The sequence below is a fragment of the Heteronotia binoei genome, chromosome 2 (genome assembly GCF_032191835.1).
Source record: "Heteronotia binoei isolate CCM8104 ecotype False Entrance Well chromosome 2, APGP_CSIRO_Hbin_v1, whole genome shotgun sequence".
NCBI lineage: Eukaryota > Metazoa > Chordata > Lepidosauria > Squamata > Gekkonidae > Heteronotia > Heteronotia binoei.
Genome location: NC_083224.1, coordinates 169,004,287 through 169,108,606, shown reverse-complemented (window position 1 = coordinate 169,108,606; position 104,320 = coordinate 169,004,287). Strand labels below are relative to the sequence as shown.

The 104,320-nt window shown below is 42.6% G+C and overlaps 1 protein-coding gene across 1 annotated transcript; it reads right to left on the bottom strand.

Annotated features, from left to right (window-relative positions):
* Positions 1–4,682: 4,682 nt before the first annotated feature.
* NIBAN1 (niban apoptosis regulator 1) lies at positions 4,683–104,109 on the bottom strand. The gene is made up of 14 exons (XM_060232399.1): positions 104,050–104,109; positions 49,611–49,741; positions 48,360–48,491; positions 46,831–46,945; positions 45,126–45,293; positions 31,900–32,015; positions 21,876–21,980; positions 20,801–20,963; positions 14,242–14,429; positions 13,192–13,353; positions 11,297–11,407; positions 9,047–9,154; positions 7,034–7,145; positions 4,683–6,125 (listed from the first exon to the last, which is right to left on the bottom strand). Exons 1-14 carry the CDS (start codon positions 104,102–104,104, stop codon positions 4,687–4,689), a joined length of 3,105 nt encoding a protein of 1,034 aa, XP_060088382.1. The 5' UTR covers positions 104,105–104,109; the 3' UTR covers positions 4,683–4,686.
* Positions 104,110–104,320: the final 211 nt, after the last annotated feature.

Genomic DNA, 104,320 nt, shown 5'->3' with positions numbered 1-104,320 from the left:
ATTAGTTAGTTCACATATTACATTCTCCAAAGGAACACAAGCGTGTGCAAATTCATAGGTGGTCATGGACTCCTTGCACATAGCCATCATTTTGAACATGTGACAGAGCCCAAACATTATGTAATTCTCATGCACAAACATGGAAATTCTTACAGCAATTCTTAACCGCTCTAGAAACAACACGATCAGGAAGCATTCCCACATGAACTTCCAAAAAAATACAGAACATGAGATGACAATATTTTATTTTGGCACAAGCAACTGAGAACTGCAAAGCACATTATATTGTATTTCACAGTTTCTCTGTTCAGTCAGATGGTTAATCAGGTGAAATATGTATATATAAAGAATACAAAATGATACCTTGAACATACTACTTTTGGAGAAACACTGTGGTTTTGGAAATAACAAAACTGGGGGGGAAAGCCTTTACCATATTTGCTAGTCAAAAATTCTCAAAAAATGTTGTCAAAAGTTTGCTTTTTAAGGATGCAATCCTAAACATACTTTGAAGTAGGAAGCGGATTCACAACTGAAAGCAATGAGACCTGTTTTCAACATGGTAAGATAAGGTTGTAAGTGAGCTTTCTCCAAAGATGGCAACAGAACTACACATTCTAAGAAATGTGGAGTTATCACTGAGCTGAAGTCTTCCTCCTCCCTATGTCATATACATTTTACCTCTTATCCTGACATGATTACATTTCTCTCTTTCCATCAACCAGTGATATTCATGCAGATGGGGAAATGCACATTGTACTCCCATCAAGCCACAAGATATCTATTCCTGTGAATTTAGGGGGAGGTATTTGTGAGTTTCCTGCATTGTGCAGGGGGTTGGACTAGATGACCCTGGAGATCCCTTCCAACTCTATGATTCTATTCTATGATTCTATGTTGTACTAGATGTTATGGGAAACATGAGATAAAATGACATTATGCAGCTGTTTTTCAGCCACCACTTTGTCTTTCTTATAATGTATAGTTCCAACCAAACCAGCTCTGGATCCTCAGATTGTTTGGGCCTGGCTCCTTCTGATGTTACACTGATATTGGGAAAGCAGTTCTTTCCCTGTTAATTCTAAACAGCAGGGAAATGTATCTAAACAGCAGAAGAAATATGTTGTAAAATTTTTGTTACAAATTAATTGCATTTTACACAAAATATTTGGATGGTAATTTCAAAAGAATACTGAAATATTGTAACAAATGGCTGAAACTCTAGGTTACAGATTTTTGTTACAATTTAACAAATTTAATTTTTGTTACAAATTAATTGCATTTTACACAAAATAGTTGGATGGTAATTTCAAAAGAACACTGAAATATTGTAACAAATGGCTGAAACTCTAGGTTACAGATTTTTGTTACAATTTAACAAATTTAATTTTTGTTACAAATTAATTAATTAATTTGTTACAAATTTAATTTTTGTTACAAATTAATTGCATTTTACACAAAATAGTTGGATGGTAATTTCAAAAGAACACTGAAATATTGTAACAAATGGCTGAAACTCTAGGTTACAGATAAATGTTTTCATCTGTAAAGATTTTTGTTACAGCAGCAACTTACTGACTACCCTTTTAGAAAGCTAAAGAGAAGTATATTGAAGGACTTTGTTTCTGAAGACTCCCATCCTTTTGTTTTCAAAACCAAGGAAAATACCACAAGTTACATTTATCTTGGTAGTCATTTTCCAAATAGTAATTTAAATGATTTGCACACCTACATGATTTGCACATCTACACTTTTTCCTGGCCAGGTAGTTGGTAGATCTTTAACCAGTAAGCCGGGGCCTCAGACAGTGAGCTGGCTGAAAGGTATGGCTGCAGAGCATAAAAGGTCAGAGCTTGGGCACAGAGAACTCCTTGGGGGTTGGTCACTCATGGAGCTGACTTATACTGAATCAACCGTGGGTGCATCAAGGTCAGTAATGTCTACTCAGACTGGCAGAGGTTCCCCAGGGTCTCAGGCAGAAGTCTTTCACATCACCTATGTAGCCTTGGTCCTTTAAAAGTAGAGGCACTTCCATTGAACCACAGCCCCTCCACACAACTTGGAGGAGGAAAAAATCCTGCCCTTTCAAAAGGCTTAATCTGGTGTTATTTAACAGATAGATGTTATTTAGCTCCATGCCACAAAAAGCTCCACATGTCATTTGCACACATTAAGGGACAGGATATTTTCCTCCAAGCCTATTGGCAACCCTAGCAATTGCTGGCTATGGTAGCACTAAGAGCTGAAAAAGAAAACTGGAATAAATATTAAAGAAATAAACCTACCTGTGATCTGATAGTGAGGCTGAGAGGAAAACATTAGAGGGGAAAACCTGAAAGGGTCAGGAAGGGTTAAGAAAGAGCTGAGTTTTCAAGAAGCAGCAACTGGCAGTGTCATCCTTAGCATGTTTATTCAGTCCTAAGTGGGTGGAGCTCAGTATCCTAGTTCCAGCAGCTTCAGTGAACTGTCCTGAACAGGAAGAAATCACTAGAACTGGAGCCTAACCAGAAGGAACACTTCAGATCAACACAAGCAAGACCTTCATGAGGAATAGCATAGGGATTACTATTTCCCATAGGTGATAATCACCACCACACCCCATTCATCAAATAATCTGATGTCAGTGTGGTAGGACAACCCAATCTAATTCCTGTCCCGCAGTTCTCCCCATTTGCTATCTGCTATGCATAGGACTATGAGAATAAGCAAATTAGTTCCAGCTCCATGGCTTATGGTGCATTTGCAGCATGGTCTTCTGTGTGTTACACATCTATGTATATAAAATTCAATCCTAAAACACTGATCCTAGACATTATGTGCTCCATTTTCAAGCAAGTGGTTCACTGAATACATGCTTCAATGTTCACATGAAGCAGGCTGATAGATAGACTTCCCACCTACTCCTGCCTGCTGGAGTCACTACAAAGAGGTATAATTCAAAGTTAATCACAATAGGTCCTGCCTTTGAATGTTCTGATATGATTAAGGCTATGATGGCCATGCTTTCTGGAAAGTGTTCCTCAAATCCAGCCCAAAGTATAAGACAGTGCTATTCCAATACATTACATTAGCAGCCTCTCACCCTGTAATGTGATTTTGCCCCTTACCTCATGAACTATGAACAGAAGACAATGTAGGCTGTGTAGTACGGCTTGCCTGGCATAGCTGCTTCCTTCTGCTCCTCTTATCTAAGGCTTCCATTAACATTTACTGCCTACGTTACGTATACTAGTTGCAACCATGGCTAGCCATGCATTAAATACTACATACTTAAAAAAAATCACTTTCCAGTAATAGAAAGCGGGTAAAAATGTATACTGAAATTTATGTTTATGCTAAATCCAGGATCAACATAAATCCTGTTAGTATTGTTATGAACTGTTTAAATAACATTGTCATATAGCAGAGTTTCCTATAGCTAGATGCTATACCTGTACCTTGAAATTGCAGATCTGGCCATACCAACCAAGAGCAATACAGGTGGGCAAGATGGCAAGACCATATATGCACAGAGGAGGGAACTATGGAAATCTAGCCCAGTGTCAGAGATAATGCAGACTCTTTCCTTTAATTTTCAACTTGCATTTTAAAAAGGTAAGTCTATAGCCTTTAGGGTAAATGTGTGGGAAATATTCTACTGATTGTTCATTATAAAGTAAAACTGTTTGTGGCTTGTAGGGATCAGTAAATGCAAAGGCAATGGGATGATCCTCCTATGACTAGAAGAATTATGCAAATATCTTATAACAAAAGTTGTGGCTCATCCCCTGTCACAAATTTTGTTAGTCTTTAAGTTGCTACTGGACTCTTGCTTTTTTCTACTGCTACAAACAAACATGGCTATACATCTTGATCTATCTTAAATTATATACAAGTTGTATTAATTCAGCTTTCCTTGGTGCTGGATTTGAGCTGCCTGGATGTATTTCTTTTAAAAAAAAACATAGTCCAGGCTAAGAAACTACAGAACCGGAAAAGGTACTAAGTTCTGTAAATGTCTGCCATTCTCCATGGGGGGGAAAACTATAAAGCACTCTGCAGAAGGCGCAGAAGAAGAAGATGACAGAGAATTCTGCTCCAACTTTTCTGGCAATTTTAAATAAGGTAATAACAAAAAAAAGGCGAGCAGGATCAGACCACTCCACTGTCAAAATATCAGCCAAAGCTTTTAAATACAGAAGTGACCATCTAGCTACCAAAGGTCAAAATTGCATACATAGTTATGTTGCATAAAATGTCAATAAGTAAACTGCTCCCCCTCCTGACTATTTGCTTCAAGAAAATCCTATAAATTATATTGTCTGTTAATTGCAACTGATTTTATCATAGTTCTGACCCATCCATCTGCACAGGTCCTGCATTTCAAAAAGCCACAGTGAATATTTACAAGGCATATTTAAGGAATTTAAAGGATTGTTTCAAGAAATTTCAAAGGCTTTAAAACATTCTGTAACTTAGCATCAATGGCTTGCACCAGTCTCTGGTAACAATGACTAATTTTCAGTTGTCCAATTCCAAGTTGTTAGAATAATGAAGCAATAACTGATGGTGCAGAGATAATTCAGTCATCCAATAACTGCAGATTTAAAATATGAGTGTTCTCAAATAGAAATTAATAGTATGAATCTCTCCATCCCAACTTAAAAGGACCTTGATCATAAGGATCCAGGACTTGCACTCCCTTCTTCATTTCTCTGACTGTGATTCAGGACAGCTGCCTCCAGCACTCTGCTGGGTGCCCATTTCTCCTTCTGTCAAATCTGCAACATCAGCACTCTGCAAGGACACACTTGCAGGTGCAGAATCATCACCCTGTGCCAAGGTGAAGCTTTGGGACTGTGTGTTCACTGAGACCTCCACAGTGTTATCCTCACTCTCTTTTATTTCTGGAGAAATTAGCAGATCATTTGACTCTACTCTCAAATCTGTAATATTCAAAATGGCAGACTCTTGTGTTTCAACTGAACTGCTAGGGGAAATCTGAGAATCCACTTCGGGTGGGACAGAATGAAGAAGGGAGAGTCCAGATTCTTCATTTCCAATATGTTGTCCTACTTGTGGACTGTCATCCACTGAAGCATGACGAAGGGTACAAAATCCACCCTCCACCTGCTCAGATTGTCCTCTTTCAATATCTTGTTCCTCTTGTGGCTTCTCATCAACTGGGAGAAAGTTAGCAGGGGGAAGATCTAGTCCACTCTGGTCAGACAGTCCACCTTCCACATATTGCTTTGCTTGGGGCTGGTCATTAGCACTGCCACTGTCCACATCAGTATACCAGATGCTTGTCATTGTCTCCAAATTGGGCTTTGAGGTCTGACAAACATCCAGTTCCTCAGACACATCTGGAGAATCTGCTTCAGTCCTGTGGCTTCCTTCTTCAGTGATGTTTATTACATTTATATCATCTGTTTCAACCGTGGATGGAAGAGAGAGGCTTGTTACAGTGGTACTACCTGCTTCTACACTGGGTAGAAAAGGCATATTAGGAGACTCCTGCATCTCACATGTTTGACACTCATCTGCAATCATCTTATCCTCCTTTTCCCTTTCTTCTAAAGATTTCTGTGCCTTTGAAATTCCACATTCATGTACACTTTCTTTGTTCTCAGGTGGATCATCTGCTGGCAATTCTACTGTGAATGTCAGCAAGTTTCTTATTTCATTCAAACTATCAGGAACTGGTGCCTTTTCCTCTTGCATTAGTACTTCATTTTCTGTTCTTGAGCTTCCACAAAAATTTGTTTCTTGAACAGCAGGAAGCTCTGGAGTTACTGTTTCCTCTGCAGCTGTAAGAATCACAGAGGGGGATTCCTGCTTGCCACTGAGATCAGAAATCATCCCTTCTTCCTTCCTTTCTGCAGGAAGGCTAGAGACAGCAGAAATTCTTTCTTCATTGTCCAATGTCTTTGCAGCCTCCTGAGTGATTTCTGGCATAAATATCTCATTGCTTTGAATGTCAGCATGTGAAACATCTGTCAAGTTGGCGGCTGGTTTCCTAGCTGGGCTGGCTGGAGATGATCCTGAAGGAGTTTTGAGGTCACTCAGACTGGATACACTTTCAGAAGGAAGGTTTATTTCCTCAAAGAGGTTGTGTTTCTTCAAATGGGCAGCCTCTTTTATCACTAAAACAGAAGAGGGACCAAAAAAATTAGCAAGAGATTCAGCCATGGGGATGTAACAAAGGATGAGGGGAGAGATATATTGTTCAATGAAATTTGGGTGGTTGGGAATGGCCTCTCCCAGATGAACGACTCTCTCCTCTGGCTTCTGTCCCTAAGTCCCATCCTTGATACACATTAGATTTGGACAGACCTTGGCTGCTGGCCTGTCTTTATAAAATTGTGATGGGGAAAGAATCCGGTGGAGAAAAAGACAGCTTCCCCCCACCCTTGATTTTGTTAACAGAAGCCAGTCAAAGACATAGGCAAAACCATAAATTGGAATGAGTGAGGGTAGAGGGCATAGCTTACTGAGTGGAAGAGCATCCTGATCTTGGCATCCTGATCTGCCTCCCCCACGCCTGAAAAATTAAACACATTGGGATTTTTTCCTTCTTGAACTAGTATACCCAAGACTCAGTGAAACTGATGTTCATATTCATGATCTTTCTGCCAAACCAAATACTCTCCATAACTGGTGAGGTTCAAATCTGGTTCTAAATTTTGTTTTTCATCCATTTTTGTAACAGGCAAGATGTGATATATTATTTCATTTGCAGACCTGGATCAGGACAATGACAGTTAAATGCTTCATGAAATTAAGTTTGACCTCTTCTCCTGCGAGGAGGGCCAAGAAATGTCCATTCTGCTATCAGAGGCAATGTAGCACATAGATCCTCCCTACTTGGCTGTTGGGAAAGTAAGACCTCATAGAGGAAGGGAGGGACCACAGCACTTACCGTGCAATAGTGAAATATATTGGGGAGGGGGAAGAAGCAGTGAAATTGTATTTTTAAAATGTTGTAAGCTGCTGTGAGAACTTTGTGTTTGAAAAACAGAGTATTAAATAAGTATATGAGAGGCAAATTTACCTTTCAGGGTTTCAACAAGCAGAGTTTCAAATAAAATCTCTTCATAGACATTTTCGACTTGTATCACACTGGTATGATCAGAAAAGATGAACTGTTCATATTTCTGAAGCTCCTGCATAACAAGATACAACAAGAGAATAAACAAGAGGGCTTTGTTCTATCAAATTTACTCTGGACCTAAGCACATGACCCACAGGGAATACTGTATTAACATCTTCCGGTTGTTGGTTTTTAAAAACTCACTCGTCAAGTGTGTAGGGCCCAATTTGGATCAGGAAAGCAGAGCAAGTGGAAGGGAATTTCAATCAATGCAAAACAGAGAGCTGCCACTGGAAAAGTTATGTGTGCTACATATACACATAAGTTTTCTCAATGGACAAATGTAGGCTCCCTGATTTGTGTCCAGCCTGTTTCCCTGGCAAGTCAGGTTAAAAACTAGCTGAGGTTTTGGTACATGGGATTCCTAGTGTTTCGTGAACATCATTATTCTTTTATTATTCTTTATTAGATCTGTTAGGCTGCCCTTCCCTACATAGCAGAGCTCAGGGTGGCTTACAACATAGGTGTGTACAAAAGATAAATTAAAATCAACATTCAGTTCAAGGTGCTGGTATTAACCTTTAAAGCCCTCCATGACTTAGGGCCCTCATAACTGCAGGAATGTCTTCACTCATGTGGTAACTCTGTCACTCCACATGCTTTGCTTCTAGTTCTGTTCATCAGGGCAGCAAAGCCTAATAATCACAGACTTGACCATTCTCAGTAAGCACTTGTATTCTATGGAATAGTGAGGAAGTGGTGAGGATGACACCTATCCTTCAGAGATATATACAGCCAAACTGTTTAAATGTACTTTTGGTGGTCTTGATTAAGAGAAAGTTTTGTCATCAGGAGTGGAATTTTAATGAAGTTCTATGCATCTACATGCATTATTGGCTTCAAATTTATGTGAGCTACTTTGTGTCCTATGGCATTGGTGCAATTTAAAAAAATAAACAGCTCTTTCACACTGGTATTTAGCTAGTTTGGTGTAGTGGTTAAGTGCGTGGACTCTTATCTGGAAGAACTGGGTTTGATTCCCCACTCCTCCACTTGCAGTTGCTGGAATGGACTTGGGTAAGCCATAGCTCTCATAGAGCTGTCCTTGAAAGGGCAGCTTCTGGGAGAGCTCTCTCAGCCCCACCCACCACACAGGGTGTCTGTTGTGGGGGATGAAGATAAAGGAGATTGTGAGCCACTCTGAGATTCAGTGAAGGGCAGGGTATAAATCCAATATCATAATCTTCTTCTGTGTTTGCAGAGCATGAAGACTGCCTAAAGTTCAAAAGCCATCTCTTTGTACAATGCAGCTGAGAATACTTGTAGTTGCAGTGAGAGATTATTCCCTGGCCTCCATTCCATGGCCACTTGGGGCCAGGACAAGGAAGGGTCTCCACCATCACTGCTGTGACTACAGCTCCTTGCAGAAAAGGAACTGTATTGACCCAGCTTACTGACTTGTAAGAAAATGGCTGGCATTGAGTTGGCCCTGACCTGGATGTCCCAGGCTAGCCTGATCTCATCAAATCTCAGAAACTAAACAGGGTTGGTCCTGGCTTGTATTTGGATGGGAGTCCTCCAAGGAAAACCAGGTTCGTGACACAGAGGCAGACAGTGGCTAAATCACCTCTGAAATCTCTTCCCTTGAAAACCATAGGTCAGCTGTGACTTGACAGCACTTTCCACCACCACAGAAAAGGAAAAGAGCTCAGAGGCTGCATTTGAGAAACCACACCCTAAAATGCCTGGAGTTCTAACTGCAGGAAACAAGTCTGGCCAGGGTTTCATGAGTCCCTTATGGGATTCACAGACTCTTTACCATAGAGCTGCAGTGCACTTGACCTTAGCCCTTACTGTCAATAGTCTCTTAATTTCAGCAGTCATTTAAATAATTAGGATAACACAATGGCATGAGCATGTCATTGGGGCAAACTTTTCCTTTCCTACTGACTCCCCTTCAGCACAGCAACTAACCGGTTTGCAAGCTGAGGCCAATGTCCGCTGCAGTGTAGGCAAAGTGATTTGGATCAAAGCATCTTGAAATATCTTTTTCCGGACAGTGCTGCTGTCATAGTCATATTGCTGTAGATGAAAAACAAAAAAACCAAGACATAAAGTCAGCAGTAAAAAAATCCTTAAGTGCTTGCAACCTCTACTCAGTTTCCAGTGGACAGAAGCACTTATGGAGTTGCTTCCTTCACAGTTGTTTCTGTCTCTAGAAATTTCTGGGAATAAAGACTTTTGCAAAACTTCTGTTACCAGAAATAAGTGGGCCTGGCCCCCCCCCTAAATACCTTTTCTTTCTTTAATCAGCTGCATTTATGGCAGACAAACTCAACAAATATCCTTGAAAGAGAAACAAACAAATTCTATGTACTTGAAACTGAGAACCTCACTGATTTATTATTTGTGCACTGCTGTGACACTGTACAGAGTAATATCCAAAAAAAGATGAGTTTCTGTTCTCTTTTAATACAGGAGGCGCTACATGCAAATGCATGGAAATGTAATTCCTGTGGGCACTTTTTGCTGAAGAAAAGCAGTACAGGAGGGACCCAGTTAAAGTGGAGGAGTGCTTGAGTATAGACTTCCAAACCATTAGAACACAACTACCTGTAACCACAACAAGGTGTGTAATGTAGTCTGGATGGGCACCTTTTTTCCCTTAAGGAATGTGGTTTCAGGCCAAACCTATTAGCAGCAAAGAAGCAACTAGTGGGATGAGATACTTAGTTCTTTTCCTGCCAGCTGTTTTTGTCTCTCAAAATCAACTCCATAAAGTTACTTTTCTTTGCCATAAGAGTTTATCTAAGATTTACTGAAAGAAATGAGTTTGAGAGGGAAATTCAGGGGGGGGGGGGGGACAGCCGACAGGGAAAGGGGTTCAGCATGTCATACGCCAGTGTTCCCTCTAAGCAGAGCTAGTGTGATGTAGACAATTTTTAAGCCTCTGGCTCACACATTTTAGTCTTAGCTCAGGAAAAATGGCCCCAGAGCAAACTAATTTATGCAGCAGTTCACAACTTTCATGCCAGTAGCTCACAAAGTAGAATTTTTGCTCAGAAGACTCCACAGCTTAGAGTGAACTTTGGTCATCTGAACACTGGTATCAGTCATTTGCTTGCGGCCTGCCTTTGTATTTTCCAATAAATGTTTATTTATCATATTTTAATTTAGCATTTTTTTAAAAAAAAGAAAAATCTATTTCAGAAAAGTAGCACAACTCCTCTGTGGAAGGAGGGGAGATGAGCCGTCACACTCAATGTGCCAGTTAATGAACATCGTGCAAAGCTGGCTTCCACTGCAAACAGGCAGAACTGATCTCTTTATAGGTTAATCATGAACAGGAAGTTGTATATCTATACACCATGCTGTCTGTACACTTCCACAGCAGCTTTGCCACTCAAATCATGCTCATCTGTATCCACCCTCACACTTTTTAGGCCATCCATCAATCTCTTCTCTTGTTATTGTGTACGGAGGATGATTCACCCCAGTTATCTGCATACATATAATGCATGTAACATATTCATAGAATTCAATGAAGTGGAGTCAACAACAGAACTGGAAACTGCCCCCTAGCGTCTTCCAGCTCCTAGGTTCATCAAGGAGCAAGCTGCATTCGCGCAAGTAACCAACCAAGAATGTTTGCAGAAACCAGATTCCTCCTACCATATCAAGAGGTAGTTTTAAAAGAACAGCTGGCTCCTTTGGAGATCATACTGTACAGCAGAACCTTCTTGATAGCTGCTGACATGCATATAAAACAAGACAATAGAAAACGTCCTGTTCAAGTTTTATAGGAATTATCTTTAATTAGTACAGGTTATGCCTATTAAGGTATCAGATTAGAATGTTCCATTCAGATGAGCAATCATGGCAGACCCTCATCCTGACATGGCACAGAATGTCTACAACACAGTGTCCAGTACAAAGGAGGAGAGCAGGGTACAAAAAGAGAAGCTGCTGTCTGTAAGGTTCAGTGGGGGGACGCTGCTCTGGCTTGAATCCCTCTCGCCTACACAGCTAGGACAGGTATATGAGCTCAGAGTTGTCTTCTTTTGTATCTAGGCTGCAACTGTTGTAAGACGTTTGCAGAATCAAACACTGAAAAAGTAATAAATGTAAACAAATGTGTGTACGTGCGTGGAGGGGCACATTCGTTTTATTTCAAGTGGATATTACAAACCTTTCTGTGCAAAACACAAGCAGAAAATGGCATACCTTTAAGACACGAAGTTTGACTTTTTCGATGGCCGTTGCCATTTTGGCTGCATCTTTTTGATGGCCTAAGCTGAGCAGCTGCTCAAAGGTGTATACTGCATTTTCCATAAGCTAGAAAGAAAATATTGAAAAATAGATATCACATTTATAGACACCCACTGCTGCTGAAATCAATATCATAACATTCATTTAACTCATGTGCTTATTAATGTACATAACAAAGGTACATATACTGAAAAAGCAACAGGTAGTTTGTGAAAAGGTGTCTAGGAACTCCCAGGGTTCTAAGCAGGAACACTGCAAATAAGTGGGGATTTATCCTGATGACTATCTGTACTGAGGCCTTTTTTAGGTACAGAGGGAATGTGAAACATCAGTCCTGCAATTAGCAACCAAATGGAGCCTTTGGATTAATTGGCCTGAAAATAAATACTAGTAGCTTGACAGTTAAGAATGGGGCCATGACTCCAGACAGAGTACCTGCTGTGCATGTATAGGGTCCCAAGGTCAATACCCAGCATCTCTGTTGATGTAAAAGACAGGAGATGCTGCCCATCAGAACAGACAATAGAGACATTGTTTGGCCAAGGATCTGAGTCAGTATAAAGCAGCCTGGGGGCATGGTTCAGTGGTAAAGCATCTGCATTCCATGTGGAAGGTCCCAGGTTTGAGCTCCAGTTCAAAGGAGTGGGTAGTAGGTGAAGTATGACCACTGATCCTGGTGAATTTAGGTAAATAAAACTGATTTTGAAAGACCAGTGGTCCAACCCTGAATAAGGCAGCTTCATGTGCCCTTACCCTGGTCAACACTTTCTGCATGCTGCATTTCCTGTTCCAGCAACTAAATTTATCTCAGGAGATCTGGAGCACAGAATATATCCTCTAAGTCTAGATTCTGGTAGGACAGCTCACAGTGCTAGCTTTGCCTTTACTAGTTCAACAATTATGCAGATTTGGGAGGAGGGTGCGGGGTTTTTTTTGTAAATAAAACAAGATTCCCCTTGTAAATCGCCTAGCAACCTAAACATGTATTGCATTTTTCATGAGATCAGAATGTATCCAGACTGCCTGTTCATGAGTGACTGACGGTGTCATCTCAAGCAGAGTTACATTCACCTAGGCCCACTGAAGTTATTGAACTTGGAAGAATGTAATTGTGCTTAGGATGGCACTGAAAATAATCAAAGGAACAAGTGTCTTCACACACACAAACACATACACACAGAGAGCAAATATATACATAAGAGCAAATAATTTGGGGCTAAATGAGAGGTCACAGAGTTCTGCATTACTTTCTGTCTGCCAGGGGGTTTTTTTTGTAGCAGGAATTCCTTTGCATATTAGGCCACACACCCCTGATGTAGCCAATCCTCCAAGAGCTCTTATTACAGGGCCTACTGTAAGCTCCAGGAGGATTGGCTACATCAGGACTGTGTGGCCTAACATGCAAAGGAGCTCCTGCTACAAAAAAAAGCCCTGCTGTCTGCATTTAAAAACAAAAGCAACCCCCCTCCCCCCAAAAAACAGCTTGAGCAGAAGAAGGGTGGGTGTGGACAGGCTGCTTACTGAACCCTCTGGTTGTTTTTCAGCTCAGCATCACACAAACAGAAGCCTCCTTCTTCCCTTGAAAGAGACTGTATATTTCCTCTCATAAGAAGAAAAAGTAGCTGGGGATGAGGTGATCTGAAGCCAAATAATACTTTACAGGGAAAATATTAAGCAGCATCTCCTCCCCCTCACCTTTCCACCAGAGAGTAGTGACCTTTTGAAGCTGCTTTTGGATTTAAAAGCATAAGAATGGATGAAAAGCAGTATATATTTAATGCAGCTATTCTGAATTCAAATGAAGACCAGACCTGGGCTAATAGTCAGGATACATGCAAATTTGACTGTACCTCCTGCATGTGGTTCTGCGTCCACTGAATAATCAAGTCAATATGGTAGAATTTGAAGCGGCTCTTGAGATCCTGAAGCTGCTCTTGCAGGAGATTCACCTTCAGATAGCAAGGCTCCATTTTCACAGAATTGTATGGGAGGCTCATCAGCAGATCCACATTCTAGAAGAAAGATGGGTTTGCAAAGAAGAGAGATTCTGATGAGTGCCCTTATTACAGGCTTTGTATTAAAACTTTATATGGCCTGAAGCACATTAGCTACAAGTGAGCTCCTAGACTTGGGGAACTGGCTGGAAATGCAATGGTGAAGAATAACAGCTGAGCAATCAATGGAATGAAAGAGAGACCAGATTTGGCTTTTGGGGAGGATAACAGTGGTATTAAATGTATGTTAGTCATAGCACCAGACCTGTTAGTGTCACCCAAACATGAGTGACTAATTTGCTCTTAAGTTATCAAGAGGTTTGCCAAGCCAAAATATTATTGGCTGAACTTCCATTGGTTTAGTTGCTCTGATGTCACAAAGAAAGGCAAGTGGCCACCCAATAAGCTATAAGGGGATAAGCAAATCAGACTGCAGCTTTTCAAAGGATACCTTTTTCATGCACACTAATCAAGCAATTTCTGTGGGTTTTTTTTTTAAATGGAAAGGCACTGGCAAACCATATCTGCTGCTTACTTGCCTTGAAAGTCCCTTGTGGGATCGGCATTAGTTGGCTATGACTTGGTGACACTTTACATGCACACAGTGATATATCAATCACTGTTTCCCCCCCCCCCCCCAAGAAAGCCCTCTGGTGGTGTGTGAGGGAGAACAGTGGCTACAGGGGACTTGTATGGAAAGTGCAGGGGAAACTGCAATGTGGATGCTCTGTCAATGAAAGCTACAGAGAGAATGAATGCAGACATTCTAAACTGCTAGCCACATCATGAATTCTGGGTGGGGAAGTCAGAATATAATCAGGAGAGAAGCACAAATGTCCCAGGAAAGAAGGTATTCATCAAAACAGATTCTGTCTAAATAAATAATAAACCACACAGCCATCTTACCTCTTTCAGCTTTGTGTTATCATTTGTTGCTTGGAAATCCTGGCTGATCTCATCGACTTCTTTTTCAAAAAGCAGACGGACTTCGCTAAATCCAGAGCTTACAGGACCCATGAGTTCCTCCAGTATGGAAGCTAGAAAGGGCTGAATGCTCTCACTACAGCATTTCTGGAGAGGGTCAGCTACGCTCTCTGCAGGTCAAGCAGATGTGCATTAGATCACCAAGAGGGAAGATAGTCTATCATTACTCTAAAAGACAGAATTCCAAGGTGGGGGTATGCAAAAAGGGTGGGCTATGCAAACGCAAGCTGCTTCGGTTTTCAATGGCTGCCACTAGTTACATGGAATAAAGTGAAAGAATTGCAATTTGATCTACAGGTAAAGTCATGGCCCTCATTCTAGACAATGGAGTCACCAGAAGGATGGGGCAGATTTAGCTCCCAACACAATAGAAGAAGAAGAGATTGGATTTATATCCCACCCTCCACTCCGAATCTCAGAGCGGCTCACAATCTCCTTTATCTTCTTCCCCACAACAGACACCCTGTGAGGTAGGTGGAGCTGAGAGAGCTCTCACAGAAGCTACCCTTTCAAGGACAAGCTTTGAGAGAACTATGGCTGACCGAAGGCCATTCCAGCAGCTACAAATGGAGGAGCGGGGAATCAAACCCGGTTCTCCCAGATAAGAGTCCAGGCACTTAACCACTACACCAAGCCAACTGTCTCACAATAGCGTCTCAAGGAGGGTTCCCAGGCCTCCTGCCAGTTGCTGCTGTTGTCTGCACCTTCTCTGAATGGCAGTGAAAGAAAATGGCACGTCACTTCCAGGTACAACCCAGAAGTGACAATGGGCACTAAAAACACAGCACATATCCCCACCCCACAACCCTCGTGATGGTTGACTGGCTTGGCCTGGCAAACTAGTCTCAAGTGAAGCCTTTACATTTTCCCCATAGAAATGAATGGCTGTCATTCATTCACACAGTAAAAAAACAACAAAGGGGGGAAGAAGTACTACGTATGGGGATAACCAGGGCTTTTTTTTTAAGCAGGAACACACAGGAATGCAGTTCCAGCTGGCTTGGTGTTGGTGGTATGGCCTAATGGTCAAATTAGTTCCTGCTGCGAAACAATAGTGACATCACGGGGTGTGGCCTAATATGCAAATGAGTTCCTGATGGCTTTTTCTACCAAAAAAGCCCTGGGGATAATTATCACAAAATGGATTCCTTGCTCTTGATGACTGCTGTAGGGAGTCCCATGAGGGCATGAAAAAAGTGCCCTTATTGCTGAGGCACTACCAAGAAAGGTGGTAGTGAGTAGGAACAGCATCAGCAAACCCTGTTGTCGTGTTGCCCAATGTTGTCCCTGCTCCCACCACCCTTGCTTCTCCCATCAACTGTACTGGTGCACAAAGGCTAACACACCAATCATCAAGCCAGGCCTTGGGTAGCCAAGCAGTGCCACCTTTCCCTCTTTGTAGCTAAGCAACAGTTAAAGCTACACCAGGGTTTTTCAGCAGCGGGTTGGGAAATGCCTGGAAATTTAGAGGGTGGAGCCTGAGGAGGGCAGAGTTTGGGGAGGGGAGAGACTTCAATGAGGTTTAATGCCACTGAGCCCATCTTCCGAAGTGGCCATTTTCTCCAGTTGATCAGTGTCCTGGAGATCAGCTGTAATGGTGGGAAATCTCAAGCCACCAAGCTGGAGATTGGCAACCCTAGCTATACCACATAACAGTTGGGAACAGAAAACAGCTAGTGGGGGTGGACTGGATGGTGCAGAGCTTAACTCTTTCATTTTGAAGGCAAAGCTTAGCTCTGCCTCCCTTTCCCATATTGGCTTCAGATGGAGCATCCACATAGACACAACTGGATGCAGCTGCCTCATGTTTCTTCTTTTAAATTGGATCAAAGGAGGGTTTTCATTTGACTCAGTTTAAAGGAGAAAGCCCTGGAAGCCCCACCAGTCATGCTCAGAATGAGCACAATGTTTTATGCCTGTTCCCCAAAATATAAGGGCATGCTATGTTCCCTGCAGGAGGAAAAGCGTAGAAACAGCCAGTTTCAACAGTGGTTCACATTTCAGCTCTTTTACTATTTTTGCACACCAGAGGCCTGTTTCTTTGTTATTTAACACAGTTTTATTATTTTTAAAACTGTGAGCTACTTGGGGCAAATTCATGAAGGGACAGCACAATTTTTAAAATAAATGAAGCCCACTCCACACTAATGGGATCCCACAAGAAAAACAGAATGCATTATTGCAAGCTCGAAGTACACTTTCATGCAGTCTTTGCTATGAGGTCTTCCCTTCATATACACACTGTTCACTAAGAAGGATTTATACTAGTGTAACTAGGATAACATCACAATGACTTTGTTCAAACTGAATTTTTCAAGAGAAAAGAGGTGTTGGGAACACCACATTTTTGTTTGTACTGATGTTCCTATAATAATGTAATTCTTGAAAGCTTTCTGAAGAGATGGAAATAGCAAAACTAATGCAATGTAACTTGTTAATTAACCTCGTACTTTGTACTGCAAGAAAATTATCTTTTTTTTACCTTGGAAATGAAAAGAAGCTAGAAATCAAAGCAGAATTTGTTATGTTTCTTACATACACTTGTTCCATATATTATTTTACAGAATATGTTACAATAGAACAGGCCAAGATAATGGTTATAGTACTGCTCAACTCCCATTGACTTTTATTGGATTTAAATTAGCCTACAGAATTGTGGCCATTATTCTTCTATTGAACCAACTCTATTTTAAAAAAAGGAACACTTTGTGATCTTCCAAATAGTGACTCATTGATGATCAAAGCAAACAACAACCATCACCACCTACACATCTTCACATCACCCAACCCCAAGATAAACAGCATCTTGTAACCTTATGTATATAGCCTTGATGTGGTGTTGCTATTAAAATACTTCTAGGAAACACTAGGGAAACTATTAAAAACAAGAACAAGGCAATAGCTGCTTTGAGAAGCTTCAAGAGATGCTACATTCCATTTTACTGTCAGGAGTGATGCTAACACACCCACCATAACGTGGTTGTTACACTGTGAATCCTAATTGATATATATGAGTATATATACAAAGTTTGTGGTAAAATGCAAGGCAAAGGGACTCTTATGTACAAAACAACAATGAAATAACCCTTAATGAAAATAGCTAAAAGGGGACAGAGGGGAGCACCTTTCCAGAGAACAGGGAGGAAACCACATATGGCAGGGGTGGCCAACGGTAGCTCTTCAGATGTTTTTTGCCTACAACTCCCATCAGCCCCAGCCATTGGCCATGCTGGCTGGGGCTGACGGGAGTTGTAGGCAAAAAAACATCTGGAGAGCTACCGTTGGCCACCCCTGACATATGGCACTGTTGTGACAGGCAGGGCACAGAAATGTCCCCCACAAACACAACTGCCAATCAAAGCAATGCTCTGAGTTATCCAATAGGAGCTGTACTGGGAAAAAAGTTAAGATCTGACAGGAAGATTATTAGTCAAAAGGCTGAGAGTCAAGAGTTAGGTGTTGAGGATTGAGAGAAAACAGTCTTTATTTATGTACTGGATTTCTATCCCATCCTCCACTGCAAGCAGGCTCAGGGTGGGTTACAACAGGCAAATAAAACAGTTAAAACCACTTCAACATACTTACAGGTTAAAAAACTATAAAACCTGAATTACTGTAACACATGATGGTGAACCAGTAATTTAACAAAGCTTCCAGGTGCTCACTGCATGTGTGCCCCAAAAGGGCCAGCATATTAAGCAAGTGGGCCAGAAACTCCACCTATGGCACAGGTTGACATAGTGTACAGCATAGGGGCGGATTAGACCGGGGGGGGGGGGGGCAATGTAATTGGATACCTGCCACCTCAACGAAAAGGCTGGCAGAAAAACTTCATTTTACAGGCCCTGCAGAACTGTAATAAGTCCCACAGTGCCCTGCTCTCACTTGGGAAAGTGTTTCCAGAAGGCCAGAACTGGATTTGAAAAGGCTCTGGCTCCAGTTAAGGCTAAGCAGATGTCTTCTGAGCCAGGGATTACCAGGTGATGTTGTTCTGACGAGCATAAAGCTCTTTGAGGGACATACAGGGAGAGATGGTCCTGCAGATATGTTGGTCCCAGACCACACAGGGCCTTAAAGGTTAATACCATAACCTTGAACTTGATTCACTATTCAACTGAAGTTACTGCAGCTGGCAAGCACAGGCTGTATATGCACCAGTGAAGACATGCCACTCAGGAGGTGCGCCACTGCATTTAGAACCAGCTGAAGTTTCCAGGCCAAATTCAAGGGTAGTCCTGAGTAGCACATTGCAGTAGTCCAGCTTGGAGGTGACAACTGCATGAATCACCATGGTCAAGTGGTGGGAGGAGAGATAGGGAACCAGTTGCCTGACCAGCCAAACATTCATGACTTGGGTCTCCATTGACTCCTAACCATTGGCACTGGTGTTAATGATGCCCAACCAAGGGCTGGGAGTTGGATTCTCAATCCTACCACACCATGGCTCAAGCGCAAGACCTTCATCTTAAATAGATTTCGTTTAAGCTGTCTGTGCTGCAACCAACCAGCCACAGCCTCCATAGCCCTGGCAAGAATATCTGAGGCGAAGTCCAGTCAACCATTCATCAACAGCTACAGGACTCTAAATTAAACATCTGAAGAGATATTGATCTTTTAAAGTTTCTTGTGAAGGAAATAGTGCGTACTGAGGCATCACAGTAAGCCAGCAGGGTTTTGCCTAATTTAGTTGCAGCAGAGTTAGCCGTGGATCAACCAATTAAGCAAAATAAGCATATGCTTAGGGCACCAAGGCAAGGGGGCACCACAAAGGGGTTTGGGGTTCTTTTTGCTTCAATTGCTTACTGGTATTTAGCGTTAATTTTTTTTTAAAGTTTATATTTAACATAGTTGCAAGGGCTGGCCTGCGAGAAAAATGTATTCTGAATAACTTATTTCACCTGCAGCACTTACTCAGTCTTAAGGTCTTGTCAGTTAAGCAACGGAATGTCACCAGGCATTATTGTTGGGCTGTGCTTAGGGCATCAGTTGGCCTTTAAATCTGGCCCTGAGCAGAGTGCCTTGCTGATAAAGAGAGCCAGTTTGGTGTAGTGGTTAAGCGTGCAGACTCTTATCTGGAAGAACTGGGTTTGATTCCCCACTCCTCCACTTGAACCTGCTGGAATGGCCTTGGGTTAGCCATAGTTCTTGCAGAATTGTCCTTGAAAGGCAGCTTCTGTGAGAGCTCTTTCAGCCCCACCCACATCACAGGGTGTCTGTTGTGGGGGAGGAAGATAAAGGAGATTGTGAGCCGCTCTGAGACTCTGAGATTCAGAGTGGAGGGCAGGATATATAAATCCAGTATCGTCATCATCTCCTCCAGACTCAGTATTCTTAAGGCACACACTGAGTAAAACCTCCTACAACTCCTGGCTAAGTGTAGGTATTTACTTCAGTTGCATGTAGATCACATTCTTGTCAGTTTTACCTCAATTATCAATCTAGGTCTGGGTGGGTTTATTCTCAGGTGTATATTTTTGTCCCCTCAAACCCAGTTCTCTTTTAAACTCCCCAGTATGAACCCCAGTGCAGTGGGATAGGTGGAGAATTGTACTGGGACCACTGTCATCAGCCGGGAAAAGTATGGGGGGATAGTTACATTTGGGGGTAGAGAGTGAGGGAAACAATGCTGTCCAATGCTCTAAGAATTCCCCAAGACTCTATAACGTTGTGCCATCTCCCTCTGTCCCATTTTTCTCTTGTTGCTTCACTGAGCAGGGGCTGGGGAAGCACTGATTAATATGCCTTAATGTATATGATGACAATACACTATTAATTCGTTCTAGGGCTTTTTTTGTAGCAGGAACTCCTTTGCATATTAGGCTACACCTCCCTGATGTAGCCAATCCTCCAAGAGCTTACAGGGCTCTTACTGTAAGCTCTTGGAGGATTGGCTACATCATGGGGGGGGTGTAGCCTAACATGCAAAGGAGTTCCTGCTACAAAAAAAGTCCTGATTAGTTCAATGTTTTAAATGTTATAAATGTTACCTTTAAAGGCACAGGAACCCTAACCTCTAGTGGTGCTGGTCATCCTAAATGAGACCAACCCAGAGTTTCCACAATGAAATATTTGGGTTGGCGTTTCTGTACACAAAACTGCTCTGAAGGGTTCTGTGGAGTTGCTTAGGTGCAGAAATTGAAATAATACCCTCCGATGCCAAATCAGCAACACTTGGGAAGGCCCCACCCAAGAAATACCATAAATCAGAGGTGAGCAAAATTTATTCCACATTGGAATCCATTTGCAAATGTTCGAGATTATGTCTCATTAGACTTTTTCCAGTCCTGTGACTTAGCTGATTACTTCTCCCACTGCAGGCCACTACTTTGAATCTCGCATTGCTCCTGGGCCCACTGAATCCCTGAGGTGGTACATTTCAGGTGGTACAGCAGGTTGCAACAGGAGGGCAGGAAAGCTCCCTTTTCATTAGCACAGTTATGCTCACCCTAAATAGGATCCATCCATTGTACACGCAATGTACCTTTTATTTTCCCAGCTAAAAAATTCTTGGAGTTCACGATCTGATCCACATCTGAACGAATAGTTCCTTCAAGTCCCTTGGTAGCCTCTCTGCATTCGTCTTTCAGGACACGCAATCCTTCTGAAACCTCCTCTTGGACCAACCGGTAGGTGTCTTCCACTATCTGGAATGATACAAGGCAAGTTTGGAGCCAGTTTGGTGAAGTGGTTAAGTGTGCAGACTCTTATCTGGGAGAACCGGGTTTGATTCCCCACTTCTCCACTTACAACTGCTAGAATGGCCTTGGGTTACCATAGCTCTCACAGAGGTTGTCCTTGAAAGGGCAGCTGCTGTGAGAGCCCTCTCAGCCCCACCCACCTCACAGGGTGTCTGTTGTGGGGGGAGAAGATATAGGAGATTCTAAGTCGCTCTGAGTCTCTGATTCAGAGAGAAGGGTGGGGTATAATCTGCAGTCTTCTTCTTCTTCAAGGATGCAGTCAATGACCAACTGGATATGCAAGCATGCTCCTTCAAAAAGCAAAATCACTGCCACTGTAGACTTTGGTAGAACTTGGCAGCTGAAAGGGCTTGACTGATGCCTGGAGTCTATACCAAATCACCACACCTTCCCCTCTCACCCCATTTGACTTGGTTGGGTCTGAAAGAGACAGTTTTGAATACAGTCACAGAAGCGAGGTCCTGAGTTTTGCAGCTTGCTGACAAGAAACAGCCTTAGGGAGCTCCCAGGGTATGTTGGCATCTTTAAGGAAAACAGTGTTGTGCTTACAGTAACTGTTGTTCATCAAGGTGTCCTTGTGCAGGCACACATGGGTACTGTGCAGGCTGGCCTGTGCAGTACCCATGTGGAACTGCATAAGGAAACAATGATGAACTGATGCAGTTTCAGTACTAATATTGCTGGTCAGTCTGCATGCCTGCTCATTTCCCTCTGCTCAGTGTGTAGTTTATTACAAACAAACCCCCCCGCACACACACCATCATAAATCTTTATAAGTCTCAGCCTATAAAAAGCTACTTTACAACTGCCTACTGCTTATGAAATGGAGGGGGGGCAACACAAAAAAACAATACTTACCCCAAACCATGCCCTCTTTCTGTCATTCCTCTTTCCTTTCATTTTAGGAAGCAGCATGCTCTGGAGACTAGGTAAGAGCTCCTCCATCACAAGGTTGCTGAGAATCTACAAGAAGAGAATGTAATTTTCTTTTCAGCTCCAGAAACATATAACTGAACATTGTCTCACTGGACAGAACTTTTCTATGTGGCGCGTGATCCGTAGTGAGCATTTACATCATGCCAGTCATCAGCTGACAAAGCAACCACCAGTTTATTCTGTATTAGCTGGTATCCTATGAAATGCTAATAATAATAATAAATTTTAATATATATCCCACCCTCCCCACTGAAGCAGGCTCAGGGCGGCTCACAAGACATAGTACATCGTACCATGATACAACAATAAAATTCAAAACAATGACAATTAAAATACAATTACATATAAAACAACATTAGATTAATAATTTAAAACCACAATAACATACTATGATGCTACAGTCTTGATGTGCATATAGATCTCATTTTTATGTTGAAGCAATGGTTCCACCTTAAAAGGCCAGTTGGAAGAGGACTGTTTTGCAAGCCCTACGGAACTGAGTGAGGTCCCGCAGGGCCCGCACCTCCTCTGGTAGCTGGTTCCACCATTGGGGTGCTGCTATCAAGAAGGCCCGTTCCTTTGTCACTTTTAATTTGGCCTCCTTTGGCCCAGGGATCTTCAGCAAATTTTTTTAACTAGATCTCAGTGCTCTCTGGGGAACATATGGGGGGACGGTCCCTAAGGTAGGCAGGTCCTCGGCCATATAGGGCTTTAAAGGTAATAACCAGCACCTTGTAACGAACTCGGTACACAATTGGCAGCCAGTGCAGTTCCCGCAGCCTAGGCTGTATATGTTTCCGCCTAGGGAGTCCCATTAACAGCCTGGCTGCCGCGTTCTGCACTAGCTGCAGTTTCCAAGTTTGGCACAGGGGCAGCCCCATGTAGAGGGCATTACAGTAGTCTAGCCTCGGGGTGACCATTGCATGGATCACTGTTGCCAGGTCACCACGCTCCAGGAAGGGAGCCAACTGCCTCACCCACCTAAGATGAAAAAAGGCGGATTTAGCAGTGGATGCTATCTAGGCTTCCATTCCTCCAGCAGCACCCCCAAGCTCTTGACCCTGCACACTGCTTCCAGTGGCGCACCATCAAACGCCGGTAGGGGGATTTCCCTTCCCAGACCGCCGTGACTCAGGCAAAGGACCTCTGTCTTCGCTGGATTTAGCTTCAGCCCACTCTGCCTAATCCAACCTGCCACGGCTTGCAACACCAGGTCTAGATTTTCAGGGACATTGTCAATCCGGCTGCCCATCAATAGATAGAGCTGGGTGTCATCAGCATACTGGTGACAACCCAGCCCTTATCTCTGGGCAATCTGGGCAAGGGGGCGCATGTAGATGTTAAACAACATTGGGGAGAGGACCACCCCCTGGGGCACCCCACAGTTAAGTAGGTGTCTCTGGGATAGTTCTCCCCCTATCACCACCCTTTGTCCCCGACCCTCAAGGAAAGACGAAAGCCACTGCAAGGCCAGCCCCTGAATCCCTGCATTGGCGAGGCGGCGGGTCAGCAACTGGTAGTCGACCATATCGAACGCAGCCGATAGGTCTAACAACAACAGTACCGCCAAACCGCCTCGATCCAGATGCCACTGGAGATCATCCATGAGGGCGACAAGCACTGTCTCTGTCCCATGGCCCGGGCGGAAGCAAGATTGGTATGGATCTAAGGTGGAAGCGTCATCCAGAAAACTCTGCAACTGCAACGCCACTGCCCTCTATAATTTTGCCCCAAAAGGGCAAATTTGAGACCGGCTGGTAATGCGCCAATTCGGCCGGATCTGATGTAGCCTTTTTCAGGAGAGGGCGGACCACTTCCTCTTTCAGAGGTGATGGAAAAAAGCCCTCCGAGAGGGATCTATTTATGATGTCCCGTATAGGACATCTTAGCTCCCCTTGGCAAGCTTTAATTAGCCAGGAGGGACATGGGTCCAGATCACAAGTTGTTGGATGTGCAGTAGAGAGGATTCTGTCAACTTCCTCCAAGCTGAGTGTGTTGAAGCAATCCAGGGTTAAACCAGAAGACAGGCACGGGGCCTCAAGTTCACATACTGTATCCAATGTTGTGGGGAAATCGTGGCGGAGCAACATGACCTTGTCTGCAAAAAAATTCACAAAAGCCTCACAGCCTATCCCTAATTCCTTAACGTTTGGCCTTCCTTGTGGCAGTGTTGTAAGATTCCGAATTATCCTAAACAATTGTGCCGGGCGCAAATTTGCGGACGCAATCTTAGCCGCAAAATATATTTTCTTTGCGGCTTTGACTGCCATCTCATAGGACCTCATAAACTCTCTATAAGATGTTCTAGTCGCTTCATTCTGAGTACGCCGCCATTGCCTCTCTAGCCATCTGAGTCCTCGTTTCAGCTGGCGTAATTCCGGGGTGTACCATGGAGCCAGCTTAATGCGGGGTCGCAGAGGGCGTCGAGGTGCGATCTCATCAATGGCTCTGGAGAGCCGGCTATGCTAGGAATCAACCAGATCATCGAGATAATCGCCAGGGGGCCAGGGATCTCATAGAGCCATTTGGAACCGTTCCAGGTCCATCTGACTCCACAGGCGAGCCATAATAAGCTCATCGCCTAAACGGGTTTGGAGTGGAGCATCCACATGAGCCCTAAGGGCAAAGTGGTCCGACCATGGCACCGCTTCTGCAGTTATATCATCCACCATAACCCCGGCAGCAAAGATCAAGTCTAACATGTGCCCCGCCTTGTGAGTGGGGGATGTAACAAGTTGAGAGAGTCCTAGTGTCACCATGGATGACACCAGGTCCGTCACCTGACTAGAGGCTGGGTCATCAGCATGGACATTGAAGTCACCCAGGATCATCAGCCTTGGGTACTCCAATGCCCAGCCTGCTGCAGCCTCGATCAGGGACAGTAAGGCGTTGGCTGGTGCGATAGGCGGACGGTACACCAGCCAAATCGCCAACCCCTCTCTAACCTCCCACGCCAGACCGACACATTCAATACCCTCGATCTTTGGGGCCAGGAGAGCCCTAAAGGAGTAAGCCTCTTGTATGAATAGGGCCACTCCTCCCCCCCCGCCCGCTAGTCCGCCATTGGTGAGAGACTGACTAGCCTGGGGGAGCTGTTTGTGAGAGAGCCACTGTGTCTCCCTCTCGAACCCAGGTCTCAGTCACGCAAGCCAGCTCCATATCCTGCTCAAGTAAAAACTCTCGGAGGACAGAGGTCTTATTGTTAATGGACCTGGCATTGCATAACTCCAATGACGAAGGCGAGTCATTCAACCTGACCCCTCTACCTGTCACCCTCGGGATGGGACGCAGACTGGAAGGGGGTCGATTACTATCTGGTCTCAGTCTCCTTCCCTTATATCGTTGTCTGTTCCCACTGTCATACCTCCCCCTTCCCAGGAGCACTGGAATCCCTAGGCTAGTCATCTCCCGCTGGTGGCTACCTCTGTCGTAACCACTACAAATACACAACTAGCACACCACCCCTGGGTAACCCCCCCAATCCACTCTGCCCCGTCAGCTGCCAATTCCCAAGTCAATCAACCCCATGCACAATCTCTCTTCTTAAATTAATTGGCTAAAATACTTAATTTAATTTTGATGGCTAATTATTAAATATAGATCCCACCCTATCTTAACCCCCCTTAATTAATTTGCCTATATATATATATATATATATATATATATATATATATATATATATATATATATATATATATATATATATTCAGAAACCAATCAATCCAACTAAGCTCTATAAGTTACCGGTAATTAACAAATCCATAAACAACTCAATTATAGGCTGGCAGTTTGTAAATGGTTGGAGGAAGTTGTTATCACAGAGTAAAGTGCTGTTGTGCTTCTATAACATAGATGTAAAGTTCTCCTCAGATTGCAATTTGTATGAAAGCAGAGTCCCCAACTTCTCAGATGTAATAGTACGGTAAAGTGCAGTTTTTTCAGCTGTAATTGTGGAGTAAAGTGCGGAGTAAAGTGCAGAGTTAAGTGCTGAGTTAAGTGCAGCGGTCATACAGCAGAGTGTAGGGCGATATATACAGCGCAAATGAGCGAGCCTGTATCCGATGTTCCCTCCCATGTAACCTGGCAGGCCCGGAGGGGGGGTGGAGACCCCCCCTCATGCCCCCCGCCACAAAGTAAGGCTCCACAGCTCTATTTGTAGGATCGTCCAGCTCGTCGTGGACCTCTGCTCCGCCTGTGCGCTCGTCAGCTTCACGTCCTCTTCCTTGCCCGAGGCCAAGACAGAGGCACCCTAACCGCCGCCCCTGATCTCCCCCGTCAGCGCTCCACTCTCGGCGCCCAACCACATCAGCGCCCCAGCGCCCCACTCGCCATACAGGTCCCTCCGACTCCACTCAGCCCAGCTCCGCTCGCCGTCTGGCCCCAAATGCTAACAAAATTCTACCTTAGTTCTCATGGTCTCTTCTTACATGCCCAGGGAAATGCTGTTTGCCACTCTGGGCTCAGGCAGCAATTATTCTACAGACCAGTTTTTCCAGGGATGCATCTTTTGCCATCTTCTGAGCAACGGTCACTCGGGTTGTGGGAGGAGGTACTTGTGAATTTCCTGCATTGTGCAGGGGGCTGGACTAGATGATCTTGGAAGTCCCCTCCAAATCTATGATTCTATATAAATCTACCTTCCTTGTGGAAAGGGCAGGGTGTCAAGTATGCGATTTCAAAATAACCAGTCCTTGGATTTTGAAACAAAGTTTGGTTTATTGATAATCCATGTGGCTCAGCCAAGCTAGGTATTGGAACTGATACCTTGTAACATCAGTGTACATGCTTTAAGATGGCACATCAAAGGTTCTATAAACAATTCTACATTCACGTGTGAAATTCACACTCTAACTTCCTTATCTATGTTACGGCTAGCGCGCGTCCTGGGTCCAGGCCTAGCTGAGCCTGGGAACAAGTCCCCAGAGGTCTTATCTTCAAAGAGGACATTCCTGCATTTGTTAGTAAAAGCAAAAGGAGCAAAGGAGGGAATTTACTACTTTGATGTGCCTGAGTTTAATTCATGGTTAGTAACATTTCTAGGATCTGGCAACTGCAATATAAAATGAATATACAATGCTTGACATAGGGTGGGTAGTAGATGACAGAACCAGCAAAGCTCCACATGTAGCAGGTAACTTTTAATAGACCGGGCCAATAAACAATCAGGATTTTGCAGCTTCTGAAGCAACCAGACTACTCTGCATTCTTGACACTATTGTATACAGTGGATAAGGCTTTCTGAAAACCAACCTGCTATGCCATGTACAGCCACTGGAAAGTGCTGAATTCAAGGAATAACAGCAAGCCCAACAAACACACCTAATAGCCTGTGTGAACTGTAAGCATCCCTAACATTTCTGAGAATCCTCAGCAGACCATGGAGTAGTGTTATCTGAACTTAGGAAAACTACTACTCTATCAGTTTTATCGCTTCTAGCTCTCTGAAAAAAATTATAATCCGCCTCCAGCCAAAAAGGCTGAACAGTTTTATTCATAGGTAGCTTCTGTACCAAAGCTGATCGGGAAAAGCTAAAGGGCATTCTGGCAAGACTGGAGCTTTTGCGTGCAGCTTGGACATTCATGTGATTCCTTCTAAGGCTTTGAAGAAAACCCTTCTGAAATGCTTGCATGCAAACTGCACTGTTGACCTGGAACACTGCCAAAAAATTATACTGGGTCAAAGCAAAGATGAGAGCGTACTAGACCCTTATGATAAGAGCCTGCTCTAGTTACGTTACTAAGCAAACAATAATAAAATTCATCTAAGCTCTGTTATTATAGCTCTCAAGAGATATAAGAGCTCTGAGTCTGCCAAGTCAACTAATGAGACATTGTAGGATGGTCAGGCCAATGTGAAAATCTGTAAAAGTTTCATATTATATTTTTATCCTTAATCCCAAAATGTGTCATCAATTTTAGGATGCTGGATTCTATAAGGCACCTTGTACCATCCCTGGACTCAAAACACAAAAGTGTGGCTATGGGATCAGAAGATTGACTTTAAAAGCCCTACAAGAAAACAGTCTGGCTACAATTGTGATTGCAAGTGATTTGATGGCAAACTACCAAAAAAGCAACAAACACTGATGAAATCATTCTGGCATTCCAATATCTCTAGCATTAGTAATAACAAAAACTAGCATTTACAGTACATTTCAAGACTTCATAAATGCTGCCCATATGTTATCTCAATGGCCCTTATAAAAACTATGAGTTGGATCCTGTTCCATTGTGGATCTGTTCCATTGTGCAGATGCTCTCCTGTGATGAAGTCTTGTATCAGGGAAGGGTTCTTCCATCACAGGAAATCACCTCCACTTGTGAAACAAATCCACGAGATCAAACCCTTTATAAAGGAGGCCATTGCTATTATCCTTTTAGAAGAGATTATGGAAGGGATGAGAACTCAACTCATATAGCACCTCAAAGTAGACTCAACTCATATAGCACCTGTGATGTTTCTGAATATACAGGTCAGCTCATGTAGGGAACGTTACAGGGAACGTTATTTTGTTTTTAATTACTTTACAATGATACCAACAGGCAAAATTAGTGAAACAACATATTAATGGCTGGGGGAAAACAGTGAAAGGTGGTAATAATAATAATTGTTAATACTAGTTAGCATTTATACAGCATTTACAAACTGTTCACAGGGCTTTACATGCAATTTACTCTTGCAAACTTTGCAATGTTTATGTGATTTACAGCAATACATTACTGGCCATCGGGGCCAGGGCCAGCCTCCTTTGAGGTGGGGCAACTGCCAAGGTCCAGGGCGTTTGGTGAGGCCCACTACCCTCCCACACATACCATCTGCTTGCCCACCCTTCCTGTATTCACTGCTTGCTCACAAGCCTTATGACTACGTCCATTCCAGGAGGTGATAGATTGGTGCTGGTAACTAATCTGTACTGGATAAAGCTGGAAACATCAAGGATCTGACTGCATTTCATTCAAGATGTTTTTAAAAACTTCTTTTGGAGAAATATCATAGCCCGCATCATTAGGGTGGGTTAAGATAGGTTGGGGAGTTTGAAGTCCTATAGACTAGGTGTTTAAAAATCCTTTTGAAAAAGTCAGTAAGATTCAGGTAGTAAAGGCAGAGGTTTTTTGTAGCAAGAATTCCTTTGCATATTAGATCACACACCCCTGATGTAGCCAATTCTCCCAGAGCTTACAGTAGACCCTGTACTAAGAGCCCTGTAAGCTCTTGGAGGGTTGACTACATCAGGGGTACATGGCCTAATATGCAAAGGAGTTCCTGCTAAAAAAAAAGCCCTGAAAGGAAATGATACTTTGAGATGTTGGGAAACATTTTCCAGTGCATTTTCATGTATCCAATACATGCATTTTGTTGTTCAGCATACAAAGAGGATGCTGCCTGTTTGTTTAGTGCTTCTTGTTAAACAGCAACATATAGAAGTATTTTTAAGATGTGAAAAGCACACAGCATTTTTAAAAAAATCTTCCTGACAATGAAAAATTTCTTCAAAATTAAAAATATGGTTTGGGCAATAACAGTGGCAGAAAGCGGGGTCTCAAATGCCTCAAGATATCTCCTGTGCTCCTGGCCAATATCAGCAAACATTTCCCCTCTGACTTTGCTCATTATGACATCTTAGTATTGCTTGCTCAACAATGCTGTCAGCCAGATGATGTCATTGGAGTAGCTATTTGCCAGGTCTCCTAACTTGGCTGGTGAGTAATGCTGGAGAGCTTAGTGAATGTTAGACATTTATGGTATTGAAAGATTCATTTGTGGATTTAATTTATATTTATATTAGTTTCATTTAGGCTTAGATAGACGGATTACTTTGGAATAGGACTGCCTTTGTATTTTGTTGATACATTGTTTGTTTTGAGTTTGGTAGATAGGTGAATTACAGAAATGTTAGGCATTTTAATTATGTTGCATTGAACCATTTTTCTGAATAGGCACAGCCATCTACCAGACTGGCAACTGAACGGAACCACAGTTTCAAGTACATTTTGTTTATATTTATTGCATGGAAAGGCTTTGACAGGAGAGGGAGAGAAGCACCATGTTTTGCCATTGGAACAAAATCCCAAATACAGGTACCTTGGGCAAAATTAGAGCATTTTTCATATCTGAGGCTGCTCCTTCAATGGGTTTGTTGAGCAAATGTCAGAATTCCTGTCACCTTCCCAGATAGAAGGTTGAAGAATGAGCAGCCTGTAGGCCACAAGGAAGCTTCTCTTCCAGAGGCCTGAGGCCTTTGTGTAAATTTTCCAATAGGCTTGTGTGACAGACCATCAAGGGTTAATGTCCAACATAGTCTGAGAATCTTTAAGTGGCAGGAATTCTATTGAGAGAGTCAGTTAAGGAATGACAGTTGGGAACTGACAGTTGAACACTGACTGAACACTGAAAAGCACTGACTGTGGGCTGGGAAGGAGGCTAAGAGTGTGAATGGATCAATCCTCAATCAAAACAAAAAATGGAAATAGTTTCTAGTAAAGCAAAGTGATCACTGCCCAGTTAAGAACGGAAATAGCTTCAAAAAAGAAGACAGACCCCTACTTTGTGTATAAAGAAGGATTTAGGGAATGTGGTTGTATGTTCCTGCCTTCTGAACTTTATATATTGGTGAAACTCAAAAACCTTTGCAGAAACTGAAAAGAAAGTGTCTTTCTTCAAAGTTTTAAAGACCTTGTTGAATAGCAGATACACTTATTTGTTGGCAACAAATTATTTGGTGCTTGTGTGAATACAAAAGTTGCCTCAGTTTTATTATCTGTTCACCTCATACATCTTGTACCTGATTCCACCTAAACTTTTATTCTCAAGTTAAATAAAACTTGCTTGTTTTGCACTTTCCAAAGCCTCTCGTGCCATTTCAAAAACAGAATATAGAAAGGTGATTTTGTCTCTTCCCTCAGTTCCCTGAGTGACTGGGTGGGACAACCATAGACAAAAAAATAAGAAAAAAATAGAAAAGGGAAACTCCTGTATGTGAGGGAGGAAAGAGGCTGACAAATGAACAACCTGTACGCTGCAAGGAAGCCTCTCTTGCATACACTTGAGGCTTTTGTGTTAAAGTTCCAATAGGCCTATTGCAGATACTCTCAAAACCTTTTGATTAGACTGGAGAAAGATGGAGGAGAAAGCAAAAGCCAAACACTGATACAGAGGCAGAGCTCTAACAGACAGCATATTAGTCCCTCTACAGAAAAAGAGGGTGTTCAGTCCCTGAAACTTAGCTGTAGTGGATCTGATTTTGGAGGCAGTCACTTTCTTGCCCCAGAGAGGAGTGAGTCTGGCCTACTGGGATCAGGTATTGAGAAAGAGTGGGAACTAAGCAGGCAGTTGCAAAAGGGAGCTTTGTTGTTTTTTGGGCACTTTTTTCTTGGTGAGTTTTACTCTGTGTAGTTATAGTGTTGTATTATTAATTCTATCCCATTTTTATAATGTTTCCCTTATTTACTTAACTACTATAACATTTGTTTAATAAATCATTTCTTGTTTAATAAATCATTTCTTCACACCTCACATTCAGTCATACATCAGGGCAGATCCTGACTAAAGAGTGAGTTGCTTGTAGGGCTCAGGACTTGTGGTGGGGCCCACTGTCACCACTTTCCACTCTGTGTGTGTCACCACTTGCCTGTATGCTTCCCCACCCCCACAACATGCACTTGCTCACAAGTTTCCCACCTCCCATGCTCCTGGCCACACATGTCACGCAATGCCACACCTGTGTGTGTGATGAATGCAGCTGGGAAGCAAATGGGCTGACAGGATAAGATGCGGGAGAGGAAGTGAAGGGAGCATGTGGGACAATAGATGGGGCAGGGGGTAGATAAAGGGGTGCGTTGTTGTTGTTGTTGTTCCATGTTCCTCCCAACCTTCCCCCATCATTACCCTTTGATATCTACCAGAACTATGGAGGCTACAACATAAAAACCAAATCAAGGAAAGTACCTGAATTTCATTGCCATTTACCATCTCCCAAGTCCCATAATGGCCTTTCTCCTGGCGGAAAAACTGGATGGCTTCCAAAAATGCTTGTGCTTCAAATAAGGTTTGCTTGAAAAAATCTGAAAGAAACAATGACAGAAACAAAGGCTCAGATGAAGGGATGCTGATATTTATCTGAGAACAGCATTCAATTTGATTCGATTTGAGATTTCTAACTCAGTGGTTAGAGTGTGCGATCATTCTTTCATGATAGTTTAATGCAATGGAACAGAGATACGGAATCTGTAAAAGGAGGGGCAGGGGAGAACAGAGAAAAATCCATCATTGGTAACTCTTCATGGAGTATCAGACAGCAATATAGCAGTTCTAAAAGGTATATCATTGTTCCAGTGCAGCTACCACTGGCTATGTATTTAATGTTGCAACCAGAACTGCAAGGCTATTAATGCAATCCACTTTTCTGAAAGCACAAGAATTTGTAAAAATAGTTTTGGCCACCAGGAGGCCAGTCAATGGAAGCTTCCAATCTATGCTGGGGTTTGGCCAGATGAAGATACTGATGCTGTAATTATTGCATTGGTGGACTATGAGTCACACAGTTTCATGTTTAACAGCTGCACTCATCCCTGACCAGAAAGGGACAAAAGGAGCAGCTACACCACTGACATTCAGAAAGAACGAAGATGTAACCATAAATCAATGGTTGTAGAGCTGCTCTCACATCAGTACGTTTTTGAAACTAAGAATAAGTTTCTCTCCTTGAGTTGTTTTTTTATGTCTTACTCAGCGACAGGAGAGGAAGCGACATCTCATTTCTGATTACGAATGTCACAAGGGAGTTAGTGGTAAAACATGTACCTCTAAAAAGCAGGGGTGTTGATGTCCCCATCAACCCTCTCATACTACTCATATTACACTGCTTCTCTGTGTACTACCCATATTACCCTGCTCCACTCACCCAAACCTTCCCTATCAACCATGACAGCTAAGTAGAACCTCCATGTTGAGGGGCAATGTAAGTCTAAACATCAAGCGACGGGTATAAAAAACAGAGGGATGTTGCTGTCCCAGGTCCTGCTTCTAAGGTTATCCAGAATAATCTGGTTGACCGCTGCTGGAAACAAAATGCTGGTAAAGATAGGGACAAACAGGGATCATTTGGTAGAAAAACAGGTGGTGGAGCTCATCCAGGGATTGTTATGCAGCTGTGCATACTATTCAATGGACAAGGAGGTGAATACTCTCAAAAGGATAAGATTGAACTCTCATAAAGGTGGAACTCTCATAAAGGTTCAGGAGCTGTGCTCCTGTGAGCTCCCACTGAATCCGAGGCCTGGAAACAAATAAATTGCCTATGACCAAATTGCCTATGACCAAAACCTTCTTACATGTAAAAGGTAGAAGGGTCTGAGGCCCTGACACACACTGCCACATTCATTTTACAGTAGGCAATTCTGGGAAGCAGACACAACTGGTACAATTCCAGGAATACAATACAAGACACAGGTGGGAGTTTGAGCCTGGAATATCAAATCTCTAACTTAATTTCTAACTGCCCCCACAGATTCATTTTCCAAACCCAGATGTCTCTCCCAATTAATTCCAAATTCCCTGTAAATTCACCCGCTTGCAAAAATCATGCACCCCAACATCTCCCCCAAATTAATTTTTCTCTTCTGCTTTGCTCCCCCAAAGCTGTCTTCACCCATGTCAACGAGACAGCCTGCCCAGCCTCCCATACGAGCTCTCACACAGCTAAATGTCCCACTAATACCATCTCTGCTCTCCAACTTCAAGAGGAGGGTGAGATAACCAAATTTCTAAGCAGCTGCTCATTTTTGTTGACTTCATAACCCCACAATACAACATTTTCATTATAAGACTAAACAAGGTAGAAAATGGTGAACTACTTCTGTGTGGTACAGAAGGTCAAATTCACAGACAGCTACAACAGGCACAGATATGAGAGAGGCTCTTGATGTATTTCTTAGCATTACTTCAATTAAGGAAGGTTAAGCTCGTGTGCACTGTTCCCTGCCCCAAATTCTGGGCATTCATGTAAATGGCAGTAACTGCACCACATGTGAACAGTGTTGTACAATTCTTACTTTGCTATTCATATCTTCCTGAGCCCACTGGACTTAGAAGTGTGCAACTTTATTTAGGGTGGCATTGTTACCCTGGCCTTTTAGTTACAAAAGGGGGGAGCCATGTACCCTTTAGAAGTTCATTAGCAGAACATGAATAGTGGAATCATAAGACAGAAGATGAATAGTGGATTCATAAGACAGTCAGTATCATAATGCCCCTGTATAAATCGATGGTGCAGTTTTATTTGGAGTACTGTGTACAATTCCGGTCACCACACCTCAAAAAAAAAAAAATTACAGCACTGGAAAAAGTCCAGAAAATGGCAACTAGAATGATTAAAGAATTGGAACACTTTCTCTGTGAAGAAAGGTTAATGCACTTGAGGCTCTTTAGCTTGGAGAAACGTCGACTGAGGGGTGACATGATAGAGGTTTACAAGATTATGAATGGGATAGAAAAGGTAGAGAAAGAGTACTTTTCTTCCCTTCTCACAATACTAGAACTTATGGACACTCAATGAAATTGCTGAGCAGCAGTGTTCCATCTAAGCTGAGTTAGTGTGAGCTAGCTTACAGTTTTTTAGCTTCTGGCTCACATATTTTGTCTTAGCTCAGGAAAAATGGCCCCAGGGCAAACTAATTTATGCAACAGCTCACAACTTTAATGCCAGCAGCTCAAAGTATAATTTTTGCTCAGAAGACTCCACAGCTTAGAGGGAGTACTGCTGAGCAATCGGGTTAGAACAGATAAAACGAAGTACTTTTTCACCCAAAGGGTGATTAACTCATGGAATTCACTGCCACAGAAGGTGGTGGAAGTTACATGCATAGATGGCTTCAAGAGGGGATTGGATAAACATATGGAGCAGTGGTTCATCAGTGGCTATTAGCCACAGGGTTAGATGGAGCTTTCTGTCTGGGGCAGTGATGCTCTGTATTCTTGATGCTGGGGGAGCAACAGTGGGAGGGCTTCTAGTGTCCTGGTCCCACTGGTGGACCTCCTGATGGCACCTAGGGTTTTTTTTGTCACTGGGTGACAGTGCTGAACTGGATGAGCCATTGGCCAATCCAACATGGCTTCTCTTATCTTATTTTTCAGTGCATGTGAGTCTACCATAACCCTGAAGGCTTTCACATATCTCATTTAGCATCAGAGCTTCCTTGCACCTGAAGATTCTATGCATTTAAGTTTTAGGTTCAGAATTTCATCAAGAGATCAGATTCTTCTAGAATGGTTGATTATGTGATGCCTATAGAAAATGGCTTGCATAGGGAATATAATTGGTTTGAGTTTCATTCACTGTTTATTTGACAGCGAAACAGAATTGACTGAGGTTTGAATCATTAGTTGTTTTTCAGAACATACTTCAAAAACATGAGGAATGCTCAGATCATTTGTCTACCCAAAGGCTATTTTCCCCAAAAAAGGCCACAGTGGAAACAGCCTGAACTGTTTGGACTGAAATATTTAGAGGCACATAGCAACACTGCACAAAACATCTAGCACAGAAACACTTCTCAATCTGTCATATAGGGTCTCTGAGTAATTAGAATGAATGAAGGCATTGAGAATACTCATTACTACACCACTGAAGATTTCAGAGATACTGGAAAAAAGGGTCAAGACAACATCGCAATAAGCATTTGGCAATGCAATCCAATTAAAAGCCTGTCCTATCAACATGGAACACTCATCTTAATCCAGTTTTGGTTTCCATCTTTTCTGCAGATGGGAAAGATCTATGTTCATAAAACTGAGAAGTTCCTAAAAAGCATCCTACAAATTTACCTTTGGAAGTTTCATTAGCTGAATCCAACAGCCGTACACTACCTAAATTTAGGAAATAACTTTGTTTGCTCTGAAGCACATCACAGTTACATATTGATTCATGCCCCTGACTCACTTTTTGGAATAACAGGATTAATTTGACACATAGCTAGCAAAAGAAAAGAAAAACTGTCCTGTGGCTTATCATCTGGAACCACAATATATTGCTAATTGAACTACAAAGACTGTATTTACAATGCAATAATAATAAGAGACTTTTCTAAGACTATATACTTGAATTATGTTTAGGAATGCACTGTAAATAACACAATGAATGTTTCTCCTTCCTAAATATGTCTATATCTAATTCCCAAGATAGTCCCATTGAGTGGATCACAGAATCCAAATGTGGCCAGCCAGTGACACAAAAGAAGTTAACACCTAATAAGGGTTTTTTGAATTTGAATTTGATACAAGACATGTTTCTACAAACCAGGCTGTGGCAATGCCTTTTTTTAAAAAGGGAGGGGGGATTAAAAAAACAGAACTGAAAAAGTGATGTGCGCCCCTGTGCAGACATCATAACTAAACAAAAATTAATAAACCATCTGAGATCTCTCCAGACTACATCACAATCATGGGGTTGCTTATGAATTCCACACAATATCTCAGCTTACAGACCCTTTTAAAAATAAAAAGATATGGATAGGCAAAGAAGGGAGACTGTGCAACTAGGAGGGTGGGGGGAGAGAAAGCACGTGATGGGAAGGTGTGTGTGTGGGGTGGGGGGAAGATCCCCTTTCATGTAATGTTCTAGTAGAAATACTTTGCTTCATGATCCTACTTTCACATTTTGTTTTATTTAACTTACAGCTTTATATTGTGTTCAGTTAATGTGGATAGACGTCACAGTACTAATTAAAACATCATACCAAGGGTTGATTTGTGAGTAAGCGTTTGTTTAGGTTGTGAAACTAAAGTCTTTACCAGTATTTGGTTGTAAAACACACTTTTGCAGACACAGTGGCCCCAGTCCAGCTCCTCTGGACCTGTTCATGCATACACATATATCTTCACTTGATTTGGTTAGACAGTACTTGATGACTCACAGCCCAATGTATGAACACATTCCCCTCTTCCTATCTCAGGAACTTATTTGAGAGACAAAATGAATATGCCTGAAATAACCTAAAAGAAACCGGAGCCCATCAAAAAACATGGAGTAGGGGTGCATTCATACTACACTAAATAATGAGTTTTGCAACTGGATTTTTACTGTGTAAGGATAAAAATCCAGTTGCAAAATGCATTATTCAGCGCAGTGTGAACACACCCTATGAGGCAGCTTTAAAATTCTCTCTACAGTGTTGGATCTACAGCACCTCATTCACACATGCAAGTCACCCCTTCATGCATATGCTGAATTGCTCCCATGCAGAATAAAGCATGCTGGATACTTTTTATGTAAGAATGGGCACAAGAGGCCATACATTTACCCTCCATCCCAAATTTACTGATCTGCATCAGGTGATCTGCACTTATAATTAATAAGCCCCCTCCCTATTGTTTCTGTAGATGCCTTTGAACATGGGAATATGCTGTCCTATGCAAGAGAGAATATCTGTACTTACACAGAGCATTTTCTTCCATGCTATTGGAAAGTCCTTAGCATTACAGTATTTCCAGTGCCTGAATTCAAAGATGCCAAACTATTTCTAACCACTGCTCAAAATTACAATTATCAGATGGGATGGCTCCACGCTGCAGGTTTCTTTGACTGCCTAGCTGGCCTTCCTCCTGTTTATACAATTGCTCATTCAGTGTTTCCGAAAGGGAAAGCTCTTCTTTTGCTTTCTCCCACTTCATTGCACACACACCCTGCCCCAGTGCCACTCTCAGCTTCCATTCAGTCCCACATCTCCTGCTGCCTGTCTGATATTTCCATCTGGATGTCTCATCACCACCTAAAATAAAATATGTGCAAGGCTGAACCGCTCATCTTTCTGTCAAAGCCTTCTTTCCTTTGTGCGTACTCCATATTCACTGTCGACAAACTCAAAGCCATGACTTACTTTTGATACTCCCCATATTCAGCTAATTAGTACATTAGCTCATCAGAACACATACGTTTCTCGGCAGGGCAAATGGCGGCTCCCTGGGCCATTTCAGGTCTGGAATTCAGCATGAGTGGGAAGGTTTAAGCCCCCATTCTCTGTAGTGCCAATCCCAGTGGACCCCAGAATATAAATTTCAACCACAAACTCCTAGTAAACATCTGCTTGAGAGGATCCTGGGAAAACCCAAAATAGTATAATGTGAAGTCGGGCCCTCACTCTTGGCCTCTAGAGAGCCAGTTTGGTGTAGTGTTTAAGTGCACAGACTCTTATCTGGGAGAACCGGGTTTGATTCCCCACTCCTTCACATGCAACTGCTGGAGGGATCTTGGATCAGTTATAACTCTGTCAGAGCTGTTCTCTCAAGAGCAGTTTCTGTCAGAGCTCTCTCAGCCCCACCTACCTCACAGGGTGTATGCTGTGGGGAGGGGAAGGGAAAGGAGATCGTAAGCCACACTGAGACTCCTTCGGGTAGCGAATGGCAGAGTATAAATCCAACCTCTTCTTCTACTACATTGTACCAGCTCTCTTAACCATAAGCAGCTCAGCTTCTCCTTTCCATCAAGGCGGGGGTAAGCAGACTCATTTGAAAGTGTGCCACAAATGTCCAAACTCTGAGGGAGAGCAGCCATATGAGATCTTATTTACTTAAAATATTTTGTATGCTGCTTTTCCATCACCATGGTGCTCAATGAGACTGAGAGTGATTCGAAACATAAATGAGATGAGATGCTTCAGTACACATGCAGTCATCCATCACCTGTCACAGTACGGTTTTTATCAAACCACATGAGCTGGTAACAGGCAGCTGCCATCACTGGAGAGACTATCAGCAGCAGTGGAGTCCTGGCTCTACCCCACAGCCCCTCCTGCTTCTGTTTAGATATCCACAAATTCCTGCAGCCTGTGCCATGTGGCACTTAAACCACACACTGGCCCACCCATGCTTTAAAGATTTCCAGAGAAAAAATGCTACACAAAGTTTGGTACCCAATAGGGAGTGACAGCTATTTGCCCAGGGAAATAAGGACAAACTACATAGCCGAGTTATGTATATTTATTATTTAAAGCAAAACTGCCACATTTACTCAAACAGCAGGGGATATAGTAGTACGGCATAAAACAATAACACCATTTACCCAGTCCCAGTGGTTCTTGGACACAGATGCTACTGCAATATAAATGGATTACTATAAAGAAGAAGATATTGAAGATACTGGATTTATATCCCGCCCTATCCTCTGAATCTCAGAGTCTCAGAGCGGTCACAATCTCCTTCACCTCCCCCCACCCGCACAACAGACACCCTGTGAGGTAGGTGGGGCTGAGAGAGCTCCTATGAGGACAGCTCCTATGAGAGTTATGGCTGACGCAAGGCCTTTCCAGCAGCTGCAAGTGAAGGAGTGGGGAATCAAACCCGGTTCTCCCAGATAAGAGCCCGCACACTTAACCATTAAACCAAACTGGCTCTCAGTGGTGAGGAGGCACAGCTCTGTGGACACCTAAAAGCTCTGCAAGAATCTTAAGAGATTACACAAAGTCCACAAACAGACTAGAAATTTGTATGAACAGGATTAAGCAACATTTTTTGACTCAAATGTTGAATGCAATGCAGTGCCTAATGTGAAGATGCTGGTGTGCCAGAAAACAGAAAGGGCTGTTGCTTGGGGTGGGCAATGTACAGCTGGCAAAATTCTGAGCTTGCCACTCAGTCCAACCACCTGTTGGAGTGGGACTGTTGACGCTTACTGGATGTGGGGTCAGAAGGAACTCATGATATCACACCTCTAGGTCCAAACTCCAGCTGAGCCTGAAGAACAAAGTCTGAGTCCAATGGCACCTTTAAGACCAACAAAGGTTTATTTTGGGTATAAAATTCCGTGTGCACAAACATTTCTTCAGATACATGCACGTGAAAACTTATAAGAAAAAAAAACTTAGTGGTCTTAAAGGTACCACTGGACTCAAAACTTTGTTCTGCTGCTTCAGACCAACATGGCTACCCACCTGAATCCAGCTAAGCCTGGTTGAACTACACTCCTGATTTTTCACAGCACCAAGAGAGGTGCCATGCCAAGCAAAAGGATCCAGCACATATGACAGGGGTTGCCTAAACCTACTTTATGATACATGGCACAGTTCTGAGCTTCACTCTTCAAAGAAGGTGACCACACTTTTTACTTATTTACAGTCTTGCACCAGAAAACATTAAATACTGGTTGAGGATACAGCTGCATGATAAAAGTTGTTGGATTATGTTCAAAGCGATTCCTACTTTTTAAAAAAAATGCAGAGAAAACTGCATTGACCTAAGCTAAGTCTCTAATTTACTGAAACAGCAGCTTTGTTATTCGACATCTGACTGTAGTTTGAAAGCCCAGAAGTCTGAGTAAGAGTTGATATTTGCAGAGTTGGGATATAAATGTGGTGTTTCAGCGAATGCTCTCCATTGTTATAAGAGCTGAATTAGTGAAGTATACAAAGCGGCTTCCTTCACCAGATCATGTGGTAGAATATCTGCTAACCGCCAACTGAAGCTAGATGAGGTCACTTCCAAACAGGATACAGGACAGCAATCATGTGCAGTATTTATAGCAACCTAAAACTTGCAAGCTTCAAGTACAAACATGAACATCTGCAAAGGCTGGGGCTCAGACCCTAGCTCCACTGCCTCTCTTGATTGACTGCAAGAAGAATATCCACACATTCCATCTGCAGCCACTTTGTAGTCTCCTCTGGAAGCTGGAGAAAAGGGGGTCATTTTTTGCTCCAGCTCAAAGGAGAAAAATATAGTAGCCCTGCAAGTTGTGCTCCAAATGAGCATAACATTTTGTGGAAATTCCCTCCAAAAATGGGGTTATGCCGCTGGCTACGCAGGGAAAATATCTGAGGGAACTATCCCACAGCAGACATTCCATCCCAGAAGGCTCAAGACTTTTTACAAAGATTGTCTACACCTTGTAACACCAATTGTATTGAGACAATCCCACGTTTTCCTCTTGTTCCTTCTATGCAGATATTCGCCTTAAATATTTATGCTTTATTTTAGCTAATATGACAGACCTCTCTGATTCCTACAAAATTTGCTGTCTTTTGAATAATTCCTTCTTTGATATAACTCAAAAGGTGGCAAACTCTCCATAAACTCTCCATAAAGCTGTGTCAGGAGAAGCTTCAGAAATAACTGAGGATATTATCTAATTGTTCTGTAATACATTCTTATTTTTACTCCTTTTGTATCTTGTTCATCTTTATTGTTATATGCCAATAAAGACTGACTGATTGATTCATACCAGTACAGCCCACAATTTCAGACCCACATCACCCACAGATTCTTGTTTCTTTTAAGTTAACACATAATTGCAACTGTACATGTTAATTTTGTATCTTTGGATTTGAACATTGTTGCTGCTTTATTAGGATAGTCCCCTGGTGTTTATTTACATTATTATTTAAAAGACTGACTGGGAAGCTAGTGAAAAATACTAAGGGTTCTTCCTTCTTGATGCTGTATTTACACATCTTTATCAGCCATTAGTTTTGCATGTATTGCTAAGATCTTTCTTCCCCCCAAAAGAGCACAGAATAGCTACATATATCTACATCTCATTTTGTTCAACAACTGTCCCACCCCCGCAATCCTCTCCCATTTACCCCTTAGTTAAACATTCAAATACTTAACATGTGGGAAATCACTCTACAAAATAAAATATTTCCATGTGACCAAAAAAAAAAAAGAATAAACAAGGATAAAGAATGGGACATAAATCCAGAGACATTAGAGATGGAAAAGACTTAGATCATCTACTCTGCACTTGGCTAGCAAACCCCCGTCCTCTGGAGTGAAGCGCTGAAATTCAGTTAGGAACAGAGCCTGCCAAGATCACTGAGAGTTTATGCAAAAAGAAGTCCAACAAAGTGAAGCAGCAGGTTTTGAGTCACCAAAGACCTACAGCGTGCCAGGAAAAGCTGATCCACACAATTACTTTCCTAGTGTAGAACAGAAAAGACTGAATTTTACATAGATTACTGTAGAACTGTGAGAGATGAATAACAGATTATAAACCATCAGGACAGATTTACCCTTAAAAATGCATCAGAGAAAACTGAGTTCACCTGGCCATTTTACAAAGTATATTCACTGCAGTTAATAGATTCAAGATTTTCTGAGGTGTTAAGTACATCTGTGTTCCTCCCCAGACAGTGGCTTCCCCATAAGCGGATTGAATGCATCTTATGGTGAGCCACAATTTATAAGAATTGGGGGAATTTTCCTTGCTCATAAAGAAGCGTATTTGGGTTTTTTATGAGCAGAGCAAATTCCCCCAAATCTTGTAAATTATGGGATGAGTATCAGAAAACATTCTGGTGGGATCTAAACCAGAGGCCCTGTGGTCACTAGACTAGATTTGGGTCTTGTGGTGGCTATTTTCTTGAATTGGCCCAAAATGACCTCTGGCAAGATTACGAGAATGAGTCGCAGCTGAAGTAAAAATCTGTCAAATGTCCCAAAATTTGCCCAATATCCCAGTTTTGCCATTTCAGTTTTGCAAATAATATTCAAAGGCTGAATTTCAGATGTGAAACAAGAAAAACAGTATCTTGATCAACTCTTGATCATTTATCACAGCAGCACATGAATCGGGCTTGATTCCCCACTCTTCCACTTGAGGCCTGCTGGGTGACCTTGCCCAGTCACAGTTCTCTCAGAACACTTTAAGCCCCACCTACTTCACAAGGTGCCTGTTGTGGGGAGAGGAAGGGAAGGCAATTGTAAGCTGCTTTGAGACTCCTTAGGATAGAGAAAAGTGGGGTATGGAAACCTACTCTTCTTCTTAATGAAGATACAAAGGTAGGTCTGGAAGGAATAGTTAGTGTCACTGGCAGAAAACCAGCTGGTTAGGCCTGGAACTGCCACAGCTTTAAAAGGAAAGATTCTCCTGGAGGCCTGGGAGAAGGAAGAGCTGCAGGCAGATCCGGCAGGGACTAAGGACTAACCCTAGCTATGCAGGAAAGAGTCTTGGCTGAAGCTGTAGCTAAAGGACTTTGGTAAGGTAAGGTAAGGTAAAATTTTATTTGTATCCCACCCTCCCCCGCCGAAGCAGGCTCAGGGTGGCTAACAACATTTAAAAGTGAACAATACAATAATAAGACATTAAAATCACATTAAAACCAATCAATAATTAATTAAAACAGGTAAGGATCCTGCCTCAGGGAGGAGACTGAGAAGATAGCTGTCCATGCATATTTTCAAGTCATTTGGAAGGGAAGGTTTAAATTTTCAAAGGACCTGCCCAGATTGGCACAATCAGGGCTTTTTTAATGGCAGGAACTCCTTTGATGTACATCCCCTGATGTAGACAATCCTCTTGGAGCTTACAGTAGGCCCTATAAGAAGAACCCTATAAGCTCTTGGAGGATTGGCTACATCAGGAGTACGTGGCCTAATATGCAAAGGAGTTCCTGTTACAAAAAAAGGCCTGAGCATAGTCTTCCTTCTGTCAGCCCCTTATGGACTCCATTTTCCACACTGCAACACAAGATGTTATTTAAGACCTGGGCCTGTTCAGAGGCTCTTGTCCTTCAGCTCTTAGCCTAAGGGTCAAAGCCTAGAGCAGGGAGGAAGATCTGCCAGCAGCAGGAGAGACAGAAGAACTGCTCTCTTGTTTATTTGTTGTTAATTGTGTTTTTTTGTAATGTAAGCTTTTACTGCAGAGAAACATAAATCAACAAATACCTAATTTAATCCTCCACAAGCAGTAGAATGCTCTTAGGCTGGCCCTGCAATTACAATACAGCACCAAGCAGATGTGTTTCAAATGCCCTCATCAGAGCGGTCCCTAACAACACTGGTTAAGCAGTGTGGCTCTGTTGTATGTGAACACACTACCATCCCAACACACACAAACAATACTGCTTCCTCCCTCTCCTTTGTATTGCTAGGCAGAAACACACGGTCAGCTTAGGAAACAGATCATAGGATTGCCAGCCCAATTTCCACCCTCCTAAAACCTGGGAAAAAAAGGATATGATCCTATAGAGATTATAATGCACACTAGTAAAAATGGTTACTGTTATTTCTATGCTGACTCTTCCACTACCAATGCCAAAACCATCAGTGATTTTCATACTAGGGGCTGCAACCCTAAAGTGGATTGCAACTTTCTTGCAGGCGGGGTGTGAGGTCAAGAGGAAGAAGGTGGAATAGGCAGAGGAGGTGCTGGAGGGCTTGGTGTCAAGATCTGGGTTTGCCTCTGCAAAATAGGTAAAGCAGCCATGAAATACAACCTATTGTTTAATAATGCTTTTTACAAATGCAAAGAACAAAACATAAACCTCTTGAAGGATACCTGATGTGACCTTTTCCCATTACAATGGGGTAAGGGAAAGTAGCATGGAGTTACTCAGCAGAGTAACTTTAGAAGTAGGTTCCACTGTAGGAAATTTGAGATCCATAGCTAGACCACAAGCTGCTTCCTCACACTTACCTGGGAGCAAACATTCAAAGGGTCTTACTTCTGAGTAAACACACAAAGAATCAGGCTGCCTCATACTCAGTCAACAAGACACCTCACCTTGCAACAGACTCTGCTTCCCAAGCTAGAATGTTTTCAAGCCCCCACATCATCCCGTCTGGGCCTATGGGTTATAAATACAGTAGGGCAGAGAAATATCTCTCTCTCACCACACACAGAACCTTTGACAAGACCTACAGTGAATTGATATGGCTGCCAAACTACAAGATTGGCTGTTAAAAGTTTTCTCCGCTTCTCTTGATGGTGGCCAGCTACCTTAGCTATCCTGAATCCACAGCATTTGTGACAACTGAGAGCCAGCGTAGTTCTGCAGCCACTCCGCCTTGAAAAATCTTCATGACATATGAAAAGCACTGCAAAACTGCATTCCTCACTTTGGGTGAACAATTTCAGGGATTAATTGTAAGATCTTACCACTTAAGGCAGCAGAACGAATGTCTTCAAGTGGAAAACCTGCTTTCCTATTTTAGAGTGGAATACACATTACATACAATGTGGGTATGCCACCAAGAATGGTAGTGTTGCATCAAATCCTCCCCCACCACACCAGATTATGTATTTCTCTCTCCTATAACAATGGCTGCTGCTGGAATGGGGTGGAAAATGCACTACTGAAGCTATCCCTCCACACAGGATCAAATGGTCAAGCATGCAACGTTGGTCTCCCTTCTGAGTACATATATAGCAGCAAGACTATCATATGAGGCCCACTGGTACTTACCATGGTTCAAGTGTCTGATGCAGTCATTCAATACTGTGCTGAATTGTTTTTGAACCTCTGGATCCGCAAAGCAGAAATAACTATGTCTGAAAAAAGGCTGCCAGAGATAGACAGGAAACTCTTTTGGAAGGGTAACAAAGGCCTGGGCATTCTCCTTTTCACTGGAAGCTTTAAAAAAGAATGGTAATTTGAAAACCCTGCAAGGTTCTGGAGTTCCACTCAGCTGAATAATAATTTATGCTCTGATATACTATATTCTATTTCTTTATATACACACTGTATAGAAGTCTAATTCTCAGCTGTCAAACATATTACTCTGATTTAAGATCTATTTTAAAAAATGAAACAATGAGCATCAACTTGGCCAGGACAATCAAATGAGTCCCAAAGTATTCCATAACTGGAAGTGGCCACAGGTGAGACAACATACACTCCCTTGTTCCTTCCTCCCAAAGATGCTCACCATGCAGAACTCATACAAAAAACAAAGAAAGTCACTGAGCATAAACTGCAAAATATAATTGCGACTGGCTAACAAGTATAACAAGGTACATCATGCAAAACTTGGCAAACAGGATTTTATTGAGAAGAGAAACTCAGCAATGTGGGGTAAGTTCAAAAAGGAACATTACAGCCCATATGTGACACTGATGGTCAGAAGACACACTACCTCTGGGTGGGAAAAGTCTTCTATGGTTGATTTATGCAGATAATGGGGCAGAACCCAGAAGCCCTTAGCCCCCAAAGCTGAAGCTGCTGGGTACCAGGCAGTGGTGGGCAATCCTCCATAATTCTACCCAACTGCCCACTGCTGATCAGTGCATCGGTAGTAAGAAAAAAGGAGAAAAATGGCATCATCAATGCCATGACATCATTTCTGTATGAATCCCCCAGAAGTGATCTCATAGTCTACTGTAACACTCTAGAAAATTGCACCAATCTCTATGGTTGTGACCATAGATATGGGATTAGTAGACCATCATGGCAACCTGCTACATCACTTCCAAGGTTTTGCCCATGACATTGTAACATTGGCAGTGCCATTCTCTAGGGTCCTGCCCCTGGAAAGCTCCTGGGGGTTGCTAGTGATGGGCTGGCACCCCTATCCAAACTCCCAGGGAAAAGAATAATGTATTGTGAACCACATAAAGAGTCCCAATCCATAATCTGAAGACCAATGGCCTAAGGTAATAGAAAAACCCTTTTCTCTGTGGGGGCTGAGACTAAAAAGAAAAGGCCTTTACCCAGGCCATTGTTAGTAGTTCCAGGGTTCCTTTCCAACCCCTTAGATATTAGATATATCAGTTCTCCTAACAATATGGGGAATACGTCAGCTGGAGAAATCAGACCAACAAAACTGCAGTGGCCACTGGTGGCCACAAGATATACCACCTTGGGGGGGGGGGGGGTGGGCTGCAAGAAAATAAAAGAAGCGGGAACCCACTTTTCACAGATACATTATAAGAGGGTGTAAATCTTTTATTTTTCTTGCGGATTTTTCATGCCACATCTGGAAAAACAAAGGCACGTTTACCTGAACACATCAGATAATATAAAATGTACAGTGCTTCTCAAAAAATGGATAGTTACAAAAGTTATCAGAAGCTGTTGCCTCCAGAACCAATTCATTTTTAAGGCCTAGCAATGGTCAAACGCAAGAAAAAACACTGAAATAACATTCCTCATAAGTTTTGCTGTGTCTTACCACTGGGGTCTGGAAAGTGTTTATCAGATAGAGAGTTATACTCTTCCTCTGTTGTCAGTACTTTGCCTCCAACAGGGAGAATACAGCTTTTAGCGCTAAGGCCCTTCTGGAAAGCCTGGGTCAGAAGGAGAGAAATGAAGTTTTGGAAAAACAGCTTAGCCTAAGTTCATGAAACTTATCCAATTCAGTCTGCTTCTACACCGCTCTGATTATCTGTTGTGCATTCAGAATAAATGACAACATACCAAGAAATTACACAAACATTCTGAATGGACATTTTATATATATATATATGTCAAACAGTTCAGCTTTTCCTGGCACAGTATTTGGACTGACTGTTCGCTTCCCCGTAATACTAGAATTTGGGGGTATGCAATGGACTGACCCAGCAGTACAATCAGGGCAGACAAAAAGCAGCCACAGAACTCAGTGCAACAGGATGGCTCATAAAGAGGACAAATTCTTTTTATTTATTTATTTAGGATTTATATCCCGCCCTTCCCACGAGGTGGCTAGTTTCTGTGGAAACTAGATTCATCAAAGGCTGTTAAGTCAAGATGACTAAATGGAACCTCTATGTTCAGAGGATGCATATCTCTGAATACCCACTCACTGCTATGCGAAAACTCTGACCTGCACACTTTGTTTGTAGAGGTGTAGACTGAGCATCTGCTTGACCACTCAGGGAAACAGCATAATAGGCAGTCTGATCCAGAACATCTATTTTTATGTTCTTAAGGGCAGGCAAGCACTGGATATTTCATAAGAAACTTCTCCAATTCACTATATCTACATGCAGCTGCCCTGGAAGACTATCTAGAAGCTGCAGCTGGTACAGAATGCTGTAACTGAAGTGTTTACTAGGGACATTTCACTCTAGTCTTATTCCAACTATACCAGGGGTGGCCAAACTGTGGCTTGAGAGCCACATGGGGCTTCTTCACACATATTGCGTGATTCTCAAAGCCACCACCACCCCATCGACCAGCTTGTGACTTGGAAAATCCATTTAAAGTTAAAGTTGCTTTCTTTCTACCTCTCCCTCCCCATCTATTTATTTTCCTTTCTTCCTTCCCTCCCTCAAAACATCTGACATTCATATCTTGCAGCTCTGGGTAGCGACCCAAGGAAAGGGCTTTCTCAGCTGTGACACCAAAACTTTGGAACTCTCTCTAACAGGAGATTTGTCTGTCTCTCTCTTTCAGTGTCTTCTGCCAGTGGGTGAAGACTTTTTCATTTCATTTGGCGTATCTCCAATAACTGTTATTGGTCCTCCTTCCTGGTTCAGGTATTTATGTTTTTATTGAATTAATGTATAATTTCAATGTTGTTTTAATTGTTTTATAATTTTAATCATTTCTAATTGCTGCCTTGGGGACTCAGATCAGGTGGAAAGGTGGCACAAAATATTTTAAACAAATGCATAATAATTAAAATACCATTGCCACTGAAGAAAACATTAGAATCCATTATAGAACATGACAGATGTAAGCACCTAAATATCAGATGCTGATAAATCAGAGATTTACCTCTTTGTTTTCAAAACTCTCCACAGCATAGTTGTTCTTAATCACTATGTATCTGTCCTTCCATTTCTTCAGGTCTTCAGCAAAATGTGACACTTCTCCTTCATAAAAGATCACAGTGGATTCTGCCGGAGGCTGTGGAGACCAGTTAGGAAATGATTACAGGGAAATAGAATGGATTTATTGGGAGCCTTCCCAGTGATTAATTTATAAAGAGAGGCACAGAATTTCAAAGCCTGTCCAGAAGATGTCTTGGGAAATGGATGGCTTAGCCTTGAAGGGTGGTTGTTTGGGGGCTGGCAACTCTCACCCAATAAATGAGAAAAATATTGGGTCAAGTTTTTTAAAAAATCAGTAGGGCTGTGCAAGGGTCTGTAGTTCTGATTCCTGATACCAAACGATGCTTGTTTTTAATTGTAGTTTTAGTAATTTTATCATCAGTTAATATTTTACTCAGTATCTTCTGGAGTGAAAACATTCAAAAATCTAACAAATCTAAGAAATGAACCAGCTGGCCTCTTCACAAACTCAAGAGGCACCTCTCATCTTTATTATAAGGCCAAACAAGACTGATAGAGAGTATTCATGATTAGAATGTTCCACGAGTTTGTTTTCTTTTTAAAAAAATAAATTGGCTCTGGAAGGGCAAATCCAATCACAGCTTTAACAATGGGTGAAGAGTACGACTAACCCCTATGTCATATCTTTACATATTTCAACAGGACAAATAGCTGATTATATATTACAGATTTAACTAAGTTTCAAAGCTTATTATTATTATCATCACAATCCATACCATGCCAAAGAATTCTAAGAACGGTCTGAAAAGCTTGGGATCTTATAAGAAAAGTATTCTCAGCACTCTTACAAAAGTACATGTTTACATATTTTCAGAGTCCATTTGTGGGACATGGGGAACATTAAATCTCTCTCAAGCAGACTTAAAATGTGTGGTATAGATGCAGCTGCTCTGACCTGGATGATCCAGGATAGCCTGATCTCATCAGATCTTGGAATTTAAGCAGTGTTGGCCCTGGTTAGTACTTCAATAGGAAACCACCAGGAAGCTCACAGTTGCTACATGGAGGCAAGCAAAGGCAAACCACCTCTGTGTATCTCTTGCCTTGAAGACCCTACACAGGGTTAGAGAGAGAGAACGCACAGAATTCACAGGGCTCAGTGGGCTACAGCAGTGGGAGGCAGGGAAGTCCCACGCTGAGGTGGTACTCAATCCCATCTCACAATACTCTTTACCTTCGTTTTTAAGAACTGGGACTGCAGGTCTCGGTTTTCTTCTAGCTCATTCTGGATATGCTTACAAAAGGACACTGCATACTGGCGTTTGTAATGTGGGCTGAAGTTCTTGATCACGGCTTCTGTCTTTCCTGAAATGGCAAATTGAAAAAAATGTGTTATTCCATTTTGTTTTTATTTCTTTCAGGCTTCTCAGCTACAGTTTTCAAAACTGTTTTTATAAATGAGTTCTGCAAAAGAACTGGATAACTGCAATCATCTCATGATGCTGGAAGGTAAATGTTCAGTACTGTGCAGGCAGGGCCAGTCAGTTCTCCTTGAGGGGTACCAGAACCTTAGATCTGCAAAGGGTTACATCTACTTGGACCACAATCTGGTCCAGGAGGTGGAGCATAGGCTGCTAGCCTGGCACTGCTTGTCTGCTTGGCTATCTTGGCACAAGCTTGCTGCCACCATTACTCTTGCTGGACGGAAGCAAATTCTGGTGGGCTTGTGGACAGGATCCTGGGCCAGCACTTTGTTGTCCCAGGTCTTGAGGCAACAAAGATAAGTTCTGGTGGAAGAGCTCCAATTATAGACTCCTCAGAGGCACATTCTGGAGGAGCTCCAGTTGCTGGGTCTCAGAGGCAGCCTCTAGAACAGATGAGCCGGGGACATCTACCCTGCAGGGGTCTCCCACAGTTCCCCGCTCTCCCTCAGACCATTTTTCTAGCTCCTTCTTTGAGGCTTCTTAATCAGATTTCAGAGTCATGACAGTAATGAAGTTCCTACTGGACTTGTGCCATGATGACAATATTCCCTAGATCCATGTAAAAATAATACCCTTTATTTTCTCTGACATTATAGCACTGCTCTGTACTCTTTTCTGAAAAGCATAATAGAACAGGATCTCTTGTCTCCTAAGGACATTTCCTCATTCTTGCTCCATTCTTGATGAGCTACGCCAGCATAAATGCTCTCCATTGCTGGGAGCTTTCAAGATCACATAAATAGTTGGCCATTTTTCCGATGGGTTGAGCAAGACCAAGCGCTGCCAGTGAGCATGTATAATATTGAACAGGACATAATTTAGTAAGTTCTAATCAAAGAGCCTTTGTTTAATCAATCTAAAATTATAGGATTCATCAGATAGAAAAAGGTCTTCAATTGCAATTCCTATGTGCTTGAGGATATCTATAATCCCTTCCAGCCACACAGTCTTTGTCAGCCATTTACCTGCTCAACCTTTTCCCATAAGCTGCTTTCTGTGCAAGACTGTTTTCCGGTATATGTTTACAAATGTAATTATCCCTCTGGAACCCCATGGAATAAAAGCAACCAGAGAGTGATTTTGATTGATAAAATGACAAGGAGGGAAAGGTGTAAACTGCTCTTTCCCATGTTGCTCCTCCAGTCCAAATGACACCCTCCTGAGATCTCTCTACATTAAACACACTCTCTCTGTGTCTTGAAACCACTGCAGGATTTCTGCAAATGGAAAGGAGAGTGATTTTCACCTATTCCTCCCAGCATTGTAAATTCTGGGTTGGAAGTGGAGATTGGGGAGAGCATGATTTGAGGATAGGAGGGAACTCAGGAGGCAGCCATTTTCTGCTAGAGAATTAATCTCTGGGGACAGGAAATTAGCTGTAATTCTGGGAGATCTCCAGACATCATTTGGGAGTCCCTGTCCACAAGGAGCACCATTATGGGCAGCATTCTGGACAGTGAAGTGGGAGGGAATGCAAGCAAGTTATATTCTACTGGTGGATCCAAGTACCAGGGTTTCTTTATACACAATTGTATGTACCATATTGACCGATTTCCCACTTGCCTTACGCCGCTCTCATGTTCCTCTTCTCAGCAGGGCTTCCTTCAGATTTCACACTATCTGCCCCGGGGCTGTGACTAGCATCGGCTTTTTCACACAGCAAACAGAAACCTCTAAAAACCAGTTTGTTTGCTGCACAAAAAAGTTGACGCTAGTCGCAGCCCCGGGGCAGAGAGTGTGACATTGGAAGGAAGCCCCGCCGAGAAGATGAACCTGAGTGGCATAACGCGAGTGGGAAATCTGTCATTATGTCATCAGGAAGCCCCCAGATCAGGAATCTCACCTCAGCTATTGACTCACTAAGCCTTCTTGTATCAGGTCCTGCCTCTGTCTTTTTTCCGCAATGCAGGGATAAGACCACCGATCTACCTTACTGTACCTACAGCATTCTGAATACTCTAAAGCACTATATAAGTGCCAAATATTACTACTGTGCAAGTTACTTTGTAATGCATTTAATCTGAAATCTTCCAGTACTGGATTTCTGTACAACCAACTGAGGATTACCCACAAGTGATACCCCCCCCCCCCCCGTTTGTTATCTAGAATAAAGAGGTCTCTTCTGTCATGGTGCTGCTAAATTGTTAATATTATTGGGTAACTCTATATGGAAATGATTTTATAGCAATTGATTCTAAATGGAACACTAACTTCAAGTTCTCAGGAATCTGAATCCAAAATCTTAATGATATAACTTCCTTTGTAGTTCTGTTGCCCTTTATATTTCTCAATTTATGGTTACCTACAAACCACTAATTCTTTCCATAGACTTTCTAAAGAGCAATTGGCCTTTTACATATGGGAAATACCAAGTTATCCATTCTTAAGAGGCCTTATAGTACATCTGGCTGTTGTTTACAACTTTTGCTTCCTTCCAGCTGTTCAAAATTCTTAAATCACTTCCACTGTTTTCTTTTCTATTTTCTGAGGAGAATTCACATCCTTGCCTTCTACAGCAGAGTGAATCCAAAATTTCTCAAGGCAATTCATAGTCTGTTCTGCATCTCACCATCCCTATCTGTGTAGAATTTGTATGGAAATATTTCCCATCTGTTCCCAGCTGCATGCCATTCCTATAGCAACCTCAGTGTTTTGGCACAAGGGAAAGCAATATTACATAATATGTCACGTTCTCAGGGTGCAGGCAAGCAGGAGTCCAAAGCCAGTCCAAGGTCAAAGTCCAGGAAATCAAGCAGGAGCCAAGTCACCAATGCAGAATCACAAACCGGAATCAGAAGTCAATGTCCAAAAGCCAAAAGGTCAGGGTGCCAAGGAAATCAAGCAGGTCAGGATCAGGAAGGAGCATGGATGCAAGCCAGAGAATAGACTTGTTGCTTCCACAAGGTTACCAGGTTCTGGGTGGGAGCTATATGGGAGTCTCAATCAGCCTGCTCCCTGGGTGGCAGTGACTCTGCTAGAACTCAGGGCTGAGAGACCTGAAGCATCGGCGCGCCTCATGCCTTCACTCTGAAAGTTCTTTCCGGAGCCTGCTTCGAACTCTTGAGATGGAAGGAGGAGAGCTTGGAGGAGATTGATCATCAACAGCTGTCACTGGTGCCTGGAGAGTGATTGATGGGCTAGCTGCTGTTTGTTCAGCTGAGGAAATGGCTGGCAACACTTCCAGGTCTGTTAACCCTGGGTGCCATTGATGCAGAGATACACCGTGATTAGGCCTTGCAGTGTGGCCAGTTGGTCTACTCGTGCCACCTCATCAAGGACTCTGTCAGCCAGCCCCTCCGTATACTGGTCCATGAGGGCAGCCTCATTCCAAGCCAGGCCTTGGGCCAGAAGCTTGAACTCTGTGGAGTACTGGGAAACAGAGTCCTTACCCTGCTTCAGGGTCCGGATCTTCCGATTGGCGGTGGCTGCTTGCTGGGGGTTAATAAAGGCTACCGCCATATGACTCAGAAAGCCCTGGTAGTCAGTCAGCAGGGGCGATGGGGCTAGAAGCAAAGGGGTAGGCCATTTAGCTGCCTGTCCCTTTAAGAGGCTGACAATGGAGCATATCTTGGTCTTGTCATTGGGGAAGTCTCTGGCACGTAATTCAACATACAGTTTGCACTGTGCCAGGAATGCAGGAAACTCCTCCACCTTCCCAGTGAACTTCTCTGGGAGAAGCACCGGGCACTTGGGTGGGGCAGCGACAGTGGCTTGCTGCTGCTGTTGCAGGTGAGTCACCATTTGAGTGAGGTGCTTTACCTGAGCGATCAAGGCTGCTAGCTGCCCAGAGCCTCCACTTGCCTCTCATCCATCTTGTGGAGTGAGTGTGTGTGGTGGAAGCAATCTGTCATGTTCTCAGGGTGCAGGCAGGCAGGAGTCCAAAGCCAGTCCAAGGTCAAAGTCCAGGAAATCAAGCAGGAGCCAAGTCACCAATGCAGAATCACAAACCGGAATCAGAAGTCAATGTCCAAAAGCCAAAAGGTCAGGGTGCCAAAAAAATCAAGCAGGTCAGGATCAGGAAGGAGCATGGACGCAAGCCAGAGAATAGACTTGTTCCTTCCACAAGGTTACCAGGTCCTGGGTGGGAGCTATATGGGAGTCTCAATCAGCCTGCTCCCTGGGTGGCAGTGACTCTGCTAGAACTCAGGGCTGAGAGACCTGAAGCATCGACATGCCTCATGTCTTCGCTCTGAAAGTTCTTTCCAGAGCCTGCTTCCAACTCGAGATGGGAGGAGGAGAGCTTGGAGGAGACTGATCGCCAACAGCTGACACTGGTGCCTGGAGAGTGACTGATGGGCCAGCTGCTGTTTGTTCAGCTGAGGAACTGGCTGGCAACTCTTCCAGGTCTGTTAACCCTCCCAGCTCCTCCTCGTCAGGGCTCATGACATAATATCTGAATGCATTTGCACCATCTAGACTTTCAGGTCTAGCTTTTAACAATTTCTCTACGATCAGCCCTTATGTTAACAAGAGATTTTTACTTAAAATTGATTTTGTGTTGCCTCAGTGGACAATATTCTTTACTTGGATAAGATGCAATTGACAAAACACAAGAAACTCAGCATTTATTTTATAAAACAGGTCCCCAGTCATGCAGAATTTCAGGTCCATGTTTTATACTTTTCCTTCCCTGAAATTCAGAGCAACAAGTCTCCCCTTGGGGAGAAAGCATTGGGGAGATTATGGTGTCTTGGTAATTATCTACTTGTTTACAGATGTTAGGTTGAGCAAGCAGAAGGAACTGCAAAAGCATGCACAAAGGCAGACAATGTCCATCTCAAAGTAACATCAGTTTAAAATGCTGAAATCCTGAATCAGCTCCCAAGTCAGATCCAAATAAACTCATTCCGTTCAACATCCTTGCAAGCATTTGGATGGGCAAAACAAAAACAAAAAACAATCTCCTCATACATAGTTAGGGAAGTGGGCTTTAGAGACAGAACAGCCGAGTTTTCCACAAGCAAATACCACCACCTACCAAGTTATAAAAAAAACCTCTGTGAAAGGCCTTGTGTACAACAAACCAACATAGGTGAACCTGGTGATCTTTCAAAGGTCTATTCAGACCTTCTAGTTAAATGTTCTTTGTTGCCATGGATGTTTCTTTACTTCTCCCAAGGACGGGGAACAAAAATACCTTTCCTGTAGTGTGTGTTAGCAGGTTATAAAAACACTTTAAAATTCCTTTATCAGTGATAACAGAATTGGACGTTAAACCCATCAGAGTTTTGGCCAAGTGATTTTGCTTTCCACATGAATATATATAGCTTGGGAATGTCACTAATACCCTTAATTTTCCTCTAGATTTCCAAAAACTTGAGAACCAATTCTCCCCATGCAGCCTATTTCCAAATTTAGTACTGATTCTTTTGTGTGCATGCTGAAGTTGTTTCATGAAGCTCAGCCAAGTTTTTGTATTAGTTTGCTTGGCTAGACTGCTAAGCTCCATCCAGCCTGGGGAGGGGGCAAGCACAGTCAAGAGCTAGAGAATGCAGTGGAATAGGTCTGTCCTGTAGGAAGAATGGAAAGGACACCAGAAGCAGAATATGTAAATCCTCTATGGCACTGACTGCTGCCATCTCTGGGTGAGAACACTGCCACACCTACAGCAATTGTTTCCCAAACAGAGAACTCCCCCTTGATGGTTCTTGCCAATGAATCTCCTCCATATTGTGCCACGCCATGGAACTTCCATTGCATGCAGAGGAGTCAGAGACAAGTTCTAAGCCAGGCACATATACTAAAGTGTTTGCTCCCTTGCCACTAGTTTTTGGATCTATTTTTAAAGCAGCATCTGTGTTGCCCCAAATCCTTTTTTAGTTGGAAAAATATCCTGAAAAAAAATTAATATATAAATACAGACAACAGATAAAGCCTGTTAAGCCTCACTATCATCCCACATTAATCAAGCACACAACCTAGAAAGCACCAAGCATTCTACACACTGCAGTAAATTAGTAACCATCAGCAAGTCCCCCTCTTATTCCCTAACACACATTTTCAGAAATACTACCCTGACCTTGGTAAACACACCATGGGGCAACTCTACCCCCATTTGGCAGCTAAATCATCTGACCAGGCCCCGCCTCAAAAAACCTGTTCATTATCTGCATTCAGGGACAGAACACTATTTCAGATAAATTATTAATGGCAGGTTCTTTAATGGCCTTGAGGACTCTTCGGATAGAAATACACTTAAAGAAGTAAATATTTGGAATTTTGGCCTACCCAGTTACAATGGTAGACTGCACTGCTGACCATCTCACACTTACACACAGTGCAGGCAAAGAAAGTCAAGTAGTCACATAAACAGGTTCTTTTTTGATGTCTAAGAGAATGTGATACACTTATCAAAGGCAGGTCTATTAAAGTTAGCCTCACATTAAGAGAAAATGTAAGTGGGGTTAATGGTTCATTGTTTTATCAATAGCTGTTGTGCTTGAGTCCTCTATCCCCCCCTTTTGTAATCTCTTCCTTTCTCCCATGAACACACATAAGATATAATAATAATAATAATAATAATAATAATAATAATAATAATAATAATACATTTTATTTATACCCCGCCCTCCCCGCGGAGGCAGGCTCAGGGCGGCTTACAGGACATGGCATAAGCCATGTTATAACAATAAAAACAGGATAATACAATTAAATACAATTCACAATTAACATTAAATAATCTAAAAACAGTCTAAAACAATATAATTTAGTGGTGCTACTATCTCAGTTGTGTTAAAGATGGCGTGATGCTTATGCCAGGTTCCATCTTAGAAGGCTAGTTGGAAGAGGGCGGTTTTGCACGCCCTACGGAATTGATTAAAATCCCGTAGGGCCCGCACCTCTTCCAGCAGCTGGTTCCACCATTGGGGAGCATTTATAGAGAAGGCCTGTTCTCTAGTTGTTTTTAATTTGGCCTCCTTTGGCCCAGGTACTTCCAGAAGATTTTGTGAGCTAGATCGTAGTGCTCTCTGGGGAACATGTGGAGAGAGGCGGTCCCTAAGGTAGGCATATAGGGCTTTAAAGGTAATAACCAGCACCTTGTAACGAACTTGGAATACAGTTATTAATTATTAAGATCATTATGATCTACTCTGACTGGAAGCAGTTCTCTAGGATCACAGGTAGAGGTCTTCCACATAACCTACTACCAAGTCCCACTTTTAGCCAGAGATACAGGGGACTGAACCTGGGATTTTCTATACACAGAGCAGATTCTCCACCATTAAGCCACACATACCCTTCTTTCTCTAAAACAAACTGACCACATCCACCACAAGAGATAGAGTAGCTAGACACTATTGTTCAACTGGGCAGAGCTTTTACAATCTCCTCTCTTCATTTCCCCTGCCTTTTCCTCCCTTACCCTGTCTCTTTTAAAGAAATAAAACTTTTTTTTAAATGCTTTTTCTACCACCTCACACTAGGAAAACACTTAATCCATCATTCCTATTTTGCCACCATTTTATCACTGCTGTTTTTATAGATGGTAATTTGGAAGTTTTTATAGATGGTTATTTGGAAAACTGCGTGCCTGAGCTACAAGTTCTGATGCAAACTCAAAACTCCGGACAGTTCTAGTCTTCACTTGAAATTGTAGATGATGCTGCATTTTTACAAATTGAGGACTAGAAACTTTTTAAAGGAAATGGAGAATCCCAGCAGCAATATATATGCCAAATATCAGATTTTGTGTGATATGCGGTATATGCAAAATGCCAGGAGTGGTTCAAGCTTGTCTGTAATGAGTGCATTAAAGATGGGTGGGATGCTGTACATGCACTGCAATTATATTCTGTTCAAATTACTACTTAGCAAGCATCCTATATCTGTAAAATGCTTCTACAGAATATCATATATTCATGGGGTTTTGAGTAGGAGTTTGCATCTGAATAGTTTCAGTGAAACACTGCATTGGAAAACCCATCAAAGTAATAAAAGGAGTCCACATTTTATTCCCCTCGCCTCACCGGTTTGAGAAATTCTTGTACTAACCGTCAACCAGTAAGTACAGTCAAAATGTGAGTGTGTCGTCCCCCCCCCCTCCAGCACTAAAACTCTGAAATAAATCTGGAAGAATGTTTGAAAGCCGTGGCACAAAAAGTTTTGCTCACTCAATGCAAAACTATTTACTGCTTAAAACAATGTGAGCTTAAGTCAAAAATAGTAACTTTCAAGCAATAGGTGTTGTTGTGATGAAGAAATGCAGGATGTCCTGATTAACACCCAAGGGACCCTATCCCCAGATAAATCACCATCTTGCCTGGGAACCAAGCAATAAAATCTTTGGGTTTCAGGCTGAGAGGCATGTCCACCCTTTATGGAGACAAATAGGCAGAACAGGATTTGCCTGTCAGAAATAGGCAAAACAGATTACTTTTGGATTTCTTGCTCTAGGGCCATAAGGGTAGACTTGCCCCTGGTTATGATTGGACAGAGCAAATGGCAGAAGGAGTGGGAGATTCAACCGTCATTTCAGGATATGTCAAAGAGGAATCCTCCTAGCTGGAAAGAAACATTTAAAAGGTTCAGAGAACATTCTGTCAAAGTATGCAAGCCAAGAACTGGGGAAACAGAGAGATATGGAATGAAGCCCACTATTTCAACGCTCCTTATTTAAGGTTTTCCTTATGCCCAGTCCTCGGAAAGCAATGTCAAGGTAAAACCAGTGACTTGGACAATCTGGTTAGCTTCATGGTTTTGTTTATTTTTATTTGCTTTTATAGAGCTTCTGCTAATGTTCTGACACCAGTTTCCTGTGGTTCTGTGCAGGAGGAGAAGATTCTCCCAGATAAACTACTACACCAAACTGGCTCTCTGTATGTTAGTAAATAAAGGTCTTTTTTTCCCTTTTAAAAAATCTCATACTACATACAAAAAGTTCTCACCCTACACCAGGCCATTTATCCACATAAATCTGAAAACATGCGACCAGGCTAGAAAGTTATCAGGCCGAGGAGAGTATATTTCAGCAAACACATAATAGGTTGCATCTGTCAGTGCCTGAAACTTCTGACAGCAAAGGGAAGGAAGATATGTTTGAGTGGCTGCATGCATCTTCACCATATAGCAGGAGGGAGTGGGCAGGTGGGTTTGTGCCCCCACAAATACATGAATTTCTCTACTGCCTCTAGTGTATTTGCAGGCAAGGCGAGCGGATTGCTACAGGTGTATTTTCTTTAATATGTATCTTGATATTAGAGGGGAATGTACAAGTCCTATAAGGTTTGGGTTTTCTTTCAATAGAATTTCGTTTTTTGCTGAACCGCTAGTTAGATGAGTCAGTACTCTTAAATTACAGCAAAACTCTGCACTGACTCACCCCCTCCTCACTTGTTGACTTACTCAGGCATCATGGAATGCAAGCTCTAATTTATTCTGCATGTAGTCTTCTCACTCCTTCATTTTCTCATGCCATTCCACTAGACTGCAAGCTCTCTGGACTTAGGAATGTCCCACACCAGTGAGAATCACTGCATCACCCCAGACAGATAAGCCAAGTGCCTGCTGCTATAATGAGAGGCAGGCTGATTTTATGTGTGAATGCTGTTAACCCAAATTGCTAAAAATCAGACTTCCCCATGTTCCTAATTTATTTTTTTTAAAGAACAGCAATTCTGGTCCTTCATTTCAAACATGGCCAAAAGTGCAATGGCTAGAAAGTTATCCATAACATTCATGGCCATCATATTCAGTTTGGAGTTCAGAGATGCTTTCATTTTGTGCCACACTAAAGTAAGAACTATATGCTAGTTTTAAAAGCGTGAAGGGGAAATACTGCTGACATTGTGGGTGGGTGCTTGGTGGCAAACTCTGCCAACCTGAAGTTATTATTTACAAAACAAGAACTCTGATCTCCTAGCTTGGAGTGGTTTTGACTGGATTCTGCTTTTGGTTTTTGTAGTCCTGAAAGCTCTCACCCAGGAGGGAAGGCAGCATGGTACAGCCTGATCTCATAAGATCTTGGAAACTAAGGAAGGGCAGTACTTGGAAAGAGGACCACCAAGGAAGACTCTGCAGAGGAAGGCAATGGCAAACCATCTCTGTTTAATTACTTGCCTTGAAAGCCCCTTTACTGAGATCGCCATAAATTGGCCATGACTTGACAGCACTTTACACACACACAAGTTCTCATCCAGAAGAGGCACATGTGTACTTTAAGAAGTCTGATACTGGGGAATCTGCCTGCAATCTCTGCTTCTACATTTCTCTTCTGGTGGACCAAGTCAAGAAGTCAATGTAACATCATCTCCAGATGGATTCTTCCCACCTGAATTCCCCTTTTAAAAAAATCAGACAGCACCAAATTCCTCCTTTCCACCATAATTCCTTATGTACATAGGGCTCCCTTGACTTAGGCCATCTGCGCTTCCTTGTCCAATGGAAGACAGATTGGTGGCCTACTTGCCAAAACAATAAGGATTGCACACAAAGGAGACACTTGTATAAATATAGCTCTAGAGTAATAACAATAGCAAAGTCTCAGCTGGAGCAAGAGATGACAAACACCAGCAGATTTGGCTCTGCAGTGAGACTCTTTCCTAAGGCAAGCACAGCCAAAGCACAGCGGCTTGAGCCAGTGAAGTGACCCAAAAATCAACCCTACAAAGAAAGAAACAAACTAAGGTTTGGGTTTTACATGCAAATGTTGTCAGGGAGCAGCTGAACATGCAACTCCAAAATTGCAGAAGGCCAGTGCAAAATGCCAAGGAAAGCTCCTGGATCGCTGCTGCCAGGTCAGGTTATAAGTACATCATGTGCAATTATGTTCACTGGATCTGACAACAGCTATCAAACTAGCAAAATCTACTTTAAGAGTAAAAGAAGCTGCCTAAATACGGGAGGGGAGGGAGATGAGATTCCTGGGTTAACAATGCATGGGGCAGCAGAGTTAAGCTACAGTCAACAATAGAAGAAACAGAGCTGCTGGGGTATTGGTGCAACAGGCGCATTTCAAAATTCTTTTGCCTTCAAATGTATTTCCTCCCCACCCTTGCTTTCATTAGGAGCTCTATTCTCAGAGAAATTTACTTTCACTGCACAAAAGGTGTTGGCACCAAACCAGTTTGACTCATCTTAAATTTCCTTCCCCTTTACTCAGCAGCACACAGTACCACAGTTCAGAGAAGAACATTTGTGACTGCATTGCTACAACAGTGATTCCAAAAAGTGGGGCATATGATGCTCTGATGCAAGGAAAAGTCAGCTGCTTGACAATGACAGTCAAATTGAAAAGAAGTTTTGGGTCTTCAGAGCAACTATTAAACTGAACAATGTTGTTGCATTTTGGGATATCGTTTCCCCAGAGAACAGCCAGGACAAGTGGTTGGTATGATGGCTTCATAAGATAATATAAAAGTAATAGCTTAAAGAGCCACTTCACACCTTCGCGGTCATCATATGAAGACTACAACATCACGTATGACTTGCAGGAGCAAATCAGAAACTGCATCTTAAAATGCCACCAGGGAGGGGGGAATTTTGTACCCTATGCCACAATAACTCAAGCACACAAATGCAACAAAGTGACTCAGGTTCAGACATTCAGATGCAAGCCATCAAATACAAGGAAATCAAAGGATATACATACATATATGAACCATCCCATACTTAATAAACAAGACTAAAGTAATTGCTTCCAACTCTTACAGAGCTATATCTGAATGTTTAAGCAGCTCCATGCCAGGTAAAAAAAAAAAGAAGTCAGTCTTAAGTATCATATGCCTGGACCAATGTTCCCTCTAAGTTGCAGAGTTTTGTGAGCAAAAATTCTGCTTTGCAAGCTACTGGTACTGATGTTGTGAGCTACTGACATTAAAGTTGTGAGCTACTGCATAAATTATTGTGCTCTGGGACCATTTTCCTGAGCTAAGACAAAAATGTGTGAGCTGGAGGCTAAAAATCTGTGAACTAGTTCAAGCTAATTCAGCTTAGAGGGAACACTAGCCGGACAATCAGGCATCTGGAATTCTTACAAACCAGATGACTCCAACAGGCAACTCTTGAGCTACCAGTAACTTTCCAGCTGCTGCATACTAAATCATGTATCCCCCAGAATACCTAGAAAAAAGATCACAAAAAGATGTATTCTAGAATTTTTTTAAACGCTTTTATTTCTTGGGGGTTTTCTCTGTGCTTCATTTCTGGTGTTCTTCCTAGGTTCAAACTACACATGATAATTTTTAATGAGCTCGGGAGGTTCTGTAACTTTTATTTTACAGCCTATTATTCCATAAATTATTATATTTTCCGCAACCCAACCCATCTCTCATTCCATTCAGCTGCCAGGAACTATATTCTCAAGCACCACAGGTGCTAATTTAGATCAGGAACATAATGCAAGGGGAAGAAGGGGTTTCAGCTGCCCCTTGTGCCTTTTTCTCAAACTTAAACAGCCCAGAGGTGTATCATTTGCCCTGGGGTGGGGAGCTGTACATGCCTTGTAATATCTAGTTTGAGTGTTAATTTATGGTCTGTTTCCAGGATAGAACAGAACTTGATTACATGCTGAATTAACTCATGTTATTTTGTACTTCTCAGAAGTAGGTCTCATTAAAGAAAAGTTTGGTGACCCCTGTTCAAGCTGATACTTGAGCCAAAGTTTACAAGGATCTTTTCAATTCTCTCTCCCTTCAAAAGGCAATTTAATTTGGGATTACTGTATCTTAATCCTATTCTTCCTTTACAGAGCTCAAGAAAGTATTACTAATGTGCCTCTCCTCTAACTACTTTATCTTCACAATAACTTTACCTTGGGGGAAATGACTCAGAGAAAGTGAGTGACTCAGTCAGCTTCATCACTATGTGGGGATCAGAACCTGGATCTTCTTTGTTTTTGTCTGATATCTGATCCACTACACCAAATTCACTCTTATTACGTATTTTACTTTGCTTCCTTCTTTAGTAATTCTGGCATTCACACTTTTTGCAATCCTGAGGTAAACACATTTTTGTTTAAATCATGATCTAAAATTCTAAGGACTATAACAAAAACTCAAAGATTCCTCATGCCTACCTGGGAGCAACATATGAAGCTTGGAAGGGAAAGAAGGGATCAAAATCTTAACATTTATTACAGTCGTAAGACCAGCATGCAGTTGAATAAGGGGAGAAGGGAAAGAGAAAAGACTGTCCCTTTTTCCTATGTAGAAGCTGCAGGGAGGGGAAGGCAATTGTTGGACATAGATTCAGATTTGCATTAGAGCATGGACAGAGTGCCAAATAGAATTGCACTAATCTTGATCATTTGCACTAACCTGACTTAACAAAGTATTATATATGTGTTCAAAGTGTCATGTTTGCAGTGTTATATTTACTGAGCTCACCTTAAAAGTATTATAGGGCCTTTTCTATGATTTTGGTTCCAAAGTCCTAACCAAGAACAATGGGCTACTGTTAGATATGAGAGGAAGTCTCCCCTTTAGCAGAGACTCGTTATCTTCATTTTGTTCTGTAAACATCTTTCGGTGAAAAGTAAACTATCTTTCTACCTCCAGGAGTCACCGGGAGCCTATCTCTTGGAGAAGGTCAAATCTCCCTGTTACAGCAGGAGCTCTGCGCTTACTCATCCTGGAATTAGGCCAGGAGGCCTACAGTGGAGTTGAACAGGGAAGGGGGCGAAACCACAGATATGAAGTATAGGGAAGTGGGGCAGGGGGGTCGAGATTAGCGGCCCCTGGGTGATATCTATTCATCTCTCACTTATTTGACCAATGAATGCAATTAGAATGTCAAAAGCGAAGACCGGTGTAGCCAGTCTGTGAGTTGCCCTTTGTTTACAGGAAGGTATAAGATGTTATGACTATGGGAAAGAATTTCGGAGGAGAACGGGGTGTATGGTTTGTTTTCTCCTCCCCACATTAATGTGAAAAAACAATAAAAGAGATCTGCACATCAACTCTTCTGCACCTCTGTCATTCATGAAGTCCTTTGACAGGGAAGAAGGGGACTTCATCTGTGTGCAACACAATGGAAAGCTGAAGTCAGAAGGGCAGATAAAGGGTTGCCAACTCCAGGTTAGGAAATTCCTGGAGATTTAAGGGGTAGAGCCTGGAGAGACTGGGGTTTGAGGAGGGGTGGGACCTCAGGCAGATACAATGCCATACACTCCACCCTCCAAACCAGCCATTTCCTTCTGGAAACCACTGTTGCCAATCTCCAGGTGAGAGCTGGAGATCACTCAGAATTACAACTGCTCTTTAGATGGCAAAGATCAGCTCCTCTTGAGGTGCAGGGGAAGTGAATGCCTTTACTTGGGTGTGTGGAAAGACAGCAAGGGTGGGGGAGCATTCGCCCAGAGCCTCTTTCTAAAGTCTGTTGTATTTTTCTTCACAATGAGCCTTATTCCTAGTTTGTACATAGTTTCAGAGGGTAGCCATGATGGTCTGCCGCAGAGCAGCGAGATTTGACTCCAGTAGCATCTCAGGGACTATGAAGGGTTTTGGGATATAAACTGAGAGTCAATGCTCATTGAAGTTAGCACTGACTTCTGAAAGCTTATACCCCAAAAATCTTATTGGTTTCTAAGGTGTTACTGGACTCAAATATACCCATACATTTATCATTAAAATGGGATAGTTTGCATTGGGTCTATCACTTAATGACTGTACTTCAAGTCAATGACTACATCATAAATGTCTTTGACTTGCATATGAGAATAGGCCATTACACATTTAACATGACAGAAAGAACTTTGGTATCTGCTCAAATCAAAAGAAAATCCAGCCTTTCACTGGCATTTTATCTTGCTTCCACATTTGTACATATAATGTCCTTGCAGCTGAAAGCAAGTACCACAACAATGTCCTATCTTGCTTAGGAAAACTTTCCATTTGTAATCCCACCAGAAAGATATCTGGTGCTCTCTTGATGTCATAACCCAAGATTTTAGAGGTCTCTTGTTGATCATTTGCCAAAAGTTTTTTGCTTTATTGCAAGTCCACCACATATGGTAGAAAGAACCTTCATGTTTTTTACATATCCAACACCTATCTGAAATTTGGTTGTTCATTTTTGCTAGTTTCTTAGGTGTCATATACCATCTATACAACATTTTCAAACAGTTCTCTTATGTTATAACACATCGATAATTTCATAGAGTTCTTCCATAGGTGTTCCCATGTCTCCATTTGTATTTTTTTGTTCATATTTATTGCCCATCTTATCACTTGAGTTTTCACTACTTCATCTTCTGTAGACCATTTCAATAATAACTTATAAACCTTTGAAATCAATTTTTCATTCTCGCCCAACAGCACTTTTTCCAGTTCTGTTTGCTCTTGTCTTATTCTTGTATTTCTAATATCTTGCTCCACCAAATTTTTAATTTGTTGTAATTGGTACCAATTAAGTTTGTCCTGCAATTCTTCTGCCGGTTTTAATTCCACCTTGCCTCCCTGTATTTTTAGCAGTTGTTTATATGATAACCATTTGTCTTCCTGTGGATCTAAGGACAACTTTATGACTTCAGTTGGCATAATCCATAATGGCTTTCTCTCATCACCATATTTAGTATATTTTTTCCAAGTATTCAACAGATTTCTTCTTATGTAGTGGTGTGAGAAAAGTCCATCCATCTTCTTCTTCCCATAATACATATAAGCATGCCAACCAAAAACATTCCCATGGCTTTCTAATGCCAATAATTTCCTGGATCTTAAAAGTGTTACACTGGAGTGAAATGGATAAACTTACTAGAATCTTAAAAGATTGCAATTCAGAAAAATTTAAGGATGATTGGAAGAAATTTCAAAAATATGTTGAAAAGCAATGGAAAGTCAAGAAACACTTAGTGGTTTTTGACAACATTACCTGAACTTTTAAGGGGAAGATAAAATGGTAACATGGATTTCTGAACTGATATATAACTTAGTAGAAGTTAGACTATGTGATAAATATAGGGTTAATTTTAATAACAATCAACATATAGTCTTGGTTTAATTTATATTAAAATAAACAGGAAGAGAAGATTCTATAAGCATGAATTTTACCGGTAATTGATTTAAGCACCGGCAGAGGTCAAGAAATAGAGGGCTGGGGGGAGGTGGAAACTTTGTAATGTATTGATCAGTATTTTGAAATTTATATTTGATAAGTGTTTTTCAACATGTTGCGAAAATAATAAAAATTGGTTTTAAATGGAAAATCCAGCCTTTCAGTGGAGTCACTTCCCATGTTCAGCTTTCAGACATGAAGAGTACAATAATCAAGAGAAAACCCAATTTATACAAGTATGTGTGAATTCCCTGACCTGGAGAGCCCAGACTAGCCCAATGTTGTCAGATCTCGGAAACTAAGCAAGGTCAGCCCTGGTTAGTGTTTGGATGGGAGACCTCCATGGAATACCAGAGTTGACTCGCTATCCACAGGCAGGCAATGGCAAACCACCTCTGAACACTCTTGCCTCGAAACCCTATGGGGTTACCATAAGTCAGCTGCAACTGATGGCAAAAAAGTAAAAAAAGAGGTGTGAATCAATCCTGAAATAATCTCCCCAAAACCTATGAAGAATTAAAACATGATACAAACTCCATTGCTACAGCTGAATGATTCCTAACCAGAAGTTCTAAATCCATAGAAGTCAATGGGCTTACGAGGGTGTTAACTGTAGGTTAAGACTTCACCATTAGTATTTAAGGGTCAAAAAACCCTCTCTGTTGGTAAAGGCTATTCAAAACGGAGTGCTTTCAGGGCTTTTTTCTGTATAAAAAGCCCAGCAGGAACTCATTTGCATATTGGGCCACACCCCCTGATGCCAAGCCAGTCGGAACTGCACTCCTGTGTGTTCCTGCTAAAAAAAAAAACAACTGCAGAAGCTCTCTAGATTCTGGAATTTGACACTTTAGAATTATCAATTATTTATGAGCTCATCCACCTTACAGTTTGATGCTTGTGGTAGGTAGAACAAACATTCTGAGAACATAAAACATTATGAGAAAATCTGAGTAATTGTAATCTGTGTAACTGGATTCCAGCCAATAGCAAGCCATTTTAGTGCATCTGCCATCATAAGCTTTTGGGGTGCCGCCAAAACATACACCGAAAAACTGTATGTTTCATGAACTAAAAGACAAAACAACAAGCTGTTCCTAACTTTAGGCTCTTTCAAGATGCTCTGCAAGTGATTCTAGCAAGTATCCAGAGTTGGCAAACCTGAGCATTTATCAAGCACCAGCACACACAAAATGCTAAGCTCTGTATCTTCAGGACTACAGCTCAAAGTAACTGAAGACTTCCTCATCTGAGGGTCACATGAAACATAATTTTGTGTGGTTCTTTGGCCTTGGAAAATATTTTTAAAATATGTTTCATATGACACACAGAAGAATTTAATTAGAGCTCGCTTTTCCAATTTATAGTTCCAACATTCTAGATATTTCTTTGGTATTGTAAAATACTAAAGGGAAAATATTTCTAGTCACCATAATGATACAGTTTTAGACTTCTAGCTTTCCACAATTATTGTAACAGGAAAGCCATCTTAGCCAACAGCTGGAAAAGTCATAATTATACTCTAGAAAGGAAACTATATTGGTTTTACATATGACTCCATTTTCATCTTTCCAAGTAAATTAAACATGTTTATTACAGATGGACCCCAAAGTTACAAATCTGGATTTCACATCCTTGAGTCTAGAAAGTTTTCTGCCAAAACTTCCTGCAGAGCACAAAAAGCTGGATCCAGGTCTATATTTTGTACAGAGTGCTTGATCTAGGAGAGTTTATATATTTTAATAGAAATGGGAGTCAAAATGCAGAGAGCAATGGATCTGAAACTGAAAACACCAGTTAGTGATGTCACGACAAAGGAAGGCAGGGCCAGAGCTGACTCAAGGACATATTCAAAAGCTGTGGTGCACCCTGTGGGATTTCTCTGCATAATTTCCACCTGCAAGGTCACTAACTGCATTTGAAATTCTCATTTTCAAAGGCAAACTAGAGAAGATGGTGGCAAAATCAGACCACTACCTGAGTTCCAATGAAGCAGGTCAACAGGGACAAGTTAAAGCACTGTCTAAGCCGATGTGCCCTGCTGGTACATCCTTTGCTCTAAAACTATTTCTCAATAGTCATTTTTCTTCTAGCAGTACTATATTTTTATAAGGCAAGGTTTCCCTAGCTTCATCTAGCACAATGGCATTTGATCATTCTCTTGAGAAACAAATGACACATTAATCAAATTTTTACCATCTGGTTCTAGCTTGCTGTGCATGCTTTCTTATCAGTGATTAACTTTTGTGACTCATCTACATCACTAATCACTCTGAATTTTTTATGGCTTCCTTCAAAGAAATTTGGGTCTGTAGTGGTGCAGCTAAGTTATTACAGATGCTAGACTTAATGGCCGTATAGGGAGCTCACTTTTAAATGGCAGTGTACACTTTGAATGCACAGTATGGATATTTAGCAAGCCTACCTCATGCCATCCCACCTTCTTCACATTTTTGTTGTTGCTGTTGTTCAGTCACACAGTCGAGTCTGACTCTTTGCAACCCCATGGACGAAGTCACGCCAGGCCCTTCGGTCTTCCACCATCCTCCAAAGCCTGCTCAAATTCGTGTTAGTTACATCAGTATAACGCTGTCCAGCCATCTCATCTTTTGCCATCCTTCCCTTCTTCTTTTGCCTTCTGTCTTTCCCAGCATCAGGATCTTCTCCAGTGAGTGCTCATTTGGTGGCCAAAGTATCTGAGCTTCAGCATCTGACCTTCCAGGGAACAGTCAGGGTTGATTTCCCTTAGGACTGACTGATTTGATCTTCTTTCAATCCAAGGGACTCTCAAGATTCTTCTCCAGCACCACAGCTCGAAAGCATCTATTCTCCTGCGCTCGGTCTTCCTTATGGTCCAGCTTTAACAGCCATACATTACTACTGGGAATACCATAGTTTGCACTATAATGTCTCTACTTTTTATTATACTGCCTAGGTTCGCCATAGCTGCCCTCCCAAGGAGCAAACATCTTTTAATTTCATGGCTTCAGTCACCATCTGCAGTGATCTTGGATCCCAGAAATGTGAAGTCTGTCACATGGTGTAGCCCAATTCTAAGTATATTTACTCAGTGAAAGTCCCACTGTGTTCCATAGGACTTACTAGCTACAGACTACATTTGAGAGGCCCCCTGCTGAGCCCTAGACTGGAGCGCCATTGTCTACTTTTGATGGTGCCACTGTATATTTCGTGAAGGAGCTAAAAATCCTCTAGAATAAAGTTAGAGTCCAGAAGCACCTGTAAAACCAACAAAATTTTATTCAAGGTATGATTCTATTCTATTGCTTCAGACCAACACAGCTACCCACCTGGATCTAAAAATTCTCTGTAAACTATCCTTAACATACCTTCCTTCCAGAACCTCTGTTCTCAGAATTCTTTGAGAGATGGAATGACTATTAAAATCAATTATGTCTACAGCCTCTTCTAGTCCCAACCTGCAGTGTCATTATTTGATTCCTCAGGGCCAAGTTGAACATTATTATGGTGTGTTTTACCCTTCCCTTACTAGCTAATTTTCCCTTGCAAAATGTCCCCTCCTGGACCATTTCCCCCAAGCAAGGAATAAGCTAAGCTGGGGAGGAAAACATTTTCAGGGGAAAACTGGTGGTGTTAGCCAAATTGCCTCTGAGATTGAATTGGGGAGTTAAATTAACAGGCAAATGGCCAGAGCAGGATCAACGACCTATGTCTACGGAAGTTGGAATTCCCCAGAGAGCCAATAATGAGGAAATTGGTTTCTAAAATTCAACACGTTTTAATTGGAAAGTATAGGTTACACAATCATACAGTTACTCTAACATTCACACAAACAAAGAACTAAGATGACAGAGATGAAAATTGGATAGCGACATTTGCATTAGCAGGATTGAAGTGATGATCACGGGTGATACAAATCACCTGCCCGAAGAGAAGATCTCAACAGCAACAACAGCAAGGGAGGGGGGATAGCAAGAACTGACCAGCAGATCTCATTAAAGGGGGAAGGGTCCCAAACTTGATCAAGGTATGGGGGTTATCTCTGCTGGCAATACCTGGGGGTACCAACAGGAGAACTCAGAACACCCATGTGTGTGACCTTAAATACTCCATTTTCCTAACTTAGCAGAAGGAAGGCAATGCCCACTAGGAAATAGCCTTGATTGGAAGTGATACCTGACCCTTGCCCTATGGATTGGTTCCCAGGGAGGACCAATGAAGCTCAGGATCCTGTTACCATGTAGGAATTTGGGGTCCAGATGCTAACTACTTGTGACACCTCTTGGAAACCTTTAGCAGGACAAAAAGGAGGAAAGGGAAAACAATGGAAGTGGCCAGTTGGCAGCTAGTCTAGATGGTGGGTATTGACTTGTTGATGAGTCCCTGGCTCAGTTGGTACAACCTCCTTTCATCTGAGCCAGCAGTAGTCCATATGCATAGAAGTGATTGTAGCTGTGAATGTGATGTGGCTGCTTTGCAGTAATGGTGGCTGGGAAGAAGATGCGTTGTCCTTTTCCACCCTCCCTTTCCTTTGTCTTCCTGGTGTTGGTGTAGTGAAGCTTGGTCAGGGATGAGGGCTGACTGGGACAGTGATCTTCCTGCCTTTTACTGTACGTTTGAACTGTGCAGTCAGAGTCTTATGCATGGCTCTGTGTTAGTCTCTGAGATATAACTCCCCATTCCTAGCAATAGTTGGCAAACTGCTAGGAGTTGACACATAGTCCATTAAAGATGGCTTCAGATAGTGCACAGTCCTCAGGACTTTGGGGAGACCATGGCTTGTTGCTCACAGTGGCATGGGGAGGTTAAGCACTATTCCCCCCCTTCTTACCAATTCTCTCTGTAAACACTCCCACTCCGATCCCCGTTGTCCTGACAAACATAAGAGGGGCCATGCATTCACTAAAACATTACTTGATAATGTTGGACCCTGTCAGGTTTCTGCAGGGTCTAGCTGGATTCTGGAGCTGTTGTGCCATCCAGCATCCCCTTTCAGCAAGTCTTGACCAACAAGAACCTCAGAACAGAGCAAGGAGGGGGGCTTTCTCTGAACCCTCTCTCACTTTAGTCAGCTGTCTTGCCATTGAATTCTCAGCATAGGTCTACCCTTTCTTCCTGGATCTCCCAGAAACCACCCTTTAAAGGGCTCCCTGGAGATGAGACACCTCCAGTTTCACACAACACTCTCCCATCCCTTCCCTCCTTCCTTCCCTCCCCACCATGCTGGACCAGATCGTCATGTCAGAATTTGCCTCCAATTTCAGCACAGGGTTGGTGCCTGGAGGAAGTGAGCAAGGGAGAGCGGCCAAAAGGGGGCAGAGCCCAGCCAGCCCACCCCTCCTTTTCTCCCACAGTTTTTGCCTCAGGGAAGGCGGGAGGTGAGCTGGAGCAGCTATCTGAAGGAGAGAAAAAAAAATCCTGATATGCATCACATGTCTTGCTGCTGCTGCTGCCCCTTTTGCTGTGTGGCCCGGTAGCTAACAAGCCATGGATAGGTACTAGTCCGCGGCCTGGGGGTTGGGGACCCTTGTTTTAAAGAGCTCCCTGGAGGGGGGACACCTCCAGTTTCACCCACTCTCTCTACCTCAGAAGCAGGATCTATTGGAGTGAGAGGCTTCCTGACCACTGGGCTACCTACTAGGATTTCTAGCCTTCCTGCCCCTCCTTCCTGGCCTCCTCTTAAGGGGCTGTGTGTCCTCAGCCCATGCCAGACTAAGCATGATGCCATACCCTGCACCTTATCTCTTCCTTCTGAAGGAGCAGTGCTAGGCTTGCGGGGCACTGGCAGCCTGGCCACTCCTTCCCTGACTCTGCTTCCTTCTATGATCCTTGCCAGGCTCCTGGGCCTGTTGTCAGCCAGTTAACTGCCCCCCCCATTCCAACCTCCAAGTGGGTGGCCTATTTGTTGCTGTGGTCCCCAACTGCTCCAGCTGGCTTGCTACTTTCTTCCTAAACTTGAATGATTCCTCCATCACCAGTGCTCTGGGTGGCCAAAGTCCCCCCCCCCCATTGGCCTCACAGGTGTTGCCCTCAGATAGATGAATAATTATTTGGCAATCTGGTTGTATTATAGCCAATCCAGGTACAAAGGGCTAGATTCAGTGCACTTTAAAATGCTATGTATCCTAGTATCTCATCAATGTCCAACCCTTATAGAATGCCTCCCCCTGCCCCCATTCAACAGCTTTTAGATTAATGAAACTAACATTTGCTAGTGCTGAATCTTACAGGAACAGCAGAATATTTCAGTTGACCACATTTCCTGTTGCTAAAACACAAGCTATGCAAAGGAGAGAGGAAGGGGGAGGTGAATGTTTAATAAATTTTCAGCTGCAAGCATCTGCTCAAGTAACAGCATCACATTTTTACTCAGACATTTTTGGCCTGTTTGTTTACATTCAGGAACCTGTATGTATCCAAGGCCAACCTGGAAGATGAATCATTCTCAATGTGGTACACTGTTGAGCAACATCACAGCTTCCCAATGCAATCAGGCAGCCAGTAACACCAGCCAAACAAAATGTACAGTCATGGGCTCAAACACTTACTTCAGACCTAATAGCAAACCCTGATTTGTCACTACAAGAACAGACATGGAGTGGTGTCATAGACTCTCCCCCCACCCCACACCCTGGTCATGCATATGTTGGTAACTGAAGATTTTAGTTTTCACAACAAATCACAGATTGTTGCTCCATCGGAATCACAAATTACAGTTGGCTCTCTTGTCTCCAAGCCAGGATTCCAAACTAGGGTTAGTGACAGCTGAAATCCTGTTCTGCAAGGAAGATAATTTGTGGCTCAGACTGAGAAGAGGCTATGATTTTTGTTGCAAAAAACAGTTTTAATTATCAAGAAGACCACCGCAGATTTATACCCCACCCTTCTCTCTGAATCAGAGTCTCAGAGCGGCTTACAATCTCCTTTATCTCCTTCCCCCACAACAGACACCCTGTGAGGTGGGTGGGGCTGAGAGAGCTCTCATAGAAGCTGCCCTTTCAAGGACAACTCCTCCTATGGCTAATCCAAGGCCATTCCAGCAGCTGCAAGTGGAGGAGTGGGAAATCAAACCCAGTTCTCCCAGACAGAGTCCACACACTTAACCACTACACCAAACTGGCTCTCAAAATGTGTGCAGGAGCTGGAGAGAGAGGAAAGGAGAGTGAAAGCCTCAGAATCCTCCAGGGTTGTTCCTGTGAATATGTGTGGGGGGGGGCACTGTATGTAAAGCACATCAATATCAAACGTTAATATGCTTTTCTCTATTTATTTTCTTATTTAGACATTAATGTCCAGTTTTTTACCCCAATAGGGACCACTGTTCTCCCTTCCTCCATTTTATCTTAGGCTAGACCAGGAGGTCACCCAGCAACCTTCCATGGCAGTGTAGGGATTTGAATCCAGGTCTCCCAAATCATAGTCCAGCACTTTAACCACTACACCACACTGGCTCTCAGCAAGAGCACTAACTGTGCTGTAGTTATCACATCGAGTATTTCTAAAAAGCTATTACAAGTTTTAAAACAGCAGCCTCTAAGGGTGGCCCCATACCTTATAGGTATGTCAGTGGGTTTTTTTATAGTTAACATGTGAATGAAAAACACACATGTTTAAACACCTTTAAACACCCATGCACAAGCATCAGCAAGCAATATTCAGCAATTTCTCTTTCCATTCCATTCTTGAAGCTCCTTTGCAATAAAAACCCTATGCCAAAGAATAAACAGAAACAAATCTGACACCAAGAATCACAAAACTGAGAAACCTATAAGAGAACACTTTAACCTTCCAGGACAGTCAATGGGAGACCTCAAAGTAGCCGTTTTATTGCAAAAGAACTTCAAGAACAGAATGGAAAGGGAAATTGCTGAATTACAAATTATTACATTTGGAACACACTACTCTCCAGGACTCAACAAGGATATTAGTTTTTTATCTAATTACATATGCTAAACCCATTTTCACCAACTAGAGTTATACATCCACTGTATTCTAATGTATTTCCATTTTGTATTAGCGTACTGGAATAATGTCTACATGTTAGAATAAAATTAGGTGGAAAAAACACATCTAAGAGGAAGATGCTGTTAGTTTAACCAATGCTTGAGGAGAGATGGAGCAGGACAACAGACTCTTAATTTATTACCCTTTACAATTAACCTTGTGAACTCTCACCATCATTCTCCAATCTGACATGTTCATTTCCTTTGCTGTTCTCACTCAATACAGATAATAACCATAGACCGAACTTGTTATTCTTTTAATCTGTTAAAAAACCGTCCTCACTATTTTGCATGTCAACTCACCGCCCACTACCTATATGTGGCACTGTTCACTGTATTCCATTTCATTGTCTGATGAAGTGTGCACACCAAAGCTTATACCCTGACTAAAAAAATGTTGTTCTTAAAGGTGCCATTGGATTCTGACTATGTTCTATTGCTTCAGACCAACATGGCTACCCACCTGGTTCTAAATATCAGGACGCTCTATCAGAACCTCAAAAATGTCAGATGGGGGTTATGTTTGTGTCTTGGACTGTTTCAGGATCTAAGTGGGGTTTCTATGACTGAGTGGTTTTCCATATAAACATTTTAAAATCTGAACAAGAAAAATCAGGGACTGATATGTCAGTTTTCTGTGTGCCGAGCTTTTTTTCCCCCATGGGGAGACATTCCACCATGAGAGAGCTCACCTGCAGACCAGACCAGAACAAGGTATACCTCCTCCGCTATAGCTTATGAGAACTAAGCCCTAGCTACCAGCTGAACACAGTTTTACAGTTCTGCTTTAATGGCCATGAACTTTGCTGGTTTGGGCATATTTATAAAAAGAGCTGTTACGTTAAAGTCATTCAGATTCTTCAGCAAGAAAAGCTCACTTCCGCAACCAGGATGCATTATGCTAAGCAAGCAACTTTGCATGTATTTGATTTAAAAAAATATATAATTAATTCTGTTTATACTAGTCATGCAATGTGCAAGGAACTGAAACTCATCCACAATCCATTTTAGGCCATATTCTTTGTTCTAAGATGTTTCCAGGTATTGCCCACATATCTTCCGTAGCTTAAGGACTGGAAACATAACTTTTAAAAACAAGAAAGGAGAGATTATCAGAATGTGGGATATCACCTACAGCTGTGCAGTGTAATAATGGAGTATGCACAGCCTTTTCCCTTTGTTCTCTTTTATCAGGTCCTGTACTGAACTCAGAGTTATGCTTCAATTTCTTTGAACAAGGATTATTATTTATATCCAGGACTCACTTCTGTCATGCACGACGGATAGACAAAAGCAGTGATGGTAGTTTAGCTTCTGAGTTTTACATAATCTAATCATAAAATGAAAGCAAGAAGCTTCACATTAAGAAATATTAGCAAAATGTCTCCTTTTGTCTGGCACCAAGGGTTTTTTTTATTCTTTTGAATGAGACTCCTGATAGCATCTTTTAAATATATGGTCAAACCAACAAATTGACATCAGCAGATGAAAAGGTCCAGCAACTAAATATTTCCCATTAATCTTTACATGCTATTCCAAAGAAATTAGTTACTACAGCTATTACATAATAGACAGTGGAACATGTGACTGAGCATAAGGGGTTTACAAATAGTGCATCAATTGTACTCACTACAGGACTGCAACTGTAGCTCACTGGCAGAATCTTTGCTTTGAATGCAGGGCATTCCAGGTTCAGTTCCTGGCATCCCCAGTTAAAAGAGACAGATAGTGAGTAACATAAAAGACCTTGGAGAGCCACTGCTGGTCATACGAGACTATGCTGGTCTTGATAGACCAATTCTTTGATACGATATAAGGCAGTTTCATGTATTCTTGCTGAAAAAATGTTCCAGGTGCGATCCCTAAGCAGGTGTGCTTGGAAGTAAGTTATTCATTGTTATTCAATGGGAGTTACTCACTGGAACATATCTTTAGGATTGCAGCTTCCATGTAATAAGTGATCACCTCACTTGCACTTATATTTAGTTGCTTGTTAAAGAGAAAGCAAAGAGGAAAGGCACACAAATCATCTAAATAAGCAGTACTTACTGACTAGACATTGCATGTTACGGGTACGGAGATCAGGGATGCTCAGTCACTTGATGGTATAAATTGTATCCTGTTTGCCATTTGCAGCACCAGAATTAATAATTCACCAAGTTGACTTCAGTTTGTTCAAACACTTTTATGTTCTTGTTTGCACGATTTCACTGCTTTCAGACAGCTGCTGCCTCCCTGCTAAACTTCCACTGCCATAACTGCCTCCAGTTATTATAAAGTACTGTTAAAATTCATTTGAGATTTCTGAGTTGTCACTTACTACTTAGATGTTTCTGTATGTCTTCAGTATCTATCCATGAAATTATCTAAGTTTGCAATCAGTTCTTGTCATCATTTCATGAATAGATCTCACAGACTGTGCAGACACAACAAACAGGCAGGGTATCCAGTGTCAATACTGAAAAGAATGCCTCTAGCTAAGCCAATATAAAAAAGGGGGAAAGCTGATAGGAAGTCCATGCTTGACAGGTCATTTTAATAACTTCTTTTTCTTTGGAGTTTCCTTCTTTGGAGGTTTTATAGCAGAGGGTAGATAGCCATCTAAAAGCAATGCTGACTGTGTGAACTTGGACAGATCATGAGATGGAGGGCAGGAAAGGGTGAATCAGTGCTCAGCTCTTGTGGCTCTTTCCTATATGCCCAAGGTAATGCCAATTGCTTCTTTGGGATCAGGAAGGCATGTTTCTCCAGGCCAGATTGGCCAGGGATCCTGCAGGGGGGTTTTCTGCCTTCCTCTGGGCAGAGAGCAAGATCACTGGGGGAGTGGGAGGAAGCAGTTGTGAATTTAGTGAATTGTGCAGGGGGTTGGACTGGATGACCCTTGAGGTCCCTTCCAGTCCTGTGTTTCTCTACTTTGACCATAGTTGCTTCTACATCAACATTTTGCTCTGCCTTTGCTTTCAAACTAGAGTGGTTTTTTAAAGCATTCATAGAGTCTTGTCCTATGTTCCAGTGGTCCCCAACCTTTGCGGCACAGGGACCGGCAGGGTGAGGGCACCGAATATGGCCATGCAATGTCACTGCCCCACCCTCCCACCATGCAGCCTTGCCCCCCGCCCCTCCCATAGCCTCATCATCTCACTGTGCAGCCTCGCTGCCCCCTCCCATGGCGCCTCCAGCATCCTTCGTTTTTACAATTTTAAGGCCAGGGAAGGAGTGAAGCGTAAAAATGGAGGGTGCTGGAGACGCTGTGGGAGGGGCGGTGAGGCTGCGGGAGGGGAGGGGCCGGGGGAAAAGGCCACAGACTGGTTGCCAATAATAATAATAAATTTTATTTATATCCCGCCCTCCCCGCCGAGGCAGGCTCAGGGCGGATAACAAGACATGGTGTGTACCATGATTATTATACAATCCATATGATAAAATACAGTTAATAAATACAGTTAAAACAGTTACGTAAAATTTTAAAAACCACAATAAATTAGAGGTGCTACATTCAGTGAGATATATATCCAGATGGCTAGATGTTACTTTCAAGGTTCCTTATAGGCTTGTTGAAAGAGGGTAGTTTTGCAAGCCCTGCGGAACTGGTTAAAGTCCCGCAGGACTCGCACTTCCTCCGGTAGCTGATTCCACCAGTGGGGAGCCATTATTGAGAAGACCTGCTCCCTCGTTACTTTCAGTTTGGCCTCCTTTGGTCCAGGGATTTTTAGGAGACTTTGGGAGCTGGATCTCAGTGCTCTCTGGGGAACATATGGAGAGCGGCGGTCCCTAAGGTAGGCAGGTCCTCGGCCATATAGGGCTTTAAAGGTAATAACCAGCACCTTGTAGCTCGGAATACAATTGGAAGCCAGTGCAGCTGGCTGCACGTGTTCCCACCGAGGCTGCACATGTTCCCACCGAGGTAGTCCCACTAGCAGCCTGGCCGCCGCATTCTGCACTAGCTGCAATTTCCGAGTTCGGCACAAGGGCAGCCCCATGTAGAGGTCATTACAGTAGTCTAATCTCAAGGTGACCGTTGCATGGATCACTGTTGCTAGGTCGCTACATTCTAGGAAGCCCTCCGAAAGAGATCTATTTATGATGCCCCATATAGGACATCTTAGCTCCTCCCGGCAGGCCTTAATTAACCAGGAGGGGCATGGATCCAGATCACACGTAGTTGGGCGTGCAGTGACAAGGATTCTGTCAACTTCCTCCAAGCTGAGTGGGTCGAAGCAGTCCAGGTCACGGACCAGTAGTGATCCGCGGCCCGGGGGCTGGGGACCCCTGCTCTAATCATCTACTTTGCAGCATTTCTCCTGCTTTGCTCCTGTCTTTCCTAAACCAATTGTGTTCAATTTCCGTGATTTACTAGTTCCTCTGAATTCCCAGTTTCATTTTCTTAAGTCTCTAGCACTTTTTGTTAAAGGTGCAGGCAGTTTTGCCCCAGTTGCTTGGAAAAGAACAGGGAGAAGAAGCTGCAAGATGACTGACGTGAGAGTGGAAAATTCACTGCCCACCCAATGATATGGATTTGCTGCTGTTCCAGATGTCTCTGAATTCACAAGAGCAAGAACAGCAACATATAGAATGCTCACACTGTGTATATGCAGCCCATGAATCCAGAGTTATAGCCTATAGCGATCTCACCCGCTTGCCTCCCTCACACACAGGATTTCCCCCTTTATTTCTTTTTTCTTGCTGAGCAGCCCCTATATTTATTTTCATCTTATTTGTTGGTCTACGGCTGTCCCACCCAATCCTTTTATTATATATTCTGATGCTGGCCCAGTCCAAAGACTTCAGGGAAGAAACAAAACCACATTCTTATCTTCTGCTTCTGAAATGGCACATAAGAGGCTTTCGAAAGTTTGATAAAAACAAAATGTTTTATTTAACTCAGAAAAGAAATAGGTGGAATCAGGGGTAGGATGAAAGATGTGAACAGATGATAAAAACTGAGGTAACTTTGTAGCCATGCTAAATCCAGTTAATTTGTTGCCAGCCAGTAACTGCTTTTGTATTTTATCAAGGACTTTGAAACTTTCTTTTCAGTTTCCGCTTTAACTTGCAATTACAGGTTTCTGAGTTTCACTGACACTTCACATTTAGAAGGCAGGAATCTCCAACCAAGTTCCCCAAATCCTTCTATATTTAGACACCAAGGGACCACTCCTCTTACCCTTTTCACTGGGCAAGGATTACTTCTCTTAACTAAAAGCAATTTCCTTTTTTGGCTTGAATGGGGATCCTCACTGACCCACCTACTCCTTCATTGCCTCCTTCCGAGTCTATTGTCAGTGCTGTCTCTTCAACTGTCAGTTCCCAACTGTCATCTCTCAACTTACACTATCCACAGAATTCTGTTTGAACAGCCTGTCACTCAAAAGTTCTCAGACTCTGTGAGGCATTAACCCATGACAGCCCATCACACAGCCACAAGCCGCAACTTTTTTTTTACCTACTACAAAGCACAATTTGGATCTGTAAGTGGATTTCAATAGAATTATGGTTTTATTATTGTTACTGTATATGTTAGCCACCCTGTGCCTCATTCTGGGGGAGGGGTGTGATAAAAATCTAATAAAGCAAAAATATAAAATATGAGCACCTACTACTAATTTCAACAAAAACCATCTAATTGAGCAGATCAGGAGCTTGTTTCAGGTGGTAAGCAAGGTTGTCTGATCAAGATAAGTTCAACTGACTATTGTGTTTGTGTTCAGGTTCTCAACATGCCTCATGCAGACTCTCAGCAAGATGGTACAATTCCGACTATTATGGCTGAGGCACAAACAGGATGTTTTCAGTGGGGCGGATTCCACCCCTGTCATACAACTCCAATCAGCAAAGTTTATTTATTTATTGAAATATTTATGCCCCACCTTTCCTTTTGACTCGAGTCTCAAGCCTTCATCTCATCTAAGGAGGTTTCCTCCAAATTAAGTGGATCTCGCATTAGCCGAAGAGCCACTTAGTTGGAGGAAGGCTATTTGAAGAATGGCTGGCTCCATCTCAGTGGCACCCTATGTCAAGTAAAACCTGTACCCAACTGAAGACTTCTGGGAGTAGTAGAACTAAAAAGATTTTTCAGATAAATCTGGAAGACTTCACACTGTGTTCTGCTATAGCGATAGAAAAAATTATTATAAAAGACCTGACATCTATATTATGTAAGCCAAAACGTTCCTACAACAGAGAAATTATTTCACATTTTTAACAGAAAAAAAGAATAAAAGATGTTTACAGTGAAATTTAAACTATAAGTTTTTTGTGGGAAGCAAAGAACAAACAAAAAATGTAATAATCCTCCAAAACTGAATACCCATCAATGGCTTGCAATATGGGATTCATCGCATTCCTCACTCACTGTGTAAAACTTTGAAGTTGAATGAAGGAACAGATCAAGACATTTCTAGTGCATTCAACACACCAAGGAAGAGAGGAATGTGACATGTAGGTGTATGTTTTTTTTAAAAATGTTGCAAGTGGGAGCTGCAATACTGAAGTGTTTAATATCATTTTTTGATTTTGAGCCTTCTAAAGCTTGGTAAGAAAGGACTTCATCAAATGACACAGCCTCCCCATCAGGGCAAGTCTCAACCCACTTTGGGTTGGTGGGGCTTCCCAAAGGATCTTGTGTAAACCTCACTGTGTGTGCCAGCCAAATTATGAGTCTTGAGGAGATCCTCCTGTAGAAAGTCATGTAGTAGAAGATTACAAATGCTGCAACTCCCTTGTGAGAAACAATTACACATACATTGTCTCTTTTCCGCATTGTAGAATCACAGCACAACAGATGTGATTTCATAAACAGGAAGAACTAGCTTTTGTGAAATCTCTGAACCAGATGAGATTACTCTTATGGACAGTAAACAGCAGGCCCAACTGAACCCTGGAGCTGGTCCCCAGTATGCTTCATCCCATTAACACCACCCTTACTATGCACTTTAGAGCTCAACTACATGTTATAGTTTCGTCCTTTGCAAATGCGGCTCCCAGGAGTGCTTTATCAATTAGAATGTAGTGGACAGTGAAAGAGGGGAGAATGGAAGGGAGCTTTAATTCTTTCCTCCCCTGCTGTTTTCTCACTGAAAAAGACCATTCCTGAGCAGCTTTTATTCCTGCTGGAAAAACTTACAGGGGTTTTTAATTGTTTTCTCTAGAGAGAGTACAAATGGCATGTAAATGGCAGGAGAGAAAAGGATTAAAGTTTCACTCCCCTACACTGTTCCCCTCCTTGATAAAGCAATCCTGGAAGAAATAAAAACAGATACTCTACCAGTTCGCCCCTTGTGTTCCTCTCTTAAACAAGATTCAGAAGATAAGGTACCTAAAACAAAATTTCATATGGGATGGGGAAGGATTTGAAGAGCCCTTTTACTGTGTCTTGACTAACATTAATAGCTAGACTGTGTAGCAAAGAGAGGACAATCAATGTGGCACAATGATTAGAATGTGGTACTAGGATCTGGAGGCACTGGTTGAATTCCCCACTCTGCCCTGGAAGTTTGCTGGGTGACCCTGAACCAGTCACTCTTCTTCAGTGCAACCTACCTCATAGAGTTGATGTAAAGAGGATTAAATGGAGCAAGAAATAAGGATCTTTGAATGTGCATGGGGGAGAAAAGCAGGCTATAAATATCTAAACAAGAAACAAAATGAGAATAACATCCAATCCTATACTGTTGTTTATGCTAGAAGACAGAGTGTTGCCTGTGGCTCAGTTCACGTGAAAGTGTCTCAGAGGAACAAAGCTGATATTTCTGGACCTTAAACCCAAGCTCAGATCACAGTATGGCCCCTGTTAAAACAAAACAAAAAAACTTTCCAACAAGAGCTCTAGGTCTATCATCCAATCAATGGCAGATTCCTCTGAATATATAAGCTAAATGCAGGGTTATGAATGGTTATGTGTTTTTAGATGCATTTAAATGTTCTATGTATATGTCCTTTGTGGGTGTTGATGTGTTGGTATGTTTGTGGAAGAGTACCTCATTTCGTTGCTCTCATTTTCTTTTTTGAGAACAATGACAATAAATTTATCTATCTATCATATACTTGTGCTCCAGAGAACAATCCTTGGTTTGCTCTTGGGATTTTCAAAAGTACTTACAGTGTACGGGACATGATAGATAAATTTTAAGGTAAAATAAGAGCAAGTAATTCAGTTTTCTTCTAATGCACAAATATGGCTTTTCTTTATCATCCAGATATGCTTCCCATAAGTAACCAATCCAGTAACATCCCAGAAACTGGCCACAAACAAAATGGCAACCAAGATTCTATTTGTTCCTCCTCTTACCCACTTCATGAATAATGTTACCAGGGCCATTTCTCTCATTCAGCAGGGGCTGCTGCTGTGGTACATAACTGAGACCCAGTGGTCAGCAACCAATTTTTATGGAGGTTCAGATCAGATTCAAGCATGGGTCAGATCTGGAAGGAAGCCAGTTGAATGCACTCCTAGGGAACCTCCCTCTTGCTCTCTCTTTCCTCTCCACTCATTCAGAGGGTGAGGGATGAAATAAAGAAGGAAAGGGGATCTGAGGGTCCATTTCTTAAACTATATTATGCTGATCAAGAACTAGTGGAGATCATCAGGAAAAATGTGCCTTGATCAGGGAGATCAAATACCATGAAATGGCTCTGCACAAACCAAGGTAAGCTGTGAAACATTACATTAAAAGACTAGCTCTCAGAATTAGTCAACAGTGAAATGTGTTTTGAGTAATTACAACTGACGTTCTTAAAGGAACTATGTAAGACTTGCCATCCTGGCCAAATATAGGCCGCTTAAAACTAGAGGATTATAACTCTTAAACTGAATTTAGCCATAAGTCTCTATTACTTATCGGTTCAGGTCGAATTCTCATGCTCTTTACAGAGTGCCTCTTAACAACTTTGGTTGTATCTTTTTCTTGCCTTATCCATCATATTTTTAACCCACCCTTCCTCCTTGGAAATTTTATCCCACCCTTCCTCCTTGGTAATATCCACATTTCTCCTCTTTTCTTTTATCCTCACACAACAACCTTGCGAGGTAGCTTAGGCTGAGAAAGAGTGACTGGTCTGAGATCACCCACAAGCTTACACAGCTGAGTGAGGATGTGACCTCAAGTCCCTCTGACTCCTTTCTTATTCCAACATTCCAGCCACTTTCTCCTATTAGGTGTAGATAGGTGTGACCACTCAGCACTTCATGCTCCTGACTACAAATTAGCAGGCACTTGATTTGTGACAGGTGGCCTGGATGACTACTGATACTGCTGATGTGGCTTCCACCCATGCCACACAAAGAGTATTTTAAGAATCACAAGAGATAATTAAATAGAAAGTTCTCATTACAGTGCCCACTTCCCACATTACTAACTCATGATATCAAATCATACAGAGCTGGAAAACACACCATGCAGGTAACATATGAACTAGACATAAGATTCCGCAGTTGTCCTGTGTTCAACAGATCTGGGGATGACTTGCAAGGTATTATCTCCTTGATGAGATCTATCAAGTGAATTGCACCATCAACATTTTCTGATCAGTTAAAACTGTCCTCCCTGGTGTTCATTGCTCAGCTCTTCTCACGTACATGAGAAAGATCTGTTTAGGATGAGAGTTTTCTTTCATAATTTGCACTTTCTAGTTGCAAACGCATTGAATGAATCCAACCAGCATTTTCACCAGTGAAAAGGGGAGTAGGTCCCCTCTGACAACCCCAAAAGACTACTATGGAATTTATGGTATCTGCATAGAGAAAAATGATAATTGATAGTAAGAAGGAAAACTGGATGAGATTGAGAGAAAAAACTGGATGGATTCTAGGGAAGGAGGTTCAACTGAACCTAACTAGACATTCCCACAGATTGTGTTGAAGCTCAAGCTGAAGCAGCTGCAGACAAGAAAGCTTACTGGATCTCTCTTAGCAGCACCTTCATATAATTATACTCCACAATCAGAAGACTCAAATGGTCAGAATGCATCATATGCAGAGTTTGTGTTTCATTTTGATAAGTAGATAAATCTTAATGCACCAAATTAAAAGCTGTGTATACACATTCTGATGTGCATGAGGAGCTTTAACATACGAAGGTCATCCCATTCCCTAGAAGAGCAGCTATGCATGTGCAAATTTTTTTGCGACTTCTTGTTATCTGTGTGCAGCCTTGAGTTTTAGTAGAAAGATGGGATAAAAACTATTTGAATGAACTAACAAAGCAGAAATACCAATTCTACAGAAATGAACTACTACTGAGAGAGCTCATATCTACACTGGAGTTCCACTGCTCATAGCAAACCAGCAGAGCAGAAATATTTTCCAAGAATGCGAAACTGACTCCAGAAGAGTCCACAGAGGCTGTTGCAAAGCATTCTGAGAGTCCCACTGACTCCATGGGGGAGACAACAAAGGGAACCAGGATGCATACTGAGATCCCCGTAGGAAACTAAATGAGGGTTGGCTGGAAAAATGTGCCATCAGGTCCTTAGGTCTGTCCGGGTCAGTGCTGTTTAAGAAGAAGATGATGATGATGATGATATTGGATTTATATTCTGCCCTATACTCTGAATCTCAGAGTCTCAAAGTGGTCATAATATTCTTTACCTCCCCCCCCCCCTCAGCAAACACCCTGTGAGGTAGGTGGGGCTAAGAGAGCTCTTACAGCAGCTGCCCTTTCAAGGACAACTCCTACGAAAGCTATGGCTGACACAAAGCCATTCCAGCAGGTGCAAGTGGAGAAGTGGAGAATCAAACCCGGTTCTCTCAGATAAGAGTCTGCGCACTTCACTACTATACCAAACTGGAACCAAAACTGATGAATTAGAGTGGATGGAGATGGCATCTTCAGTTTCGATATAGGTTCAATCAGAGCCAGTCATCACGTCAAAATGGAGATAGTAACTGGCGCTGAGAGGAGAGGAGTCTCACAAAGATGCAGGAGATGCCTAGCAAGAGGGCAATACTCAGGGGTGGCCAACGGTAGCTCTCCAGATGTTTTTTGCCTACAACTCTCATCAGCCCCAGCCAGCATGGCCAATGGCTGGGGCTGATGGAAGTTGTAGGCAAAAAACATCTGGAGAGCTACCGTTGGCCACCCCTGCAATACATGTTTCTCTTTTTAGCGGGTGGCTCAGATGCTACCCTGAGTCGAGGAGAATTTAGACAGCTTCCTGGATACTGGATCTGATGGGGCTAAGTTGGGCACAGGCTTTTTTAGAGGCAGGCTGGTGTTTTTCATCAGAGGGGGTCTGAGTCCCCAAAGCTTTTTCCCACAGGGCAGCCTTTAATCTTTTGGCCCTGTCCTGCCTGGCCTTTGGTGTAAACTACTGGCAGAATTCAGAGGTCACTGTATTGTGTGACTCATCCAGGCATAGTAGGCACGATGTGCGATCATCAGATTGGGCCACCTTGGTGCCACAGTCTACACATTTTTAAAAAGTTCCATGGTCCACTCAGGAAAAAATTGCAATCCACGAAAAAGTACAAGACTTAAAACCAACAGCTCTCTCACAGAGATCTTCTCCTTATGGCAGCAAAGAGAAGCCTGAAGAAAGATCACTCCCCCTCTCCAGTCACATGGCCAGTTAGGGCAGGAAAAGTCAGCTTTAACAATTTAGAACATTAAATTGCTTTAACAATTTAGAACTTTCTAGAGCTTCGCAGAGTTCTCTCCATGGCAGGTCTGCATGTGTGCAGTCCCATGTGTGCCTGCACAGAAGCCATGAGGACAAGTACATTGTTGTAGCACCCTGAATAGTCCTTCTGCCTGTTTGTTGTGAACACCCATTAAATATTATGGACACTCCTAATGCAAAGCTATGTTTAATAAAGCAAAGTGCAGGAACTGTATGTTCATTTCAACATAAATCTCCCCCTTCAGACCTTATAACTCTACGTTGCATTCCTTCTGTGTGTTGCCTTCTTCAGAACGATAATCTCCATAGGTCTACTTTGTTATCTTTCCACAAGCCCTGGATGCATGACTATGAGAATTCGCTAACAGATTAAATTGGGGGAGAATAGTCTTCCCATTCTTCGCACTCTAGTTCTTTAAATTCTGTGTACCAGGCATAAATTTATCACCCGATGTTATTCCACACCTACTAAAATATCACATATAAATTCAAGATATAGTTCTCATTGTTGGTGAGGATGTGGAGATTTGCATTCATTATTGGTGGTTTTGTCAAATTGTTCTTAAGTTTTGGAAAGATATTGTGCAACAAATAACTTGTATTACTTGACATACAATTCCTTTACAGTACAATCAATACTGTTACATATTTGGCCTGACCTAGATATTCCTGACATACAAAAAAATTAATTGAAACATTATTACTGGTAGCCAAGAAAGTAATTGCCTCCCACCTGGAAGGCCTCTCACTGTCTGAGGTAAAGGAGCGATATATATGTCTGTGGGATTATATAATTTTTTATAAGATAGTGAATGTTAGAGGTTAAATGAATATCCTATGTCTGAGTCAAACTCCCTAAGTATGTGGTACCTGGTTCTGGAAAAATTATTAAATAATGTAGATTCTCCATATTCTTTTAGTAAGCATCGCTATTTAAAATTTATTTTGCTAATGTAATAAAGATTTGTATAAAATGACAATGGTAAATTTAATTCTGTAGTAGTTTTAATTTTCTTATTGTTGATGTTACATTGATGTGTTGTTTTTAATTTTAAATTTTTTTAAAAAAGAATGATAACTTAAAATGTGGTTCCAGTGCTTCATTTTTATTGTAAGAGTCTCTAGGAATCAATATATCTGGAAACATCACCTCCAATCCAGAAGTCCCTTCCCCTCAGCCCCCAATGCATGCAGACTCTAATTGCTTAGCAGTGAGAAAAATTCCCTCTGCATCTAGAGAGGTTTTAATCTGTTTGCCCTTCTTCAATTCAATAATTAATCCCCTGTATCAAAAACAGATGCCAGAGCTGAGCCATATCATAAATTAACTGCTGCATGCAGCTCATGAATACAGAGAATTAATTTTCTTTAATCCCCCTCTTTCAAATTTGATCCAAAACCCACTCTACTGAAAATTCTTACTTAAGGCAGTCTCCCACAAACAGTACCATCCTAAACAGAGCCATACCCTTCTAAATTAATTGAAGTCACTGGGTTTAGATGAGTGCAACTCTTTTAGGATAGTCCTGTACATATCTTGTTTTTAAATATCATGGACAAGCTAATAATCCTTCCACTACAGAAAGGATTATATAGTTCAAACTCAGCAAAGGAAAGTAATAGAGAATAAAGCTAACCAATTGTATTGTATCTTCACAATTTCTTCCAAAAGAAGAGTTTGGGTGCAAGCCTCAAACAATTATTTGAAACTGTCTCCAAAGCAACAGACTATTGCTTCTCACCTACCTAAACATTTTATCTGCTGTTATGTGGTTTCAAGTGCTTAACCCACAATAAAGTACCCATTGTGCAGGGCAGCTATAGAAAGGACGCACTTCCAAATATAAATGTGACACATAAAAGTGCCCCTCTTTAGAAATTACATTCAGCAAATTACCCATCTGTAGAATAAGAAGTTTTCAAAAAACACAAAGTCCGCAGTATTACTCAGTAGCAAAATACCCATCATCATGATGGCAGAGATACAAGTGGAGGAGGGCGCTTTCATATAAAGGACCAATGAGATGCTGCCATTCTCTGTGCTTGCATATAAACGTACTGGCATTCAATTCCTTAAGAATCTCAGAAAATGAGACCACTCAACAAGTGTGAAGGGAGATGACATGTATGGCATCTCCTCCAACCGCATTGTTTTACTTTCCACCTTCCACCATGAGGCTGCAGCTCAGTGATGGAACATCTGCTTTGCTAGCAGAAGGTCCCAGGTATAATACTTAGTTAAAAGGAACAGGCTGTAGGGGATGTGGGAAAACCCCCGCCTAAGAAGCTAGAGGACTGCTGCCAGTCAGAGTAGACAATTTTGACACCGATAGACCAAAGGTCTGCCTCAGTAGAAGGCAGCTTCCTGTATTGATCTGAATGATAACCAATCACTTAAATTGGAAAAAGGAGTCCATCCAGGAACGCTATTAGGGTGAGGGCAAGATAGGCACTCTCTCCCACATTATTACAGTGATCCCAGCTGCTGACATTCAAGCTGGCTCTTCTAGCAATGCAATTCCGAAATTCACATGCAGGTTTGTTAGCTGCTGAGAGGAAAAAATAATCCTGTCCCTTTAGGAAAGGCTTGGAATATTATTCACCAGATGATTTTATTTACCACCTGCCCATCTCCATACAATGTCTCTATTAAAAAAAAATAGGACATTTTTCTCTGGGCCCGTAAGGAACTCTATCCACAAAGCTTCATCCTGAGTTTTGTTTCTTGGCTACATGAGTGTGCCACCAGCGTGTGAAGGAATCTTGAAAAGCCAGCTTTTATGAATAAAAGATCTGCAATGTATCACTAATACACGTGCCATTTTTGAGAGTCAGTGTGGGGTAGTGGTTAGAGCAAAGGTCCCCAACATTTTTGGAACTATGACACAGGGTGATGGGTGCAACCATAATACAGTTGCTGCAGGAGGTGGAGCCAACTAGAAAATGGCTGCCACAGGAGGCAGGGCCAACCACAAAATGTCAGGGAGTAAGGTTATACTCTTAATAGCAACTCTTCAACATTTCAAGCAGAACCTCTGTTTAACAGGATGTCTTTTAAAATGAATAAAATGAAATGTTGTGCTGTGGTGGCAGCTGTTGCAGCAGCAATGTTTTCTTTAAAACCTGCACAACCAATCAGATCTCTTGCAGCCAATCAGAAGCCTTGCTGAGGAAACGCTCCACTTGGCCCCACCTCCTGTCTAAAAACACTTCACAAGCACCAGAAAAGGTGTCAGCAGGCACCATGTTAGAGGCTCCAAGTCACAGTGCCTGACTAGAATCTGGGACATCTGGGTTTGAATCCCCACTATGCCATATAAACTTGCTTGCTGGCCAGTCACTGTCTCTCTCTTCTCAACCTAACTCAGGGAGTTGTTAAGGCAAAATGGAGAAGAGAAGAATGTTGTAAACTATTTTGGTCCCTACTGGCAAGAGAAGAATGGGGTATAAAGAAATATTTTATAAAGAACAAAACTCTTGCTCTGAATGACTTAGAATCTAATCTTTTTTTAAAAAAAAAAAATCTCACAGGCAAAAAAGGAGGAAGGAAAGAGTATGGTTTGCACAAGTATTGTGAGTCAATGCAATTGCATGAAGAATTCTGGCAGTATTCTGGAACTGAGTGCAGGACAAGGAAGTTAATGTGGAAATGGGATTTTGACATAAAGACCAAAACAAAATGGTGTTTTGACATAAAGACTCCTCCCTTCAAGCAAGTTCAAAAGCAAGTGGATAGGCAGAGAAGATTGAAAGAGAACTCTAAGTAAGGAGCTGGTAGGGTAAAAGCAAGAGTCTTAGCCCAAGGTTTAGCAAAATCGTTTGGCAAAGGGAGACTTTGGGAAGATGTGCAGATAAGCATGAGTTTCAGACTGGATGCAGAAGCAAAAGCTGTGCTTGCATCAACATATCTGCAGCCCTAAATCACGCTGTCCTTTTCTGTTCTTCTGGCTCCGTTTAAGTATAATAGGAGTTGGATGTATCTAGAACCCAAAGTCTGAGATACTTCTGTCTAGCATGTATGCCCTGTCTGAAAGCCAAGATGCTCAGAAAGGATTCTTTGCTGAAGTTTCTAGTTTTTTAATTGAAAGAGTATCACCATGACAGGGTGAGGTGGGGAAACAACATTTTAAAAGATGTTTTGATCTACAAACCTCTGCTTTCTGAGGCTTAAGGAAGATTCACATAACTGATGTTTCTCACTTCCTGACAAAACTTTATGTTTAGGCCAAGTTACAGGTTCATGTAAAGACTTGGGCCCAGGTTCCCAAATGGGCTCAGAATATCACCATAGGGGAGGAAGGGTTTCTGCCTCCCTGCCCCCCCCCCCCACTGCCAGCCATTTTCCCATGTGTAAAGCATGCTGGGGGGAGCAGTTATTTCACCATTTTGCTGCTCCACATAGAGTATTCTGTGCATGTAGAGTAGCAAAAATAAGGAAGAAAGACTCCCCCTAGCACTACCTCAGAGTAGGAATTGGCTGGGGTGGGGAGGCAGGAACCCTTCCTCTCCCCCAATCATGGCATTCTGAGCTCATTTGGGCTTGCTTGCTCTTTTTAAAGCCATTCCCCATAGCTGATGTGTGGCTGCAGAGAACCTGTACCAGACTTTTTAAAAACACAAAGGTCTCGTTTGGCGCTCGCTGATTACCAAACTGTGGGTCAGGACCAAAAAAGAGGAGTCATAACTCTCACAGGAATGTCATGAGACCAGGAGGAGGGCTTGGTGGCAAATTTAAATTTATGTCTATACAGCCAACCTCAGCATGGTATAGCAATAAGAGTGCTGGACTAGGATAAGGGAGACCCAGGTTTGAATCTACCAAGGAAACTTGCTGCTGACCTTGGGCCGGTCACACAGTTTCAGCCTAATCTACCTCACAGGATAAAATGTCAGAATTAAACAGAGGAGGGAAGAGTGATGCTTTAAGCTGCTTTGGGACCACTGCGAAGAAGAAAGGTAAAATATCTAAATAAATAATCTGAAAGCAGACCATTATGGTTGCTCAGTAATAACAAAACACTAAATATGAGTAAAAACTTGTTCATTGTTTATTCTTGCATTGAGGAGGAGGAAAGAAACATGGAGTTACTTTGCAAGAACACAGTCAAGTTTAGAACTGGCTCTTGAGAACACAGTACGTTTAAATGCGGATCCCAGTTAAAAAAAAGTTTGAAAATCTCTGCTCCTTGTGGCCAGGGTTGAATTATGTGGGAGACCAATTTTTAGATCTCCCAAAAGTATTTTCACTATTAAAATTATAGCACCTGCTGAGGGTTGCCAATTTGGATCAGGGCCATGATCTGAGGTTAGGAAAAGCCAGTTTAACATTTCCTCAGTAGAAGTCAGCACTACAAACTACTGTTAACGCATTAGTCGAGGCTAGCCTAATTTATCTTTGAGAGTAAGCAGGGTCAGCCCTGGTTAGTACTTGGATGGGTGATCACCAAGAAAGGCCAGGGCTGATCTGTAGATGCAGACAATGGTAAACTACCTCAGTGAGTCTCTTGACTTGAAAACCTTACCGGGTTGCCATAAGTTAACTGTGGTTTGACAGCACTTTCCAGCACCACTAGAAGAAAAAGACAAGTACAATATGGATAGCAGCCTGCCTTTTTGCTTTGTTTTGTAGAGCACTCTCTATTGTGAAAATGGTATAGGAGCTTTCCGTGGCCTAATCACATAACATGCGGTCAAGCCCTCACACAAACTATGGATCAAGCTGCTATTTAACACACCTGATGATCATGCACATGAGTATGTTCTCAACTCAGACCCCGGTCCTAAGTTGTGTTTATGGAGTATTAGGTCCCACTGATTGCAAACCTATGCATGTGTAAAAGTTCCACTGAATTTGTAAATTGGCTTCCGAGCAAATAAACTGGAGTTTTTTTTAGAAAGGCTGGCTACCTCTTCCTGCAATAATACAGTGCCTGAATTACCTGAAATACCTGATCTTACAAACTGCAGGCTTCTGTTTATGCAGAGCCACAAGCAGAGTTCCCACCCTGTGGCAAGATCAAAGTCATTAACATTTTCTTCAACCAGTTCCACAAGGATCAGCTTAAGAATCTTGCCAGCATGATGCAATGTAAAGCCTTTTGTTCAGGGCAAGATGACCAGCCGCTTCTATCATCTTTACCTCACATGGTGCAACTTTCCCTCCCCCCCCCCAACCTTGTCATTTCATCCCTCTGAAACAGCTTCCTTCCACTCCCATCTCCTACACAGGACTAACACACACACACACCCCAAGTCAAAGCTGACTTACGGCAACCCCATAAGGCTTTCAAGGCACGAGACACCTAGAGGTGGTATGCCACTGTCTGCATCCACCTCATGACCCTGATATTCTCTGGTGGCCTCCCATTCAAATGCTAAGCCCTGCTTAGCTTCCTAGATCTTACAAGATTGGAATAGCCTGGGCTATTCATACCAATTAGTTTAGCATGTTGTAATCTGGAAATTGTAACATGGAAATCCTCTCATGGATTGTTGCCTTGTTGTGGCAAGAGGGCTTGCGTGGTTCAATGAGGCTGTGGGCTATGCCATGCAGGGCCACCCAAGATGGACAGGCCACAGCTGAGAATCCAGACTAAATGTGATCTACTGGAGAAGGAAATGGCAACCCACTCCAGTAACCTTGCCAAGAAAACCCCATGAACAGAAACAAAAAGCTAAAAGATATGGCGCTGGAAGATGAGCCCCTCAGGTCAGAAGGTGCTCAAGATGCTACTGGGGAAGAGCGTTCAAGTAACCACAGAAAGAGTGAATCGGCTGGGCTAAAGCCGAAAGGGTGCTCAGCTGTGGATGTGTCTGATGGTGAAAGAACAGTCCGATGCTGCAAAGAACAATACTGCATCGGAACGTGGAACGTAAGATCTATGAATCAAGGTAAGCTAGATGTGGTCAAACAAGAGATGGCAAGATTGAACATTGACATCTTGGGAATCAGTTAACTAAAATGGACGGGAATGGGTGAATTTAACTCAGAGAATCACTACATCTATTATTGTGGCCAAGAGTCCCGTAGAAGAAATGGTGTGGCCTTTATAGTTAACAAGAGAGTGAGGAAGGCAGTAATGCGATACAATCTCAAAAATGACAGAATGATCTCGGTCCGTATCCAAGGCAAACCATTCAATATCACACTAATCCAAGTCTATACCTGAACCACTGATGCAGAAGAGGCTGAAGTGGACCAGTTCTATGAAGATTACAACACCTTCTAAAATTAACACCAAAAAAAGATGTCCTCTTCATCATAGGGGACTGGAATGCCAAAGCATCAAAAGGTGACCGGAACAACTGACAAGTTTGGCCTTGGAGAGCAAAATGAAGCCAGGCAAAAGCTAATAGAGTTTTGTCTAGAGAACAATCTGGTCATAGCGAACACCCTCTTCCGACAACCTAAAAGGCGACTCTACATGTGGACATCACCTGATGGGCAACACAGAAATCAGATTCATTATATACTCTGCAGTCAAAGATGGAGAAGCTCCTTACAGTCAGTAAAAACAAGACCTGGAGCTGACTGTGGCTCAGATCATGACCTACTCATCACAAAATTCAGGCTTAAACTGAAGAAAACTGGGGAAGCCATTAGGCCATTCAGGTTTGACTTTTATCACATCCCTTATGAATATACAGTGGAGGTGAAGAATAGGTTTAAGGAACTAGAGTTGATAGAGTGCCTGAAGAACTATGGACGGAGGTTCATGACATTGTACAGAAGGCAGCAATCAGCACCATCCCGAAGAAAAAGAAATGCAAGAAAGTAAAGTGGCTGTCTGATGAGGCTTTACAAATAGCTGAGGAAAGAAGGAAAGCAAAAGGCAAAGGTGAAAAGGAAAGATTCACCCGACTGAATGCAGATTTCCAAAGAACAACAAGGAGAGATAAGGAGGCCTTCCTGAAGGAACAATGCAAAGCAATAAAGGAAAATAATAGAATGGGAAGGACAAGAAATCTATTCAAGAAAATTGGAGAAATCAACGGAACGTTTCGTGCAAAGATGGCCATGATAAAGGACAAAAATGGTAGGGACCTAACAGAAGCAGAAGAGATCAGGAAGAGGTGGCAAGAATACACAGAAGAATTATACAAGAAGGATCTTAAGGTCCCGGACAACCATGGCAGTGAAATCTATGACCTTGAGCCAGACATCCTGGAGTGTGAAGTCAAATGGGCTTTAGAAAGCATTACTAACAACAAAGCGAGCGGAGATGATGGTATCCCAATTGAGCTATTCAAAATACTAAAAGATGATGCTGTTAAAGCGATGCACACATTATGTCAACAAACTTGGAAAACACAACAATGGCCACAGGACTGGAAAAGATCGGTTTATATTCCAATCCCAAAGAAGGGTAATGCCAAGGAATGTTCAAACTATCGCACCATTGCACTCATTTCACATGCCAGCAAGGTCATGTTAAAGATCCTACAAGCTAGGCTTCAGCAGTATGTCAATCGAGAACTACCAGAAGTTCAAGCTGGGTTTCAGAGCGGTAGAGAAACTAGAGATCAAATTGACAACATTCGATGGATTATGGAGAAAGCACAGGAGTATCAGAAAAACGTCTATTTCTGCTTCATTGACTATACTAAAGCCTTTGATTGTGTGGATCACAACAAGCTGTGGCAAGTCCTTAAAGAGATGGGAGTACCAGACCACCTCAAATGTCTCCTGAGAAACCTGTATAAGGGTCAAGAAGCAACTGTCAGAACAGGATATGGAACAATTGATTGGTTTAGAATAGGAAAAGGAGTTCGGCAAGGATGTATACTGTCACCCTGCTTATTTAATTTATATGCAGAGTACATCATGCGGAATGCTGGCTTGGATGAAGCACAAGTCGGAATTAAGATTGCCGGGAGAAACATCAACAACCTCAGATATGCAGATGTCACTACTCTAATGGCAGAAAGTGAGGAGGACCTAAAGAACCTTTTGTTGAGAGTGAAAGAGGAGAGCACAAAAGTAGGCTTGAAACTCAACATCAAAAAAACTAAGATCATGGCATCTGGCCCCATCATACCTTGGCAAATAGAAGGGGAAGACATGGAAGTAGTGACTTCACATTTCTGGGATCCAAGATCCCTGCAGATGGTGACTGCAGCCATGAAAATAAAAGACGTTTGCTCCTTGGGAGGACAGCTATGGTGAACCTGGGCAGTATCATAAAAAGTAGAGACATCACCCTGCCAACAAAAGTCTGTATAGTCAAAGTGATGGTATCCCCAGTAGTCATGTATGGCTGTGAGAGCTGGACCATAAGGAAGGCCGAGCGCAGAAGAATAGATGCTTTTGAACTGGAGAAGAATCTTGAGAGTCCCTTGGACTGCAAGAAGATCAAATCAGTCAGTCCTAAGGGAAATCAACCCAAACTGTTCCTTGGACGGTCAGATGCTAAAGCTGAAGCTCAAATACTTTGGCTACCAAATGAGAAGGGAGCACTCCCTGGAGAAGATCCTGATGCTAGGAAAGACAGAAGGCAAAAGAAGAAGAGGACGGCAAAAGATGAGATGGCTGGACAGTGTTACTGATGTAACAAACACGAATTTGAGCAGACTTCAGAGGATGGTGGAAGACAAAAGGGCCTGGCGTGACTTTGCCCTTGGGGTCGCAAAGAGTCGGACTCAACTGTGTGACTGAACAACAACAACAATCTGGAAATGCCTGTCTCTTTTAAAATCTCTACAACTTCCTCAGCGAATATGGATCTTCTCAGAAATACAAACATTTCAATACACAAGATGCCATCTCTGGGTAACAATCCAGCAGTCCTAAACAGGATATCCTGAATATAACTGAAATTTAGAGGGACATCTTAGTACTTGCTGTTTATGTATATTATCTCACTGCTACCATCTTATTTCCATAAGTCCCAATAATAGTCATTTTTAATTGTCCACCTTTCTAAATGAGACTCAAGGTAGACTATAGAGTCATTTTAAAAAATGGAACAAAGACCAGCAAAATATAAACATAAAGAAAACAATGAAACTAGAGGCTCTGAGCTAGTGGGCATCAGCATAAAGTTGGGGGCAGAATAATGGGGGGGGGGATAGGAATTGCATCCAAAAAACATACGCTATAGTTCATTCAATAACTAACATTTCTCCAAGTCACATGAGTCTTGTCTCCATTTTCATATTTTCTGGTACTTAAACCCTTAAAAGCAGGAAGGCAACATTGTACAGCTCAATCTTGTCAGATCTCAGGAGCTAAACACAGTCAGTACTTGAATGGGAGACCACCAAGGAAGGCAATGACAAACTTATCTGTTACCTGCCTTGAAAGCCCCCTGCTGGGGTACCATAAATCAATTATGATTTGATGGCACTTACATATGTAAACCCTTAAATCTGTCCCCAACATTATTGCCATGCAATTCTAAACACAGTTTAGGATTACAAAACTGGATTACACTATTAAGAAAATAATGAAAGAAAAATCTGGAAATGCATCCAAGCAGCAGCAGCAGCAGAAGAAGAAGAAGCAGAAGAAGAAGAAGAAGAAGAAGAAGATATTGGATTTATATCCCGCCCTCCACTCCGAAGAGTCTCAGAGCGGCTCACAATCTCCTTTACCTTCCTCCCCCACAACAGACACCCTGTGAGGTGGGTGGGGCTGGAGAGGGCTCTCACAGCAGCTACCCTTTCAAGGACAACCTCTGCCAGGGCTATGGCTGACCCAAGGCCATGCTAGCAGGTGCAAGTGGAGGAGTGGGGAATCAAACCCGGTTCTCCCAGATAAGAGTCCGCGCACTTAACCACTACACCAAACTGGCTCTAGATAGACACTATCTCTCTCTCGGCTTGACTTCGCAAACGAAGATTTAAGAAAGGTGCAATAGTCCACGTCTGCTGCAGGCTTGCTGGTGGCTGACAAGAACAATGCAGGACAGGCAGGTCCGGCCACAGTGGCTGCAGGGAAAAGTCTGATTTGGGGTTGGTGCTGTAGCAGTACGATTCTTCCTCAATCTCCTTTTGTCCTCAAGACCAGCTATGTGTGCGTTCTCAAAGGAAGAGACAGCCTGGTGGATGGTGTGCCTCCATGCTTTGTGATCTGAAGCTAGGTCAGACCACTGGTGATGGTTAATGCAACAGGTACCAAGGGATTTCTTCAAGGAGTCCTTGTACCTCTTCTTTGGTGCCCCTCTATTTCGATGGCCAGTGGAAAGTTCGCCATACAGGGCAATCTTGGGAAGGCGGTGGTTTTCCATCCTGGAGATATGCCCTGCCCAGCACAGCTGCGTCTTCAACAACAATGCCTTGATGCTTGTAACCTCCGCCCGCTTGAGGACTTCAGTGTTGGTCACAAAGTCACTCCAGTGGATGTTGAGGATGGTGTGAAGGCAGCGCTGATGAAAGCGCTCAAGGAGTCGCAGGTGATGATGGTATAAAACCCACGATTCGGAGCCGTAGATGAGGGTTGTCATCACAACCGCTTTGTAAACATTGATCTTTGTGCCTTTTTTCAGATGCTTGTTGCTCCACACTCTTTTATGCAGTCGGCCAAATGCACGGTTTGCCTTTGCCAGTCTATTGTCAATCTCCTTGTCAATCCTGGCGTCTGAGGAGATGATGCACCCCAGGTAGCTGAACTGCTGGACTGTCTTCAAAACTGATTCACCCACAGTGATGCAAGGAGGGTGCAGGCTGGTGGAGAACTTCTGCCTTCTTCAGACTAACTTCTAGGCCGAATAGCTTGGCAGCCTCTGCAAAGCAGGACATCATATGCTGCGGAGCTGATACCGAGTGGGAGACACTATAGAGTTCATTCAATAAGCAACGTTTCTTAAAGTTACATGTTTGTCTCTGTTACCATATTTTCTGGTACTTTAAATCCTTAAAGGAGGTAAAGTGGCATGGTACAGCTCAATCTCGTCAGATCTTGGAAGCTAAGCAGGGTTGCACAGTCTGACAGAACACTCCCCCCTCACCAAGATACACACAAGAATGCCAGGACATGGGTTGGTCTGGGGAATAAAAAAGGACCCTGGATCCCAGCAATCTATTTGTATACAGGGTTTTGCCTTTCATCAGCTACTTTCCAGCACAAAATAGGATGCATGACAGGACAAAAATACAGTAAACAGGAGCTAAGGAAGGGCAATGCAGAATTGAAAGCAAGACTTGAGATCAAACATCTGTACCTATAGAATATATGCTTTTAGGAACAAGGCTAGCTGAACTTTAAGAAAGGCTGAGCCAAAGATAATTTTGCCAAGGTAATATTCCCAAGATAATTTTACTCATACATAGTAAAAAGTTGGCAGATCTTTCTGTCCATTATAACATGGCAAATATTAACCACAAGTTAAGCATTTTTACATTTTACTGATTGTATCTGAAGAGATTTGGGGAGCAACTCTAAGCAGGTCTACTCAGAAGTAAGAACCACATTATTCAATGGGGCTTACTTCCAGGACGTGTTCCTAGGTTTTCAGCCTTAAGCATGTGCTTTGAAGTCCAATCCTAAGCAAAGTCACACCATTCTAAAGTCATCAAAGTCCATGGTCTTAAGAGTGTAACTCTGCGTGTGCCTGCACTGTAAATTTTCCATTCAAATCAATGGGACTAACTGTTTATCAGTGGCTGGATTATGCATGTATGCAATGAGACTTCAACCTTCACAACATGTTATCAGTGCTAAAAATGATACTGAGTCCCCCTGTACGCTTTAGAGCTGCCTACAGACTGCTGAATGGAACATTTCCCACAAGTAGATCTCCTTGCAAATATTGCTCCAGCTTGTCATTTGAAGCAGCTCGTTTCTCCCTTGTCTGTATGTATGGCTTGTTCCTTATTTCAGTGATCTTTCTGGGTGTGGGAAGGTGAGTGTACCCTGGGAATAGGGGGAAGGAAAGACAGTGAAGAATTTAAAACAAGATTTTGGGTAAATTATCAAGAACTCTCTGTTTGCAAATACAGAGTGGTAGATCCATCCAGCATGTCTCTGCTCAGAACAGGACTGGAAGTATTTCATAATTTCATACCAGACAAACAAAATGCAGAACATGGCACTGGATGTGATAGCCAGGTTCCTGCAAATCACAACTTCCATTCTTCTTCTTGAAAAGAAAATTCCTCACCTTTGGGAATGCTAAAATGTGCTTGAACTCTCAAAAATCACTTACATGTCTACTTTTCAGCAATCATGGTCAGATTTCTTGATGCCTTAGTTTAGATACTCATATCCTGATTTTCTTTCCAATGGGGGCCCAAAATGGCTTATAACATTGTTCTCTGCACCTTCACTTTATCCTTACCACCACCCTGTGAGGCAGGTCAGACCAAGTGCACGTGACTAGCCCAAGGTCACCCAGCAGAAGTTTCTATGGCAGAGCGCAGATTTCAACCACTACACCACACTTGCGTAGCTCTTGGTTTCCTGACGGCTAGCAGAAGAGCTATAAATCATGCAATCAAGTAAAGTGGCAAAACTCTGCAAAATAAGAAATTGGGGAAATCTGCCTAATTCAAACAGGCTGCAGTTGCTCTTCCTCCGCAGTCTGGATCACCATGGGGCCAGTATGATTTTTTTAATAGAGAAAAATAACTCAAGAGCCCTGATCTATATATCACAAGAAGAAGACCAGTCTTCAGCACCTGTAACAGATTAATGAGAAAGGTGAGGGTAGGAGATACAGAGGAATAGGTAGCTCCATTATTTGCCACCCTTAGACTGGTCATTAGAATCGTACAGAGATCCAGTGGGATGGTGCAGTTGTACTGGAATCTGGTTTCCAATGGGGACAAAAGCAGAGTATGAATATTCTAAACACACACTCGCATCCTTTCTATATATAACATTCTGGTACTTTTAGGAAGGAAGACAGACATTATCTGCTGGGCTGAATTATGAAATTCCGCACCTCAAAAAGGATATTATAGCATTGGAGAAAGTCCAGAGAAGGGCAACTAGAATGATTAAAGGGCTGGAGCACTTTCCCTATGAAGAAAGGTTGAAACGCTTGGGACTCTTTAGCTTGGAGAAACGTCGACTGCGGGGTGACATGATAGAGGTTTACAAGATAATGCATGGGATGGAGAAAGTAGAGAAAGAAGTACTTTTCTCCCTTTCTCACAATACAAGAACTCGTGGGCATTCGATGAAATTGCTGAGCAGACAGGTTAAAACGGATAAAAGGAAGTACTTCTTCACCCAAAGGGTGATTAACATTAACATGCCACAGGAGGTGGTGGCGGCCAAAAGTATAGCCACCTTCAAGAAGGGTTTAGATAATATGGAGCACAGGTCCATCAGTGGCTATTAGCCACAGTGTATGTGTGTATATAAAATTTTTTGCCACTGTGTGACACAGAGTGTTGGACTTGATGGGCCGTTGGCCTGATCCAACATGGCTTCTCTTATGTTCTTAAATATAATTGATCAGAAGTACAATAGAAAGAACCCTATTTTTGTTGTTCTCAGTGATCTTCAGACTTTCAGAGTGGGAGATAATCCTAAATCCAGAGACAACAGCATACTGATAATATATCTTATTTTCTTCTGTTGATACATTATACTTGGAGAATAATATTTGGCTGGCCTTAATACAAGGTATTATATGGATTTTGTTTTCTGTCCTGAAACCTGCTTGAGCTAATACAACTTTTTTCCCAGCTAATTTTATCTGAGAAAAAAAGTGGTTTGTCTCAGGGAACAACCTGGAGAAATGGCTTCAATTGACCATATCTTGTGCACAGAACATATTAATATGAAGCCTATACATTGCTGCCTTTTGCAGTCAGCCTTCACATAGAACTGTGCTTCTTACCTGGGTTTTGAGTGACATTTAGACTTTGCTGGCCTTTATTTTTCCAATGAGATGGCTCTCCATCATTGTTTCCTGCAAGTGTTTTAACAGCAGCAGCAGCAAATAAACAGGCCTGCTGGCCTCTCATACAAAACCTGGCACAGCTAGGTTTCATGATCATAATCTCTCCCCCCCTCTTTTTTTTTGTAGTTTCATCCAACCTGATGAAGGGTTCTGTTGAGTACAAAATCTCACACAATTTTTGCCTAATAAAAGATATTGGGGATGCGGAATGGTATGTAATGGGGAATGGTATAGTACAGTCAGATCTCAGAAACTAAGCAGGGTCAATACTTGGATGGGAGATCATCCAGGAAGACTTTGCAGAGGCAGGCAATGGCAAACTACCCCTGCTTAATCACTTGCCTTGAAAACCCTATGAGGTTGTGATAAAATGGCTGCAGCTTGATAGCACTTCACCCACACATGGGTGACGACAACAAGATAACAATGGAAATACAAATCCCATGAGAAATCCTGGCCTCACCATGCTTTCACTACTTCATGGCAGCACGATATGAAAGCTCCCGATCTCGTCAGATGTCAGAATTTAAGCTGGGTCAGCCCTGAGATGGTATTTGAATGGGAGACCACCAAAGAATACAAGGGGCACTAAGCAGAGGCAGGCAATGAAAACCATTTCTGAACATCTCATGCCTTGAAAACCCTACAGGGTCGCCATAAGTCAGTTGCAACTTGACAACAACATTAAAACAGAAGAGTAGCAACCATGCAGGTAACATATGAAGACCACTCTGCAAAGCCAATCAACCCAAAACATCCCCAGCCAATGGCAATCATTCATGTGGAACACTGGTCCAACTGAAAACATGACAGTGGAAGCCAAGAAGCCCAAAGTAAAGACTGTAGCAAGGACAGCAAGAACTGAGCTGGCAACCATGGAAGCACCCACAGAGATCTCATCCCACCCAAGAGATGATTCTCGGCGTGATGGACTGGTGATGGAGGAAAGGTTGTGTTTGGACTAAAACGGCCTGGGCTCTTTTGGAAGCATTTTAGATTTTATCTTTTTAATGTAAGGAAGAAAGGTGGCTAATACATATTTTAAATAAAGAAATAAGAATCGAGTCTTTGACCAGGATTCAGAATTCAGCCATGACTCTCACTGGTCAGTCCTCAAGTAAGTCAGTATCCACTTGGTTCAAAATAACCCTCCTCACAGGACTATTGAGAGGGAAACTGAAGTCAGGACTTTTTTTTTTTTTTTTGCTCCTTCATACCCATGAAAGCAGTGGTGAAATACAGAAATAATAAGAGTGTTTCCTCCCAAACAGAAGCACACAGGCTCCAAGTATTTCCAATGAGGCCCAGTGCCAAGTAACTTTCCTCCAATGAGCTTCAGGTAGTGTCCAGGGTTATCCTCTGCCCATTTCATCTTCAAAAAACTTTATGAAGTAGGTTAAGCCAAGAGGAGTTGGTCCAAGGTCACCCACTGAGTTCCAAGGCAGAGTGGGAACTTGACATCAGATCTCCTGGGCCAACACTCTTTACCACTACTCAGCACTGGCACACTCCCTTCCATGGCTTAGTGGCAGAGCACCTGCTTGGCATTAGAAGGTCCTAGGTTCAATCCCTGACATATCCAGTTAAAAGGACCAGGCAGCTGATGATGTGAAAGACCTCTGCCTGACACCTTGGAGAGCCGCTGCCAGTCTGAGTAGACAATAATGACCTTGATGGCCTAACAGTCTGATTCAGCATAAGGCAGCTCCGTATGTGTTCACTTCCAGAAATTAGGCAGGCACAGAGCTTTTCTCAGCAGAGGCCGGATTAAACCCCGTGGAGGCCCCTAGGCAGTCAAAATCTTGGGGGGGGGGGGGAGGCTTGCAAATTATCTCAGAGTCAGAGCGCCTGCCCTGCCACCCATGGCCCCCACTGCAGCCTGCAGGCACCTTCTCAAAAGCCCCTTTGACAAAGCTGTAGGTAGAGGGATAAGGAGGCAAACTTGGTGACAACACCACCACCAGCCGCACCAGACAAGTTGGACAAAGAGTGGCTCAGTTGCTGGCTGCGCGTTCAGGCTCCAAGGGCTGCAAGCAGAGAGAAAACTGGGGAGGGGGGAGCTGGCCCGGGGCCCCTAAAGGTGTAGGGGCCCATAGGCCAGTGCTTACTTGGCCTAATTGTTAATCCAGAGGGAGCAGTTTTCTGGAATGTCCTGTGTTCACAAAGGCTCACCTAGCTCAGTCTGATTCTGGCCTCTTTTTAGAACACTGATTAGGCCATACCTAATGAGGAAAACTTTTAAAGGGTTAAAAATTGAGTAATCTGTACTGGTGTCCTCTGCTTTTTTTGCTGCCAAGTTGCAGCCAATTTATGATGACCCTATGGGATTTTCAAAGCTCTGTTCAGAGGTGGTTTGCCATTGCAAACCGTGGACTCCCAATCCAAACACTGGACTTCTTTGGTGGTCTCTCATCCAAACACTTCTTTAGTGGCCTCCCATCCACATACTAAGGGCCATCCATGCTCAGCTTCCATGAGCTGACAAGATTGGGCTGCATGGCCACTTGAACTGTCGTTGCCAGAATATGTTTGTGGACTATAACGTCAGCATGTAAAATAAATTACGTAATTTTCAATACACTGTTGTTTTAAAAAAAAACGTTCAAGTCTTGTGTAGTACTGAGAAAGTATGCTAAAGGATTCAGCCACAGCCAGCTCTGCTCACTCAAGGAGAAGAAATGATGGCTCCTTCCCAGGGATGATTATAGCAGGTAAGCACTATATCCACCACCAAGGGTCAGAATTTCCCACCAGCCTCTTCTTGGATCTCTGCGAAAGGCACCGAAGTTCCTTTCCATATGGTAAAATGTGGCTGGCCAGTAGCGTCTTTCTTCCTGTTCTCTTCCCGCTCCTTTTCTTCTAGTGCACGCCTCAACTTTCAGGGTGTAACTCCCTCCACTCCCCAGCTAAATCAAAGGCAACGTAATCAGATTCCGAGTGAAATCTTATGCACATTACCCCTGTAAGCAACTCCTGCTGAACTCAATGGGACTGGCTTCCCAGCGTATGCATTTTTGCCGACGGCTGCATCTCGACCGCGGAGCGCCTGTGCGCAAGCCTGCCGCCTGAACAGGCACGGCTGCCTGGTCTTGGGTTGGCTGTGTGCCTTTCTCACGTGAGCAGTTGCGGGTAAAAGTGCTCATCTGTCAGAGTCAGACTAACCGTTAAGCGGCCAGGGGAGGGGAAGAAGAGAGCTTAAACTGGTTTAAAAGTCATACTTCCAGAGCTATACTTCAGTTTAAGAAACTTATACAGATCGTCCAGAAATGCACGTCGGACGCTCGCTCCCCCAACAAAGAGCAACGCAGGCGCTGCAATGCTATGCAAAGCTTAACGTAGGCATTGCACACGCCGAGCCCTCCTTAAAATTGGAAAGAAACATTTGCAATATAACCGCCCCCCCCCCGCCCCTATATTTCACACAAATGATCACACATGCTAACTAATGCAGTTTCAATCCACTTTCAACGCGCTTTCCAACTGGATTTTACTGTGTGAACTAGCAAAATCCAGTTGGGAAGAGCATTCAAAGTGAATTGAAACTGCATTATTTCGCATGTGCGATCCCAGCCCAACTCCGGCAAGTCCCGCGCGCGTGGAAAGAAACGCTTGCAAAGCTTTTGCCCCGGCTTCACACTCCAGCAGCCCTCCTGGCGCATGGAAAGGCAGCCTTTGCAAAGGTCCCCTCCGCGGTGCGTCTCCGCCTCGTGGAAACGGCACCCCCGCGCCGGCCGGCCGTGCCCGGCACGTACCTCGGATGTAGGTGCACTTGCTCTCGTCCAGCAAACTCGAGCCTGAGCTGCCCATGGCGCGGGTGGTCCCGGCGGGCGAGGAAGACGCGGAGAAGCGGCAGAAAAGGCGCGCGGCGAAGTTGTGCGTCTCCCTTTTCTGAGGGGAGCTGCAGTGCCGGGGGCAGCCTGGGCGGCTCCTCCTTGCCACAAACACACCCGCCTCGGCCAGGCAGCCCTTCTCTCGACCCCCGCGAGCCTCTCTCTCCGCCCGGCTGCCAGACAGCAGCACTTC

Coding starts and splice junctions, on each gene's coding strand:
- NIBAN1 (XM_060232399.1), bottom strand. CDS start 104,104: ATGGGCAGCTCAGGCTCGAGTTTGCTGGACGAGAGCAAGTGCACCTAC. Junction 49,742..104,049: donor CAAGTGCACCTACATCCGAG/GTACGTGCCGGG, acceptor TTGCCATTTCAG/GAAAGACAGAAGCCGTGATC. Junction 9,155..11,296: donor TCAAACTTCGTGTCTTAAAG/GTATGCCATTTT, acceptor TTTCATCTACAG/CAATATGACTATGACAGCAG.